We start from the raw sequence: 142,214 nt of genomic DNA, 5'->3' as shown, positions 1-142,214 counted from the left end.
AGTTGTTGGTTAGTATTACTTACTGACTAGTTTAATTTATAATGCAGAATAACCATTTTAATTGAGGTGGTTAACTAAAAATAAGCTTTTTCACAGATAATCTGTGTTCATATTTTTGGTCATTGAAGTCAGATCTAGAATCATTTGCTTGTGTAATGTTGGTTAAGGGTGTGATTCAGTATATTTAACTGGCAAAGCCCTAGTGTAGAGGCATTTTTACCAGCAAAGAAGTCATTTTGCTGCTATAGTTTTTCATTTGGGGAATTGGTATAGGAAATGTTTTGTTGGTATAAGCTGATATATTTGCTGATATGACAAACCCTTTCTAGTATAGACTTGGCCTGAGATTGGAAATTTGAAATACCTAAACTCATATAGAAGAAATACTTAAGCCTGTAGAGTTCAGCCTAATTTGATTCCATCTGTACCTGGCATATGGGGCACAAGAGATTGACACTTCATTAACACTTCATTTTGAGTTGAAGGGAATTTTGTTTTTGTGAAATAACTTATGAATACTATTAAATACATGTAACACTTCAGAAGTGCCTGGTGTTTGGATCATTGCTTTTAAAGTGGAGCTAAGTTTAAAATTTGAAATGCATGAGAACAAAAATATATTTGAATTTTGAGCTATTAAATCTTTTAAAATACTGATAAAAACATTTGCATTTTGACTGCCAGCCAGATCTGAATGTATTATAAATAGCTGAGCAATCTACCTCGACCTTAAATTCAGGTGTCTATAGCAACAACTGAGTACACATTCACACTAGACCATAGTGCAGTGGTTCTCAAACTTTTGTGCTGGTTACCCCCTTCACATAGCAAGTCTCTGAGTGTGACCCCTCCTGTTCATTTTTTTTATATATTTAACCATAGGGAAAGCACTGATGGTTTGGGGTGGAAGAACCCCTGCCATAGTGCAATTGTGATTTTTGTAAATTGTACTTGAGTGTTAAATGCTGTCCCTTCATCTCAATCAAATTTAAAAATGAAATGGTTTAGTTTTCTTGTAAAATCCTCTTACAGGGAGAGAAGAGATACAGGATTTTTTGTTCTCTCAGAAATATTAGGGAAGCCATTTTTGTTCTAGAGTATACAGTAAAATCTGCTTCATTAATTAAATCAGATTTTTATCTTGACAGAAGACAGAAATGCTGTGAAGATATAAAACTGTAGTGTTCACTAATATTGATCATCTTTAGTTTCCATCTGTATCAGATGTATATAAACTACCATTTAAGTTAACGAAGTCAAATCTATAAAATCCATGTCCAGAAGGTTCTATCTCCCTGTTTAAGTAGCTTTGGACGTGAGGCTCTGATCACTTGTGAATTTTAAATATTTTTATATTGGGCTCATTATGATAGCTGAGTGCCTTTATATATTTGACTAAATGTACACAAGAAATGTTTCCCTTCTCCAGTGCTAGGTCAGTGTCTTCAGTGCAGACAGATTTGTTGCTTGGAGCATTAACAGTAACCTTTTTTCAGAACACTCTGCGGGTGCCGTGTCAGGGTGGAGCTGTCTAATGGTGAAAAACGGAGTCGGAATCGTGGTCCGCCTCCCTCATGGGGTAGGCGTCCTCGAGATGATTATCGCAGAAGAAGTCCTCCTCCTCGCCGCAGGTACCCTAGGTCAAAGATCATGCATAGAGCTGTTGAAATTACCACTTAGCATCATAGAAGCAGGCTTTCTTTAAAGCATGTTGATGGGGAACATCTTAAACATCCTGATCACAATTCGGTGATGCCAGACACTTTATATAAAAAATCAAGGTGAACATAAATTGTATTGAACGTTGGCTTTTGTCCTTAGGTCACTGTGTAAGTTGATAGTCAGCGCCCTCTGCCCCGGACTTACCCTTTTCCTTCCTAAAATCTGCACATCTTCTAGTCCCTTTCCCTTTTTTCCCATACATCTACTTAGGCTGTTCCCTTTCCTTTTCTCCATAATGGCAAACATTACATACAGCAACTTAGCTTTTCCATGCAAGTGCATTTCTCCACTTCGTAACAATTCAAATATTTGTCATGCAGGCAGCTGTTTAATAATGGTAAAACAAGTAACAGTTGCGTTTTAAATGTAAAAATCTAATTTGACCCTAGTAAAGAATTTAAAACGTCTTGTGACAGTCTGTCATTTGAGTTTTGCAAACTCAAATCTAAAATATAGCAGGGCTTTTAGTAACTGCCTATATTCTTGGACCCAGACTAAATTGTCTGGATGTTCTGGAATGGTGCACGTCTCACACCTACAACATGGTTCATACAGGACTGAATTTACCTATTGCAGGTGAGTGAAGTCCTCACAGGATAAGCTTGAAACCATGTCCCTTTTGCTGTTTTTTAAAAAAAAACCACAATAGGAATATGTTAGCTGATAGATGGTTGTACTGATGGCTTGTTTTTCATTTTTTATGCTTTTTGGTCCATCTATTAATAAAAATGAACCCGTTACAGAGTCACCATCATGTCTCTTCTCACCACCCTCTGAGTCTGCATTAGCCAGTCAACTAGCCCTTTCAGCGTCATGTGACCAGCGCGCCCCATTCAGCTTGGCTGGTGTCGTTTCACATGACCCAGGCATGGCCAGTCGTCAGGTTGCACCGCCCTTTGGTTCCCGAGCATGCTGTTTTCTCTCAGCCTTCTCTCCAACCTTAACCAAATCGGCAGCAGCCACCTCGACCGCCCACACATTCCCGGCCAATCAGCTCAGCTGTTTATTTACCAAATGTCTTCACAACAACTACAGCAGCAGCCTTCGGCTAACAAAAAAGCAGGAAAAATCCACAACACCCCCTTCGCCAACCAACTAAATACAACGCAACATCTGGCAAAACCTTTTCAGCAAATTCTTCTTGGCAGTCAGTCCGGCAGCCTCACCTCACCATTTCTAGCTTGTTGAAACCAAAAACTAGTAAGTTTTTCCTGCTTATACAGTTTACTGCTGGTTAAAATAAGGAGTAAGCGGCTTATAAGTAATAATTTTTCTCAATCAAAGGCTGGCTGTGCATAATTGAGTGGTAACGTACATATGTTGCTTGAATAAAACTTTTAAGGGTGATAAGGAAACTTTTTGATGTACATGGAACCAAAAGTAAATGAGGTATATTTGCATGTGAGATGCCAAACTAAATTTTTAATAAAGCTCTAACAAATTTAGCTTTTCCTTGCAAATCTGCCAAGTCCTATCACCTTTAAACGGTTTTACTAACCGTTTTCAGAACTTAAAACAATTACTTTTTTGGGATGAACTGGGCCAAGCTAAGGTTTTTAAGTCTAAACACACTATGGCATTTCAGAGAATGCCCATCACAAATATGCAGTTCTAATGTAGCACTTAATGGCATATCAGTATTTACAGAGAGCGCATTTTCACTTTTTCTCCACTTGGTATCTCTTATCTTGTCATGGACCTTTTTGGCTTGCATGGGTTCCAAAACATTGGTCTATGCTGTTTTTTGGAACCACTTGTGGGACTTTGGTGTGGTGTACTGGGCAGTGGATTTAGTTGAAATGGAAGTGTTGCTTTGGACAGGTCTGCTGTGAAGCATTAAGTTAAAGTGAATTCTTGGTTGCAAAAAGTGCTTTTCACACTGAGCTTTTACTATGTTAATCTTTCCATACATTTTTACTGGACGATGGGTGCCAGTTGTTTCTTGGCACGTTCACTGGGCCCAACAGTGAGTTTGACAAGTTGGGAAATACCTCATCCCATTAATGCTAAAGAAATTGATAAAAAGGCTCATTTTTCTATTTCTGGTTCTAGATCACCACGAAGGAGAAGCTTTTCTCGTAGCCGCAGCAGGTAAGCAGCAGTTATCTAAACATGGGCTCTACTGTTTTATCCAGAGTGCTTTCTAAGGAATCTTTTTTTAGTAAAATCCTTGGTTGTAGTCACTCGTGTCATATTTAAAGTAGTTCTGCTGATACAGAACATAAAAGTTTTAAGACTTGGTAAATGTTCTAAAAAACACTTACTAAAGACTGTTTTTAAAGGGTTCCAGGGTTGATGGGGCAGGGGGAGGGAAGGCATTTCCATCACTTTGGATTTGCTCCATCATTGCTAAGTTTCTGGCATTACTGCATGCATGGCAGTAATACGCTGTTTCCTTGTTACTACACCGCTCCCTTCTGCTATGTTGAGACACTCTCTCAAACTGTTGGGGGAAATTGATGGTTCCCCAAAGCTGTCCTACTCATGAAGTGGACTGTCTCTAGAGTTTTATTTTTCACTTCAGAGCACTCATAGGAAAAGTTGCATCCATCACTAAAATGCATTAGTTTCAGGGGTAGGCAACCTATGGCACATGTGCTAAAGGAGGCACTTGAGCTGACTTTCAGTGGCACTCACATTGTCCAGGTCCCCCCATCTGGGGCCTCTGCGTTTTAATTTAGTTTTCTTCTTAAACATTTTAAAAACCTTATTTACTTTAAATACAACAATAGTTTAGTTATATATTATAGACTTATAGAAAGAGACCTTCTAAAAATGTTTAAATGTGTTACCGACACGCGAAACCTTAAATTAGAGTGAATAAATGAAGACTCGGCACACCACTTCTGAAAGGTTGCTGACCTCTGCATTAGTTTCTTGGAATATAAAGCTGCTTTGATAGCATGTAGCTACATGATACAGCAGTTGGTTGGGCACAGGAAACTATCAGATGGAAACCAGTGGCTCTAGTACTGTGCATGTAATTTTTAAAACTTGATTAAATATAAAAATGTAAGTATGCAGTAGGAGTTTTAAGCAATATCAGAATTCAAGCTGATTCCTCTAACTACATGAGGAAGGAGAGGCAACTGTCTTTATGAATGGATAAGTTTCCTGATTAAATAGTTCCAAACTTTACAGAGAATGTGATTCTTTTTAATGAGGTAATAGAATTGTACACTTAATGCAGAGCTGAACTAGACATGCTAAACATAAGACAATGATATTTGAAAAAGGCAATTGATACAAAAACTAATGTGGTGCTCAAATAGTACATTGCAAAGATGGGAAGGCCTGCAATTTTCTTGTTGGCTTTAGCTGTAGGACACTTAAATACACTTGACCTTACTTTGTTTCTTTGCACAGTAATGGTCTTTCATGCATATTCATTCTCTTGTAATATAATCCAGTTAAACTTCACTCCTGTGTGGATATTCACCTTTCATTGTAATCTCATAGGTCCCTCTCTAGAGACAGAAGAAGAGAGAGATCACTTTCACGGGAGAGAAATCACAAGCCTTCCCGTTCCTTTTCCAGGTCTCGTAGGTAAGAATATGTTGCATCTTCACATTTCACTTTCTATTTGATTTTGAAAGGCTTATTCCATATCATCGAATCAGTGACTGAAAGCTCTGTTGCAGTGAACATTTTTCTTTAGTGCTTTAGGTAAGGTCTTTTCTCAGGGAACTTGTAACCTAAGATCAGTTATGTTTATAACTTCATCCACTCAAAGATTTTTAAAGTACTTTCCAAAAGTTTCAAGTACGTAATTTAGAGTTGTACTGGAAGTAACTTCCCCAAGTAAAATAGTTTGAGATGGAGTTAATTTTATTAATGTTCATTCTCTTATTTAGTCGTTCCAGGTCAAATGAGAGAAAATAGGACTTCAGGAGGAGCTGTGTACAGGAAGTCATTAGATCTGAGCACAGGCGGGAGGAGTATGTACAGAACATTGTGTTTTGTTGGAGACTTCATAAAGCTTGGTGCATTTTTAAAATGTTTTAGCTGTTGAACTTGCTTTTCTTGTATCTTGTAACAGGTGACAAATGTAAAGATGTGAATCTGTATATGGTTATGAACAGATCATATGATTTGTAATAGAACTTCTTGTTTTACAGTGTACCCATATGCTTAACTTTCATTTGCCTTGAGTGGTGGTCAACTTGTCTTGCATAGACAAATATATTTCTAGTTTCCCTATTCTGTCCTGGAATCTTTTCCGGGTATCAGATGTAGATAACTTTTGAAAGGAAGGTTGCAGTGAATATTCATTGTAATAAACATCTGTTATGACATCAGGCTATTAGTTTATCCAGAACAAGATGGTGATTCCTAGTACGCTTTTTGGAAAGAAGGCAGAAATTGCAAACCAGTAGCAAGTAGAAAGTCTGAGTTGCAGATAGTTTTGTACAGAACTTTTGGGGGAGTTCTGTTTTTCCTGCATTGGAATTCTGAAAAGCTACATTATGTAAAATGTATATTTTTATCCCTTGGGCCTAGATAATTTTTGTACTTAATGTGATTAGAGCATTTTTTTAAATACTTGATAACCAAACAGCTTGCATTTTAGGCTAACCATGTGTTACAGAATTTCTGAGCAGACCAAATTCCACAACTGGAGTGGATGGCTTGAGTCATATGGGTACATTGTACAAGTGAAAAACATTACTGTGCAAGAATTTTCATGTCACTTGTAAAATGTTTTGTGAAATCCTTGGGATTAAAGTTTTTGGTTACAAATTTGTTGTAAGCATTTAACTTTTGAGTCTCTTAACACGTTTCTATGCATAACATTTAAATCAGGATGGCTTAGGCACATCTTAGTTCTAATCTAATACCCTTTCAAGGTAAAGGGAGTCAAATTGCAGTTATTTAAAGTTAATATTTGGAATAATTAGCTAGTAAGCAGTACTACATTTCAGTTGTAAAATGCAAGTCATTGAGAAGCCCCTTGCTACTTGGAAATAGTTAACTGTGCTCAATGACTTAACAAGGCTGGGTCTATGATCCTATGATGATGGCTGGGCAGTCTGTCAGGATTACTCTTAAATTCAGTGCTTAGTGTTGTGCTTCTCAGTGATGAGACACTTGTTAAAAAACACTTAAGTATATCTAGGGTGTTGACTTCCCATAATTGAGTTGGCAACCTGTTTAATAACCAGAGATTCAGAATTTGTCAACCTAGCTTTATCATGTATGTCCATGAGACTTAAAATTGCTTGTCTGTAAACTGAAGTCTTGCATGGAGGTTTCACCCAGAGTGTAAAAATTCATGGCATGATTCAAGTGTAATTAGAGCGCCAAACTGCATAATGCTCCTTTTCTTCCTATGTAGGGGGGGGAATTGGTACATCATTCTTTGATTTTTGTGCATTTAGATTAAATCCATCATACTTCGAACAATCTTGTGGTTCAATTTCCTGAAATGTCTCTAAAAAGAAAGGGTGCTGCATCATTTACTCTAATCTTGAAGTTTTAATGCAAGGAATTGTTTATACTAGTACCATTCTACTCTGACCTTTTTATTCACATGGAAAATACAGTTGTTAGGTGTTAATAAAATGGAATGAGTTATCACAATATACAGTTAATCACTCATTAGTAGCAGCTTCAGTTCTCAGAGGTTGGTATCCATGTCGTACCCATCTGATGTAGCGGGGCTTATTCCTGACTGACATGAAGTAAAAAAAATTAGTCCCTGGTAATTTAGCAAAAAACACTGCTCATGGTTGCTTTTTAATCTTTCTCCATAAACTGATAGCACCCTCAAAAAAAAAAAAAGTAGGCAAACCAGTCAGTAGGCAAGTATTTTCAGTTTAAGATTGCTGCAGTCTGGCTAGAACAATCTTACACTCCCTTTTAAAAATCCTAAACTGTATACACAAATGGGATAGTCATGTGTACCTTTGTAGAATTTCAGTGGTTACTGTTAAACTACAATGCTTTTCTGGATATGATTGACTGCTCTTTAAAGGTATTTTTAATTATAGGAAATGAATTGCAGCTTTTATTACAATGCAACATCTGTGCATGAACTTACTCTCTAATTTTGACATTTTAGATAACATTCTGATATGACCAAATTTTCAAAAAAAGTCAGTGAGCTTGGATATTGGTTTTTGCATGCCCAGCATGATACCTCAGTCTCTTCCAGAAGAGCAGAGAACATACAAGTCTTGTGGACTTGAGTTGAAGTTTGATTCTGGGGTTTCTCAAATTAGGCAGTCTCATGTGGTGATCATGTTGAAACATTCGGCAGCTAGTGGGTCTGGATTTAGCTATCTGGGAGGTTACCCTACTATGTATTATATGTTACTATTACTGACTTTGATTCTTGGTATATATCCTTTGTGTCAAACTCCTTACTACTCATTTGGTCTCCGTGCATGGGGAGACTTTTTTATACTGCTAGAAAAGCACTCAGATACCAGTGTGGAAATGACCTGGATCTGTGGTTCTCAGCCGTTTCCACCCTACTATACCCTTTCAGGAGTCTAACTTATGTACCCCTAGTTTTACTTCACTTAAACTACTTGCAGACAAATGTCATGCACTAGTACTGACATTGCTTGCTTTAGTCTGTATAAAAAGTTTAGTTTGTACTGACTTTGCTAGTGCTTCTTATGTAGCTTTGTTGTAAAACTAGGCAACTCTCTAGCTAATTGAGGCAGCCTCTGGAACCAGTGACCTGGATGATTTAATGTACCAAATCAGAACTGTTCCTTTCCTCCCTCCTCTGCTCTCAGCAATTTTTACAGGGGTTGCCACTGGGATGTTTACATTCTTCACAGCTTCCTGGGAGTGAGCTTTCATTAAAACTGTTAAATTCAGCACTTCATCTAGCTTTTACCTGTCTGCACTTCTGGAGTCAAAGCATCTGCACTGTGATTTATAGAAAGTAGTGTCCGTTAAGGCCACTCCTTCCCCTTCCAATCCTGGAGAGTTCCTAGGCTATAAAATGAAGTGTTCCAACCAACCTTCAGTTCCACTGTCAAAGGTGCAGCAAGCCTGGATTGCACACACTGTCCTCAATGTTTTCCTTTCCCCCACCTGCTTTTTTCCAGCTCTGGGCTGCAAATTTTGTTTACAGTCAAGTGCTCAGGGTTTAAAGGAAAAGAGCTGGCATGGGCTTTGGGAGTACCTCACAAACATCTGCTGATGGGAAGCTGGTCTGCTAAGTCTGGCCATCTCTGTTCCACATCTACCTGAGGATCTGCTCTCCAGGTCTCAGATTGATCTAGAAGACCTAGTTATGTGCCTAAACTGATTGGAAACTGGATCTGACAGCCAAAGGGTCTGATCCTTCAGCAAAGCATGGAGCCAGGGCTGTAAAACCAGGATCCTGATTTGGCAGCCAAGCCTGGATCTAGAGCTGAAAAACTCATATCTCCATTTAACCACCACCTGGTGCTGGAGCTGCAAAAGCCAGACCTAGATTCACAACAATGCACAGATCCTGAGCTGTATTTTTTAAAAAAGGAAAAAGATCCAGATTTGACAGCTATTGATCCAGAGCCAGAAACCAAGCCTGTATCTAGATCTGATAACATAGATCCAGGGCATGAGTCTGGATTCAGATTTGACAGCCAAACATGAAGTACCAAATGAAAATAGGTTTAAAACTAACAAAAGGAAGTAGTTCTTCACACTACACACAATCAACCTATGGAACTTGTCACCAGGGGATGCTGTGAAGGTTAAAACTATGACAGGGTTCAGAAAAGAACTAGGTACATTCAGTGGCTATTAGTCAAGATGGTCAGGGATGCAACACCATGGTCTGAATGTTCCTAGTCTCTGCCAGAAGTTTGGGATGGATCACTCGATTGCTCGTTCTATTCATTCTCTCTAAAGAACCTGGCATTGGCCCCTGTCAGAAGACAGGATACTGGGCTAGATGGACCTTTGGTCTGACCCAGTATGGCTGTTCTTATGATTGGCAAGAAGAGGTCCATTTGCTTCAGATCCAGCCAGTACAAGAATGACACCTTTGAGTACTGAAGTCAGTTGACTAGTGGTTATGTACCACTAAGGCCCCACATCTACTCACATGACTGGTGTCTAGTACTGCAATTCGAACATGATTGTTGCAGAACTGCTTACTGTATTGATTCCATGCCCAACCAAGTGGTCAGAACAAACCAATCCAGCATGGAAGGCCCAGATCCTCAAAGGTATTTAAATGCTTAAGTCCTCAAAACACTGGACAGGGGAAATGCATTACAAATTTCTGATCTAATCTAGGATTTCTCTTTAGAGAGGAGAATTTTAACATTTGCTTTATTTGGCCATTTTCAGATGCACACACTCAATGTCCTGCTTGTCTGGGAGATGGTTTTTCCCCTTCTGATGCTCCATCTATCAGACCCTTCTGCTTTGAAGGCGAGATGAGGGAGCCAGCCTTAGACTCTTACTATCAAAAGTTTTAGAAGCAAATTTAGTCAGTTCTGGAACTGTCCAGTCCCTTAGCTCTGGGTAGGATCTGTTGACTTTCTCTTAGGCTGCTAGCCCATTCCTAACAGCTCAGGTGTGTAGCAGAAATTTAGCCACCCTTGGCCAGAATACCTTTTTAGCCAGTCACATTCTCAGCAGGTGTATGCTCAGAAACCTGGTTTTGGGTGGCTGAATTTCTGCTAGACAACATAGCTATTAAGGTTTGGTGAGGCTCCTGGCCAGTCCCTAGGACATGAAGATACTGTACTCCAATCCTCGCTTCTCAGAATTGATAGATCTCACAGATCCCAAGACTTCCATACTATGGAATCTCTGTAGACTCAAGAAACAGATTCCAGCGTTGGGTCTAGTCCAAAAAGGACTGCTTATTGGCTTCAGCATTTCTTTGTAGCCAAGGAATGCAAAGGCAGAGAGAGACAGACCTGGAATGCTTTCTCCTCTTCAGGGAATTAAAAGGCACATTGCCAAGGTTTCTGCAGAGGAGATACAGAGTGCCGTAGGCCCAAGTTAGATTTAGAGCAGTATACGAGATATCAGAGTACATCCGGGAACTGAGATAATAGATACACTGACAGATCTGTGTGTCTGATCTATTAGAGGAGGAAATTGTTAGGATACTAGTTGCTGGAAGTCTGTGCTGTCTCTTGGGTGTAATTTGTAAAATCGTGTGTAAAAAGGCCAAAAATGGCTGAGAACTTAACAAAAGGATAGTAACAGACCACAAATCCCAATCAGGAGTCTGTTTGCTGCTTGTATTGATTTGTAGGGGAGGTGGGGGGGGGGGTTGTATTGTGCTGGGAGAGTTGTGTGGATGGCAAAGGAGCAGGGGAGTACAGTGAGGGGCTATGTGGTTTGGGGGTTACGTGTGCTGGTTGTGGTGTTTTGCTGTTTGTGTTGATTTGTGTCTGGGGGTATTGTGCTCGGAGATTTGCATTGATCTGTGCGGGTGGCAGTTGGGTGCATGGATGTGACAGTTGGGCTGGGTAAACCACCATCTGGGCAATCTCCCTCTACAACCACTGAAATTGGTGCATGCAAATTAGCTGTAGAGTCAGGGTAGTGACTGGCTATCACAGTGGTGTCTAGGCATGGAGTGGATACATGGCTTACATAGCACAGATGTAAATCAAAGTCAAAATGGCCGAGAACTTAAAAAAACTGGACCTGGGAAACCCAGCAATGACAGAATCCCTGGTGATATTCTGAACAAAAAATGCTCTCAGCCATGCTGGTAGCTGCTGCAATTGCTTCTCCCTGGCAAACATTTTAGGCTTCAGAGTGACACACAAAGTGATATTCCTGGAATATTATACAGATTACTGGGATCTGAGCTACCGAGCTCCCAGTTCTAACCCAGGAAGGAGACTGTTCAAGTCTGGTTCTGGAGTGGTTTCACCCTGGAGGACAAAGTGTCTAGGATTCAGTAGTGCCATTGGTAGCTTCCACCCCTCAGCATGGGTAATAGAAATACCTAAGGGTTCCCATCCTTAGCTGTACCACACCGCCTTTGGATCCAGCGGAGTACATGACTCCAGTGGAGCAGCTGGCCCAGCATTTCAGAAGCTCCCAGTAAACCTAACTGATTGGAATCACTTCAGGGTTGAGACATCCACCACCTACACTTCATAGAGAATCTACCCCATCCCTTGGAAAGCTGTTCAATGGTCAGTTACCCTCAGTGTTATTAACGGAAGGAACTGATCGAAGGTTGAGGCCACCTCCCTCTTTCATACCCTCTGAACCCTCCTGGAGGGGCAGGAAGGGGCGAGAGGCCCCAACAGCCACTACTTTCCAGAAGGTTCTGGAAGCTCATGGCACAGACGCTTTGATCCCACAACTGTGGATATGCAGCAGCTCATCACGAAGGACTCCAGTAACAGGTAAGTAACCTCCCTTTCCTAATTCTGCCGCTTGAATATAGGAATGTTTTTCATTCCTATTGCTTGTTGGCCTACTGCTTTCCATCTTGAAAGCATACTGGAAATGCAGGAGACATAGCTAATGGAGTAAGACAAAGATGCCATATTTATTATGATAACAGTTTGATTTATGACCAATACCTGTACACATCCGCGTGCACACACACACCCATCCACACACATATCCACAGCCATTAGATGTTCTGCAGCTGCTGTATAGTTACCAGTCCTGAACATAGCTTTAGTATGTGGCTTGATTTTGCAGCCTGGGTTCGTAACTTGTGGCGGCTCACTGGCCAGGAAAGCCAGGCACAAGGAAGGGCTGGGTCTGCCCTCCCATGTTGGCAGCAGAACGTTACCCTTTCATGTTGTGCCCACTGAGGCAGCACAAATGTCCAAGTGTGCTTGTCTATTGCTCTGAACCTGTCTTGCCATTAAATCATGCCCCATTTCAATCCGGAAATCAGGAAATTCCTAATAGTGACCTTGATCTCTATGCTCTCCTGGAAAAGATGGGGAAAAAAACCCTCTCTTCCCCTCCTCCCCGCTCTAGAAATTGCAGTCCACTGTCTTCCTCTCTGGCCTTGTCAATACCAGCCTTTTTTCTTAAAATTTCCTGGCTCTCCCCATTTCTATGTTGAAAGCTATGCACCCTGGTCGTCCTCCATCCTGAGAGAAATGGCAGTGGAAAGCACTCAGTGCACCACCCACTTGTTTTCCTTGCTATGGGCCTTTTCAGGGACACAAAATCCTTTTAAATACATTTTGTATCATTCCCCCTTCTCTTCCCTTTGCTATGTCCTGTCAACATAAATGATGCAAAGCCTTCTCACCAGGTGACATTGAAAACTGTGATGAGAACTGGTGACCTCTCCACCTTCTATTTTGATTTCCGTTTACTCAAATCATAATGACTCAGGGGAAATGGACCATTGTGACGTCTCCTTTCCAAGTACTGACTTCCTACAACATTGCTTAGCGTATAACAGTTGATAAAATGACAGCCCTAGGCGGCTGCAATGGAAATAAAGGAAGTGACTATTGCAGGAAAAAAATATTCACTCAAACATGGTTTGCAGGAGCACAGCTACTGCACCTATGTAAGATAAGATGATTTAGGAACTTGGAAAACAGGTAACGCATCAAGTCAAAACAGATTCCACTGTCCTGTGTTTAATGCTAACAGCCAAAGAGTTACCATTAAAGGAGCACAGGATAGATAACAAAATACTGTTACAATCATCCAGGCTCCCAAAAGAGTCCACCTGCAAACCTAGGGTGACCAGATGGCCCTTTTTAAAGGGACAGCCTCATTTTTGGGGGACTTTTTCTTATATAGGCGCTTATTACGCCCCACCCCCTGTCCCATTTTTTCCACAGTCGCTATCTGGTAACTCTATGCAAACCCTCAAATTAAGGCTTGTACATTTAGGCCCTCCCCCTTCACGTGCAATTCTGAGTTTAGATGGCTCAGCACAATTGAACATATTTCCTGAAACCCCCATAGATTTGGATTTTCAAGGGCTCAACATCCACAGTTGGCAACAGATTTTCCAAAGAGTTTGGTAACCCACAGCTCCCAGTGTGACACTTCAATCTCAGGACATGTCAAATGAAAATGTGGCTTTAGAAAAAAAATTATTTTGGTGTCTAAATGGGAGCGAAGTGGAGTTCTTTGGAAAATCTAACCTCATTTATGAGCACTGAACTCTTCTGAAAATTCTGGCCCTCCCCTGTATCTCTGTAGTATAGGATCCCTTTCCAAACTCCATGCACCTCAGCTGCTGGCCCAAGTGGTACTCAAAGCAGCTCAACAGCAGACATATTTTATGGGCCAAATAAAGATGTTGTTCATCTACCACGCTCTCCCTCTTTAATTATCCTGGACCGCAGAGCCAATGCTATAAAATGTGTGCCGAGTTCTGCCTAATGAGCTTTCTGTTACATGGTTTTTCTGGAGACTGAAACACCCTCACAAAATACGCTCTTGTTTTAGTGACCCAGTGAACGATCGCAGCACAAACTCCATCAGCCAATGCCAGCTCAAATCTGTTTTGACATCCTTCAAAAGGGTGGTGAGGTGGAGCTGCGACACTTCATGAAAACAAAGAAAAGTCAAAAAAAATCCTACTGACACCAACCTGACCCTACCATCCCTACATAGACATCAGAGCAGGGCTGGACCTGCCCTAAAGATTTTCAGTGTGCTCATGCTAAATTAGATACAGGGATTGACTCCACCCATAAATGCAGCTAGCTCTGAGGTGAAACATACCCCGTTTAACATGACACCGCATTGATACCTTTAACAGACACAAGCAGCCACTGCTTCAGTTTGCTGTCTCCTCTGAAAGACCGCACTTCGGGGGCAGCACAGAGCCCTCTCTTGCCATGCTAGGATATTGATGCAGTGCTTATTAATGCCATCCAAACAAGTATGCCTTTTAGAATCAATTTGATCTTGTGCCAGATCCAGGCAAATACAAACTAAAGAGACACTGGAACAGAACATACCTAAGTTACTCACATGCTACTTTATCATTTACATTATTTAGGAGTTGACAAGACTACTGCTATAGGATATGATCCAAAGCCTATTGAAATTAATGGGAGTCTTTCTATCAGCATAAGTGGGCTTTGGATCAGGCTCTCAGGCGAGTTTTAGCTGCCACCGTTTTCTGCATGAGATGATGTTATATCTGATTCCAGGACAGATGCCATACATAAAACCCAACCATAAGTGGCAAATGTATAGTCTTGTAACTTTAGAATTCAGTGGAGTTACTCCTCATTTACAACAATGTAAATTGGATCAGAATCAGGTCTCTGAAATTCTGTTCTTACTTAGACCCAAGCTACCCCAGTAAAGACTATGAAGTTGCACATGTGTGAATAAGAACAGTTTGGCCCTGGTCAGTTGCAGTGTATTTATACATGACATGGGGCACTGTGCTGACTGTCAATGCCATCCAAAAAGCATGTGCTCAACACAATACATCCTTGTTCATTACATAGTCAGAGAGAAATGCCTGGGGAGCACTTGGAGATATTTCGTCAGCAGCGGCGGTATCAGGGCGTGGCACCAGTATCAGGGTGGGGAGGCATGTCACCTGTGGGTGTCACTTTTCAGCTAGATGGAAATCATGATTGCCAGCTGTAATTAAAAACGTTGCTTTCACCTGCATTCTCAGGCTGTACATGCCGCTTAGCGCAGGAACAATAAGAAAACTACCTTGAGCATACTGGCTGCACTGTACCCACAAGGAAACAGTATCATTCTCAGCCTGAGCACCTTTATGGGAACCAAAATATTGCCAGTGCCACACAGGGGTGCAGTATTTGGCTCTAGCGTTTACTCAGATTTTCTCAGCCCTACCAGTGGTTAAAAATACCATCCAGACACTATTTGGTGTCACATTAAGAATGCTGCCAGGAGGTTGTGATCTCGGAAGAAATGTTTATCTGGTAGATACAAGGTAGTTTTCATTTTCCAGTGAAATCAAATTTTAAGGCAGATTAAATGGATCAGCTCTTTCCACGAGATTATTATAAACCCGTTTGGGGCCTGATCCAAAAAAGGCCTCACTGCACTTTGGATCAGTGCCTGGGTGCTTTACACTTACAAAACGTCAAGGGCCCGGTTCTGATCCCATGTATTTTACAAAGGCAGGACTGCAGACTTTAATGGGAATACTCCTGACTTACATTGTCGTAAGAAAGCAAAATCAAGCCCCTTGAGACAACTCTTCCCATAACAAACCCTGTGAGAGCCCCTAATCTATATAGCTAGGGCAAGGGCCTGCTTCCTTAAATTCCTGTTGATTTTCTGATGCAGGATTGGACTCAGAGTCAGCGTGCATATGACAAACTATGGGCCAATGAGAGTTGCAGAGCTGTAACTGATACCCTAATTTACCTCGTTATGTAAAACTAGGCTCTCTCTAGTCTCAGAGTCAGTTTCCTGTATGTCTTTTAATGTGGGTAAAGATTCGTACAAACAAGCAGATCGTTACCCTATATTACAGACAGAGGCATGGACCAGTGGCCTCAGTGCAGAACTGGGAGGGAGCCAGGCACTCCTGAGTGCTAACATCTATGCCCTCTACAGTCACGGGCATGTCCCATGCTGAGAAATTTTCAGGAGTGACCTCTGATGTCGATGGTCATACCCAAAAACTCAGCCACCCCAAATCCATGGCCACTCTTGTATAGGGTTGCCAACTCTGACTGAAGCTAGTCTGGGAGATTCCCCTCCCCTCACTACATGACATAATGTCATTTTCTTAAAAAATCCTATCTCCCGGGTTGCTTTCAATAGTCACCGGAAGACTGATATCAATTCCAGGAGACTCCAGGCCAATCCTGGAGGGTTGACAACCCTACTCTTGTACACTTTTAGCCTTATCCTCTCTGCCTCACTTTCTAGATCTGTAAAATGGGAGAAAGGACTTGACTGCCTTGAAGGGATATTGAGAGAGTCAATGAATTAGCTGATTAATATTTGTACAGTGCCTTAGAACTGGCAGAGCTCCAGCAAAGTCCATGGGTCTATGTCAATTTGCATCCACTTAGGGTCTGGCCCAGTGTTGTTGGAGGTTTGCGCTCATGCACGCTTACATGCAGGGGCTACTTTGTTTATTGGCAGGTGAAAGCTTCGCCATTCTCAAGGACCAAATATTCAAGCTTTCTGTGGGTGGAGCAGGGAAGGGAAAGTGAAATTGATTCCCCAGCCCAGGGCCGGTCACAGTCTAGCCCTCTTCTACAGGTGCCTTTTCTGGCTATGAGCAACCCCTGATGCAAGTCATACCAAGTAAACACAGATTCCCTCCCCAGGTCTACCACTAAGTTGTCCCCAGTGGGGCCTTCTGGGCACTTCTGGCTACACACAGATGCCTGTGCACCCCCTTCAGCCAGCAGAGCCCCTTGTACAGACCCTGTACAGCCCTTAAAAGAGGCAGGGGGCCCCTCCCACCCAAGTTAATTTTATCCCTGTGAGGTTTAACATATGGACTTTGATTGCCTTCTACTGCCTTCATACAGTGCCTCTATCTCCTGTTGACTCACAGGAGGCACTCAGTTCCTGGTAGGATCAGGCCCTTTCTTACTGGGTGAAGGCAGCAGAGGACAACGAAATTTCCACTCACCATTATGGGCATTTATTTATTCAGGCATTGGCCACATCTTGGTTTTGCAGGGAGGTCTATAAAGTGAAGGAGTCAGGCTTTGCAAACAGTACTGGAGTGGCTTGCACTGGAGAGGCTCAGGCTTTTGTTAACATGGGCGGAGGGCAGGGCATCAGTGATTATTTTTAAACCACAAAGATCATGAGCAAGCTTGAGTCAATAGCTTACCATAGAAACATCCTTCTAGTGTGTAAACGAGGAAGGACACATCTTGCCACCCTAGTATATACACCTCCAGCAGCACTATTAGGCTAGACTGCAGTGTTGGGTATGCAGCCTGAGTGAAAGACAGGGCCTAAGATGCACCAACCAAGAGTGGCCCCAGGAGGCACAATTCCCTCCTCCCTGATCTAGGAAGATACTAATCTACTGACCTATCCTGGCAGTGAATTATGACATTCCCTACACCAGCTCAGCTGTGCTAGTCGCTACATTGGGGACAGAACCAGGGCTCCACCATTTCTCTGCCCACCTGTGCCAGAGGGAATAGACAGACACACTAGGTCCAGCATGCCACGGTTGGGTGTGGCGAGGTTTAGAACCCCAACACTGCCTCCTCTCCCTGGCCTCATTTCCCTTTGTGGGCATGTACTCCCAAGCTCTAGTCTCATCCATTGAGATCAATGGGACTATTGACATAGTCAGGTGCTACTTGTAGCAAGTAAGGGTGGCAGCCTTGGGCCCAGAAGTTTCAAGCACATGCAGTCCCTTACCCCGCAGAGGTATGGGGTGGGAGGGCTTTATTTTTTAAATGCACTCTATTTTATGGATGAGGAGATCACATTAAGTTAAAAAAAGGTGTGCCAGTGTCTGGGTGGTCAGTTCAAATTCAGTCCAGGTGAGTTCAGGCCAAATTTACAAAGGCATTTAGGTGCCTAAAGATGCAGAAAAGTGTCTAGTGGGATTTACCAAGGGGCCTAGACAGATCAGGAACTTAACTCCCATGGGCCTTCAATTTGAGGCACCTAACTTATTTTCTAAAGACCTTTGTAAATCCAGACCCGTGACCAAAAAGTTCTCGCCCTCTAATGGCTGTTCAATGAAGCTGCGTGAAATCAACTTAGTGGGTCTAAACTCATTCTTAACAGTCAGATCAACAAAGCTAAAACAAAAACCATTGGACACAGGCCCAGCCCAGAGGCCCAGCACTAAAAGGGAGATGGAAATGAAAGTACCTCACCCCCCCCCGCCCCCAATGTGGTTAGGACACAGGAAAGTGGATGAGTAGAGCGGAGTGGCATTTTATTTTTTTGACTGAAAACTTTTCCTGCCCAAAAAAAAAAAAAAAAAAAAAAGAGGGTTGATAAAAACAATTTTCATTTTAGACAAAGTATTTTTATCGGAAATTTTCATTTCGTTTCAGTTTTTGAACAGTAGAATTTTTTCGCCCGTTGTGCTCCAAAGGCTGCCTCCTGTCAGTTACACTGGAGTAAATCCAAAGTAGATCCATCGGTTTAGATGGATTAACACTGGTGTCAGAACCAGGTCCCAGACCTGTGTTTTGGGGCCCAAACCTAGGAAGTGCTGAGCACTTTCAACTTCTCTTGATTCAGGTGTGTCTGAGGGCGCTTAGCACCAGGCCAGAGTGACCCCTGTAACTGGGCGCATGAGTGCCTCCTCCGAGCCTGGGTTGTCTCTTCATTGGCCTGCTTTCATTTCCCTTCTTGGGCTCCTTAAAAAAGCCACACAGAACACGGGTTTATCATCATAAACTGTTCCAATCAAAATAAAGTCCAAATTTCATCCTTCCCCACCCTACTTTGCAGGAAACACCTTCTGCCCTGGAGTCCTGCTGTAGCTCAGTCTCTCCCACACCCTCCCAGTCTTCTCCCATTTCATCTCTAGGCTGAGAGGTCAGTGGCTATCCTTCCCCTGCTGATGTGTCTCTCTCTTTATAAGGCCCAGATACCTTCTCCCTTAAGCCCAACTGGGCAGTGGGTAATCAGTCACAGGTGCACTGGATCCCACTCCCTCTTGAAGGGACCAGTCACCCTGTAGCAGGCCCATAAAGCTTTGGCAGTGATCTGGAGGCAAAGACATTGAGCCTTTGAACAGTTGCAAAATGTCTTCAGACATCTGATCCCAGCTGCCACTCCCACAGCAGGTGCCTCAGGCAGGTGCAGGGCATTTTGCATAGGCATGGCTTTCTCTCTGACTGTGGCAAACGGTATGAATTAGTAAAATCAAAATAAAACATTAAAACCCTGCAGGTACTTCCTGCAGCCTGATTTCAGGACCTCGTAACAACGAGGTTCTTTTCTACCAGCCAAAGAGTCTCCGTAGCTCCCACTGGACAGTTCCTGAAGCAATTATGTTAATGACTATGAATGAGCCTCAAAACCAATCTTGGGTGGAAATGAGTTAGGCGGCAAATGAAATGAACAATTCTTACTCCAGACTCTCTGGATCCAGCAATATTTCCAGTAACCCAAAGGCCTTGCTTTAGAGAATGCCTCACACAACCATCTGTGCTTGGCAGGATTCTGTTTACACTCTACTGGGTTTGGTGTCTCATCAACATGCCTTCATAAATAGAGCAAACAATGGCTGAATATGGCAGGGAAAGAGTCAATTACCATGATCCAAGTTCTTTTAGGGGCAGAGTTAATCAAGCATTCAGCGTTTTGTCATTCGTGTCTTTCTTTCCTGGGAAAATCCTATTAGTATAAAATCACTTAATAGGGCACTTCAAAGAGCTGATGGGAAAACATTCTTTGCTCAGCTATAAATGCCATTCAGCCGAACACTGGATTCATTTAAGGCTTTTGCTGGAGCATGAGAGTTTCATTAAGAGTGTTCGCATTTCCTACGTTAAAAAAAGCAAAAACAAAAGCTCATTAGCCACAAGAATGGAAAATGTTGGAGATTTTCAATCTTGCTGAACAGATTTTAAGAGCCCGAATATTCATGGTTTGGCCCCTTGTGCAGCCATTTATACCTGTGCAAAGTAGATGTTTGACACTGCCCATCTGATCTGGTCGTATTTTACACCTATTTTGTACAGGCACGAGGGATGAAAAGATGCAGGGGAATGGCAAACTGGACCACAACTATATTCTGCCAAGTACAGTCCGTTTCAGGGAAAAAAAACAGCCAGCCTCCTGCTGTTACTAGAGAGAGGTATGAATCCTATAAGCTGCTGAGCATGGAAACAGAGCTTTTTACAGGATCAGGTCCTTAAGTAATCGAATGCAAAAAAAAGAAAAAGTGCCTTTTCTGCACCCTGCTTTGGAGATGAGGGCCCGATCCTGCAATCCTCACTCAAGAGAAACTCCCATTGAGAAAAGCAGAAGAGGACTTGAGGATCAGTTAGTGTTCATATTCAGTGTAGGCAGGATTTATCTTGTATTCAGGCAAAAATCAGCCTTAAAGTCCTTAAATGTACAGACACGTATGTACATGCAAGCTTAAAAATAGTCATTGCTACAGTTCAGATGGGACCTAAGACAAAGGGTGTGATTCTTCTCTCTGCCTTCCATCCAATATCACCACCCCTAAGACACTAGGGACCAGATTCTCTCTCCACTTATGCTGGTGTTGGTCCAGTTGCTTAAACTGAGTTACACTGATTTACGCCAGCTGAGGATATGGCCTTCAATTCTGGCCCAGGAGAGTGTTACCCCTACTTTGCACAGAGGCAAATAACTCCACAAGGTGCAAAGCAGAAGAGACTCCAGCCTGCATGGCCAGGTCTAAAATACAGACTTCTGCCAGCATAGCTAGGTCAGCCAGGGGTGTGATTAGCGACTGGCAGAGCTATGCCAGCCAAAGCCCCCAATGCAGATGCAGTTATACCTATCAGGTTTCTCTCAGGGGGGCTGGAATAAGCTAGGCTGGCAAAAGCACAAGTTTTGCTGGTATAGTTGCATCCACAGTGGGCTCATTTTGCCAGTATATTATAATGGTATAGGGAGATCTGCAAAGCAATTCTAGCATAGACCTGGCTTCTCTCTTTACCAGAGAGGGGCTGAACAAAAATCCTAGCCCCAAACCAACTGAATCTCAGGGTGTCTGGAACCTTCATGTGAATTTTACAGCCCTAAGCCTCTCTCCCTCTTTTAAAGCCCCTCTGCCTTATGTTTCAAATCTGGATCTAAGTCAATTTCGAATGGAAGTCCAGCATTCCTGGGACTCCCGTCCACGCTGCCCAGTGAGGTGTTTGGGAGCCTGTCACACATGTTCCTGGAAGGGAATGAAACTGGACTTGGAGGAAATAAGTTCAGGCATGTTTTACAGCTAGACTCTGCTGTGAGTCCAACACTGTCTCACTGATGAGCAGCAGGTGACTCACGGACACTGTGGTGCAAGAGACACTGCCTTCCATAACCTGATCAGCTTGAGACTAAATACGTGTTAGAGTAACGAACACAGAGCGTAAAGAAAAACATCTGTCAAAGAAGTAATATGATTGCTCTTTATATAACATTGGTGCCAACACCAAGCATCCAAAAATCATAGTTTAGTCCCCCCAGAATCATGAGTCAAGATTAAAAATCATGAGATCTTAAACAATAAATTTACAGGTTTGGAGGTTTTGGGCCTTCTGAGCTTTCAGGGGTCATATTTTCAAATGTTTCTCCCAAGACAGGAACGCTGGAAACTTTCTTTTTTAAAATGAAAAAAAGAAATTCTCATACAACCATTGGACTCCCGGGGCACCAGTTAGTAAGAGGCTCATGATAAAAAATTGTAAGATGTGGCTACATGCAGACAGCTACATCCCTGCCCCTCTGAGCAGACAGTCTCTATATAACTCAGCAAAGTAACCACCAGTGACAGTGGGAAAGGGGGCTATAAAGATATGTAGAACGTCAGGGAGAGCTCATGGGATAAGCAGCTCAGAGTTGTGTCTGTCGCTTCTGAGAGTCATTCAAATCCCATAGATGTGGGGATATGGCTAGGACCCCTTTAATTACAAGGGACGTGGTGGATTCTCCATCTCTTGGAGTCTTCAAATCAAAACAGGAAGATATGCTTAGATCAAGATATGGTAGTGGGATCAACAGAGGGGAATGTAGGTGAAATTTAATGGGGTCTGTGATATACAGGAAGTCAGATGAGATAATCTAATGGTCCCTTCTGGCCTTGAACTATGAAGCTCTTAAAAGATGAGTGCAGGAATCACTGGGGGGGAATTTCTGGCCTGTGTCATGCAGGAGATCAGACTAGATGATCATAAATTTTTCTGCTCTTAAAATTCATCTCTCTCTAGAGACAGCATCCACAAAGAAAGCTGGGACAGAGGTGAGAGTAAGATCCTAGAAGACACCAAAACATTTTTACAAGCAGCAACTAATAACTACAGCTATAAACCCCTTCACCTCTCGGCCACCTCTGGTGGGGAGCATAGCAGTTTAGCAGTACACAGTAATTTAATGAGCCAGAAAGAAGAGGATACTTCAGCCCATGGTTAAACGCAGCATTGAACTCAAGTTTGGGGAGCACTTTGTTCCCGGGCACTTTGGAAAATCTGCCCTCAGTTGTGGGGGCTGAGGCCCAGAGCCTCAGAAGGTATTTAGGCAACAAATTCCCACTGATTTCAAGGGGAGCCTAAAATACCTTTGAGGATCTGGGCCCCAGTTCCATTAAAAAATCTGACCCCAAGCCCTATGTAAGCCGCAAAGATCTGAAAAGCATTGTCAAAATCAGCACATTCTTCTCTTCGCCTCTCCTGTGTGCTAACCGTTCTGCTGGGTTACTGGGCCTTTTAAAGAAAAGTCCTTCCTGGGTTATTCTTCTATGATGGCAAGAAGGCTTTGGGACCTATGACTGGGGATCCTTGCAGCCTGTTCTGTGGTTAGCCAGACAGCAGGTCTTCTCTCCTTATGAGCTGATCTGCGGAGGTGCTAGGCAGCTCCACTGTCCACTGGGGTCAGCAGGAGCTGAGGGTGCTTCACACCTCTGACAATGAGGTCTGGCCAGATTTTCATTATATCAATAGGAAAATAAAAACCACAGCTGCTACTGTAACAGTCAATGCCCTAAGGGTTTCTGATTCTCAATGTTCCCCATGCATATGCCACTGCTGCTGAATCTTCTGCACCAGGAAGTATCCAGTGGTAGCATGTAGCATCCAGGGGTACTAAGGAGAGAATTAGAATCCCACAGAATGCATGCCCCTGCCTCTCCCCACCAGCACAATCTCCCTGCTCTGTTTGGCAGAGCGAGAGCTGGGCATAACAAGGGAACCGTTTTCCTTGGGGACCCAGGCCAGGGGTAAATTCCGCAGCTACAGAATCAGAACGAGTAGTTCCCAGAATATGATTTGTGAAGTCATTAGCCACAATGTAGCTGTGTCATAGAGAGTCTTGCACAGATGAAAGGGAATCATTGCTCCAATACCTTCTAATGAAATAGCTGCCATTTGGTTTAATACAGAACCATAAGAAGTGTCAGACTGCATCAGACCCATGGTCTGTCCAGTATCCTGTCTCTGACAGCAGCCAGCATCACATTCTTCAGAACCAGGTATAATCTCCACAGCTGACAATTATGGAATAGCTTACCCAGAGGGAAAGCCTCTTCCTAGCTACGTTAGTAACCGACGGGTTTATGTATGCCCTTAAGCAGGAAGTCTCATGCTTGTTTGAATCCTGCATTCTGGGCCTCAATGCAATTTTTGTCGCAATGAGTTCCACAGATTAACTGTGCATGTTGTACAGAAGTCTTGTCTTTCATCTGCTACACTGATAAACCCACTTTAAATTTCACCAGGGATGATTATTCCATTCTCTTTATTTTTGTACCTTTAAAAAAAAAAAGAGCTATTTAGTTAAATACTTTTTGGTAGCTGTTCTTTATCTACAGTGATATAGCAACATCAGCCACCTTCCAAGCACCTCTTTATAGACAGCAGTAACTCCGTAGTGCCTTACCTCAGTGTCCTTTCTTTTAGATCTCCTCAGCCTTCACACTGTGCAAACACCCCTCCCTAGAGTTGGTGTTATTAATATAAACAGAACTCAATGTCCAAAATAAAGTCCACAGACTAACTCAGTTTTCTGCTTTTAGCAGGCCACTTCCTGCCCTACCTGGCTAGAATCTTGTTTCTCCTGGTGTCTCAACCCCTTTTATAACCTTCTAACTCTCTATTGCAGCCTCCTCCTTTATAAGGCCCAGTTGAGCAGCAGGTAAACCACCACAGGTGCATCTTCTTAAAGGAGCTAGCCACTGTGCTAAGTGTTAATAATTGCAAATGGCATACAGATGATAAACTGTGTCACTCTTATCTATGAAATGGTTATGCTTTTGCTTTCTGAGTAACAGACCTTGCAGTTTCTAAATCCACTCCTTGCATGCAGGGTTGGCAGCCATTTTGTTTTCACAGCTCAATATAGTCAGAGGAGACACACTGTGTTCTCTAAGTTATGGTGGAGACTTCAGTGTTGTTCTTTCTCTTGGTGGCTGCTGTTCTCCATCTAAAGTAAAGGCCATTCTGGCTGTAAAGCCTCTCTCTGAATTATGTGGCTGGCAAAACACAAGGTACATTTATAGCCGTTGCTTTCAAAATTAATTAAAATACATGAATTGAAAAATCAGAGTCGGGCAGATTAATAAGAGCTAATGATAAGGCAGCAAATGTGAAAAATCGGGACAGGGAGGGTGTGTGGGTGTGGGTGTAATAGGAGCCTATATAAGAAAAAAAAATTGGGATTGTCCCCATAAAATCGAGACATTTGGTCACCCTAATAAGAGCATGCCAGACAGCTGGGTTTGTTCACTAAATTGCCACGGGTAAGCTTTAGTCACTGCAACATTAAAGCTAGAATCAATCTAAAACCCTTCGTTTAAATAGCCCCTGAACTTTGGAAAGTTCACCACCTGATCACAGCTTTTCAGGGCCTATCTCTGTGCCATAGATGATAACATCTTTCAGCTGATTTCATGCTCCCTGGATGCGTTTGCATCCTGTGTAAGGGGACTTGTAGGAGAGAGATCTGCCCTGTGTCATAAGACAGTCTCCAGCAGAACACGCCCAAACATATTCTCTATTAAACCAGGCCAGCCTGAAATCTGCAGATCTAGGAACTTTGCATTGTGGCAGGGGTTAAATCCATCAATCAGCTGCACACCGCAGGCCTGATTTTCAGAAGTGCAGAACACTGACAGCTCCCCCTGATTTTAGCTGGCACAATGGGGGCCAAGCACCCTGAAAACAGAAGATTAGATGGATGCTTTAGCACGTACCTACACTTCTGATTCAAAAGAGACCACAAAATAGACGTTGAATGCTGCTGGCCTCACTTGAAGCTGCACTGCTGCAAGCCACCAATGCAGACAGTGCACGGGTGTGAAAATTAAGTTGCACCAGTGAGTTTACCCTGCATTTACACAATGGGTTTGCAGTGATGCAGCTACACCATGGCTAATGACCCAGTGTGGACAAGCCCTGATTCGGGGAAGCCAAAACATGCTTCAGGATATAATCTGATCACTGCAGAGATCAGGAAGGAATCTTTCTCCTGCCCTCTTCCTTCCTCCCCAATATGCAACATTAGGCATCTGGTTAGGAGCATGGCCCCAGATGTTCCAAAGGTATTTAAGAGCCTAATTTCCATTAATTGTAATGGGAGTTAGGTGCCGACATACCCTTGAGAATCTGGGTAGCTGCTTTCTGGCTTTGGTCTGAAGCAGCAGATATGGTAGCCACTGCTAAAAGTAGGGGACTGAAGTAAATGGACGGATGGTCTGCTCTTGTATGGAAATCCTATTACAGGAATCAATTTTCAATCCCGCCCCCACCCCCCAAACCAGTGAAGCCCCAGGGAGGTCAGTGGGCAGCACCACTGTTGTTAAGAGCAAAGTCTGGCCTGAAGTTCTTACTAGTGAACTATAAAGACGGTAGATCTGAAATCACAAATGATAGGTAACCAGCCATCGGAGACAGGGTTAACAAACCCAATGGCCGGATTTGCCAAAGAGGTTACATCAGCGGAGCCAGGGTTTGTCGGGCAGCTCACCTGTAATCCGGTGGCTTGGAACAGCCTGTGGTAGGGATACACTGGCTGGTCTAGGGAACTGGCAATGGGATCGGGACCCTCCCTTCTAGGGTAGCGGCTGCTCCGCCGCCCGATGGCACCTGACCCGAGCGGTCCAGGTGCTTCTCCCGCGCCCATAGGCGCAGAGCTCTGGGCGGAGCGGACCGCGGGGGTTAATTCCGCCCCCAGCGGAGCAGGTCGCCGCATCGCCAGCGCGAAGGGCAGCCAGGCTCCCTCCAGCCCAGGGCTAAGGAGCTGGGCAGCAGAGATCGGCCCGGGGCAGCGCGGGGGGTGAGCTCAGCTGTGCTGGGCAGGTGGGGAGGGCCGGGGGCGGAGCTCCGCCCCGCTATATCAGGCGGGCAGACGGGCGTAGGGCTCAGAGCAGCTGCTGGAGGTTTCGAGAGACGCTACAGCAGCAGCAGCAGCAGCGCTGGGAGGCGGTGACTGGACGCGAGGTGAGAGGGGCTGCGACCGGGGCATTGAGCGTGTCTTTGTCCCCGTGCCCTTTTGGGGCGGGTCCATGTATCACTTCCCCTCTCCCGCCAGGTATCTGTCCCCGGGTCTCCTCGCCCCCTCTGGAGGGTGGATTCGCGCACGATCAGTGCCGCCCCCCCACCTCGATGGGGAGCCCCGTTCCGGGCCGACGAGAGAGAAGGCGACTTAACTGCTCCGTGGCCCCCAGGTACTGAGGGTCCCACCCCGCTTCTCGACACCTGCGCGGGCTCAGGCCCTTAGCTAAAGGGAGTTGGAGGCGCCCCTCTCTGGGGTGCCCTAGGCTAAGCCCAGCCAGAGAGAGCCCGACCGGGAGCCGCCTGCTGCTGCTGCCCCGCACCAACCGGGGTCGCTGGGGGGCTTCCAGAGAAGCGAGGCTGAGCAGAGATCCCGCTTCCCCCGTGGGCAGAGGCTGCCGGTCTCTCCCTCCCGGCTGCCGGCGGGGATGTCTTCCTCCTCCATCCCGAGCTGCTCTGGCTCTATCGGTTTCGCTTGCTGGGGAGCCGCCCCCTCTCGCGCCCCACCGATCGGTGGGTTGGTCCCTCTGCTAGTCGCTCACGGAGGATGCAAAGATCCCCGGAGCGGTGCCCTTAACGTGCCGTTGGGCTGGGAACCGGGGCAGTCTCTGTACTAGAAGGGCTGGGATTCCCAATACCCCTGTACCGCTAGAGCTGGGGGCGCCCCTTGCTAGGGACCCCCGGCCACTAGTCCGGCCAGGCCGATCTGGGAGCGCGCACACGCGAGCTGTCATTTGGGTTTACACGTCTCCTTCCGTAGCGCAGCGAGGCGAAGCCTCGGGGAAGGGGCGAGTGTGGCGCATGTTGGATTAGACCCTCGGGCCATATGGCCGCCGTCATCAGTGGCACAGACAACCGATCTCCCCAGCTCCCAGATCTCCCCCAGCCCATCCTGGAGCCCGCCGGGGCTGCCCGGTGGGGAGCCGTTTCGCTTTGGGGGCGCGGAGCGCATCGCGGCCAGAGGGGGCTGCGGAAGCCGCGGCCCCGGCGGTAGGGCTGGCTGCCGGGGGTGTCAGGAGCGGGCGGGCGGGCGATTGGACGTGGTGCCGTGGCGTGTGACACTCAAATACATGACGCCAGCGGGTAGGAACGCCCGGCCCGGCCGGGGAAGTGAGCGTTCGCCGGGCCCGACAGAGGGGGGCGCTGCGGAGTCGCCAGCCCGGGCTGGCCAATGGAGCTGGGCGCTGCCTGGGCATGTCTGGGCGGCCGGCGGTTAGTAATAGTCACACGCTCGCTGTGATGTAAGAAACCTGCCCTATTGCACGGGCTCGCGAGTCATTTCCAAGCGCACGTCGGGCTGGGACTTCCCTGAAGCTTTGGTCTAAACACGTCCAGGAAGAGCCATGTACCAACCCACCGGGCAGGGAGCGCGCTGGGCAAAGCCACTCCCAGCCCGGCTGAGTGGCTGCGTCAGCACCGCCCTGATCGGGGACTGTCGCGCTCCGCTGGAACTCCGTGTCCTCGGGCACTTCCTAAGAACAGAAGGATCAGGCTGATAAGAGCTGCCTGAGTCTCTGCTGGCCACTGGCTGCTGCAAGCTGCACAGCCCGACGGAACAGCAGCGGAAGCGGCCCAGTTAGCTGTAGGGATGGCCAAGTTGTCCTCTGCTCAGCCATCCAGTTTGCATCTGCTTGAGTTCGTTTTGAACAGTTGGACAGCACTTTCATAGATGAAGTACTCGCTTCTCTGTGCAGCTTGTTCAAGCACTAGTAAGGATCCCCGGGGGTCTGACAGCAACTAAAAAAAAAACAACCTTGCAGCAGGGTCCAGGGCGTGTAACAGGATGAAAGGTGCAAATGCTGTTTGTGGATTGAGGGCCTGTCTCTAACGGGATATTTCACAATATTATTCATCACCTGCTGTACTCATCGGCTGCTTGGCTGGTCCAAGATGATGTAATCCCAGCTGCCCCTAGACATGTCACTCAGCCTGTCCCAGGATGTCATTCTGGCGGGCTGGCTCCCGCTGCTCCTTAGGTTTCACTCTGATTGCAAATAATCCCTCACTTTACAAGAAATGGAAACTCCAGGAGGCTACTGTAGTGAGGGCTGGGAAGACGTTTATTCCTGGGTGACGAACACCCCCTGGCGGACAAAGTGGTACACTGTTAATAAACTGAACACTTGCGTCTGGTGTAAAAATCTGCCTCTGGCATCCCAGTTATTGCTTAACGTGGCTATGCAGGTAAAGCTACTTTCGTTTATTGTAATCTAGATTAAGATGGTTGACAGGAGCCATAGAGCTCAAAGAAAGGAAAGTTAAGCCTGCAAATAACCCAGAATAGTTCCACTTCCTCCCTCTCCAGACATGCTTTGCTTAGAAACTGCAATATTAATGAGACCAAGCCCCAGATTGTTCCAGAGATCAGCAATAAATGGGCTGCAGACAGATGGACTATAAAGCTTGTCCCCTTGCTGCTGCTGTTTTTGCCCCTGGAATTTTCTTCCCATACACCCAAGCTGGGAAAGGAAGGGGCTGCATTGAGCCCAAAAATCCTGCTGTCAAGTTCACTTGCTTCCAGGATCCCCTCTCTGTCTTGAAGCAAAAATCCTGACATGGCTGAAGATGTGGATGTTTAGCTTGAACATAGTGTGCTCTTCAAAGGATCCCCAAAACCTTACTGTAATTAAACCTCCCTCTATGCTCCTTGTGCTAGGCCAGTCTCTCATGTCACTTTGGGACACAAGGCAGAGCAGGTGACTTGCTCAGGTCAGGCAGCAGGCTCCCTGTACTCTGAGTGCAATTGACTTGATCTCAGCACTTGACTTAATTTCCTGTTGAGATCCTGTCACCTGTAAGAAACTGGCTTAGGGAAACAATGACCCCTGTTTCTTAGAGGGTTCAGGATGAGCAGAGCAGTGACAAGCTGCCTTTTGCTTACCTGAGGCGGTTGCCAAGAGTTGCATAGTTGGATCAGCACTGCCCTGGCACCCACTGGTGACCACAAACATTGCCCTGTATCAGCTGCTTGTTCAAGTCTGCAGGGTTCTGTAGCAGAATTTCTTGTGACCTTACAAGAAAGCTTTATTGTGTGAAAGGAAATGAAAATGACTTCAATGGTTCTTCAGGTCATCAAACAGACTATTCAGGAAATTAAAAGTAAAGACCAGCCATATGTCGTCAGCACTCAGTGGCTTCCAACACACACAATCAGGAGCGGAGGATGAAGCATTAGTCTTAACATGAGGTTGTGCAGTTCTGTGGCATGCTGATCCTGTGAGGTGCTGAGTAGTTGCAGGCTTGTCTGCTGTAGCACTTCAGTATAGACAATACCTATGCTGATGGGAGAGGCTCTTCCTGAGAGGCCGTAGGTAGGCTGACAAAACAATTCTCGTGTTGACCTAACACTGTCTATATGAGGACCTAAGTCTGTTTAACTATGCTGCTCAGGGGTGTGGATTTTTCACATCCATGACTGATGCAGTTAAACCAACCTCACTTTCTACTGTAGACCAGGCCTTAGGCTCCAGTTTAAGTCAGTGGTAGGTGTTTAGAATGCCCACTCCTGAGATATGGAGCATTTTCATGGGTGTGGGTGTTTGCTTTCATATGCAGCAGCTAGTTGAAACTTGTTACCTGCCAGGGCTTGTTTGGACATGCTGGAACTTGACTGACTCATGATGATGTCATTCCATTGAACTGTTTACAAGGGTGTGAACTGTCAGGAGATATGAAGGTTGAGTTCTATTTTTAATCTCTCAGCCTCTTCCTCTCTGGGTGAAAAGGCATGAACAGGACAAGCTGGATCAATAGAATATTATAGGCACTGAGGCTATTAAAGGTTAAGGTTCAAGACATACAAGCCAAATGTGGCCTTTAGCTGTCGTGGTGCCTAAATATCTCCCAGACTAATAGCATAAAGGCTAAATTGTTGCTGCCAAAGGATTGTGTGCGGGCAGAGTTGAGCAAACAGTTCACTGCTAATTAAAGTGGTGAAAATAACTTTTTTTCTCTCTTGCATTACTGGAATCAAATTCATTTTGGGTTGAATGAAACACTTTGTTCAACCCACAACATGATTACTGTTATAAACCAACAAAAATGCAAAGTAAACCTCAAACTCGATGTTTAGATTTTCATAATCTCCTTTTTCAAACTATTTAGCAAAACTGTCAAATTCCTGAATTGTTTTGGTTGATGCAAATCTGCATTATTATTATTATTTTTTCTGGCACAAACTTTGGCTAAAATTTTTGCCCAGTTCAACTGCTAATAACTGACTTGGCTCTAGCTTTCTGCTCATGGGCCTATTGTGACTGCCCTCTGTCCAATGTGGGCTGGATGTTTTGTGCTGAGCTGCCTCTGTTGCCACTGCAGTAAGTAGAAGCTGCAAGTGCTCTGCATATCTGACCATCAGGCCCTATGGGAATAAATTCATGGTCTCAAATTTAGATGAAATGCTTTTAAAATATCACCTGCCCTTTTAAACAAGCCTCCTTACATAATTACAAGCTGTGAAGGGATTCCTTATAACCTTGCATGCCCACATCAGGGGGAGGGCAGGAGGTTAGAACCCTTTTGGGGTTTTTGTTGGCAGTTGGCAACTTTCTTTACCACTTAGGTGCATCTCCTGTTTACAGACCAAGCGTGGCTCCTCTTTGCCCCCATCTATAAAGCAGGGTCTTATCAATGGCTATCCAACAGTTTTACCGATAAGGGATTATCAAAATGGACAAGCTTGGAATTTGTTCTATGCAGCTTGTTCAAAGCATAGTTCCTTGCACCTTGCCACTGTGTTCTGGTACTTGGGGGATTTAAGAAATTCACCTAATATCTCCTGTTGGCTTTGCCAGCTGCTCTCACATGAATCTGTCGCGTGCAAACCTAAATTCAGATCCTATTCTGATTTTTAAATGTCCTCCAAGCTGAGATCCAGTACTGTTGTAGCAGTGTCAGTCCTAGGGTATTAGAGAGAGAAGGTGAGTGAGGTAATATCTCTTATTGAGCTGCAGGGTTTGAACCTAGGACTTTGAGTACTAGATGGAACAGCCCTTACCCCTTGAGCTCAAGGGTTAAGTCCTATAGCTAGGAAGCCATAGCAGGTTCAACCCTCATGTAAACCAGACACAAGAGGGAGACAAGTGCATGCTCCTCTCATGGATTACACTGGCATGCATGTCCCAGGAGATGCCTGAACCCCATGGACCTCTGATCATTTACTAATTCACTCAGTAGCCTAACTATTGATCCACTTGCACTGCAGCTCAGTAACCATATGTTGCTCATTTTCCTTCCAGCTGGAAACATGCCTCTTTCACAGAGTAACATGCGGCAGACCCCCTGCAACAGGAAGCTCTGCCGAAACCTCTTTGGCCAGGTGGATCATGAGCAACTCCAGAATGACTTGCAGGATTTGATGAGGAAACATCTGGAAGAAGCTCAATACAGGTGGAATTTTGACTTTGAGACGGAAACACCACTGGAGGGCAAGTTCAAGTGGGAGAGAGTCCTCTATCCTGATGTGTCTCCTGCTTGCCTGCCTTCCCCAGACCCGAGCCACTCCAAAGGTAATGGTGGGGAGAAGAACCAGAGCTCTCCAGTACTTAATATTTCTACAAAGGATCTTAACGTGGCCCTCTCAAGTGAAACAGTACAGATGGGCTCGGAGTCTTGCAAGGCCAGCTCCCCACGGCACCTGAAACGAAAGCAGACCAGCATAAAAGGTAAGTATAAATGCTTGTCCTGCCCCTAGTTCACAAGTACCCCAATGGCTATCAGAGCAAGAGACAATGTCAGTGGCAGCTTGACCAGTCCACTCATATCTCTGGGGTGGCATAGGGTACCTGTCACTGCAGGCATAGGCGCTTATTGTCAGTTCACCTGTTCAGTGTTGCAGTGTGCCCTGAGGCTCCAGCTGAGCTCAGGATCTCACCGCAGTAGGTGTAAAGAAAGCAGGTAGTGTCGTAAGAGGCAATCTCTACCCTGGAGAGCTTACAGTGGCAGGGAGGCCAGTATTCTCTGCTTGCTGTACAGCTGGGGAAAGGAATCTCAAATGACATCACACAGGGTGGCAGAGCTGGGAATCCAAATCAGATTTCCCAGATCTCAGGTCAATAAATCACAAGACTGGAGCAGATAATAAAAATGAAGCCAGCATCCCACTGCCATTCAACCAGATAGCCAAAGGGAACTTGATAAAACCCTGCACAGATGAGCCTTTTCTCACTATCAGCCAGACAATCTGAAGCATGACTCCAGATTACTCTTGCCAAAACAGATGTTTATTGCTCATAAAGCTCCTCGAGCCAGTTTATTGGAAGGGGTCATTCACACTCTCACTTGAGAACAAGCTCAGTAGTCTCCTTTTTTTTTTTTTTTTCCCTCTCCCTCCAGATTTCTACAGTTCGAAGCGGAGGATTGTCCCTTGCAAGCCAAATCCGTGATGCTACAGCACAAGCTGCTTCTGTGTGCTTCTTGGCTGGGGCATGGTCATCAGGCTGTGTCTTCAACTACTAACCCTACTGGCCCTCTGCAGCCCTCTAGGAAGACAGTTTCTCTTGAAGTCTGTGGAAGGGTTGTCTTAGGGGCTGAATAAAGTCTGTGGCAGGACTTAGCGGCAGGAAGACTTAGTTACAAGCCTCCGTCTGCAGTGTACTGTATAAGCTGCCTTCTGGATCTGTCTATTATGAAGTGATGTAGAGTTTAGTGTTGTATTTATGAATAGGGCTAGGTGTCTAAGGATCCACTTGTGTGCAATGTGTATTGTAAAGGCTTTATTTAAAATAGATGTGGAACATTTGATTACCTCCTTTCGTAGGCCTTGAAGAGGGAATGATAAATGCTGAAAATTGAGCCTTCACCATGGGCCAGTGAGACACTCTACAAGAAGAGGTAGGAATGAGAGGGCTAAGTCTCAACCCCCTGACCAGCTCTACACCCTTGCCCTTAGGACCACAGGGTAAAAGGGGTGAGTGGAGGAGAGATGGGCCTAGACCCTGAGCTGCTGTAAAGTGTTGTACTTCCACTGAAGTCAAGTGTAAAGAAACATAACTCCCTAGCTGAGGCTCCGGCCCACGGCAACTGATCCTCGTGGCCATGGGATGCTTATGTACGTGGTCTTCTAAAGCCTTGCTCCTGCTCCTGGGCAGCATCAACACTCTCCATCTGCCTGGGCAAGAGTAAGTTGTGAGTGCAGCAGGCCTGCATTGATAGAAGGGTATCTGTCTCAAGCTGGGGCTTCCTGAAAAGGAATGCTTAGGGTGGAGGTGGGAAACGAGATGCATATTGCCCATAAAATAAGCATTCCTGACTGCAGGGCCTACCTGAATGAGCAGGGAGTGGATGCTTAGCTGGGTGACCAGATGATACAGCCAGCTTTCTCCCTGGCTAGCTCAGATCAAGTTCTGCTTGGCATTTTAAACTTTGCCCTCTGCTTGCTGACTTGAGGAAAGGAATAATTTGTAGCTCCATCTCTTGGGTGGTTCTTCTGCGTTATAGGGAGGCTGGTAGTAGGAGTTGGATGGGGGATTCTGACAGGTTAGACATCTCCTTTGCTAATACAAGCCAGTCCAATTTACTACTTGTAAAGCTGCTTGATACACCCTTGAGTGGAAACAGACTACTGATGCCACCTGGTTATGCCCAGGCCCGATTGCTGTATTGGCTACCTTCAGCACTAGCCTAAGGGCAGAATTTGTCTCATAAGACTCACCTTTAGTTCCCCCTGCTCTTGTCATAATACACCACTAGCTCCTGCCACTAGGCTATTCCAGGGCATGCTCTGTGGGGGATCTAGCTACACAGCAATTGGTAGACTTTGTGATTTTCTACAGTAGAGTTGTAGCACCACTCAGTACAGCAGGGCTAATTCCCTTCCCACTTCCCCCTCCAGCAGGAGGGTTAGCTGCTTGTCTCCCTCATTATGTGGTGGATCGTGTCACAGCTTCTGCAGTTAAACTCACTGCATGTGGTCCTCATGTGTTAGAGGCCAAGTCCTCATGGCTCCTGCTGCTGGTTTTCATGGCTGCATTGTCTGTCCACAAAGGCTGCAGTCTCACTGTTCAAGATGGTCTCAAGAAACATCAGAAATTCTCAGGCACTTTTTCTGTGATGGGTTCAGCCCCTCTGCTCATGGAGTTAGACTTCTAAACCTGGACAGAACAGATCCCTTCACACCCCCATCCTTGCTGCACTTTGCGTTCAGGGTAACGCCGGCAAACTTTCAGCACTAATACTTGTATCTATAAAAAAGATGCTGCTGCATTTATTGGGAAAAAATCTAGTTTAAAAATGTAACTTTATTATGAATAAACACATTGTGTATAAATGAAGCTGGCTTGTCACCTGTCTTCTTTGCCTGCTCTGAAGAGTGGGAGTAACTTCAGAACCAAGTATGCTATTAATGCACTGTCACTATCTGCATGAAGGATGGTTCAGCTGTGAGCCTGGACATGAGAGATCTGGGTTCAGTTCCTAGCTTCGCTATGTATGTGTGACGTGGGCAGGCCCTTGGTCTCTGTGGGTCCCCGGCCCCCGTCTGAACAATGGAGATAATAACACTGCTCTGGCTCATGGGCACTGTGATCTCTCAGCACAACCACGTGTGGAGACCCAACACTCAGCTAGATTGCATGAATGCTCCCAGAGTCGCTCATGAATCGCATAGGGAAAGGCACCAGCCAAATCCCCCTTACACAGTATCTCAGGAATATACCATCTTGTACTGCTCAAGATGACCAGTGCAAATTTATTAATTGGTTCACCACTTCATCAATGGAAAGTGGACATACACCAGCCTTTGCAAACCTGAGCATATTTACCATTCATGTCAGGCAAACTCAAAGATAACCAGTAAAACAAATTTATTTACTAAAAAAGATTGATTTTAAATGATAGGCAAAAAGTCAGTTTAATTACCAAAATAAAATGTAAGCACGCTGTCTAAACTCAGTCCTATTAGATTAAGCAGTTTTTCTCACCCCACTGGATATTGCAGTTTATAGTACACAGATTTCACCCTTGAAATCTGGGCCAGTCCCCTCAGTTGGAGTCTTTAGAGTGTCCTTGTTGCTTGCAGCATAGGTGGGTGAAGGAGAAAGGCCCAGCATGTGGCCACTGTGTCTCTTATACGCTAAGTCCATGTGCTTGTAGAACATAAGTCCAGGCAAGTCTGGGTGTGCATTGCTGAGTCTCCAGACAAGGTTGAGCAATTCCCCTGCTGTGGCCTCATGCAGGTCTGTCACTGAATTGTAGCTCCCTTGCTGGACAACAGCTGTTGATGGGTTGTTTGACAGTCTGCCTGGCATTTGTTGCTTTCCTTGTTGTTGCCTCTGGGGAACTAATATCTGGCTGAGTCTCCAACTTACAATATGTTTTAGTGACAGCCATACAAAATTCTCATAACTTCATATGCATTAATGATATACATATACCGATAGAGAAATGACTTTCAGCAGATTATAACCTTTCCCCAATACCTTACAAGGCATGCTTTATATGCAAGATCACAATCCTATGTAAATGAGGAATATGGGGGTTATAGGGTGCTCCCCCAAGATACAGAATGTCACAGTGTCTACACTTGAATGTCACTCCTGTTGATGTAACTGCTCCCCTACACTGATAACTCCAGCTTCATGAGAGGTGTAGAGTCAAGGCCAGTGCAGTTATGTTGATGTAATGTTACTGTGTTACCTATGTTGACTTCTACTGGATTTCAGGAGCCATTCCACAATCCCCCACTCAAGACAGTACAATAAATACAAGCACTCCGGGGGAGGATGTGCATAGCCAACACACACACAAATTACGTCATTATTATGGTAGCTGTTTACCGATGTAAGTTGGTTCAACTTAATTTTGTGGTGTAGACATGGGCTGAGGTAGTGTAGGACCACATAAGTAGGAGATACACTTTGCAGCATGGTCTTAGCTGCCTAGTAAATGCTGCAGTTAGGCTGAGGACGCTGAAGGCTCTGAGACTCGACTCCCTCAATCACAATTTACAGACCTTATTCAGTGCTCCTTAGCATGACTGAGTCTGAAAACAACACTCCTCCTTCCTTTAAAACTAATCTACCAAGCCCTGATATCCTACTCTACAACACCACTCTTTTCCATCAGAGCGCCAATGAAGAGCATGCGCCATGAACTTCGCTGCTATAAATCAGCCTGACTCATTCACTGCACTGGAGCTGTGTGGACTTACACCAGCAGAGGATCTGGGCCCATAGATCATTTCTGTCACTCACTCAGCTCCAGTCCCTGCTGCTACAGAACAATGGAGCTTGATTGCTTCCTTGGGGGAGGGATAGTTTAGTGGATTGAGCATTGGCCTGCTAAACCCAGGATTGTGAGCTCAATGCTTGAGGGGGCCATTTAGGGATGAGGGGCAAAAATCTTTCTGGAGATTAGTCCTGCTTCAAGCAGGGGGTTGGATTAGATGACCTCCTGAGGTCCCTTCCGACTCTGATATTCCATGATTAAGACACCTCATTAGCTAGGAGCTTTGCCTTTCTTAACTCACACCCCTGTATACCAGGCTAAATCATTCTTCCTTCTCCTAATGTGTCAACACCCTTCAAATAGTTGCAGAGCATTGTCATACTATCCCTTAGCTGTTCCTCAGCCAAAATCTACAAATTTAGCCCTTTTAATCTTTCCTCCTACGTCAGTCTGTCCAACCCTTCCAGTGACTGTCACTGCTTCCCTGCAGGTTGTCAGCAGGAAAAGATACTGAGCACATAAATATCCCCTGAGATCTAAACCCGTCTCAAAATGAGCCAGGCCCATTTCCTCAGCTGCTCTTCCCCATCACACAGGATCCGCACGGAGGTTAGACCGCTTTCAGCGAGGTGGAGCAGGAGACCGATTTAAGCAGGATCTTCATCATGCTCTTGAGGCACTTAGCTACAATGTATGCTTGGAAACCACTCATCTGTTGTAGAAGAGCCACAGCAAGCATTATGTGACTGTTGTCACAATTCACCTCCTCTCATACAGGTGTCCCATTTCCTGATAACCACAAGTGCCACGCTGTCTGCCCAACTTAATCGATAGGATTCTCTCACAAATCCTGCAGCCTTCTGTAAATCCTGCTGAAGGAAGCAGCTGCACTGTCTAGCACTTACAACACCGCAAATCAGACAGCAAGGAACAGGACCACATGTCACAATCCTCCCATTGTGTGCAGCCATCACACTAACATTCCACCTCCCCACACCTCCGTGACCTCTCTCCAAATGACCCAAAGAGCCCCATAGCTGGAACAGCTGTCCAGATTTTGAACTATCTGCAACTTATCATTAAGAACAATGCACAAGCAAACAAAGCTGCTTGCCAAGTAGGTTCTACAGCTGGAGGTAGGCCCTGGGAGGTGGAGAACACGCTACCCGCCCTATCTCTAACATTAAACCACTTCACGGGTAAGTGCACAAGCTTGGCTTTGATCTCCTAAGCAGGGAGGAAGATAGGATCTGTTGGATGTTTCCAGTTATGTGCAAAGGTCCTAGGGACATTTACGCTTAGCTCCCCCATAAAGCACCCATAGGCAGGACAGTGCAAAGCTCATGTTCCAGTTAGCTCAGCTTTGGAGAGCAAGAATCAGTGCTCAGTATGAATATCTCTGATCTAACAGTCATAACATGCACTGGACATTTCACTTCAGTTCTGAGCCCTGAATAAAATAATATTTAGCACTTATCTTTTCTCTCCAACGTACTTTACACACATTATCTAAGTCAATGGCTCGCAGCCTTTCCAGACTACTGTACCCCTTTCAGGAGGCTGATTTATCGTGTGTACCCCAAGTTTCACCTCACTAAACTACACCCCTACCCTGCTATAACACGGTCGTGGGGAGCCAAAAACTCTACCGTGTTATAGCTGAAACCCTGTTATATCAGGGTAGGGGCAGCAGGGCTCCGGCGATGATTTAAAGAGCTCTGGGCTCCAGCCATTGCGGGGAGCCCCGGGCCCTATAAATTGCTGGTGGAGCCCCGCTGCCACAGCCCCAGGGGTGGCAGGGCTCCAGCGGTGATTTAAACGGCCCAGGGCTCCCCGCAGCAGCCGGAGCCCCAGACCCTTTAAAATGCCGCCGGAACCCCGCTGCTACCGCGCTATATGCGAATCAGTGTTATACTGGGTCACGTTATAGCGGGGTAGAGGTGTACTTGCTTATAAAATCGGACATAAAAATACAGAAGTGTCACAGTCACTAATACTAAAAAATTGCTGACTTTCTCATTTTTACCATAAATTATAAAATAAATCAACTAGAATATAAATAATGTATTTACATTTCAGCGTATAGTATATTGAGCAGTTTAAACAAGTCATTGTATGAAATCTTAGTTTGTACTGACTTCACTAGTGCTTGTAGCCTGTTGTAAAACTAGGCAAATATCAAGATGAGTTGATGTACCCCCTGGAAAACCTCTGTGCACCCTCAAGGGTATGTGTACCCTGTGCTGAGAACCACTGATCTAAGTCTTGAAACTTCTCTGCACTAGATCGGGGAAACTGAAGCAAAAGAGACGAATTCTACTGTCCCAAAGAACAGCCCAAAAGGTGAAAACTAAATTAGATTTTTTTAAATTCAGGTTAATAATGGCAGGTGAGGAATTTCAAAAGAACCTAAGGCAGTTAGTCGCTCCAGATTCAAAGAGTGCCTGCCTCCCTTGTCAAGTATCAGAGGGGTAGCTGTGTTAGTTTGGATCTGTAAAAAGCAACAAAGAGTCCTGTGGCACCATAGACTAACAGACGTATTGGAGCATAAGCTTTTGTGGGTGAATACCCACTTCGTCAGATGCATGTGGTGGAAATTTCCAGAGGCAGGTATAAATATGCAGGCCAGAATCGGTCTCGAGATAATGAGGTCAGTTCAATCAGGGAGGATGAGGCCCTCTTCTAGCAGTTGAGGTGTGAAAACCAAGGGAGCAGAAACTGGTTTTGTAGTTGGCAAGCCATTCACAGTCTTTATTTAATCCTGAGCTGATGGTGTCAAATTTGCAAATTAACTGAAGCTAAGCAGTTTCTCTTTGAAGTGTGTGCCTGTGCACTTGTCTGTGAGCAGACTTGCTATCGCTACGTCACATGTGTGTGTCCAGGGAGATGAAGTTCTCCTACAGGTTTTTGTATATTGCCATTCCTAATATCTGACTTGTGTCCATTTATCCTTTTACATGTGGGATGTCCAGTTTGGCCAATGACATAGCAGAGGGGCATTGCTGGCAACATGGATGGCGTATATTACATTGGTGGATGTAGAGTGAATGAACCGGTGATGGTGTGGCTGATCTGGTTAGGTCCTGTGATGGTGTCGCTGGTGTAACTATGTGGGCAGAGTTGGGCATCAAGGTTTGTTGCACAGGATGTTCCTGAGTTAGAGTTTACTATGGTGCTGGTGTGGTTGTTTGGTGAGAATATGCTTAAGGTGGTACGCAGGTTGTCTGTGAGCGAGAGGACTGGCCTGCTCCCAAGGCTGTGAAATTTGGTCATTGTTGTCCAGGATGGGTTGTAGATCAACTGATGATGTGTTGGAAGAGGTTTTATAGCTGAGGACTGTAGGTGATGGCCAGTGGAATTCTATTGGTTTCTTTCTTGGGGCTTGTCTTGCAGCAGGAGGCTTTCTGGGTACACGTCTGGCTCTGTGATTTGTTTCTTATTTCTCGTATTGGGGTATTGTAGTTTTGAGAAGGTGCTTGGTGAAGATCTTGTAGGTGTTTCGGTCTCTGTCTGAGGGATTGGAGGCAAATGCAGTTATACCTCAGCGCTTGGCTGTAGGCGATGGATTGTGTAGGTGTGTCCAGGATGAAAATGGAGGCATCATAGTAGGCATAGTGGGTTGGTGGGTTTTCGTGGTTGTATAGGTGGTGTTAATGTGACCATCACTTATTCGTACCATGGTGTCTAGGAAGTGGACTCTCATGTGGTAGATTGGTTCCAGGCTGAGGTTGATGGTGGTGAAAGCTCATGGTGGAATTCTTCCAGAGTCTCCTTCCCATGGGTCCAGATCGATGAAGATGTCATCATGTACTTTTTTTTTTTTTTTTTTTTTTTTTTTTTTTTTTTTTTTTTTTTTTTTTGTTTTTCTAGGGTAGAGAGGATGTGTGATGTGACGAGAGCTGAGGAAGCATTGTTCCAGGTCAGCCATAAAAATGTGGCATATTGTGGGGCCATGCGGGTGCTCCATTAGTTGGGTGCCACTGGTCTGGAGGCTTTATTGTCACCAATTTTGAATAATTGTGTGTGGAGTAAAGTCACAGAGCTCAGCAACCAGTTGTGCTGTGGGCATACAGGGATCACTGTTCCTGATGGCTTGTATTCCATTCTGTGTGTGGGATGTTTGTGTAGAGAGCCTCCACATCCGGCTGGTGGCTAGGATGGTGTTTTCTGGAAGAGTTCACCATGCATTGTAGTTTTCTCAGGAAATCAGTGGTGTTCCGGAGTCAGGAAATCAGTGGTGTCACGGAGTGTTGGTGGCATAGGGTCTGAGTAGAGAGTCCACATATCTGGACAGTCCTTCAGTGAGAGTGCCAATTCCAGAGATGATGGAGTGTCCAGTGTTTCCAGGTTTGTGGATCTTGGGTAGTAGATAGAATAACCCCGGTTGGGGCTCTAAGGGTATGTTGATTTGTTCCTGTGTTAGTGTAAGGAGTGTCCTGAGAAGATGGTGCAGTTCCTTAGTATATTCCTCAGTGGGATCTGAGGAAAGTGGCCTGTAAAATTTGGTATTGGAGAGTAGTCTGGCAATCTCCTTTTGGTAGTCAGACCTGTTCATGATGACAACAGCACCTCCTTTATCAACCTCTTTGATTATAATGTCAGGGTTGTTTCTAACCTCCCTTGTGTGCCCTTGAAATTCCCAGCCAGAGAGTGTAGAACGGCACTGAACCAAAACCCCAGCGCCAAAAACATTTGGACTTTGTGGGGGTTTGAAAATACAGGCAAAGGCCATTTAAATTAGAATGATTGACATAGCACCCAAAAGTGTGCTTGGAGCTTTACAGGCATATGAAAAAGACACATCACTGCCCCACAGCACTTACAATCTACGGGACAGATATTTTAGAAGTTCAGCAGCAGCTGCCTTTGTTATAAGTGGGGGGATTCTCAATTGTTCCTCGTAGGAGCTGAGAACTTTTTGGAAAATCTGGAACCTATCTCAATGTTTTATATCAGCGGTGTCCCTTTAAATATTGTCTTCTTATGTTAAGGTCACAAACCAATGTTTCGTGAACAGGAAACGCAGGGAACTCTAACTGTTATATTTAACCCAACAGCGGAAAAGTGAGTTGAGCAAGAGAGAGAAAATGTCAGATCATGCCCGAGCCAGGTTGATGAAACATAACAACAGAAGCAGCACCCCTCCTCTGCACTTACTATGCCAACTTACCGCAAGAAATAAAGGAACCAACTCACTTCAGAGAAGGTGCCCTGCGCTTTGCAACATCTGAAACCCTCTCTCAGAGGCACTGCTGAAAGGTAAGTGCAGTTTACACCTTGGTTGCTTTTTTATTCCTGAGGCGGATTTAGCCCCAAATCTGCTCCAAAATCCTGAACTGATCTACTCTTCTGCACAAAGAAATTGCTTCCATGCTGCTTAAAAAAAAGTTTGTGTAACTGGGCTCCCAATTTGATTTAATCAGGGCTGGATTTTTCAGGGGTGCCAAACATTTCCAAAATCAGGCCCCTAGTAGAAATGTTTTGATCTTGATATTAACGGGCTCATGCAAGCATCTCAAATGCAATCAGTCATCTAACTGCTGCGGCTGAGTTAGTGCACGTCTTGCTACTTGAAAAACCCAAGAAACAACCAGAGAGATCCCAAACCCACTCTGCTCTTTAGCTGAACAGGATGCCTCACGAGTGCTCTTTGTTGTCAGGGTAGCTTGCCTTTCTGCTTGTCACCCCTCTCTCCCGTGGATAGGTATCGGTGCAGGACAGTTCAGTAAGACCAGACCGAGGAGGCAGCATGCTCTGGAGAAACAAACAAGAGCTTGGGAGGATCTCCAGTTCTAATCCTGGCTCTGTCACTCACCTGATGTGTGACCTTGGGCCCACTCAATTTAGGTGGGATTTTCAAAAGCTTCTAAGGGAACTAGGCACCTAATTCACTCTCCTTCACCCAGGTATCTAAACCCCTTAGGCATTTTTAAATGCAAACTTTTCCCCAGTCTGTGCCTCAGTTTCTCCATCTATAAAGCAGGGATAACACTAACCTTTCCCATCTACCTCACTGTGGTGGTGTGAAGATAAGTAGCCCATACAGCATGCCTATTTGCTAAGTGTCATTAAAGCCACATGACCCGATCTGTAGAAGCTTCTGTTTCATTTCATTATGGGCAAAAGACAGATTCACATCACAAATCACCCAGAGTTAGGAGCCAAACTCTGTGGACTGGGCCAGTCCTTAAATAGCAGTGTCGGTTTGCAGATTGGAACCCTTTTATGTTGATATATTTTTAGGGGAAAGCCTGTAAAAATTGGTCTAAAAGTGCCTGTTTGAGCGATCTTTATTTTAGTTTATAGACAGTCTTCTGGCCTGGTAACTCATTTCCTATGAAGTCTGGATGCTTATCAGCATCTTTGCCTAACCATTACAAAACACACAACATGCTGAAGTTAATGTGCTATCTCACCCAGACCGGCTTAACCTCCCCCTCTTAGTGTGAAACGGTTAACTCCTTTAGTTCCCATGCAAATATCATTTGTTTAGAATGAACAGAGAAGAACAGCCTCTGGGGACAGCCTCAGGCAATGTATAATGAGAGGAAGGGTGGCCTGGGGGGTAGGGTGCTAACTTGTATTCAGGAGCTCAATTCCCTTCCCTGCCACACACATCCTATGCAACCTTGGGCAAGTCACTTATGCTGAGATTGTCAGAGGTATTTAGGTGCCTAACTCCCATTGAAACCATAGTCTCTGTGTGACTCAGGGTACACCTACACTGCAAGAAAAACCCTGCACCAGCAAGTCTTAGGGCTCAGTTCAACTGATTTGAGCTTGTGCGATGAGGCTAAAAATAGCAGCCCAGACATTCCCACTCAGCCCGGAGCCCAGGCTTTGAGACCCACCTCTCTTGCCAGGTTTCAGAGCCCAGGCTCCAATCTGAGCGGGAATGTCTATGCTGCTATTTTTTTAGTCTGTAGCACAAGCCCGAGTCAGTTGACCCAGGCTCTGAGACTCGCTGCTATGGGGTATTTTGCTGCAATGTGGACGCACCATCAGTTCCCCATCTGTAAAGTGGGGATAATTATTATATCGAGCTCTTATCTAGAACTTTTCAACAGCAGATCTCCAAGCTCTTTACAATGGAGATCAGTATCTTTATCCCTGTTTTACAGCTAGAGAACAGCACTTCCCTACCATACAAGGACATTGTGAGGATCAGTATATCAAAGATTGTGAGGCGCTCAGATAATTAAGGTCATGGGGCTACACCAGGCCCTAGGACAGAGGGGCTCTGAGCAGAGGGCTCTGGAGACTCAGAGCCACAGTTCTGCCTACACTGATGCACACACTCAAAGTTTAGCATGTAAGTCTTTGTAGGATGGGGGCCCAAAAGGATGCTCCCTCAGAATTTAGGGGGAAGCTGTATCTTTTGTAGAACTTCTCCTACATTTCAGAGCAGTAGCTTCTGTTTTGAGATGGCTCAGAACCGTGAAGCCCGTAGGAGGGATTACAGAAGAAGAAGGATATGCACAAAATGAGCAAAGATTAACAGCACCATCAAACTAGGCAGAGGCTTAATCTTATCTACTTTCTCTAGACCACTCTTGATTTTATAGACCTCTATCATATGCCCCCTTAGTCGCCTCTTTTCCAAGCTGAAAAGTCCCAGTCTTATTAAGCTCTCCTCAGACAGAAGCCGTTCCATACCCCTAATCATTTTTGTTGCCCTTTTCTGAACCTTTTCCAATTCCAATATATCTTTTTTGAGATGGGGTGACCACATCTGCACACAGTATTCAAGGTGTGAGCAGTACCATGGATTTAATATAGAGGCAAGTATGATATTTTCTATCTTATTATCTATTCCTTTCTGTTTCTTATTATCTATATCCGATTATGTTTGCTTTTTACTGCCAGCACATTAGTTGTGCGATGATTTAGAGAACTATCCCAATGACTCCCAGATCTCTTCTTTGAGTGGTAACAGCTGAAGTTATACCGTCATCAAAGTATATAGGATTTATGTTTCCAAGTGTTACTTTGCATTTATCATCCATCTACATTTTTCATCTACGCATTTTGTTGCCCGGTGACCAGTTTGTTGAGATCCTTTTGGAGCTCTTATCGCGATGTGCCTGGACTTAACTATCTGAGTAGTTTGTATCATCTGCAATTTTCCGACTCTACTGTTTACCCTTTTCCAGATTGTTTATGCTTATGTTAAAATAGGCCCAGGACAGTCCTAAGGAATACCACTATTACCTTTCTCCATTCTGAAAATTTGAAAGGCCCTGCGTGGCAAGCTTACAAGGAGGACAAACAGGATTTGAAGCCACCTTTGCCCCATCCTTGTCACTTCCGTGTTTTCACCAAGGGAGGAATGGACCAATTGAGAATCAGGCTAGAATCCACATTGATGTGTAAACCCTCATACTATTTGCTACCCTCTCGGTTAAGTCGTCTAAAGCTAACCTGTCAGCTCTTTAGAAAGGAACCTTCCATGTAACTTTCCCTACTTTGTCTAGCACATATTGGGGGCTTAACAGTGCGCATAGTTAATAACGACACCATGAGATCAGACTCTTGGTTTGCTTTAACTTTCAGTTTCAAATCAAGCCTATACAAACTCAAGAATAAAACTCGACCCAAGACGCCCGCTTTTGACTCGGTTGGGGAGCTTGAAAGCCACCAGAAATCCCATGTGGACTCTCCAGCGTTGCCTACTCTTGTGAATTCTATTCAAGTCTTGTGATATTTGGGTTTTTTTCTGACTGCCCTGGCTCCAGGACTCTTGAGATTATGTGAGAATCATAGAATTGGAAGGGGCCTCAAGAGGTCATCAGTGCCAGACTCTTGCACTCAAGGCAGGGCTAAGTATTATCTAGACCATCTCTGATCAGTGTTTGTCCAACCTGCTCTAAAAATCCCCAATGATGGAGATGCCACAACCTCTCCTAGCAAATTTTTCGCAGTGGCATAACCACTCTGACAGGAAGTTTCCTAATGTCCCACCCAGAACTGCCCTGCCTGCAGTTTAAGCCGCATTGTTTCTTGTCCTATCCTTTCAAAGGTAAGAAGAACATTTTTCTCCCTCTTCTTTGTAACAACATTTTATGTACTTGAAGAACTGTTATCAGTCCCCTCTCAGTCTTGCTCTTCTGCAGAGCTAAACATAACCGCAATTTTTCAATCTTCAAGTAGGTCATAGTTTTCTAATCTTTAATGCATTTTTGTTGCTCTTACTCTGGACTTTCTCCAATTTGTCCACATTTTTCCTGAATGTGGCAACCCAGAACTGGACACAATACTCCAGTTGAGGGCAATCAGCATGGAGTTAGAGTGAAGAATTAATTTCTTGTGTTTTGCTTACAATTACTCCTGCTAATACATCCCAAATGATGTTTACTTTTTTAGCAACAGCGTTACATCTCTCTCTTTATATTTAGCTTGTGATCCACTATGACCCCAGATCCCTTTCTGCAGTACTCCTTCCTAGGCAGTCATTTCCCATTTTGTATGTGTGCAACTGATTGTTCCTTCCTAAGTGGAGTACTTTGCATTTGTCCTTATTGAATTTCATCCTATTTACTTCAGACCATTTCTCCAGTTTGTCCAGATCATTTTGAATTTTAATCCTATCCTCCAAAGCACTTGCAACCCCTCCCAGCTTGGTATTGTCTGCACAAACTTTATAAGTGTACTCTCTATGCCATTATCTAAATCATTGATGAGATATATTGAACAGAACCGGACCCAGAACTGATCCCTGCGGGACCCCACTCATTATGCCCTTCCAGCATGACTGTGAACCACTGATAACTACTCTCTGGGAACAATTTTCCAACCAGTTATGCACCCACCTTATAGTAGCTCCATCTAGGTTGTATTCCCTAGTTTGTTTATGAGAAGGTCATGTGAGACAGTATCAAAAGCTTTTAGTCTATAAGGTGCCACAGGACTCTTTGCTGCTTTTACAGATCCAGACTAACATAGCTACCCCTCTGATACTATCAGGTTAGTTTGACATGATTTGTTCTTGACAAATCCATGCTGACTGTTATTTATCACCTTATTATCTTCTAGGTGTTTGCAAATTGATTGCTTAATTATTTGCTCCATTATTTTTCCTGGTACAGAAGTTAAGCTGACTGGTCTGTAATTCCGCAGGTTGTCCTGATTTCCCTTTTTATAGATGGGCACTATGTTTGCCCTTTTCCAGTCTTCTGGAATGTCTCCCGTCTTCCATGACTTTTCAAAGATAATTGTTAATGGCTCAGATATCTCCTCAGTCAGCTCCTTGAGTATTCTAGGATGCATTTCATCAGGCCCTGGTGATTTGAAGACATCTAACTTGTCTAAGTAATTTTTAACTTGTTCTTTCCCTATTTTAGACTCTGATCCAACCTCATTTTCCTTGACGTTCATTATGATAGACTTCCAATCGCCACTAACCTTCTTGGTGAAAACCAAAACAAAGAAGTAATTAAGCACTTCTGTCATTTCCACATTTTCTGTTATTGTCTTCCCCCGTCATTGAGTAATAGGCCTACTCTGTCCTTGGTCTTCCTCTTGCTTCTAATGTATCTGTAGAATGTTTTCTTGTTTCCTTTTATGTCCCCAGCTAGTTTGATCTCATTTTGTGCCTTGGCTTTTCTAATTTTGTCCCTACATACTTGTGTTATTTGTTCATATTCATCCTTTGTAATTTGACCGAGTTTCCACTTTTTGTAGGACTCTTGGCTGTCATTTTTTTAAAGTAAATTTTTAGCCCTCACGGCAGACGTGACAAGCTTGGAAACATGACCTGAGTGCACCTTAAACCTCTCCCAAGATTATCAAATTTATATATTTAAAATCTCATTTTTAAGCCAATTTCCTGATTTTTGGTAGCCTGACTCAGGGGTTTTGAACTCCCGTGAGAGGCAATGCTACATTCGTTTCATTCTGAAGCTCTCAGGAAAGCCAGTTTCACTCAGAATTCAGACCAAACTCACCTAACAGTTCAGGAACCTCAGCAAAGCTAGCCCGTCCTAAGCTGTTCATTTGTATGCCACTAAGGCCTTGTCTACACTACAGGGAAAAGTCGATTTAAGCTATGCAATTTGAGTTATGTGAATAGTGTAACTCAAGTCGACGTAGCTTAGATCTACTTAGTGCGGGGACTCTCGTATCGACTCTCCTTACTCTTATCAATCCGGTGGAGTATAGGAGTTGATGGGAGAGCAATCTGTGGTCAATTTAATGGGTCTTCATCGAACACCGTGTGTCAATCCTCTGGTAAATGTAGACAAGCCCTAAGACTCACAGTGTTCAAAGAGAGAGGCTGAAGCAGGGCCTTGGGCAATGCAAAAAAAAAAAAAAAAAGCCACGCCACAGCAGCAAGTTTCAGAGCCCAGGTCAGCTGACTGGGGCTTGCGCTACTGGTCTAAAAACAGTAGTGTAGTTATTCTGGCTTGGGCTTGAACCCAGGCTCTAAGACTTTTCCCTTCACTGGATTTCAGAGCCCAGGCTCCAGCCCCAATGGGAACATCTACACTGTCCAAGTCACTTGACCTAGGCTCAGAGATTCGCTGCCGAGGTTTCTTTCCTGCTGTGTAGACGAACTTGCAGTCCTCTGTCTGTGTCAGGAGAGTGGTAGGATGGTCTTGGGAGTAAATCATTGAGCCTGGGAGTCAGGAGATCTGTGTCTAATTCCTGGCTCTGCCTTGAATGTCCTGCGTGACTGAGCAAATCCCTTAGGCCTAGGTTTGCCAGCTGCAGTGAAGAAGCCACTGGGCTGAGACCTAGATTCTCACACAGGGACCACAATCACACGGTGACATGTTCTACTCCAAACTGATGAAGACCAGGTCTGCACTGGACAATCAGAGACTGTCCCACTGCCAACACTCAGCCATTCAGTCCCCATTAGGCTATTCTAATTCAGACATAGTCCATTCCCCTTTTTGTCCCATCAATAGCAAAACAGGCTTGTCCCCCCTCTCAGTGTAAGAGTTCTATGACCCTCTGAGCTAATCTAATTAAAAGCCTGTTGCTAAGAGATCTCGAGAAGATGAAGGGGAGCACGGTGCCCTCTGATTTCTCTCTTACACATTGAAAGAGCCATGGAGGAGCAGAGGAGGCCCAGGAAGCTGGGCTCAAGCCGACGAAAGCAGCTGCGAGATGTGTTCAGTGGTGCAAAGACATCCTCGATCCCGGAGGAGGAGCCGTTCCCACCTGAAATAATGGAAAAGGTTCAGGAATTCTTCCAGGAATGCGACAAAGACCAGAAAGGTTTCATCATACGTGCCGACATGCAGGTAAATTGCAGGTTTATGCAATGAACTCACTGGGCCAGATTTGGGCATTAGTGAAAAGCCCATAGAAGCCAAGGAGGTATAACTGAGAGCAGGACTGCCCTGATGGACAGCATGTGGGAATGGAACTCAGTCCTGTTTCTGGGTCTGCCATTGAGCTGCGGTGGGAAAATCACATTGCTCTGTGTCTCTGTTTCTCCATCTGTAAAATGGGGAGAATGCAACTTTCCTGCCTTCATAAAGCACTTTGAAATCTAAGGTTGACATGTGCTATGTAATTATTAATCATCATTATTGTGTTGCAGTTATAGATCTATGAAACTATTAATCATATAATGTCTGGTTCTCTAAGGTATTCTTCTCCCCTCAGTACAAGTTTAGGACAACTAACACTGCTCAATGTCAGGCCATGTTCAGCAAATCACCCAAGTAAAGGCTGAGCCAAAAAAACATTGAGCAAGGGAGGCCATGCTGGCTTGTGGTTAGACCAGGGGGCTGCCACAGACTCATGGTTTTGGCAAGTCACATTACTTCATGCCTCAGTTTCCCCCACTGTAAAACAGATCTAAAACAGATCACTAGCAGAGCTAATTAATACAGGAGGCCCTTGGATGGACAGTGCAAGGGAAGGGCAAAATGTAACCACTGGTTATTGTTCAGCTTTGGTCTCGATACTTCACACTTACAGTGTCTATTTATTAAGGAGCTTCCAGTCTCAACAGAGAAGGGGAGAACAGAGGCACAGTGTGGTGAAATGACTCAGCATATCACTGGTGGAGCTAGGAATTGAAGTCAGGCCTCCTGAGACCCAGGCCAGTGCCCTGTGCACTGGATCAAGGTGCCTCTCTTGAAATTAATGGTGTAAAATGGTGAGGAAGTGGAATCAGGCCCAAGCAATATGACAGACCAGATTTCTAAAGCCACGATCACACCTTGTTGCTTTAAGCACAGTGCCTTCACAATCGGCAAACAGGTCCCTACACCTGAGCTCCTTCACAAAGTCAATCACATCTCTATCTAATCAGACATTTGCACTGGTTTTAGAAACTGAAGAAGGAGGATTTCCCATGCAGTGCAGCGGAGCTGGAACTGGTCTTTGATGGTCTCGATACCGACAGGAATGGATATTTAACTACGGAAGAATTCACCACAGGGCTCAGTAGGTGCCACTTTACTGCCTTTCACTGATGGGACATGGGAAATTCATCAAAGAGTTAATACTACAGCGATACAAACAACAGTGATCAGGGCTGGCTCCAGGGGTTTTGCTGCCCCAAGCAGCCAAAAAAAAAATGCCACAATCGCGATTGCAATCGCAATCTGTGGCAATTTAGCAGGAGGTCCTTCGCTCCGAGTGGGAGTGAGGGACCCTCCGCCGAATTGCCGCCGAATACCTTAAAGTGCTGCCCCGCTCCAGAGTTGCCGCCCCAAGCACCTGCTTGGTAAGCTGGTGCCTGGAGCTGGCCCCGACAGTGATGATCATGGTAGAAGGCTTGATGCTACTCCTAGTTTAAGGGGCCTGGATGGACGCTATGGTAGTGATTTCAGAACACGTGCAAAGACGCAGCCCTCAGTCATGCTCTTCAAAGCATCAAAAGGCTAGTGAAGATTTAAAGTTCACTTACCACAGCAGGGCAATGCTTTGCTGCAATGATTTTATTAATGCCCAGAGAATATTTGCCAAACACTTCAGACTTGCTAGCTGTCTCTTTCATAAGAGCAACAGGCTTTGTCCCTCACTTAGCCCATTATCCACGCCATGTGCCTGACATGCCCACAGGCTGCCCCAGGTACACAACATAGTACTCCTTCTGCTCCAGGTGCCTGGACTCCCTCGCATTGCCCATGTGCCTCGAATGGCCAGATGGCACATCTACCCAACCTTGGGCGTTGGCCACCTGCTGCCCAAGTAGCATGGCTCACTGGGCCAAACTTGCCTGCTGTCCTAGGCCCCTGTTCAGAATATCTTCTTATAATGCACCATTTTCTTCCATTCTAAATCTATCAGTCAATCCAACCCAAGCGTGACTGTGCCGGGAAGCTGGCAAAAGTTCACTCAGCTGCTCCCTTTTTTTACATGGGGAGGGTGAGACCGATGTCCTAGTCTGACAGTTTGCTTCTCCACCAGCTTTCTGAAATGACACCCTGGGCTTCTGAATCAAGAGGGCTGATTTTCAGAGGTGCTGCACATGCAGAAACCAAAAGGAACTGCGTGTTCCCAGAGCCCCTGAAAACCACCTTACGTAGGCATCTAAAGGTAGATTTAGGTCTCTAGCTTTGAGCACCCACGTGGGAAGATGTTGGCCTTGGTGCTTCACTGTTGTATTGCCTCTGGCCATTGATATAGTTTTGGTCGTCTATTGGCAGAGCAGTTCCTGAGCTTGCAGACCACAACAAGGCAGCACAGGAGGAGGAAGACAGCTTCCAGGAGGGTGTATATGTCCCACATGGACTACTCCTTGGAGGAGGCAGACAGCGAGGAAAGAAAATGCTTCAAAGCGTTCATGGACCAACTGGGAGCAGAAAATATCTTTGAAGAGTAAAAGTGCCCCAGCCACATTTTCATTTAGCACCTAGCTGGGGGTTCAGGGCTGGGATGGGGCTACATGATATTATGGTTAAAGCTTGTGAGAAGGGTGGAATCCACATGTAACACATTGGTCAAGCTCAATTCCCCATACAGGCTACCATGTGTGTGAATCTAGGGAGTTCAGGAATGGCTTAAGGCCACCTTTGGCTGCCCTCTCCATCCCTGCTCCAAAGAAAGGAACAGAGGAACTGAGAATCAAGCCCTGAGCATAAACACAATCTTACCACTTGTCTCTATGGGAGGGTCATCATCAGGGGTTGAACTTGGGATCTCCAGCTTCATGAGTTCCTACTGCTTGCACTGAAGGACCAATTCCATTAGCTCAGAGGTAGCAGCAGACTCAAATCTCTTACATGGCTTGGCACCAGAGACGGACAGAGACACACTTGGCCTGTGTACTATATGTGTTGTGATTGAATCCTTGGGGAAGGGCATGTATCCCCCGCTTAGCAGGTTCTGCAGAGTACCCCAATTCATAGGCACCAACTCCATTGGTGCTCCGGGGCTGGAGCACTCATGGGGAAAAATTAGTGGGTCCTCTGCACCCACCGGCAGCCAAGCTCCCCTCACCCTCCGCCCCACCTCACCTCACCTCACCTCGTCCTCCCCCTGAGCGCACTGTGTCCCCGCTCCTCTGCCTAGCTCCCAGTGCTTCCTGCCACCAAACAGCTGCTGGCGGCGCTTAGGACTTTCCAGGAGATGTGGGGGAGGAGCGAGGACACAGTACTCTCAGGCGAGGAGGTGGAGAAGAGACAGGGTAGGGGCAAGGATTTGGGGGAAGGGGGTGGAATGGGGGCAGGGTGAGGGCACTGCAGGGGCGGGGCCACGGATGAGGGTGGGGTCGAGCACCCACCAGGAACAGTGGAAGTTGGCGCCTATGTCCCAATTCCATTCCAGGTCCATGCTGCTGATGGACTGCCGCTATGGCTGTGGACAAACTTTTCACTGAGACATCTTGTCCAATGAAAATTGCCTTTTTGAACAACGCAAACATTTTTGTATTGCTGGCAATCACCCAACTCTTCAACAGCATGAACAGTTTCATCCAAAAAGTTGGAAAACGGCAGGAAAAAATTTGAATTAGCAAACAAACATTTTATGTTGGAAACTTTGGTGGAAAAGAAACCCCATTTTTAACAAGTCCAAATTCTCACCTTTGCTCATGTTCCCTATCCACAACCCTTTCCTCTAGCCTTCAGCAAAGTGCCTTTAACAGACCTTTTCCAGTCTTTACAACCCATCTGTCCACCTACCACTATGGCAGTGATACAGTGGTTCAAGAGACAAATTAGCGATCAGTATGACCCAAAAGAGCCACAGTCATGTGAATTCATTGTTTCATTTACTTTTTTTATATAGCTCTGTTATTCTCACAGCAAAATGACTGACCAAGTATTCTACAACCGCTTAACCAAACAGTAAGAGCATCCCGGCTGGTTAATTACTTAGATTGGTTAATAATTAAATCACACAGGGTTTTAATATCATGTGCTGCGAAGAGCAGCAGGTATTGTCAGGGGATCTTTCCCCACATCTAACCAGCAACTAGACCCCAAGGCAAAGATTCTCCCAGCTATCACCAACAGATCAAATCAGGCTCCGACTTTGCTTAGCTTGCAAGACCCAATGGGATCTGAATGCTATTAAGCATGAAACATCCTAGTGCTTCAAGCCTGAATGAACAATTCTATCATCTAGCCTGACCTCCAAACGACGTCTCTTTCTCTCTTTCCTCAGCGAGTCAGAGATTTGGAGGCTGTGGGTGAAGCTCCGTCAAGACGAGCCTCACCTGTTGGGGAACTTGAAGGAGTTCTTGGCCACGATGACGCACCGGATCAAGGAAGCTCAGAGGGAAAAGGTGATGTTGGAGCTGACCTTGAACAAGTGAGTGGCATGGTGGGGCTGGCGTGGAGGGATCCGCTTCCACAGACACAGCCTTACAGAAGGGGAGATGAGTGGAGAATGGGGCTGTGAGAAAGAGAAACCAAAGGAAGGAGGAGCTGTTTCAGCATTCACAGCTCTGGGAGAATGGATGGCTACAGGGGTTAATAATCAGCTAATAATTAGTGTAGCCCAGATCAGATGTTGCCAAGGCCTATTTGTTGGCCCATGTGAAATGGCCTTAGTGGACAGATTTCCACATTTCAAAACCACCTCTGCAGCGGGTCCTCTTACTGCAGTAGTGAGACAAAGGATTCAGGGCCCGATCCACCCCCATTGGAATCAATGGAGTTAGATGTGTGTCAGATTAGACTCTTGAATGGAGACTGAACGCCCCTCTTACTTCTGAGAGTGGCCTGGCTTCTGCCAGGTTGAGGTTGAAGCCGGGCTGAGACAAGGGCAGTGTGGAGGAGGAGGAGCTTGCCCAGCTGCTGCCCAGGTTGTGCTGGTTCTGTAGGGAAAGAGAGGTCTCCAGGGCTAACGATCGGTCCCCTTTCACCAGTGCTACATTCCCATTCAAATACTAGATCTGATGTAAACAGACCCATATTAAAGCTGCCTGCTCATTCCCTTGTGCCAGACGGGTCACTGATCACAACCGAGAGGTGCAGAAGCTGTATGAGGAAATGGAGCAGCAAATAAACCGGGAGAAGCAGCGCCTGCAGCATGAGGTGGGTTCACAACCCGGACAGGCCTGGTCACGACCAGCTCCCGTGCGTGGCAATGGACGGAGGGAGGTATAGTTCCCTCCTAACAATGGTGGTATTCCCTCTTTGGGGATCCTGCTGAGGGGAGGCCTCTCAACCCAAACTATGGAGTTGGGCTCGAGTGTTCCCCGTCTGGGGCTCAGGTCCATCAGCAGAGCAGTGCTCTCACAGCCTCTATGGCCTCATGTTTGGCACATGGACTGGGAAGAACTTTGCAGAGGAGCTGGGGATTCGCTCAGGGCCGCCCAGAGGATTCAGAGGGCCTGGGGCAAAGCAATTTCAGGGGCCCCTTCCATAAAAAAAAGTTGCAATACTATAGAAAACTATATTCTTGTGGGGGCCCCTGTAGGACCCGGGGCCTGGGGCAAATTGCCCCACTTGCCCCCCTCTTGGCAGCCCTGGATTCGCTGCTGGGATGTGGCCAGCTTTGGGATTTGGCCCTTTCCATGGTATTTGACCAGAGGGTCGGACGCAGTCAGACCTTCCCTGAGAAAGGGAAGAACAAAAACAGGAGCAAGTCAGGTGCAGGGGAGGGTCATCAGCTTCCCCGCTGGTTGAATAGCCACACCGACGTTTCCTGAACATTTGCAAGGATGAGCTGGGGCTCAAAAATACATCAAACCTCAAACCAGAGGCTCAGCAGGATCAAATCCATCCACCATCACGAGTAACTGGGCTCAGGACTACATGGTTCCCTCCTGGGCAGTCGTCCCTGCCAGGTCTTGGCAGGGCAGGCAAGCTGCTCCATGTCCCCCACTGCAACCCCCTCCAACGTGTTTAACCAAAAACTTCCCCCAAGAATATACCTGCCAGAATAGGGGCCCAAATAAATGACTCTGCAGAGACTCACCAACCACTCCGCTCTGATGGGTTGATCTAACCCCACATTCACTTTTCTTCTTCATCTGGCCTTTGGTTTTTACCCTGCTGTCTTTCACTGCAAACATACCTGTTTCCTTCCACTCTCTGACCCCAGACTGTATCTGAATTCAAAATGCAGGGCAGCCTATTTATAAAAGGAGGCCCTCCCATGGGTGTGGTTATAGTAATTATGGGGTGGAGCTAGGGATTATATATACTGCTCTGATGCTGCCCACAGGCGATCTCAGGTTAGAACTAAAGAAAGAGGGAAGACTCTGTTTATTGGCACTCAAAAAAAATCTCTCTGTGTGTTCACACATTCCTACCCTGTGTGTAATTTTTACAACTGTTCTTGGGTCTCCTGGATTTTGGGAGCCAGAATGTGACTTTGGGATTTCTAGAGTGAACAGATTCCTTCTGGGAGGAGAATTGAGGACATAAAGTTGAGGATATTCTTCCCTCACCTCTTCTTGTCATAATATGGAACCTATTTGCCCTTAACAAAGATGGTACATGCACCAACAAAGCTTCCAGTGATTATTATTTATATCCCAACAGCGCCTAGTGTCCCCAGGTGAGATCTGGGCCCCACTGTGGTAGGTGCTGTACAAACACATAATAAAGCAGTTCTGGTCCTGTAGCGCTTTCAGTCTTAATAGACTAGTGGGAGAAAGGAAGTGACATCACATCCTTTTTACGGGAGGGGAACTGAGGCCCCGGGAGATCAAGTGGCTTGCCCAAACTCAGACCTCAGATCTCCTCCACCTCAGTCATGTGGCATCATCACAAGAGCACCCTTCCTCTTCCTTCCTCCGCGACGATTTGTTTTCAGGGACCCAGCTGCACAGCACCAGTCTCTCAGCCCCCTTTGAGCTGGCTCTGAAGCATGCACCATTCCCGTTTCTGCTGTGTAGTCTGACATCTCTCCCCCCACCCGCCCCAGACACACGTTAGTCATTCTTGGTGTTAAACATATTGTTCAAAATCCCTCTGCAGCCACGTGGATAGATGGCTAACTAGACCCACTCTGTCCAGTTCTCCAGGCTGCCAAGGGTTTGCCATGATGGAGTGTTGCCACCAACCTGCCTATGAGGTCTAAGGAAGTGTAACCCCTGCTTGCTTGGAATGGCACTCTGTCCCCCTCTAATGGTGGCTGAAGCCTAGACCCCCTAGAGCTAGATGAGCGTGCTACAGCCTTGGCTAAGAGAAGAATGTCTTTTTGCTCATGTAGCAGAAACTCATGCACTTAGCTCCAGAGATCCAAGATTTGATCCCCGCTGCTGACGCCCCTTTGTGGGTTGGCGTTACAGAAACAATAATTAACTTTCAGCTTAAGATTGTGGCTCAGATCCTCTGAGCTATGCCTGTGGCCCCTGAACGTAAAGGGTGAAATTCCCCCCTTAGAGCTGTGCCCCCTGCTGAAATGAGCAAAGCCATCAGGATTGCTCAGTGTACTGAGTTCCTAGTGTGGAGAGGATTTATTACTCCGGGTAGCATCAGGGAATTGTCCTTGAGTGGCTGGTCATTTAAAGAGACTGGCATTAACATTTCCTCTGTGATTCCAGAGTAAAGCAAGAAGTCACCTGCACACCATGGAGATGCAGAGAGCACTAGACGTTGCGGATGGGGAAGTGCAGCGCTTGCTGGTGGTTCAAAGTGAGGTGAGATGTTCTGTGGCCCGCAGAGGACTCAGCTGAGTTCCTAGAGGGGCGAATGCTCACATCATCGCAGTTTTGGGTGGCAGACAGAGCAGAGAGGGCAAGGATTGCATGGGCTGCCCCTCATGCAGCACAGCTCCTCTTGGCACCATGCTGAGCACTGTTTCTGTACTACGATGAAAGAGCGGCTCCTATTGAGTCACGCCACAGAAAGCATCTCCTGTGCCCCCCTCCATTAGCCCAGGCTACAAGTGTCACAACCAGATCCCCAGCCTGTTAGCTCAGCCAATCAAGTCCTGTTCCTCAGGCCCCTTTTATTGGAGCTGGTCGCTGACAGAAGCATATGAATACCAAAATACCACATATTAACCCTTTGCTTGCTGCTCTAGTGTCCCAACTATATCCAGATGCAATGCACTTGCTGTGCTGAAGACCATACCAGGTGTTGTGCTTCTGGGTATGCTAAGCACATCCAAGCAAAAGGCACCTGCTGTGATGCTGAATATTCCAGGCATGCCTGAGCAAAGACACACAGTTGTGCTTCTAAATGTACCAGACATGCCTGGGCAGAAGGTACCGAGTGTGATGCTGAATGCACCGGGCCTTGCAGTGCAGATCTCTGTTGCACAGTCTTGGTCCACAGATGCCTGTGGAAATTCCACCCAGAGAACCAATGCAGAATACACTGCAAAGGTCTGCAGTGCAAATCGCCAGGGACATTTTCCCATCCATTGCACCGTTACCCTCCTGCTGAGTTGGGGTACAATACTGGGAGGCTAGGACATTCCACACTAGTGAATAAAACCCATGCCTTAACAATCAGCCTCACCAACTCGAACCAAGCAGAGCACTAGCTCCTGGGAGAAGGTAGAAGGTGGAGCTGTTTCTCCATTGTGTCATCAGTTTGGGACCCAGCCTTCAAGCCCTGTTTGAAACAGGAGTTGGTGCATTTTTTGCAATGGAGACAGGTGCCTTGAGCTGCGCCAGTTTACGCCAGTGGGGAACTTGGCCCCAGGGATTGCTCAGTTCATTATTAACAGGTTTCCACATATGCAGCTGGCAAATCTAACACCCTCCTGCTGGCTCCTTTATGAGTGCCTGAATCTGCCACCTCTTCTCTCCTCCAAGCTCGAGACCCAGTTCCACAGCCTCAGCACCAAGCAGCATGCTGCCACCAGCGAGAACCAGAGGCTGAAAGAAAACAACCAGGACCTGGAGAACCAGCTGCAGCAAATTCACATTCAGCTCCAGGAGACCCAAGGGCATCTGGGTGCTATGAGGGGCAGGGTATCTCAGCCTCACGACAAGGAAGAGAGGCAAGTACTCCTCTATTCGTTGGTAGTATCATTCCCTATGGGACACATGCCAAGAGAAAAGTAGTTTACTTATCCTGTGGCTAAGCTGAGGTCCATCCTCTCCTCAGAAGGTTCTCCCAGTGCTGGAGTAACTTGAATCCCCTTCTCTCTTATATAAGAGTCATTTCCACCTGAACACTGCTTGGGGGCTCACAAGAAAAGAAGTTTGTGGGTCTGAGTCCATATCCTAGGGGACAGGTCTCTACAGCATCAAGGGAGGCAGTGTTTCCTAGTGGATAAAGCCCTGGACTGGGACTTGGGAGACTTGGATTCTATTCCTGGCTCTGTCACTGGTTTGCTAGGTGGCCTTGGGCAAGTCATTTCACCTCCCCATGCCTCAGTTTCCCCATCTGTAAAAGGGGAATAATGATAATGACCTCCTCTGTAAAACTCTTTGAGATCTGTGGGTGAAAAGTGCTATATAAGAGCTAGGTGTTACCATCGTCATCATCACAAAACTAATTAGCTGCTTTTGGGCCAGTGTCAGCAGAGAGGCTAAGGGCTGAATAGACTTTCAGATCACATCTGAGGCAAGGCCCAGTGTGTGGGGAAGATGCTTGCCTAGCTGCTGCCCAGGCAGTACCTGCCCCATGGAGAGAGCATTTTACCCTCTAAGGCTGTCCCCTTTCATTATTCATATCATACGTTCTACATATCATCTCATTCATATCATACGTTCTACATAACACCCACTCTTCAAATACAACCCTCTTCCTTTCTGCGTCGTCTTCTCAGCCATGCGCTGTGAGCCTCCTGTCTCCGATCTCACCAGCTGTCCCATCACAAGATCAGAACTGCCGTCAATGTGGACAGCAGCACCCTCTGGCAGAGGGTTCATAGTGCAAAAACAGCAGGGATGTGAAAAGGCTCGGCGTAGGAGTGGTACATTGTAATTCTTGCCACCACCTCTTTCTATTTGCAGAGACAGACCATTGGCTGAAGCGACCTGTGAGATCCCTCCGCCTTCCCAGGTATCTCATCTGTGCAGGGGGAAAATGATCCTGTTTTCATGCTACAGGTTACGGGGGTTGGGGAGGGAGGATCAGTTAGCTTCTCCCTTCTCCCATGTAGCACTGCTTTTGCCTTCCACCTCAACATGGCTGCCTTCTCTCACACTGGCACTAACCCTGCCCTCCCACAATGCGAGGGGCTGACCAGCTGCAGTGGCCCCATTACCACCAAAGGCACTGTTCCAGCAAAGCCTTCTGGGGCACAGCTATGCCTGTGGTGGAACCTTACCTCATTTTAATCTTTCTGCATTTCTGAAACTAAGCAGTGTGAGGGATGGGTGAGGCCATGTAGGAGATGTACATTGCTCTGAAGTTGCAATTCCAGCTCTCAGGCCCACCCCCTCATCCCAGGCTCTAGGGCCTGAGTTGTAAGGTCAAAGCAATGTCTACACAGCTATTTTTAGAATGCTAGCCCCATCCCTGCTTGCACAAGGCTCTCTCCCAGATGCAGTGTAGACAGACCCATAAAGAGAGTCAGTGTGGTTGACTGGATAGGATCCTGAACCAGGGGAGGAAAGAGTTGGGTTCAATTCTCAGCTCTACCCCTGATGGGCTGCAAGTTGTTTCCTCTCACTGGGCCTCAGTTTCTCCATCAGTGAAATGTGGATGATGATACTGGCCACAGTAAAGCACTTGGAGATTGAGGGGTGAAAAGTGTTATGTAAAAGTATTTTTAGAAGGTCCATTCATCACAATCTGCCTACCAGAGGGACGGGATAAGAGAGTTTATGCTGCAGAGAAAGGGCTGTAACCAGCACAAGCACAAAGCGATTTTTCCTTTTAAGTTCTCGCACCAATGATGTTTTTTCTCTCCCTTTTCCCTGGCTTGTTTAAGGAAACTTTGAACAAGGATAAAATGTTCTGCTCTGAAATGTATATTAGACTTGGATCCCAGCAGAGCGATGATACACCAGACAGCTCCCGTCAGCCGTAAGTGGCCCAGATGGAGGCGATTCGTTTAGATAAGGCAGGATCAAAGGAGTGATGATTTCCTCCCTGGTGATACCTCAGTCCTACTCCATGACATCTGTCATGTTCCTCCCATGTGCTGAGGTTCTGCTGAAACCCCAGTGGGACACTGTGTTGTACCTAGCACATGATGTAAGGGAACGTTTTGCCCAATGTATCTCATACGCTGAGCAGCACTGGAGGGGCATTTTTCCCTGATGTTCCTTGTATTTGGAGCAAATCTGGAGGGGCATTTTGTGCATTGTATCCCAAGAGACAGAAGGGTGATATTTTGGGGGAGGTTTTTTTGGTGGTTTCTGCATTAATTCATGTAAGATGCTGACTAATGGACAAAGCACCCTTCCAGTAGGTAGTCCACAGAGTCCTACTGCTGCCATTGGACAATGAGGTTACTCTTTAGCCCAGGTGGTAGAAGCCTGAGAGGTGGTGCTGAAGAGGTTCTATCCCTACTAACCCCCCAGTACAGGGAATTGTTAACTTACCTCCTTACCTATCTAGCAATCTCTCTGCCAACCTTTATTCTTTACAAAGCTCGGTTATTTTAATTGGATGCCCGTGATCATCGCTTTCTTCTGTTTTACGTTTGCATCAAGCCCTCATCATGTTTTACCGATAGGCTTCTTTATCAGTGGTTTGGGCCATTTACTTTTCTTTTAATCTCACCCAGTGCACAAGGGACTAAACAATAATCCCTCAAGTCAGGAGCAATTGTTTTTATTGCTGCATTAACATACATGAGGAGCGAGTAAGATGCCTCTTACACCCCTGCTTTGCTCCCCATGCAGGGTGGGAGGTGAACTCTGCAGATGCACCTCTGAACTCTGGGTCTGCACTGACCAGGGGCAGCAACCAGGGGTGCATAGTAGGGTTGGGCATGTGAAGGGGACTTTTGGGTTGCTGGACTTAAGAACTTGAGGGGAAAAGGACACTGCCCAAGCTACTTGAGGGGGTCCCCCCGGGCTCAGGGGCAAATTAAAGGGCCCTGGGCTCCGGCCTCTGGGGGTAATCCCGAGCTTTGTGGGGCTGGGGCAGGGATTTAAAGGGCCCAGAGCTCCTGTCGCTGAGGGGAGCCCTGAGCCCTTTAAATCCTGGCCCCAGCCTGGTTGCCAGAGCTTGGCTGGGATTCCAAAGGCTCTGGGCTGCCTGCAGCGGCAGGGAACTCTGAGCACTTTAAATCTCAGCCACGGCTGGGATTTAAAGGGCTCTGGGCTGCCCACTGGGAGCTCTGAGCCCTTTATATCTCAGCCGCCCTTTCAGAGCCCTTTCAATCCCTGCCATGGAAGCCGATGCGGTCCAGCACAGCGTACCAGACCGGACCGGTTTACTTTCACCTCTGGAGGCGCCCAGGGGTGATGGGTAAATTTCCCAGGTTACTGGGTGAGGACTTGAGCTGGTTATGTGTTGGATCGATGGAAAGGAACCCCTAGATATTGAACCCGGCCCTGGCTGCTGCTGGTTCCACCCGGCAGAAAGTTAACATACAAGCACGGCATCCCTGCTCTCTGATGTATTTCACAGCACTGGTATAGTCCATAGAGCTCAGTGCTATGTAGTGTGTTTGCGTGTCCCATTATGGCCTTATTTTCTCTCTCCTGTACATAGCATATGCCATTGTGTATTATTTTGCAGGGTGCCATACGGTATTTCATTTGGTCCTGAAGCTGATTCGGGACAGAGGACAAGAGTGATCTCCATAGAAGAAGACCCCTTCACAGAGTTTATGAAAAAGGGAGAGGCATTCTTCCAGCAGGAACTTTCAGGCCAAAGCTCTTTGCTCAGCGAACTGAATGATGCAATAGCAGCTCTGAACAAGGTGTCTGAACCACAAGTACCAGGGACAGATGACCTACTGCATGGGGATGCTTCTTTACTGCCAGCCAGACAAGGTGGGGATTCTGAGCAAAGAATCAAGCAGGTCAGAGATTCAGAGCATCAGGTGCTCTCAAGAAATGACAATGAACCTAAGGCCCTGCCTGAGGCACTTTCAGTCCTTTCCACCATCCAGGCTACATCCCAAAGAGAGGCTCTTAAACAGGGACCAACTCAAGCAGAACCTCACACACAGGAGGTGAAGCAGGCTTGGGCTTCTGAGCCAGCAACGCATGATCAGGCTCAAAAACTCACAAAGAAAGAGGTTGTTTATGCAGAGGTACAGCCCCCTGCTGTTTCAGAGCCAGCAATGCAAACCACCATTCACAAGCAGAACCCACCAGAGGGAGGTGTCCTCCTGCCAGGTGTATCACAGCCTGGCATTACAGAGCAGGCAGATGAAATTCAGAAGTGGGTATCAATGAAGAGAGATGTGGTCCTTGCAGATGTGTGGCCACCTGCTGTTTCTGAGCAGGCACTGCTGAAGGAAAAATCTCCAGAAATGAAAGCGCCGGAGAAGATATTTGGGCAGAGAGAGACACCAAAACAGGAGACACCACCAACTTATTTCCCTCATGTGGGAGCCCTGCACAAGGAAGGTGTAGAAAATGAACAAGGAGAAGCCCTTCTCAGAGCCAGCCAGCTGGGGGATACACTCCAGGCCAAGATGCAGCCCCAAAGCACTGGGAAACCAGAAGCAACACGGGCAGAAGAAACAAGAGGAGACATGGATATTTTTCAACAAGAGGAGAAGCAAATGAGCAGTGTGAAAGTGAACGAGGATGCAGTCCCCAAACTGGGAGGCCAGGGATACCAAGCTAATGTGACACCAGAGCAGCCAGGTGGAGCTGTTCAAGGCACCACAGAGACCTGCCCTGATCCAGACCATCTTTATAATGTGTTGTTTGTGGGGGACTCAAATGTTGGCAAAACATCGTTTCTGTACCGGTTACACGAGGATTCCTTCAACCCAAACCTAACTGCTACTGTAGGTAAGAATCCCACAGCTTCCATTAAGCATAAATGCGGTCCTGTAGGGACATAGGACTTGCCCTGCCAAATTAAACCAATGATGGATTAAGTCAGGGACTCCAGGAGTGGCCAATTGTTGATGCATGAGAGGAAAGTGAGAGACACACCTCCACATATTTAAGATGGATCTGTACAGATATACCTTGAGCTTGGGTACGTTACCAATCTCAGGCCCCAATCCCGCAGTCTGATCTGTGCATGGGCTCCCACTGACCTCACTGGATTCTGCAGCAGCAAGCAGCTGGCTGTGCGGATCGGACTGCAGGATCGGGGATAAACGTTAAATAAAGCACCCGATCCATTGTACAGGGGGGCAATGGAGCAGAAAATCTCCCTGGTCCATGAACCGGTTAGCAGAACATGCTCAACTGTTACTCTTATTAGTCATCGTAAAACTAACCAGATCTTTTTAAAACCCAGCCACTATTCTGGGATTTTAATCTGGGAAGAGACTATTGTGATCATCTAGGGTGGCCATAGAATATCATCCTATCACTCCTGCCCCATGTCCATATCTCATGGCTGAATTCTACCGCATTACAAATGTGCTGTATGCCCTAGGAATGGATTATCGGGTCAAAAACCTTTTTGTGGACAACAAGTGCTTTGCTCTACGCCTATGGGACACGGCTGGCCAAGAAAGGTAAGGCACAGTGCTATATATACAAAAAAGAATGCGTACAGGGAAATACAGCTTTGGATAAGGAAATCCACATAAATACATGCTCACACAAGACATTTGAAAGGATAAAGTCCAGATGAAGAATAAACATCCAAGCTCATTGGGGCAGGACTGAATTTAGGGAGACCTTTAGTCCCCAGGGCTGTCAGTAGGGCTCCTCTCGTAAGTACTGAAGGCCAAACCTCGGTACCACTCAACACAAACTCCTGCTGATGTCAGAGAGGCCAGAATTTGACCCTAAATTCACAGATATGTGTGTATATATCTACTTAGCATATCAGCGTTGGAAGGAACCTCAGGAGGTCATCTAGTCCAACCCCCTACTCAAAGCAAGACCAATCCCTACACAGATTTTTGCCCCAAATAGCTCTCTCAAGGATTGAACTCACAACCCTGGGTTTAGCAGGCCAATGCTCAAACTACTGAGCTATCTCAACATATACACATAACATGGAGTGTGTGCATTTATTCTATTTATATATGTATATACCTAGACACAAATATTTCTTTGTATTTTGTGTGTTTATATGTATATGGTATACAGAAAATATAATGTGTGTGTATTTACTCCATGTGTATGCATATACACATACACACATAACTATAATTACCTGTTATCTATCTATAAACCCATGCACACACAGTTAAGGCTTTGCAAAACTGTAATGAATTTTGAAATTCATTTCTGCCAAAGCTTTGCAAACCCTTGCCCATATTCTCCCCCAGTTTCACTTATCTGTCAAACTTTGCAAAATGGTGTCTTTGCTTCACACCCTTGCAGGAGGGAATATTTGCATATTTTTGCACATTTGCATTTTCAGTTTTGTTACCATGGTTTCGCACAACCCCTACCTGAAACACACTTTGTATGTACTTGTGGGTTTTTTTAAACCTCTGGATTGCTGTTAAAAATGGTGCAAAAAGAGTAAGAACCTAAGTGTAAAAAGCAAAAGTGCTTTCTGACAGGTACCATAGCATCACCAAGCAGTTCTTCCGAAAAGCTGACGGAGTGGTGTTGATGTATGATGTCACTTCAGAATACTCCTTTGCAGACGTGCGGTACTGGCTGAATTGTATCCATGTAGGTATAATGGGTGAAATCCTGGCTCCACTGAAGGTAATGCCAAGACTCCCAGTGACTTCAATGGGACCAGGCTTCCACCCTATAATTCTTTATGCTTTATTAGTTCTTTCTATCTGAGGATTTCCAAGTACTTCACAAACATTAATGAACTGAGACTCATTTCTCTCCTGAGAGGTAGGCAAGTATTATTATCCCCATTTTACAGCTCAGAAACTGAGGCACAGAGAGGTAAGGTAATATGCCCGATGCTGCACAGTGAGTCAGTGGAGCACTGGGGCTAGAACTCATGTCTCTGCTTTAGCTACAAAACCATCTGGCCCATGTGAACGCTGTAACGGAATCATGATGGGCACAGGGCCAGATCTGTAGCTGGTTTAAATCAGGATAGCTTCATTGAAGCGACACCAATTTATACTATCAGAGAATCCGGCCCAAAGAGTCTACATGTTTCTTCACTCTGGCTTTCCCTTCCTTTCATGAGGGTGGGTGTTACGGACCATATTCTGCTCTCTGTGACAGAAGTGTAAACTCAGTGATGCTGTTCTCTTCAACTGAGTTACTCCAGATCAGTGGCTCACAAACTGTAACAACCTATGAACCCCTTTCACTAAAATGTCAAGTCTTGCGAACCTCCTCCTAAAAATGAATATTTCCAGGGATTTTCTCCTTAACCTGAGTATAAATTATAAAAAGCCATAATCTTGGAAATATAAAAAAAAATATGACATGCTTATTATACCCTATTTATTATTAATTATTATTTATCATTACAGTATTTTTGTTACATTATGAAAACTCCTGCAAGATCTCACTTTCGTAGCTTGTATCACTTTGAATAAGCCTGTTATAAGACAAGGCTCCTATGTTTCATCAAGGAGTATCAGATGTGAAACAGCATAAAGGTATTTAAGAAGCCAACTCCAAAAGTTCCTGCTATACAAGCATTCAGGTCTTGAGCAGTCCAGGCAAATAATGCTCATTACAACAAAGCTTAAACTTGTTCTTCATAATAATTTTAAAAACAATACTAGCTGCCTATTTAATTTTAAAAACAGCAAAAAATATCCACCTCCCTTTCCATTTCATATAAGGAGTCTTGAAGTTTAAATCTCCTCAGTGTGATAGATATGCTTGCTTTGATCTGCTTCTCTCTTGGAAGTCCAGGGGCTCTGGGCTGCTGGCCCCATGCTGCCTGGGGTCCCTAGGGACAGCTCTGTCTGCCATTAGGGATTTTTTTTCTCCAAGAACCCCCTGTAACATTTCATGAATTCCCAGGGGTTCACGAACCCCAATTTGGGAACCACTGCTCCAGATTAACCCCCATGTGATTGGAATCTGAATTTGGCTGGGTAATAAGTCTCCCCTCCTTCCTGGTTTTAAATGCACTAAGTTCAAGATAGGTTCTTCTGGGATGGCTACCCTGGATGAGACAGCTGCTGTCAGAGGGAGTCCAATGGCAGGGTCATTGGATGCTCATTATTGCACTGGCTTGCTCTGTGTCATACATGTGTCTACACAGCAGGCGGGAGGTGTAATAGCCAAGCTTGAGCTGGCACTTAAAATACCAGCATGGCCACCACAGAATGGTTAGGGGCTCGGGCTAGCCACCAGAGTACAATCAGTCCTGCGTGACTCCTTGGATACACAGCCCGAGCCACCATGGCCACACTGTTTTTAGGCACTGGTTTGAGCAGAACTAGTGTGTACAAGTCTACTCACGCTGGGGATTACATCTCCCAGTTGCTGTGTAGACATACCCAGAGACATAATGCCATAGCCTAAGGAACTATTTAAATATCTCTACGAGCCAGAACGAGGAAATATGTCTGTCTGTTCAACTAAGAGAGGCGGTGAGTTTTAAGGTACGTCTCTACTGCAAAAAAGGAGTGTTCTTAACTTGGGTGAGACCAGCAGTGAAGCCATGGCAACTCGAGTTTGAACTCTGGGCTTGAATTGATGCTGCTAACCCAAATTAAAGCCGAGTTGTCATGTCTTCATTGCTATTTTAACCTGAGTTAGCTAATGTGGCTTAGTTAACTTGAGTCAAGAACACACCTTTTTTTGCAATGTAGACATACTCTTAGCTGTTGAGTGGGGGACTGGAAACAAAGACCCCTAGATTCTATTCCCAGCTTGGTCTCAAACTTGCTGTTTGACTCTCAGTGAGGCACTGCACCTTTCTGTGCCTCAGTTTCCCAACTGTTCTATGGGAGAGGGAGGATTGTGAGGCTAAATTAATTAGTGCAAGAGGCTCTGAGATCTTTAAATGCCATATTCTTAAAAAGAAACACGTAGTCATTTTAGAAGACAGGACCAAATTCTGCCCTGACCTAAACGTCATCAAACCCAACTATACTCAGCCAGGCTGATTGGGGGCAGAAATCAGAGCAGAACTGGGCCACCTATATTTTATGAATTATGTTTAGGATGACTATATTGGTCCAAGAAAATAGTCAAGAGAGGAACAAGGGCATTGGTACTGGGACTATTCGTTTTTTGAAAAAGACATATACAACCCACGTAGTTGATGCCATGAAATTTTATCAGCCCTCAGTATCATTATCTAGACAGAGTCACCCATGATGTAATCCCCATAAAACATACTGGAATGACATAAGGAATGAATTCGACCCATGTCTTATGCTAAGCTAGGAATGCAGATGGAAGAAACATTTGTAAATTTCAACGTATGCAGCTGTATCTGGCCAGATCCTCAGATGGTTTTAATTGATGTAACTCCATTATGTCAATGGAGCTACACTGATTTACATTATTCTGCATCTGGCCACATGAGGGTTGGGATTTGCAGTAGCAAGTAACTGAAGAGTGGCAGAGTCTTTCTTTGGTGTCATAATAATACTAGCTCTTATATAGCACTTTTCATCCACAGATCACAAAGTGCTTTACAAAGGAAGTCAGTATTATTATCCCCATTTTACAGATGAGGAAACTGAGGCACAGCGAGGGAAAAGGTTACCCAGCAGGCTAGACCCTGGAATAGAACCTAGGTCTCTTAAGTCTCAGTCCAGTGCTCTAGCCACTAAGCAAAACTGTTACATCAATATGGGCCAAATTTTGCCCTTGACCACACACTCACAGTTCCCACTGAAGTCAGCTGCAGGCACCTACATGAATACAAGGGCTAAATTGGCCTAATCTCTTATGAAGACAATGCAGTAGTTGCCAAGATGAGTGTTTTAAGAATTCCTTGTAGAACTATACCACTGACAGCCTTATTCTTGTTTAGGGAAAAGTTTCACGGGTTCTTTAATAACTATGAAAGGTCACAGCCTTGATTTGGCATCTCATCCATGAGCTGGCTATAACTGAAGCAGGTGGAAATTTTCCAGATTTTTTTTTGTCAATTGGCCACTGGCATTGGCCACTGTTTAAGAAAGGACACTGGGCTAGATGAACCTTTGGTCTGACCCAGTATGGCCATTCTTATGTTAATTAATAGCCTTTATTCTATCATTCATTTATTTATTTTGTAATAAAGGTTCATTTTTTCTAGTTTGCACAATATTTTCCTGATGTTGTTTACTGAAAACATTGTCAAAATGGCTACCAACTCTTTTTTGTTTTGATTTGGGGGAAAATGAAGGATTTTGAAAATGATTTCTGCAGTTTTTTTTAATTTAAAAAATGCAAAAAAAAAAGTTTTTTTGTTTTTTTTAAAGAAAATGGATCAGCTTTGAACCCTGAGGAATGGAAACAAAGTCAGTTTTTTCATTAAATGTTTACATTAATTTTTCAATCTACTCTGGGGTCGGTTGGAACTATTTTAACAAACTTCCAAGGGAAGTGGCAGATTCTCCATCTCTTCATGGCTTCAAATCAAGACCAGATGCCTTTCTGGACGAGATGCTCTATCACAGGGGTTGGCAACCTTTCAGAAGTGGTGTGCCGAGTCGTCATTTATTCACTCGAATGTATGGTTTTGCGTGCCAGTAATACATTTTAACCTTTTTAGAACGTCTCTTTCTATAAGTCAATAATATATAACTAAACAATTGTTATATGTAAAGTAAATAAGGTTTCAAAATGTTTCAGAAGTTTCATTTAAAATTAAATTAAAATGCAGAGCCCTCCCGGACCAGTGGCCAGGACCCAGGCAGTGTGAGTGGCACTGAAAATCAGCTCGCGTGCTGCCTTTGGCACGCGTGCCATAGGTTGCCTACCCCTGCTCTATCATGTAAACCCAAGCCCCAGTGGACCAAATCCATGCAGGTCAGTGGGGTTACTCTAGGCTTTGCCCTGATGTGTTCAGAAGCTGTGTAGGGTTATGATTTGAACAAACTGGAGATCTCATTATGGTCAATGGCAAAACTTCCACTGACTTCACTGGGGCCAAGATTTCACCACACCTGACCTGCTTCACAGGAAGGAGCAGGAGATGGAGTTGTCATCCTTCTACTTGGTAACAAAACAGACTGTGCCGCAGAAAGACAGGTATCTACTGAAGAGGGTGGACGCTTGGCTAAGGTATGTGAACAGATCTATTGGAGTTTGCCATCCATTTAAATTATTTCACCATCCTTAATTGGGGGTCGGAGGGTTAAAAGAATAAAGCAAAACCAAGGCTATAATTAAGCCATGATGACTGACAGGATAGGCATTTCCTCCCATTAACGATTAGTGTGGGAACTGAGGACCTGAGGCAAAGCAGAGAGCCCTTAACACATCGGGCTCGTCATTAATTGCCAGGAAATGACCACAGAACCATATCTTGCGCCCTCCTGCGCCTTGTGTTTTTGTTTCCTCCTGCTGGCCTGTTTCAACTCAGACCGTGATCTGGCAAGCTATTCCCTGATCCTCCTCCACTGAACTGAACCCCAGCAGAGCAGCTTACAGGATCAGGGCCTCAAGCTGTAACATTTTTGAGGCAGAGAATCTGGCCCAGATCCTCAAAGGTATTTAGGTGCGTAATTCCCTTGATTTCCATGGAAATTAGGCTCCTACATGTCTTTGAGGATCTGGGCCTATCTGTACATAACATGCCAGGCACCTCTCCAGGACTATGTAAATAATAAAACATAAAGCAATTACTGACTCATCCCTTTGGAAAGATGCTTTATGTGTCCAAGCACTGATTCTTGTAACAGTCTGTGAGATGGACAAGTATCGCTCTCCTCATTTTACAGAACCTGGGACAGAGAGATGAGGTGACTTACCCAAGGACACACAGCAATTCACTGGCAGAGCCAGAAAGAGAGCATTCTAGCTGCCAACTCTGTGTTCAATCCACTAGGCAGTGCTGCCTCTGTGTACGTCTATAGCATGCCAGGCTTTCCCTTGCCGTTAAAGATTAGCACTGAAGCTGCTGGGGAAGCTGGGTTTCATTCTCAACATTCCCATAACTTAATAATTACAATGCACAATTTTATTCACATATGAATTCTGTGCCACAGCAGTAAGGAGACCCTCTGGGCCGTGCATTTCCAACAGATCACCACCTTTCCTCGCGTAATTAGTCCCTCGTGCTTTTTTTTTAATCCTATACAAACCATGATATCATTGCTCCAAATGCACTGACTCCCCCATCTTTGGTTGTTTGATGATTATCTGAGAAAAATCACAACACTTGTGCTCCACCTGTTTTAAATCTATGCAATCTATGGCTTGAACCTATCAAATAGTTTTGGAAGGGAAGTGCATTTGTGTGTGCCTTCTTGTGTCTTCCAGGAGTGTGAGCTCTTGTTTTATGAATGCAGTGCTGCGTCAGGCGACAAAGTCTCTGAATCCATGATTGACTTCGCCAGGTGAGAGTGTGCCGTGGGATTGTTGACTGTCCTGAATTAATGGGTTGGGTCCTGATTTCCACTGCTCTTCAGTTTTACATGCTGACATGACCCCTGCAGCTGAAAGCTGTATATCCCAATGCTCCATAGATAATGTACGCAGCTCCTATGTGCCCATCCAGGGTGTGTCAAAACTGGAGCTACACCAGTTTACCACAGCTGAGGATCCGTCCATAGATGCAAAGATAAGAGTCTGTTTTAGCTGGGACAAGTTTTTACACTGCATAGTATCAGAGTACTTTCCAGTCATGTATTAAGCAACGTGACTAAAATCAGTCACTTGTTTGTTCTCTCATCCTCTCCCTAAGCAGAGAAGCACGTGCAGTGGCATGGCTTGTTTTGGCAGAGAGAGAGTTGTTTTTTCCTTAAGTATATATGTTGGTCTGTGTTTATATTGGAGAAGACAAGCTCAGAGAAGTGCATCTTGCACTTGGTATGGAAGTTGGTGAGGTTTGTGATGGTCTTTAGTTCATGGGGGCAGGGCCAGCTCCAGGGTTTTTGCTGCCCCAAGCAGCAAAAAGGAAAGAAAAAGCCCCCCCGCGATCGTGATCTGCAGCTCTACTGCCACCGCTTCAGTCTTCGGCAGCAATTCAGTGGCTGGTGCTTCGCTCCAAGAAAAGAGTAAGGGACCGCTGCCAAATTGCCGCCGAAGACCCAGACATGCCACCCCTCACCGTTGGCTGCCCCAAGCAGCTGCTTGCTGGGCTGGTGCCTGGAGCCGGCCTTGCATGGGGGAGTTTATTCCATTGTCCTGGCCCACAAAAATGGTCCCTAAATGGATTCTTCACTGGAATGTCAGGATGAACCTCAAACATTCAGCCCTGAAAAAGCAGGTTAACAAAACCATCAATAGTATATTTTGTGTCTAGAACAGACTGTTGGAAGGAAGAATGGAACAGGGCATACCGGGCCCATATCCACTTATGCTCCCCCACTAAAAACGTCCAGTGTGACTTCTAGATGCTGCCAACCCAATCCCCTTCTCCCCACCACAGAATAACACAAGGACCTGAGGGCACAAAGGACCTTAGCTATTTCTCCTTCTCCTGGAGTGTTGTACAGAGAGTAGGTGGCTAGCTGGAAGCAACAAGCCAGGCATCATTCTACCTGCTGTTGTTAGGTTTACTGCGTTGCCTGGAGACAGCTCGCAATCTGGGCTCCAATCCTCAGGATGTTGCTTAACTCCCCTATGGGTTGATTGACATGAGCAGGTTTGTTTTGACTGTGGCTTGACTGAGGTTGGAATTTTCAATGGAGCCTAAAGGAATAGGTGCCCAAATTCCATTGAATTGCTGTGGGAATCGGGCATGCAACTCTTTTCAGACCCTTTGAACACCTCAGCCCTACCCTTTACTAGAGCTTTCCACGACAGATGATGATGTAGATTCTAAACAGCAGGGCAATTAACTGGCTAATTTGTTTCATGTTTATCATGCCAGATCACTGAAAGCTCACGAAGACAGATTAAAAACTGAGGTGGTGGAGGTACCAGCGCCACCAAAGAAGAAAAGAGGTTGCTGCAGATGACCGAGAAACTTGGTGCTTTGATCAAAAAATACAGCCTGAAAGCATAAGAATGGCCCTCTCTTAACCTTCATCTCTGCTCCTCATGTCTGACTTTACTGATTCCCCTTAAGTATTACAGAACAAATGCAGTTGTGAGGGAGTGAGTTGTAATCTGTCTCATTCATAGCTAATCTATTTCTCTGATTGCCTACCCCCACAGAATGTTAGGGCCTAACCCATTAGTGGGCAAACATTATTTCTTTCATTAAGAGATCAAAACTGTGCCCCTCCATTGCTGCTCCTGATGCAAGAAGCAGAAAGAGCCCAGATGGATTTTCAGATCTCAGAATGAGTTTTGCAGCCAGCGGATAGAAAAATCCTCTTTGAGGGTGGAATTCACTCTTATGCAGAGGGCCTGTGCAAAGCCTATAATGTATCGCAGGAGATCTCACAATTGGTTTAAGTGGTGCAGGCACCTCTGCACAGTGGTGAATTTCACTCAGAATGTGTAAACTCAGAAAATCTGATCCAGATTCAATTGAGAGAGAATACACAATATGCCTCAATCTCATTTTTACAGTCATTTTTCTGATTGCACTTTATAAAGTATGTCATCAGTTTGAAGTGTCTTTACCTTTATAATATCTAGCTTTGCCCTCACATACGTCTCGTATTGTACTACACCAGTGGTCAATAGAGGATCCCTACAAAAAAGACTGCTAAAACTGTGATTAAAAAAACAACACATAGAAAGATGGGTAGAAGGTACAGGATAATAAAATCACTTTGGAGCGATGAGTCAATCGAATAGTTTGATCAGCGGAATATTTGTGAGTCTATCATTTTCAGTGGAGGGTACTTTGAGCAATGGAACAGCCTCCAAGGCAATGGATTGTTGCATTAGAACAGAGGTTCTGAAACTGTGGTCCGCGAGCTCCATTCAGGTGGTCCACGGATAGTTTCCTCTAAAGTACATGCGTGGGGGGCCGTACACAAGAGAATGAAGGGCCAGCCACCTAATAAATGGAGCCTTGCAGGTGTGGCTCCACTAATTAGGTGCCTGGATCCTGGAGAAGATGCACATGTAAGGTGAGGGGGTGGCCTTGGGAGGAAAAGGGGGTAGGTGGGAGGGGGCAGTCGGGTGAGAAGAGGGGGTGGGGGGAATTTGGGAGGTACAGGGCTGCAGTGGCCAGAGAAAGAGCTGACTTTCCCCAGCTCCAAGGCTATGACTGTCAGGGAGACACCCCAGTCCTTCCCAGCTCCAGCTTGGGGGCTGCCGCAGCGGGGGAGAGAGGGATAGACCCTTTCTCCTTCCCATCCTAGCTTGATGGCTGCTGCAGCAGGGGAGACCCCCGCTCCTTCCCAGCCCCAGCTCGGGGACTGACGCAGCAGGGGAGAGTGGGCACATCCATCACATTAGAAAGGCAAGACTATATTAAAATATGAGTTGTGTGCTTTTATTTGTAGAACAAAAAATGTTAATTATTATTAAAATTTTTTTAAAATATAATGCTTTTATCTAAAGTGCTTTACAATAGCTGGCTAACGGTACAAACAACATTTGGAAAGATCATTAAGTTGTCCGCCGAGACCCTCAGCTGATTATTATCATCATCAGTGTTATTTAACATTTATATCCCAGAGACCTCAGCCAGGTCGGGGGCCCCATTGTGCCAGGCCCTGTATAAATGTAGAAACAATGATGAGTAATTTTTCAACACTATAAATAAAAGGGTATTTTAACTTATTTTTGGTTCTGCTTCTCTTTTTATGTGTGTGTGTTATTCATAATGCTATCACACAAATTGGTGATATCAGTTCTGCTCAAGCTACTGAAATTTAGTGAAGGAGCTGGGACACTTTCACAGAAAGGCAGAGGATGTTTAGAGACCTAAAAGAATGGAATTGTCCATTTGTTGGTTACAGTTGGGGAAAATGACCAATAAAGTTACATTACAGGACAACTGTGAATATTCCAAGAATACACCAAGACCAAAAAGATCTCAAATAAAGCAAAGCTGATTAGCAGATGGAGAGATCCACTGGTCACACATTAACAAATGGTATCAGATCGTAACCAGTGCTAGTTTGGGTAACAAGGTTAGCCAGGTACAGCAGGATCTTGTAATTAAGACAAAGGATCACATCTTACAATGTCAGAGCTCAGGTGTTTCAGTGTTTCACTGACGGGCTGTCTCTCTCTGTTAGCATTGTAACATTTCAGAACTCCATCTCCCCTGAGTCACCAAAACATTCTGTGTATGTCAGGTTTACCTGCCTCCTGACACGTACTACAGCAGAGGGGTGAACCTCCTGCATTAGCATCTTAGCTGCAAAGTCATTGGCTGAATAATCTGTTTTCTCAACATTATGGAGACTTTAACAATCTCTCTTTTAATCAGAAATTACAGCCTCTCCCTATTCCAGTGTATGCATCAATTTAATTTCACACTGAATGGAGCTGCCAGTTTCACTTCCTGCCACATAAATTCCTACAAAGGCTGCCTTTGAGCCCTCTGCCTGCCATTCATTCTAACAACCTTTTATTTACATAGCTTGTCTCATCTCTGCCCAAAGTGGTATATTCCTATTTCTGATTAGGTGGCACTAAACTCTACCTGCACTTGTGCTGTATCTGGGCAATTCACACTCTTTAATGGATTAACCTCACAACCTCTCCTGTGAGGCAGGGCACTGCTATTAGCCCCATTGTACAGATGTGCAACTGAGGAATAGAGAGACTATAGCCCAGACCTTCAAAGGTATTTAGGTGCCTAATTCCTGTTGATTTCAATGGGAGCTAGATTTCTATACAACTTTGAGGATCTGAGTCCAAGGGACTTGCCCAAGGTCACACAGGAAACCTGTGGCAGAAGGGGGAAATGAGCTCAGGTACCTCAAATCCCAGGACAATGCCCTAACTTCTTTCCTTATAGAGGCATTCTGTTGCCTTTACTGTTAATGCCAGCTAGAAGACAACTGTCCCTTAGCCCTAATAATAAAAGGACTATATTTGCTTAATCCAATTTACATAATTCCTCTTGTAGGCTATCCTCTCTTATAACACTTCACTATAAAATGAAATTATCATATCTAGTACAAGGATCAGTCTTTGGAACATATTCCCTAAAGAGGGACTCTGACAGCACAGTTCAGTTCCTGCTCTGGGGTCTTCAGATCCAGGTTTAATTTGAGCCAATCTGTACTATTTCTATTTTAAAAGTCCCTGTATATTGCCTTGAACAGACTAAACCCAAATACACTGGAAATTCCAATCAACAATGAAAGTAACAAAATCTCAGTGTCCATTAACCAAAACAGACCATCTGTTCACTTCATGCAGCTGTGCAGCTACATGTAGACAAAAGCTGCCCACAAGAGGTTTGTCTTACCCTAAATCTTGTTTGGATTATGTACGGAAGATGGCGCTTTCCCTGCTTCAATCGGTCAGCAAACAGCTTTATTTGCCTACAAAAGAAGATTAAATTAGTTAAGGTTGCTTTTCCTCAGTTCTTCCATTAGATGGTAGTAAATACAACAATGCATTCCAACTGCATAATATTTGAGCTGTATAAGAGATGCTGATAACCTGAATTTGGCTCAAAATGTAGATCTGTAAAGCCAAACTTTTATAAAACATCCTACACAGAGAAATGGTACTATTTTATTTCCAGTGATTCCAATGGCATTAATTCTGATAAAAAGATATTTTTAACCAAAATCACTCCCGCTGATGTGTTGGCGAACTAAACACTGCAGCACTAAACTGGAAAGCACAACTGAATACAATATAAACAAAAGTCAAATTGATTTTTCATTCTCCAAGCTGAGAGAAATGCAAGGAAGTTAACAAAGAGCATAAGTAATGACAAGAATTTTGCATTTTAACAATTCTTTCATGTTTAAATAAGGCCTGGGTCATGCAAACACGTACATATGAGTCACTGAAGTCAAAGGGACTACTCATATAAAGTGCATCTGTGTGTTTGGAGGATCAGGGCCCAGAGTCATAGTAATATCATAGGAAAACACATTTTATTTGCTTGCACCATATGATTTTTTTAAGTTGTGTCTCTTTAAACCTTTCAGAATTACTATAAGTACTTCACCAGTAAAAGAAAATTTTTCAAAATTAAATTCCATTTCAGAGCACTGCAGAAAATCATAGTAAACAACAATAAACCAGCTAGAGTGCCAGCAGCCATACCACTTTGCCAGCTGCTACTTAAAAGCAGAGCACAACTGGACTGAAGAAGCACTTACATCATGACACATTTTAACAGATCATTGTACAAAAGTTCAAATACACAAACTATTTGGTCTCAAAAAGCCACTTCTCGAATTCTCTCTGTTTTCATCGTTTAAGGTATTATTTACTCTTCTTGGTATATAAAATATGCACCAAATCAAGCACAATAACTAGCACTTTTCATCTGCAAATCTCACAGTGCTTTACAAAGGAGGTCAATATCATTACTCCCACTTCACAGATGGGGAAACTGAGGCACACACCCATGAAATAACTTGCCCAATGACACCCCCCAGGCCAGCAGCACAGCTGAGAATTAGAATCAAGTTTTTCTGAATGCCAGCTCCAGTACCCTATCCACTGGATGCAGAGAGTCCTTTGCTTGCTCCATAAGCTACAGCTTAAAAGATGAAAAATTAAAAACTGATAAAAGGAAATATTTTCTCATTGCCATGAGAAAGCATGGAGACCAGTCTCTGTACAGAAACTCAGAGTCTGCACTGATCAGATGCCCCCACATGGTATTAATGGAGACACTGCCCTGCTTGGCTTTCACGTGTTTGAATGATGTCAACGTTTTAGATTTGTTCATTGTTAAACTTTTGAAACAGTATGAGCTGTGAAATGGGTAGACTGCAGGTTATGAAGGTTTTCCACAAACACTGTTAACTATTTAGGACGATGTTTACTATCGACTGTAAGCACATTGCAACAGGGACTGGTCCTGTATAATCTGTACAGAGCCTAGTACATTTTGGACACAACTGAAAATAAAAATGAGGTGACGGCTTACTTTTAAATGGCACTCCCAGCAAGAGTTTTGCAAAAGTTGACAAGGAAGCAAGTGACTGCAGTTTTACTCAGCGTAATGTACTGACACAGGCCAAAAGCAACAGACACTGGCCACACTCTTAACTGTATGTAGCCAACTAGATAATAGCTTAAGCAGCAGAAGACAGGAGCTATAGAGGGAGACGGTGCATGGACAAAGCAAAGGCATAGGAGGAAAATGGGTGAGGCTGTACAGTGACTGGGGAAGGCAAAAATATATTCATGGTAAGGGTACTTAGAGCAAAACAGGGAGTGCTGTGGGTGGTCAAGGCAGCTGGGCAGAACTTGGGTGGGGGGCGCTGTGGGGAGCAGAGCAGCAGGGGGGCTGGAACAATTTCTATAGTGGGCCTGCTAAGAGCCACTGAACCAAACTGTCAACCCCGTATAGCATGGAAACCACTTCAAGCCAGGGAGTGTAGCAGTCCCCCTTGCCCCAGTAGTTCCAGCACCCACGCAGAGCAGTCAGGTAGGAGATGTGTGGGTGACAGGGCAATTGGTGAGGGGGTGGGCAGTCTGGCAGAAGGTGGGTTGCTTGGAGTGGCAGGGCAGCGGGAGGCCGTGGGGTGGGTGAGAGGGGCACAGTGGAGGTGGGACAGTGGGGCAGCACATAGGGGCAGAAGGCATGGTGGGGCTGAGGCAGTGGGGCGAGAGGGCACGGGGGGCAAGGGGCACAGTGGAGGTGGGACAGTGGGGCAGCACATAGGGGCAGAAGGCATGGCAGGGCAGGGCAGGCATAGCAGGGCAGGGCAGGGCAGGCTTGGCAGGGCAGGGCAGGCCAGTCACCCAGTGGGCTCTGCAGGCCCCAGGCCATAGTCCCAGCTTGTCTCCGCAGGGCTCAGTGCGGTGTGGTGCTCTGTCCCTCTGCCCATAGTGCATCTCCGTGCCGGACATCTTCGTGCTTGTGGGCAAGGCAGAGACGGGCAACGCCAACCTCACGGCTACGGAGCTCCTGCGGCTCGGTGCGGGCATGCTGCTCTACCTGACAGACCCCACGGCCACCTGCGCTGCAGTGAGGGGCGGCCAGTGGGCGGCCGAGGCCGGGGCCTTCCTCACCAGCTTCTCCAGTGGGAATCCCGCTGCGGGGCCCACGGCGGACAAAGNGGGGGCGCGGTCGCGGCGGGCAGGCCCGGGGCTGTCTTGGCGGCGCTGCGCAGCTCCTGGCGCCCGAGTCCCGGCCAATCTGCGGCCTCGGCAGCAGGAAGCAGGAAGCGCCGGGCGGAGGCAGAAGCAGCCGGGCCTGAGCGTGGATGGGGTGAGGGGCACAGGAGGAGAGGGGTCACGGGTAATGGCGGGGCAGCAAGGGAGCGGCCCGGGAGGGTAATGGGGGGAGGAAGGGAGAGGGTAAGGTCCGGGGGCAGAGGAGGGGGGCAGAGGGGAAGGTCCTGGGGCAGAAGGGGTGAGTAATGGGCAGGGGGATGGGGAAGGTGGGTAACGGGATATGGAGAGAGGCAGGAAGGAAGGGGGGCCTCGGAGTGGTGGGGTTACTGGAAGGAAGGAGAGGGCAGGGGGGCAATGGTGGTAGTGCAGGGGGAGCCTGGGTCAGGGGCGCTGAAGGTGCTGGGAGCAGGGCAGAGCGGTGAGCCTGATGGCCCAGGTGCACCTGGCAGGTGGAGGTACCGACAGATTCCCAGGACACCCTGCCCATTTGCTGCAAATCCCAGTTACGGAGCCCTTGTGCCCTTGCACCAGCTGCTGGGTGTCATAGTTCCCTTTTTACTCCTGCTGCTCTCCAACTGTGGAAAAATGAGAAGTGTGGAGCAGAGAAAAGGGCTTGGCCTTAGTTCAATAACAAATCAACTGGCAAGCGTTTGTGCTACAGCTCTGGGTGTGGGGAAGTGATCCCTTAAAGGGGGTACCCTAAGGGAACGAAGGTCAAAAATTTAAGTATTGTACCAAAATACAAAATTTCAAGCTAACCTGGGGTCAGCAGAAGTAATCTAATTAAGGAACAAAATTTCAAGGCAAATATTTAGAGATTTTTTTGTTTGTTTTTGGCCTTGCAACTTATTACTGTCGTGTTTTGCAATCCAGCATGCTATTGCATGAAAGCCAAATGCTGACAAGGGCTCTGATGCTGCAGTTGGAGCCCTGCCCCCATGCAAAGCCCCATGGTCTTAAAAGGGACTCTGTGCGACTCAGGTGCAGGATGAGGTCTAGGTTTTTTTTCCTTATTGCCCATGCAGAGTGAGGCACAGCTGGGAAACCAACACCATAAGTGGTGAAATGTAAATTTGATTTTTAAAATTTGTTCAGATTTAATAACCTTGGGTCTTATTAGTAATGTAGGTGAGGAAACTTGTCTTTTAAAAAAACAACAGGGAGTCCGGTGGCACCTTAAAGACTAACAGATTTATTTGGGCATAAGCTTTCATGGGTAAAAAACCCACTTCTTACCCATGAAAACTTATACCCAGATAAATCTGTTAGTCTTTAAGATGCCACTGGGCTCCTCATTGTTTTTGTGGATACAGACTAACATGGCAACCCCCTGATATTTGTCTTTTAAAAATTATTTTTAATCCAATAACATCTCTTTTAAACTAGATTGCCCTTAAGCCCAGATTCTGCAAACACTTATGCACACGCTTAATTTACAGCACGAGCATTCGCATTGAAGTCAATGGGACTGCTCACATGCATGAAGTTGAGCAGATGTTTAAATGTTTGCAGGATTGGAACCTAAGGGCATGATCCTGAATAGAGCCTTGCAACCCAACCCGAACCTGACTGAACCTGATTACAGGTGGCTGGCCCAGGTCTGGTAATTTCTAATCACCTCTTCCTGCCTGTGGGCTCATTGCGTTTTTCTACTGTGTGCCTCACTCCTGCTGGCCGCCACATCAATATGCTTTGTATGCTGCAGCTCCTGAGTGCTGACAAGTCACACGCCCTCTCCTGCTGCAGGAGGTGGCCTGATTGCCAGCACCAGGCATAGGGAGTGGGAAGCCCCCACCAAGCTGAGCCCCAAGGAAGAGGCAACACTGACACAGGCTCAGGATGAAATGTCAGGTTTGGGTCTACTCAACACTCTCAGGTTGGGTTTAGGTCAGTTGTCCTTCGCTTGGGGTGGGTTCTGGTCCAGCTTTAAAATTAGGCTTGAGCAGACCTCGAATCCTGAAAAGACTGCATGTGAATCACTTTAATCTCATACATAAATATTTGCAGGATTGGGGCTTTAAACTATAAATTCTTTAGTTCAGGAACCTTCCCTGCTGCTGTGTTTGTATATCACCTAGCAGAATGGGTTTCTGATTCTTATTGGTTCACTACCGTAAATAAGTACTAAATAATAGTAATAATTAATAACAGTAAACCTGATGGCTTTCCAATAAAAAAAAAGTGCCAAAACAAAACGTAAAGACTGTTATTTCTCTAATAGGCTTAGCCGAATAAGATATAGATGATTTATTTCCTACATGTATATAGCAACTCAGTAGAAGAGTTAATCTGTCATTCTTATTTCATAAATCATGTTGCATTGATCTGAGAGTAAATGATGGATCTTTTTAAGGCATCGTTTATTTTTAAAACAATGTTAGAAAAGGATTTTATTTTCCAGCAGAGAACACAGATTACTCTTGACTTTTGTTAAGGAAATGTGAAAGGTTTTCAATTGTAGTATATGATTTGTAGGTGTCATCTTCAGTTATGCTCCCTAATAGTGGATACTCATATAGAGTGGGCTAGTCTTATGACATATCTCAGCTTTTTTGACACTGATGAGCTTCTGCTACTAGAGAAAGGAGAAAAATTGCACGATGTGACACTTTCTGTAAGGATATCTGTCGTGAGCTGCTGCATGGAATTGCTGCCAGCAATTACAAAACAAGTGCTTGATTTTGCAAGCTCTTTGTGCACAGCTCTCATTGAATGCACTGGAATTCTTTATGTGGAGGGCTCGCAGGACTGAGCTCTGGCATTTCAGCAAATGATACAAAGAGCTATACAGGAGCTACAGCGAGGCCCAATGACCTTTCAATCTATTTAGTACATCACTTGCGGTTCCAGTGCCAAGGCAACTAGAAAAATCATAAAAGTTGAGCAAAGACAGTTTAATTTTCTGCAGATGATTTGGCTCTTGCTTAGTTCGTGAATCAGAGTATTATATAAATGAAAGAGTCAGTAAAATAATAATATTTTTATGGAGCCAGCTGTTCGTAAAGCAGCTAGCACACAAGTAGAAAAGGTATCTTTCCTGGAGAGCTTGCACTCTACAATCCAATTTTCCCCATGCTAGCTCTTGGATATACGGTGGGATTCACAAAGGTGCTTAGGTTCCTAACTCCCATGAAATCAGTGAGAGTTAGGCACCTAAATATCTATGGGAATCCCACACAGAATGTTTACTACTCAATGGTGCTACTCATAAAAGTAAGAACTAATTACATCTTGTAGTAAAAATTTACCTGATCCAGGTCCGGTGCTTCCATTTAGGCGACCTACGCGGTCGCCTAGGGCACCAGGATTTGGGAGGGCAGCAGGTCATAAATAAGCATGAGGAATGGAGAATGGTGTGTGACAAGAAGCAGAGCAAACTGGCAGTGTGGTGTAGCATTTATCCCATTCCATTCTTTTTTCAGATTGCTTGTTAGTGTTTCTGATAGTGCAGGAATGGAGGCTAGAAATGTCATCACTTGGTTCTAGTTAATTGCTAAACCTGGCAGGCTAGGAAACATTTTCAGATGTCTACTTAAAGTACAACCAGATTTCAGATTTGGTTGCCTAACAAGGAAACGTGATTTCTTGAATCTTTTTTTCTTGTGAGGGGAGGATTAGCAAAAATGAGTTGTTGTTTAAAATATTTGCTTCACTGTGTGTTGTACTGCCCTTTGCGCTCTCAAGGACAGGCTGCCGAACTGATCTGTGGTTTTTAAAATATTGAATGAGTTGAGCAATTGGTCAGCAAATACATGTGTAATTAGCCATGTCCACTGGTCTCATAATAATGCTGTAGGGGGTGTATCAGACTGAGCGGAGCCAGAGGAGGAATTTCATGACATCGTGGACAAGCTATCCGCTCCTGCTGTTGGGTGGTGTTGAGAACAAAAGTGAGGCAGCCTGTTCTCAGCCTGGGGTGAGCCTGCAACAGTCCGTACACCTAGGATTTTCACATGCAGGAAAGCACCCTCCGTTCTGGGCTGTATGCGATTAAACTTCCGCTCTCCACATAGATTTTTTGTTGCCCTAGTCTAGTGGATAATAGAATTTTCCAAGCTCAGAATTAAGAGCTAGGGGAAGGCCCTATTTCCAGTCCCCTCCCCTCCAGTGCAGGATATTCACAAGTTTTTATGACTCTCTAGTGATGGAACAACCCGAAAAGGCTTATTTCCTTATGTCTTTCTACAGCCCATCCCCATTGTACAGTGCCCAGTACAGTAGAGTCCTGATCCATGCATCCGATGAAGTGGGTTTTTTACCCATGAAAGCTCATGTCCAAATACATCTGTTCATCTTTAAGATGCCACCAGACTCCTCTTTGTTTTTGCCCTTGTCTCTTTCTTGTATTGGTGATGAGTCTCTCACTGCAGTACTTGGTTGTATAGAGATGCTATACGTGAATAAGTTTCAAGGAAACGTAAAGGAAGAGCTTACTACTGGGAACTCTTCTTGCTTGCAGCTAGCAAATGTCATATTGCCAATACCCAACAATGAGCTGGTCTTGGAATTAAATTGTAAGAATTTGAATAATAAAGTCGTGACCCTCCACTCACCCATACAACTTATTTTTAACAAGGAAGAGGACAGAGGGACAAGGGAGTTAATGAACAAAAGATGTGCCTGGTTAAAATAAGTGACTCACTAAAGCTATAACAGAAGAAAGCTTGGCCAATGCGCATGCTTATTGTCTTCCGTAGTGTTGACAGTGACCTTCAATGAGCAGTACACTTTATGAGCCAGATCTTTAATTTGGGTAAATGGATGTAGCTCTATGGATTTCAGTGAAGCTACACCTGTTTACACCATCTGAGGATCTGGCCTTTTATCTCCATTGTCTGCCTACTATCCTTATTAAATCCCATGACCCATAAGGCTATAGTTTCTTTTTTTTTATGACCCTAGGAGGCGCAGATGCAACAAAGGAGGTTAAGTCTGCAGCTAACTGCTCTCAGACGAACTCCCTTGATGTTTGAATTAACTATTGCTTTCTTTTGCGACAACCAACTTTGGAGCTGTGCTGCCTTCCTTTCTCATTGAACCTTGAGGAAGTGCACCTTTCTGTGGAGGGTGGCCTTGGGATCTGTGTGTGTGGGGGGGGGGGCGGTGATGGAGATTTTCTGAAGGTTTCTTGTTGCTTGACTGGGTTCAATCCGCTCACAGGGATTTTTCACTGGTGGCTATGGAGCTTTCTGCCAGCGAACTCAGCATTTATGACAAGCTGTCGGAGACCATTGACCTGGTGAGGCAGACTGGAAACCAGTGTGGAATGTCAGAAAAAGCCATTGAGAAGTTTGTCAAGCAGCTCTTGGAAAAGAATGAGCCCCAAAGGGGACCCCCCCGATACCCTCTCTTGATGGCTCTCTACAAGGTAAGCCATCTTTCTGACCTGCAGGGATGGGAGATCTTGACACTTATACATACATGCCTTTTGAGGGTTTGACGTTCTTCCTCTGCATAATGACAACTGAACTTGTATTTCCCCATGATTAAATAATAAAGGCAAACTATCCCAATGAGAGAGAGAGAAAGAAAGGAGGTAGTTGTCCTGTTCTACTTGACACTGTTGAGGCCTCAGCTGGAGTACCCTGTCTAATTCTGGGTTCCATACTTTAAAAAAGATGTTGGCAATTGGAGAGAGTCTACAGGAAAGCAACCAATGTGCTAAAAAGTTTAGAAAATCTGACTTATGAGGAAAGGGTTAAAAAAAACCAAAACACTTGGGCATGTTCACTCTTGAGAAAAGAAGAGTGAAGGAGCGGACCTGATAACAGTCCTCAAATATGTTAAGGGCTGTTATTAAGAGGACAGTGATCATTGTTCTCCATATCTGTAGAAGGTAGGACAAGGAGTAATGGGCTTCATAAGTAGGGATGAAAGGGAGATTTAGGTTAGATATTAGGAAATACTTGCTAACCATAAGAATAGTTAAGCACAAATAGTACTCCTGGGGGAATTCTGCCCCAAAAAATTAATTAAATTCTGCAAAATTCTGAATGTTTTATTTGTTAAAACAATATAATCACTCCAGTTTCAATTATTTTGGTAATTTATTTCAAAATACCTGTCAACGATACAGACAACAGCAAGAAAGATTCCCCCAGGAGTAGAGAGTTAAAGAAACCCTTACAACAACCCAGTTCCAGTTGAGGGGGAGGGGGGGCCTGGAGAGGACTGTGTGGGGCACACAGACACCAGCAACCCCCTCCCTGAAGAGCCAAGCCGCGGGGCACCCTCTGCCTTCACACTATCACCCCCTTCCCCCACAGATTCCAGCCACAGGGCACCCCTCAGCCCAGAGACCAGCATCCCCTTTCCCCAGAGCCTAGCAGTGGGCACACCCAGATCCCAGACACCAGCACCCTCCTCCTCCTAGAGCCTGGGCACCAGTACTCCCAGAGCCTTTACTACCCCCAACTTCTTAACTGTCTTGCCAGGGGACATGGTGTGGTGCAGCCCAGCCCCTCCTCACCCTTTGCCAGAGCTGGGTCCTCTGGGCCCTCTCCCATGCCTGGGAGAATGAGGATTAAGCAGAGCAAGCAGCCACCAGCTCAGCCAGGCTGGGTGCTTCACTTACTGCGAGCTGGACTCTGCAGAATCCAGCAGTTGTGCAGGTCCAATTCTGCGCAGGAAACAGGGAATCCTGCAAAATTCTGCATTGTGCAGTGATGCAGAATTCCCCCAAGAGTAAAATAGGCTTCCAAGAGAGGTTGTGGAATCCTCTTCTTTGGTGGTTTTAAAGAACAAGTGTCGTAGTGCTTGAGGTTATTTGGTCCTGCCTCAGTGCAGGGGGCTGGACTAGATGACCTTGTGAGGTCTCTTCCAGCCCTACATTTTCGTGATTCTATGATTTTCTTGAGGAAACTCTCAGACTTTGCTATAACTAGCCACGTTCATATCCCTGCACCCATTCTCCTGTCAGATTGCTTGAAGAAGATATGTTGACTGAGCTTTGGAACTGCCCTCAGTGTGTTAAAATATGAGTGTCTAGGCATCCCCCTCTTAAAGAATGTGGCTCCGCTTCTGTGCTAATGAAGACTCATCACATCAACACTTTTAGTGGAAACTTTAGTTTCTTCTTCGAGTGATTGCTCATATCCATTCCAGTAGGTGTACACGCCACGCGTGCACGTTCGTCGGAAGACTTTTACCCTAGCAACTCCAGCGGGCCGGCAGGTCGCCCCCTAGAGTGGCGCCGCCATAGCGGGTAATATATACCCCTGCCGGCCCGCCCGCTCCTCTGTTCCTTCTTACCACCGTGTCGGTCGTTGGAACTGTGGAGCGCGGCATAGCTGTCCTCCAAGTCTCTAGCTTCTCTTCGTTCATTGTTTCTAGTTCTAGTTCTAGTTTTAATTATAGTTCACTTAGTTTAGTATAGTTGTAGTTTATAGTTCTAGTGTATATAGTTAGCGGGTTCAGGGAGCTAGCCCTCTCCCGCGCCCGGCGCCGGGCTCATGCCTGGTTCGCTGGGGTTCAAACCGTGCTTGGCCTGTAAGAAGCTGATGCCCACCAGCGATCCCCACGACGCCTACTTGAAGTGCCTGGGGGAATCGCGTATCTCCGAGAAGTGCTGCATTTGCAAGGCCTTCAGACCGAGGACCAAGAAGGAGCGAGACCAGCGCCTCAAGACGCTCCTGATGGAAGCGGCGCTTAATCCTTCGTCCTCGGCACCGAGTGCCGCTCCGGCACCGGACCACTCCGGCTCCGCGAAGACGCCACGGTTCAGGGGAAGAGACTGTCTACCTCCTCTACCCCAGCTAAGCTGCCTCAAAAAGAGCACCCGACGCCGGCCGGGTTGGCCATGCCAGGGACTTCATCGACTCTGGGCCCGGCACATCCGTCGAGTCCAATCCCTCTCAGCTCCCCGCCAAGATCTAGGGTTGAGCTGATGGTCCCGTCCACGCCCGAGACCTTCTCCTCGGCCAGGGACCTCATCGCTCTAACGGAGCCTGTGCTTGCCCCAGCACCGCCGGTGCGGGTTCTGCAGTCTAAGGGCAAGCCCACGCCGATGCAAGTACCATCCCCGGACTCTCCGGCTCGGCACTGGTCACAATCTCGGCACTGATCTTGATCCCGAGGGAGATCTCGCTCGAGACGCCGCTCGCAGTCCCGACACCGCTCTCCACGACGGTACCGGTCGTACTCGCGGCGCAGATCATCCTCGCGCAGGTCTCGATACTCCCGGCACCGTTCTGGCTCCAGCCACCGTTACCGGCACCGGGACTCGAGGAGTCGTTCCCATCATCGGCGATCCAGATCCCGGTCGACCTCCCAGCACCGCGCTGGTGGCAGGTCCTGGTCTCGATCGTGGCACCGGTATGGATCACGGCACCGATCTCCAGCACCGAGGAGGTCTTCGCCACCTGGGGTGCGGGACCCGTACCACTCCTGTTCGGCTCCCCCGTGGCCCTCTTGCCAGGGGTCAGTCTCTTCGCGGGCGGGCAGTGTGTATTTAGACGCTGAAAGACCCGCTGCCCTCTTCTCCGAGACTCAGCAGGAGCATGGTCCTCAGCAGTGGGGCTTCTGGACCCCCTGGGCGTATCACCAAGCCCAGGGCCCCCAGCAAATTCCTCCGCGGTCGTCGGTCTCTGAGCACAGGGCTCCGGAGGCTACTTCTTCACGCCCTCCTCCATCCCCTACAGAAGAGCAGTCGTTTCATCCTCCAGATCCTGAGCACCCGCAAGAGTCAGACACGGTGCTCCAGTCTGAGCCGCCACCAGACCCGCTCCTGCCAGGTCTCCCCTCATCGTCCTCCCCAGATGAGGCGGTGGCGGGGACGACATCCACCAGTCCCCCCCCACTGGACCTCAGGGCGCACCAGGACCTCCTCAGGCGCGTGGCGCAAAATATGAACATCCAGGCTGAGGAGGTCTCTGAGATCGAGGACCTGGTCGTGAGCATCCTCTCGGCAGATTGCGCCCACTCGTGTCGCCCCTGCCCTTCATAAGTACCATCCAAGCCAATGCCACCACTATTTGGCAGTCACCGGCTTCCGTTCCCCCCGCTGTCGGGGTGTTGAGCGTAAATATATGGTCCCTCCGAAGTGCTATAGCTACTTATATGTCCACCTGCCCCCGTGTTCCCTCGTCGTTCAATCTGTGAATGAGAGGGAGCGCCACGGCAACAGCTCCAGCCCCCAAGTCTAAGGAGGCGAGGCGTATGGAACCTGCTTGGCCGCAAGGTCTATTCCGCAGGCGCCCTGCAGCTGCGCGTCTCCAACCAGCAAGCTCTGCTCAGTCCGCTACACATACAACACCTGGTGGTGGCTGATAAATTTAAGGAGCTGCTCCCGCAGGACGCCCGTCAGGAGTTCGCCGCTCTCCTTGACGAGGGGAAAAGGTCGCGTGCACTTCCCTACAGGCGGCTTTGGACGCTGCAGACTCGGCCGCCAGACTTCCCGCCCCATCGAGGTTCCTTCGCTTCATTGTCGGCGGCCGACAATTATCAATCAGGTCCTCCCGTTAGCTCTCGGCGCGAGGTGTTACCAAATGCATGGCCGTAGTCGTCGCCTTCCTTCGTCGCAGTCGCGTGCTGTGTTCTACCTCGACGACTGGCTTATCCGGGGATCAGAGAGCGAGTGCTCTAGCGACGATCGGCGGTTGCCGCATGGTCAACTGCTTTCACGAGCCTAGGCCTAATGCTCAACGCCAAGAAGTCCGCTCTAACCCCTACTCAGAGGATAGAGTTATCGGAGCCGTTCTAGACTCACACGGCCAGGCCGTTCTTCCTTGTCGCGGTCCAGGCTTTGACAGCCATCATCCACAGGCTGCAGGCAGCAACTCTAACCTCCATACGTACTTGCCTGACACTCTTGGCCACATGGCGGCCTGCACATTCGTCACAGCGCATGCTGCGCTCGCCACGGCCTCCAGTCCTGGCTATCCCTCAGCTCCGTCCGGCCAGCGCCGTTAGATACAGTAGTCACGATTCCTCAGGACGTCCTCCACTCCTCCAGTGGTGGCTGGATCGGTCCGTCGTGTGTGCAGGGCTTCCGTTCCATCTGCCCCAGCCCTCGCTGTCCCTGACAACGGACGCCTCGGACTTGGATGGGGAGCTCACCTAGGTGCACTGCGGACCCAGGGCCGCTGTCTCCTCCCGAACTCGCCCTACATATCAACGTGCGAGAATGAGGGCGGTCCGCCTTGCTGTCAAGCGTTCCGTCAGCAGATCCAAGGTCGCTGTGCTTCGCTTTTCACCGACAACACACGACGGTATAGCATGTAAACAAGCAGGGCAGTATGAGGTCTCCTCTTCTTTGTCAGGAGGCCATGATGTTGTGGACTTTTGCATAGCCCACTCTGTTCACCTAGTTGCTTCCTTTCTCCCGGGGGTTCAGAATACGCTGGCGGATCGGCTTAGCCGGTCCTTTTGCTCCCACGAGTGGTCCCTTCGCCCGGACGTCGCCCTGGCGCTCTCGGAGGTGGGGCATCCATATGGACCCTCTTCGCATCCCGCAGGAACAGAATGCCCGATGTTCTTCTCTTTCCAAGGTCGCGAACGGGCTCGTTGCAGACGCCTTTCTGATTCCTGGCGACGCACCTCTTCTATGCGTTCCCTCCGTTTCCGTTGATCACAAGGTCCTTCTGAAGGTGCGCAGGGAGCCGTTGATGATCGCTCCGGCGTGGCCCCGGCAGTATTGGTTCTCGCGCCTGCTGACTGTCGGTAGTCGACCCTGTTCCCCTGCCTCTTCACCTGGACCTGAATCGCAGGACCACGGCCGGCTTCGTCACGGACCTTCGTCTCTGCACTCCTCAGCCTGGCTCCTGCGTGGCTGACTAGGTCCGAGTTGCATTGCTCTTCACAGTGAGGCAGGTGCTTCTGGAAGTAGGAAGCCGTCTACGAGGACGACGTCCACAGCCAAATGGAAACGCTTTACGTGCTGGTGCGCGGAGAGGCGCTTCCACCCACCTGATGTTCCATCCCAATCGTTCTCGATTAACTTTGGTCGCTCAAGCAGCAAGGCCTGGCGGTGTCCCTCTCTGGGTTCACTTAGTGGCTTTCTCCACCTTCCCTCCGGGAGCGATGGCCGCTCTGTCTTCTCACACCCCATGGTGGCTAGATCCTTAAAGGTCTGGAGCGTCTCTACCCCCAGGTCTGCCGCCCAGCCCCCTCTTGGATCTGAACTGGTGTGTCCCGTCTTATGTCCCCAGTTTGAAACCGCTGGCTACGTGTCCTCCTCTACTTGTCCTGGAAGACGGCATTCCTGGTGGCCATCACTTCTCCTAGGCGTGTGTCAGAGCTGCGCGCCTCTGTGGTAGAGCCCCATATAACGGTGTGTGCCATCGCGACAAAGTACAGCTAAGGCCGCACCCCGCCTTTCTCCCAAAGTTGTCTCGGCCTTTCATGTCAACCAGGACATATTCCTACCCGTATTCTTCCCGAAACCTCATTCGTCTCGCCGGGAGCAGCAGTTGCACTCCTTAGACGTGCGTAGGGCGCTCGCCTTTTATATAGAACGGACCAAGCCGTTCCACAATCCCCCAGCTTTTTGTCGGCATAGCTGACTGGGTTAGGGGTTGCCTGTCTCCTCGCAGAGGATCTCCTCGTGGTGACGTCCTGCATACGGGCCTGTTACGACCTGGCCGGTCTCCCGTCGGGCAATGTGACCACGCACTCTACTAGAGCCAAGCATCATCGACGGCGTTCCTTGCGTGAGTACCCGTCCAGGAAATCTGCAGGCAGCGACCTGGTCCTCCGTGCACACCTTCGCTTCCCATTATGCCTGGTTCAACAGTCCAGGGATGATGCAGCCTTCCGCTTGCCGTGTTACACACTGCGACCTTCTCACTCCGACCCCACCGCCTAGGTAAGGCTTGGGATCACCTACTGGAATGGATATGAGCAATCACTCGAAGAAGAAAACATGGTTACTCACCTTTGTAACCTGTTGTTCTTCGAGATGTGTTGCTCATATCCATTCCACACCTGCCCTCCTTCCCCACTGTCGGAGTAGCCGGCAAGAAGGAACTGAGGAGCGGGCGGGGCGGCAGTGGTATATATTGCCCGCTATGGCAGCGCCACTCTAGGGGGCGACCTGCCTGCCCGCTGGAGTTGGTAGGGTAAAAGTCTTCTGACGAACGTGCACGCGCGGCGCGTACACCTACTGGAATGGATATGAGCAACACATCTCGAAGAACAACAGTTAAAAAGGTGAGTAACAGTGTTTTCCTAGCATGATCGATATAGAGGAAGGATGAGACTTGTGTTTAAAGCTGAGGGTAAGGACTCGAGATCTGTGTTGTACTCCTGGCTCTGCCACAGACTCCCCATTGACCTTGCACCTGTCCGCATCTATTTTCTCTTCTGTAAAATGGAGATGCACCCCTCAAGAGGTTTAATGGTGGGAAAGTGCTACATAGTTTCAAAGTAGGGTATTTATGGGGAAAGGGTGGTGGGTAAGGAGACAATTTCCAGTAGGCAGTGGCCAGATGTTTGCTACAATGATGAGAAATTTCTCATTAAAAATACTACTGGATATAATTTTATTGTCCTCTTCTACAACGGACTCTAAAGATTTTTTGTCATCAAAAGTCGTCCTGTTTTGTCTTTCCCAAGAATACACAAATGCTACGTATTGAGACGGGGGTGTCTTCTGGTTTGTATTCCTAGTTTTGTCGACTCACTGTGATTTCTTTGGGGCTTATTTTGGCTGATTGTACCAATGAAGTAACTTCACCGGAGTGTTTTGAGGCTTGGTTAATGCTTGAAAAGTGCTTTGAAATCCTTGCATAAAAAATGCTGTAGAACTGCAAAATATCTGCTTAGAGACTAGGATTCTAGAACTGTTCATGGAGATCCCTGGCTTTTCTGATGGAGAATGTTAGTACTTAAGTGTTAAAAACAACCCCCCATGTCTGCCAATGTTTGTTTAAATACCAATTATCTTCATTCTTGTACAGCTCCAGTGAACGGAACTGAATTAAAAGTCTATATCTGTATGTGACTAGCATTGCTGTTTAAACGAGGTGTCTCAGTGGAAGTTAAAACACACGCAGCTCAGACACTAGAACCCTTCTTCATACCGGGACGGAGAAAGTTTCCATTCTGAAGACGTCTCCTTCTTTCAGTGTAATTAATCACTTGCCTGTTTTCTCTCACAGGGCCTGCTTACCCTGGGCTTAATCTTGCTAACTGTATACTTCGTGATGCAGCCGTATAGCCCTTCGCCACCTGAAACCACGCTCTCCAGGGCCCATGCCTGGGGCTTCCTCATTGGTCACATCCGGCTGCTATCTTTGCCTATTGCCAAGAAGTACATGCTGGAGAGTAAGGAAATAATTTCTTTGCTGTTGCTTAACAGATGTAGTGAGGCCGGAAAGACAGTTGACTCTGAGTTGGATAGTAACTACACACAACTGTTGAATGTTTCACTTTCCACCAAACTAATAACACTTTACTGTGATTGCACCAGTCTTGTTTCTAGCACCATATTTACATGCAATCTGTTTTATCAGTAGCCAGAGCATGAAGTTAGCCTGAATAAGATTCCCACAAGCAGTTTCCAGTGTGTAGATTTGGGCTGGGGTGTATCTTCTGTATTAACTTTTTATATCAAATCCTTCTCTTCTTCTAGTACCAAAGGTCTTGGTGTAGAAGTTCACTTTCCCTCTACCAGCATACAAAAACAGTGTTCCTGCTTGAAGTGGCTCAGTAAGGTACTCAGATGTTGCAGTGATAGATGGATTTTCCAGTAAATGCTGCCTCTTCATTCTCGGTTAAGCAAGTGGGAGGTAGTTTTGTAAATCGAAGACCCTGTTGTTTGTGAATAGAGGTTTGAAATGCCAGCCTGCAGGTCTGATCGGTTTAGGGACAGGCAAGCTTTGCCCATTAGTGTGTTGGGAGGAGACTCTGGGATTAATAACTGCAGCTTTTGTACACCTAGAACTCCTGGGGAAGTCAGTGGCAGTTCCATGCATAGGATAGCTAGAGCATTGAATCTCTGAGTAGGTTTGTCAGTGTCACAGTGATGAACACAGTGTAAATGCCTGGATAGACATAATAGGAACGGAAAAGTTTGCGCTAAGTTCTCATTTCCATTCTAAGTCAATTTCCACTAACCCAGCAGGACTGTGGTTGGGCAGTACGTAGGGTTCTGGGGTAGTTTTGATAAATCCCTCCTCCAGACCCAGTAATGGCAATAAAGTTTTCAGTTATTCTAACTGAGAAGGTGGCGCGACAGTGATTGTCTTGCTGCCCATTGTAAAACAAAGGCTCAAGTTCTGCCCTGAGTAGGTTTATATTTAGCGTCAGCGATTCATTGTGTTAGAGTTCCATTATCTGGCTTTGAACTTCCTGCATCTGCTAAAAAGGACCCTCTGAAATGCCAGCTCCATTCTGCCTTTTTGCTGAGTATCTCTCTCTGTTCCATTGACATAAACTCTAGACGGGCTATTGATTGAATCCCAAGTGGGTGGGTCATGGTATCCTTTGTTCATTTCCTAGCTTGCAAATTGGGATTTCATAGGCAAAAAAAACAGAGGTGAAGGAGAGGCCTCTGATTCCACGTTGGCATTGGTAGCCTGCTTATCTAACTCTCCCTACATGTACTTGCAAAAATGTCCTTCGTGCCAGTAAAATGTGTCTCAGCTTCTCTGCTGGAAAGAGAAACATGGCAGATAGTTCTAGGCTTTGAATTTTTTTAATTTGATCTAGTTAATAAAATGCCAAAATACTTTTTAAACACTTTCAAATGCTGCAGTTTATATGTACGCAGTTGTCTTGAGCGGGGAAAGGACAGTGAGGTTTCCTGACACTGTGGGAAATATCTATGAAGGAGGCAAAGTCCCAATTCAGCTTCTGTTGAAGTCAATGAGCATCTTCCTGTTGAGTTCAGTGGGAGCCAGATCAGCCTTTTTATGTTGGGGTGAATGGTATGAGATGGAAAGGCATCTTATGGGAATAGGGAAAGCCAGGGACTCTGGGAAGTTGGGAGAAATTGTTAAAAAAATTTAAATACCATAACTTTGCATGGATTTTAAGGCTATTCTAGATGCAAAACCCACCAACCTAACTGGCACTATTGCGGGCAGTGTCTGTATAGAGGCAAGGGGCTTCCAGACACCTGGGCATGTTGCGAGGATGTATGATAAGGATTGTGAGCCCCTCATACTATGGTAATAGGGGGGCCATACAAGCACCTAGTCAAAATAGATAGGTGCTTTTCCCAGGGGCATGTGGAACTGATACATGGTAATGGACGGGATATAAATAGCTTGACAGACTGACCAGCTGGTTCTCATAAGGTTCCTTCCCCCACCCCTGCCCGCCACATCAAAGTAGCTGCATACTTCTGATATTTTTATTCCCATTTCAGTGTGAATTTAGATGCCAGATTGACAGCTGTGGATAGCTGAACCCTTCTCAACAGAACAGGTGCAGCCTGGGCTGCGTCAGCTCAAGCTTCCTTCACGCAGCCTGCTTGCCTGCCACACACCTGTCCTGGAAGGAGCCGCTTTAGGGACAAGTGGATAATCCACTGTCAGTGACCCACTAGTGGTGTTGTTTGTGATGTGGATTCCTGAGAAATGGCCTGAGACCCAGTTCGCCAAACTCATTTCACACAAGTCCTCTAACAACCTTCAGATTGTTCTTGTATTACTGCTGTCCCAGGAGTCCGAGTCATGGGCCAGGACCCCGTTGTGCTAGGTGCTGTCCAAACACAGAATACAAAGCTAGTCTCTGCCACAAGAAGCCCACTCAGGGATGTTAATAACTTTCAGTCACAACTCAGGCTGGATTTGAGCCAGCGAACTTGAGGGAGAAGGTTCCATTGCCCGTTTGCGATCTCCTGAGCTGCCCAGCTCACCGCAAGAACTTTTTCTTTGGATGCTTATTTTCTGCTTCACATTTTGATCACATACTAAAATGAAAAGAATAGTGAATATGTTCCACCCTCTCCATTTCCCATAGGAGCCCTCAAGTTGTCCCTGAATCACTTGGACACAACAAAGGGTTGGGTTTTTTTTGTGTGTGTGTATTTAAATTATCAGTGGGTTGGAACTTTATTCTCAAATCTTTCTGCCCCCCAAATTGTTAATGAAAACCTCAAGGATTATATCCTTTTCCAAATGGTGTTTATGCTAATATTACCTGCTATCGGGTCCACTAAATGCTCCCCTCAACATGCTTTGCAACTGCATTTTATTTGGTGTGAAGGCAGCCACCCCGAGGTGAAACAAACAAGTCTTGCATCATTGCTCTTGTGGTAAAATAATCTTCCTTGGTGTTTCTGCCATGAAATTGAAAGAAATGCCCATGTTGGCAGGAGGAGCTACCCTTATCGAGGTCCTGATCCTGACTGAGCATCCTCTACCCTGATTGAAATCAATGGGATCTGCAGATGCTCAGCACTTCTGAAAATCAGGCCCAAGATGTCTCATGCTGGGCACACACAAAACTGCAGCATATAAGATCAGAGACTGCTTGTGAAAACGTTAGCCCATGTGACACCCCAGACCACAGAGGGGAGTAGGTGTTGGAGGTGACATTAGAATTTGGAAGTTCCTCGTTCCCAGTCCTATGCTCAGACCACCAGGCCACCTAGATCAGAAGAGTCTAAAAATGTGTTCAAATAGAGTATGCAAGAAACTGATCAAAAATTAGCCTTGCCACAGTTGTCCTGTTTAAGCAACAAAATGTAACTGAAGTGTGGTTATAATGTTGCAGAGCTCCTCTTCCCTGCTGTTGAGTGCTAAGTGTGGGACAGATCACAGAGGGAGTGGTTAGCTGGCCCTGAACAGCTGGGAGAAAGTACAACAGCAATGTTTGTCTTTTGGCTGGCCACCTCCAGTTTTGCTCCAGGCTTATTTGGCTCCCAACCATGTTCCAGCTTCCCTGTGAGCTTAACCCTTTCCAGAGCAGCCTTTGCTGGGCCAGCCTCCCACAGATGTCTATGTCTATGGGATTTATATGGCCCTGATTACTGTAACATCAGAGCACCTCACAATCTTTAACATATTTGTCCTCACAGCTCCCTGTGAGATAGGGCAGTGCTATCATTATCCCATTTTATAGATGGAGGACTGAGGCGTTGAGAATATATCAGTACTACAAGGGCTACAGCATTGTACCACTGACTGTAGCGTAGACACTTGATACAGCGCTGAAAGGGGATTTTCCGTAAATCCATCCCCTTTGAGAGGCTTTAACTAGGTTGACGGTTCCATGTGATAAAACGACCTAGCAGCATTTACACCAAGACTTGGGTCAGCTTAACTGTGTCTCTCAGGGGCATGAATTTTTCTGGTGGAGCAGGAACCGAACCTGGGTCTCCCGTGCCAGCGCATTGACCACTGGACCGGCCCTTCCTTTCTACCATCAATCACAAGCCTTGGTGAGAGACAGATGATGATTTTTGTTTGCTTCCCAGCAAAAAGCACTTCTGCCTAATGGCGCACTCGGCTTTTGCACCGACTTCGCTATGCCCCAGGGCTCCCTCTGAATCCTGTTGCTGCTGCGAGCTCATGAGACATAATAGCAGACACATGTGTTGGCTCATGTTATTAAAAATAAAAAAGGAAAAGGAAAGGTCAGGCTGGCTTTGCAGTGAAGGGTGGTGTAGAGACTTTGTATTTTTCAGCTTTACTTTGGCCCTCATTCAAGCAGTGGGGTTGTTTATTTGAAATAGCTGACGGTAAACTAACGCCTCATTATTTCGGGATTGTGGAATGCAGAAAACTTGCTATATTTTTGCATTTGGAAGACTCCAGTATCTTTCCCGTTCCCTGGCTCCCTCCTCCGCCCTGCTCCCCCTGCCCTTGTATGTATGTTAGCAAAGGTTTCTGGGGGAAGCACTGATGTGCCACACCTGTGAATGATACCTGCCTCACAGGGCTATTGTGAAGCTTCATGTGTGTGTTGTGATCCTTGGATGGAAGCAGCTGTAGAATTGCAAAGTGGTGGTGCAGTTTTCCTGTCCAAGTTGTGCTGGGAGTCAGTGTTGTGTATGCTGCCTTACACGGCATCTGCTCATAGCTGGAGGTGCAGGGTGGAGTGGATTTCTTAAAGAGTTTTTCAGCTAACCAGAATTTTTATCTTTCAACGAACAGAATTGCCCTGCTTGTTCTGATCACTTGTTTACATGAATTGTGAATCCGACCATTCAAATGAAGTTGGAGATTTTATTTCCCCATTTTTAGCTGGATCAGAATGATTATTCAATCCCTCCAGCTATGAGTGAAAGATGTTCTTTGACCAGCCACTTGCCCATTGGTGAAATGCATGACTTTGACCCATGAGATATTGACCCATTTGACCCAGAACAAACCGTAGGCTATTTTGTTAGCAGATTGCCCTTGGTAGATGCTTTCCACCAGCTTTGAAGGTTGTTGAGCTATATCCAAATTACCCAGAGGTAGGGATGAGGATTGTAAGCGCTAGACAGCGGCCATCTCTTTGTTCTGTTTGTACGGTGCCTAGTCTGGGTCCATGCCTGGGTCCCTTAGGTGCTACCGCAATATAAAACAGAACCTGGCACACATGGGGAGAGGTTCCCTTAGGTGGACGCATTCCCCCCCCCCAAATCCTGGCACACGCCCAGGGGAATGGGAGCAGGGCTCAGACACCCTCTGAGAGGCAAGCCCCTCCCATACCCTGGCTCACATGAGGGGTGCAGTGAGGGGGGCTCAGATGCCCCTAGAGAAGTAGGGAACCCCCTGGTCCTGGTACGCACAGAAGGGGAGAATGTGGGGCTGACAGGCATCTCTGCCCCCATTCCCCTTAGTTCCTCTGACACTCACCCTCTTGTCCCCTTCCCAGTGTCCCTCCTTCGACCTCTTCAACCTCCCCAGAATCCTCCCTCCCCTGCCAGCAAGCTTTACGTGTTTCATTTCTTTACTTTAATTACATTCCCCCAAAATGAACCACCCCCCCCCCCCCACGACACAACCAGATTTTAGCAATATGCTTTCCCACCCTTCCAAGATTTCTGACTGAGATGAGACTTGACTTGATGCTGGCTGGGTAAGTTCTTCGGGATCAAAGGCTTACTACTTAGCCCCTCAAGCTATCCAGCTGCTGTGAAAGTTTTCCACCTACAAATCCTGTTAGCCTCGCTGTCTGCACATGCTCAGTGATCTGTTTGGTGCTTGACCCTTACTCCAGAGCCCAATGGGAGAGCCAAATTCTTGCTAATAACATTCTGAATTTTGTTCCCCCACCAAGGGCTAGTGGGTACCATGTGCTCTGAGGGTAGCCCTCAAGCGAGTGAGACCCTTGTGTCAGGATCAGATCCAAGGTTTGATCCCTAGGTCTGGGCAAAAAAACATTGGCAGAATATACCTTTTCAGAAGCTGTTTATTTGGGGTGAGGGAGCTGTATCTTTGGAACCCTTTGGTCAAGTTATCTCAAATTTGGATCACTACCCATACCCTGCATCCTCATGAAGCATCTGGATTTTAGAGCACTAAGAAGAGTCTTTCATAGAATCACAGACTGTCAGGAGGTCATCTAGTCCAACCCTCTGCTCAAAGCAGGACCAATCTCCAGATGGATTTTTGCCCCAAATCCCTAAATGGCCCCCTCAAGTATTGAGCTCACAACCCTAGGTTTAACAGGCCAATGCTCAAACCACTGAGCTATCCCTCCCCCCCTTTGTTTAAACAGAAATTACCTTTCAATCTTAACTGTAGTGCAGCTAGTGCTCCATTGTAATAATAAACACTCCTGTAAAAATAGGCTTTTCTGAACTCATCTGATGTCTGCCGCACCAACTTGGTCTCATTCTGACTTTATATTATAAATGACTGAGTTAATTTTTAGCCTAGTTTAAAAATCATTTTATTTATGGAGGAAGGATGGTCCTTGTAGCAAAGATGCGATTTTGGGCCCTGGCTTGGCCACTGTCTTGCTGTGTGATTTTGAGCAAATTGCTTCATCTCTGTGCTCTTAGTTTCCACAGCTGTAAAATAGGGATGATCATCGCTTCCTTCCTCAGAGACTAAGTTGCATTAATTAATTAATATCTGTAAAGTGCTTTGAGATTCTTAGGTAGCAGACTTTTCAGAGAGTCGGATTAGAGGATCTTACAGTTACGAAGTGCTTGTCATCCTGATGGATCCCAAAGCACTTTGCAAGCTGAATCATTGGGTATAGGATGTAGAAACTGCAGTAGAGACAGCAGAAAAAAATATATACACAATACAGATCGGTGAGTGAGCCACACAAGGGGGTGTAGAGGTTAGAAGTCGGCAGTGGTGCTAACATGGCCGTTGACTGGTCATGTCTCAGATGCAAGCACAGATGGGAGATGAGACGACGACGACTCTGGAATGGAGGCTAAAGGCAGTTAAGTGGTGTCAGGGCTGGCTAGAGGAACTGAGAGCCTTCGTTTAGCCGTGCTCAATCTTGGCCCAGAAATGGGGTGCCTAGCAACACCAAGATGAGGCCTGCATCCTTCTGCAGATTTAATGAAGCTGTTGTTTAACTCTGTAGTTTGTCCAGATAAAGGATTCTGGTCATAAGCATGAAGACAGGTTTCTGTGACTTTGGCCACATATTCTTTTGCTGTCATGGCAATAGTGGTTCATTTAGAACAGAGATCTCACTTTTAGGTTAAGGGCTCTGTTCTGCAAATCCCTACTTCCAGAGGGGCATGTTAAACTAGCAGAAAATGACATGACATAAGCTCCCGTGGCTGAAAGTTGAAGCAACTGGAAACATGTAGTGCATGTGTAACAGTGAGGGCAATTGACCATTGGAATAATTAGGGATGCAGTTGGAGTCTTCATCCCTTGCAGTCTTTAAATCAAGATCAGATGTCTTCCCAAAGGATCTGTTCTAGCTCAGTGGCAAGTTATTGAGCTCAGTGCCGGAATTAAAAATCCTCTGCAGGGGGACACACTAGATGACCATAATGGCTGTTTTGGCCTTAAAGTCTGGGGAAATAGCCCCTTTTTCTATTGATATCTCCCATTGACGTCCATAAAAGTACTTGTGAAAAAGACCTGCAAATGTGAGTAAGGAGTTCTTGGGTCTCAGGCAACCATCAGAAGTTGGAGACCCTCAGAAATTTGTTAGACTGTTCAAAATACTCCCCATTGTGCAGGGGTCTCATTAAAGGCATTTTGAAAGGCTTGTGGTTTAAGCAGCTGTGTTGCAGTATGCAGATGTTGTTATGGAAGGATCAGCAGATGTCCATCTCAATCGCATCTAGTGCACTTAAAATCTGAATAGATAAATCATCCCCTGGCTCTCAAAGCAACAGGGTAGATGAGTCATTTTGCCATGCTTGTAGGGGTCCACCTGAAGCCTGAATTCACCTTTGACTAGTCTTGGGTTAAAATTTGTCACGTTTATTCCACAGCTGATTGGAACCCAGATCTCTGATGCTTATTTGTCAACCCACCCAGATTTCCAGTGCTCTGGTACTGTCTGACAATGCAGCTCACATCCTGTGAGGAGGCTGCAGCATTGGATGGTGGTTATTGAAAACTGACCAGCACAATAGACTTAGAAGGAAAAAACAAAAATTGAGCACACAGACCCAGCGTATAGACCAGTACTCTTTAAGGGCCTGATCCAAAGCACATTAAAATTAATGAAAAGACTCCTGTGGAACCAGGATCAGGTAGGTTTAGTGCTGTTACTGGTTAAGACTTCCTAGGACTTGTTCAGAGAGAGGAGGCAGGAAACCCAGAAGAAAATGTGTCTGAAACCAGGTTGGGAGGCTTCTTTGCTTGACTGTCTCACTGCCGTGTCTGCTTGGTGCAGGGAGCTTTTTTCCATTCATTATGAATGATGGTGGCCGTCCCTTTCTCTAAAGGCAGCATCTAGAACAATGGCTGCAAAAAAGCTAGGACCTGATCTAAAGCCCATTGAAGTCACTGGGCCTTTTCCCATTGTCTTTGGAGCAGGTTTTCCGATGCAGAGAACTCATCTTCGGTCCACCTAGTAAACTGCCACTAGTTTGCCTAAAGGAGCTTTTCTGAGTCTTGGGTGCTTTGTGGCCCTTGTGGAAGCTTGTAGAGGCCAACTGGCTCTGAGGTTAGCCAGTGAACTGTCAGCTCTTAAAGTTTTGATATACATAAAACGTTGCATTCTGAAGCACTTAAGTATCTGAGCTCTAAGCTGCCTTTGCTTCCACAAGCATAACGTTTTCAGCAGTGTCAGGGGCTGCCCCTAGCTCTCCGCATCATGGCACTACAGAACTTTACAGGGTCCCTGAACTAGGTTTCTGGCTTTGTGTCTCAGCCTGCTGCTGTTGATTGATGTTAAACCACAACACGGCGCCTTGACTAAGGAGTACAAGTTGGTACTGGGGCCTTACTCTTTCCGTGTGAGTGGGCCGCCATTGACTTGATTGGGGTTCTACACAGGCACAAGGGTGGACCTGGACAGATCCAATTGCAGGAGCAATGCCCAAGCTTGTTAAGAACCTTGTAGTTTCCAGTCCAGCTGCGTTGCACACAAGCCCTTATTGGCTTCGGCATTCATGTGCATCTGCCGGTTTAAAGAACGTTGCATTCCTCGGTGAGGAGAGGGCCAAATACTGAGACATTTTGTGGAAATGTAAAAGAGGGTGGGGCGGTCATTTAAACCGATTATAATTTGAGCTACTTGTTCTGTCATGGAAATGTTGACCCAAAATCCCTCTTACATTAATTACAGTAACATTCAAAAAGAAGTTGTTACTGCATCTGTGTGTTTGCATTAGCAGTAGCATATAAGAGCCCCGTTGTGCTAGGTGCTGTACAACTACAGAACAAAAAGACAGTGGGTGCCCTGGAGACCTAAGTTTAAGATGAGACCGGTGGTGGATACCACATGCAGGCAGAGGAGAGTGATGTGAGAATGAGGCAATATTGGTCAGAATGATAGGCTGTGGTCACCACACAGCAGTTGCCTTCCTGTGAAAAGCGAGAAGGCTATATAAAATATAGCAGAGGAGGGAAGGGTAGTTGCAGCTGGACCGTTGCCTCTGCAATATACATGTGTAGTAGGACATATCAATACAACAGCCACTCTTACTCGTCCTGGGAATAATTACGCACACATGCAGCTTTAAGTTTGCAATGGAGCTTGATATAATCACAGCCCGACAGTAAGAGTCTGTCCTTGTATGAAGGTGCATTCTCCTGTTAAATCTACAAACAGATCACACACCCAGTGTGTTTCATTTAAAACCCAGTGATCCCCCAGGGTGGCTGGACAGAGTCATAATCTGAAAGGAATGTAGGAGTCTAATCAAAATGGAGAACAAATACTTTGTGAAGTGCCTGCTCCAATCCCTTGTGTGCTCTTACAGGCATGTTGTCCTCCCATCTACATGCAGTCTACGAGCCTTTCATCACTCCCTCCCTTCTTAGCAAGGCCTGGCCCTCCTCTCCGGTCACACTTCTCATGCAGGTCACATGCATTCTGATGCACAGACTAGCACCCTCAACAATAAATCTAAAAGATTAATTAAAAACAAACCAACCCAGCCCCGCTGGCAGCACTGGGAATACATCTTGAATGCTCTCTAGATGGCTTATTCGTGGCAAAAATAAATAACCTCTTCAATCGGGCAACTGAGAATGCAAATATCCCGTGCTAATTCAAAAGAGAAATTAGGCTCTGGACTGGAGAGCTGATTAACATACAATCATGCAGGCTACTGCGCTCTCGTCTCATATAGAATTTCAGCAGACCGATTGGCTACAACACCCTAGGACAGTGTTTAGAGGCTTTCACAATAAACAGATTATTTTAATGTTCCTTGCTTTATTGTGAATTGCCATTGTCTAGTCCCAAGATATGTTTTATTGTTTTCTGCCCATGCTAATGGCGACCGCAGTTACTCCGATGAGATTGTTCAGGTCTTTGTTTCCCATCAGTGACCAGATGGGTTTTTAAATTCACACTCCCTACTGCTGACAAAACAAAGATTTTCCTTTTCTCTTTTGTAAGCCGGGAGGATAGGAACAGCATGTTGAAGTGGCTGCTTCTTCTGTCTATTAAAACGTCATGCGTGTGGAGGGGTGGAATTGACCTTTTGCTGGGAATAAAAATGTTACACTTTCATATCTTTTTAACCAAAAACTGTGTGTGTTCCAGTGAGAAACAGGAATTCTATCCTGATCCTTCTTAGTCCATATATCAGCAGTAATATGTGAAATGCACTGTTCACTGTTGCAGATTCCCACATAATAAAGAATTGAAGCCTGGGACCTGCATGAATTTAAAAAAAAAAAAATCATTCCAAATAACCCTCCCATATTGTTATCCCTCAATAAACCTCCTCGATTGTTGGCAAGGAGGAGAGCTAAGGTAGGGAAAATAAATCTAATGCTTTCTCATCGTATGATGCCCACCAGATATAACCTGTTACATGTAATAACTCCAATATTCATTCACATTTGGGAGCTGCTTATTTTTATTGATTTTAGTATTAAGAAGGTCTCCAATCGTTTGGATGCATGTTCAATAGAAACACTTAGGCTATGAGCTTCAAAGCCATCTGAAGGATTTGGGTACCCAGTTCCTGGCCATCCAAACCCTCCAGGTGACTTGGAAAATCACAGCTTAAAAGCCCTTATGGCATATCCGGATTAAAGCGTAGGCACTATAAGCCCATACTTGGGATCTCAGCTGCTGGAATTACATGAGATGAGAATCTCAGCATTCGTTACAAATGTTTCCAGCCCTCTTGGATGCAAAGAAAAACTTGAAAATGTGATCTGAGTGTCACTAATGTCTGTCTGAGTCTGCAGGTGACATGAAACAATAGCTCCAAGAGACTGGCTCCATTTGGCTTCTCTCTGAAATGTGCTAGCACCCTAAGGAAAGGGCAGGGCCGCAGGCTGGGAGCAGGTCTATGGGGGTACCATGAGAGCTGTGTGTAGGGCTCTGTTTTGCTTTAACTCAGCCCTGCCTGCTCCTGCAGTCTGAGGTGTGTGGGCCGTCCCCTGCACCCACGTGGAGCGCTGTTGACTTCACTGGGACTCCATGAAGGTATAAATAAGGGTCTCCCTGTACAGATCAGATTGTATAATCAGGACCGTAGCTTTTACCAGCAGAGACCCTGATCCTACAATTTACATATGTGGACCCCTGAACATTGAGGTCAATGGGGTATTAATCATTACCTCTTCTGTGCCCGTTTGTCCATCCAAAGTAACTTGGATCATCCCCGTAACTCAGACTCCTTTCTGGCAGGGATTGGCTAAGAGTTCAGCACCCAAACTCATCTTTTTTAAAAAAAATTACATAACTAGATAGAAATAAAAATGTTGACTATTTAAAAGAATACATTTTAGCAGAGTGTCTATCTTGTTTAAATCCAAACCATTCCCTTGCAAGCCCTGCAACCAAGTCCTAGCGGCACTGTGCTACTGTATAATTGAAACTGGCCTAGGGACACAAGCGGCATCTGCCCAAGCTGAGTGCCAGGTAAAAAGCAAATAGGCAGCTGAGGTTGTAAAAAGCAAAAAATTTTGATAGTCTAAGGTGGTGGTAATGATACCAGTAAGGACATTTTAAACCTGGCGACTTAGTTTTGTCTTCTGGATGTCTTTTAAACGGAAGAGCAATCCAAACATTTTCTTTTTGGATTTGTTTCAGTTTAGTCACACAATAATAAAGGCCCATCAGATTTCCTTAAACTTCTGTAGTAATGGCATAATCTAGCCTGCGTGCCTCACACTTTTACAGTCAAATAGAAATTTCCATAAAGCTCTTCCATGCACAATCCCAGGACCCTGTCTCCAAAAACATCAATTCACTGCCTTCTCTAACACCAAAGGAAAAAGAGTCTATTAAAAGCAACACTGATTACTCCAACAAAGTTTGCTCGATTTAATTATTCTTAATAGCTAATAAACCTTAGACGCCATCAGTAACCTGACAATACTTTGTGTTGGGTTTAGAGATAATGAGTTTATAATCTGGACTCCGTTACCTTTCCATTTGACTCATCCTGATATAAAGCTTGATGTTTCTTTTTCTCCAGAGTGCCATGACTGGTGGGGACTAGATTGCAGGCAGAATGGTTCTGAGATTCCTGCCAACTGCTCTTGCTGTTCTGCCATTCAAAACCTCCAGGTAGTGACTGACCTAGGACAATTATCAGAAAACCTCCAGAGGCCTCAGCCCCTCTTAATCAAGGTAATGCATATGTTTTTAATGCCAGAAGGGAGGGTTGTGATCATATAGTCTAACCACCTGCATAACACAGATCAGAGGACCACTCCCCATGTTATCTGCATTAAGCCCATCATTTCTGTTTAAGCTACAGCAGCTCTTATAGAAAGACATCCAGTCTTGATGACTTAAAGTGATTGAGTTCCCACCACATCCGTGGGTGAACTGTTTCAATGGTTAATTGTTCTCCCTGTTAAAATGCAAAGCCGAGATGGCCGCCCCCCTGTTTGATGTGATGCCAGGAAGTGGAAATGAGAGAGAAAATAGGCCAGGTTAACGCTGCTGATCTTTCTCTTTTGCTGTTATTAAGACAGGGCAGCATCTGTCTTATGATGAACTGAAGCATTTTCAGTCCCAGTACCCGGAACTGACAGAGATCACAATAGAAGAGAATTCAGCTGAACTCTGGCGCTGCCTTCCAAGACAGATGTTTCCATTTGCGTTCCCCTGGTGAGTTGAGACAAAACACATGGAAATTGTATGCCACCCTTTTCCAGGGGTGCCCAAGCTTTGCCCAGTTCAGAAACGTATTGATGACTTCTCAGAAGCCTGAGGGTTGCACCTGATTGGCAGAGACAAGATAAGAGCAGAATTTAGCCCACCTTTGCTCCTAATGGAAATGCAGTCCATGGAGACTGCTGGCCTCAATGTGGAATGCATCCTGGGACTCTGTGTGCTGTTCCTCACAGTAAAGATCAGGCTGAACTTGGGTCGCATGGTACAATTTCTTGGGCATAATCTGATCTCAGTCCGAAGGAAACCATCTATGTTCCAGCTATAACTGTGTGGAGTCTTGAAGTGTGACGGGGGCCTCAGCTTGTGTTGACCATGTCTGTGAGCTGTGTTAAAGCGCTACACTTGTCCAAGGCTTTGACACAGTGAGGGAGCATGATAGGGTCCCATGTAGGGGCAACACCATACTTTTACAAACACCATTCCACTCTGCTTATCCAGACTTCATAGAATATCAGGGTTGGAAGGGACCTCAGGAGGTCATCTAGTCCAACCCCTTGATCAAAGCAGGACCAATCCCCAGACAGATTTTTGCCCCAGATCCCTAAATGACTCCCTCAAGGATTGAACTCACAGCCCTGCGTTTAGCAGGCCGATGCTCAAGCCACTGAACTATTCCTCCCCCCAAGGTCATGGGACCTTTCTCAGAAAGGGGCAGAGGAAGGGAGCAAGCTCAGGGAAGGGTGTGATGCGACTATGCTTTGGTTAATGCTTAGTGGGGTTCTTTTTGCAGAAAACACAGTGCTCCTCATTGATCAAGAGTGATGTTATGATGAGTGATTTGGCTGCAGGCTACAGAAGGATTAATCATGTTAGTCCACCAGGCAGAGATTTAAAAACAACATCCCCCACTCTGCCGAACTATCTTGTCCTCGCTGGCCTAGTGAATAGACTTGGATACCCTAAACTTTACATGTGTGGTTTCAGTAGGTCTGAACTTGTGGACTGTCTTTTTGTTCTGTGTTTGTACAGCACCTAGCGCAATGGGATCCTGGCCCAGGACTGCGGCTCCTAGGTGCTACCTCTACACAGATAGATAGTTAATAATAATGCAAGGTGGATTCTCCCCATGTTGATAATGATTTTATTTGATTAACGACTTAGAACAGCTTTTTCTAAGGGAAGGTAGGGAAGGGAACTCCTTAGACATCTCCGATGAAGAATGAAGCCTTTTTCCCCTGACTCATCATATCCTATCTCCTGTTCAAAGATGCATCACTGTGTAAGGGAATGGTGTGACCAGGTCACAGGCCGAGGAGCTGGGGAATCATAAATTCTAATCCCAACTTGGACAACGACTCTGTGCGAGCAAGAGCCTACACCTGGCTGTGCCTCGGTTTCCCCATCTATAAAATGGGACTAATAATATGTAGCTGCCAACCTAATGGGTGTCGGGGATAAATGTTTGTGAAGACCTTTGTCATTGGACAGAGGCTATATAAGTTCTAAGTATTATCATAAAGTGATTTTTTTAAAAATATTTTATAGGTACAAAGCCCTGAATAAAACTCGGATTCTCCAGGTGCTTTTCCCTGCCTTTTCTTTGCTGGCGTTCCCAAAGGCAATCTCCCTGGAAAGCTGCTTTCTCATTCGCAACCCAGAGTTAGGGAATAAGGTGAGAAATCCATCACGGGGATGCTTTCCTCTTTTGTGTAGGTACATGACTGGCTTCGACACAGGGAAATCACCCATGTTCAGAGTGTCAGTGTAAGCCCTATGCACCACATGTACCAGGACGTGCTCACATGTGGCTTGGGCTGTACACTGGTGCTCTGCACAGGAATAAATTTCTCCCACTAGTGCAATCGACTGCTTTTCCCAAGCACACTGGAAAATGGAGATTCTTGTCTGATGATAAAAGCATGGGGAAAGCAAGTTGGGGTGGGTGGGTTTTGTTCCTGCTTCTGTCCTGCCTCACTGTGACTTTGGGGGCCAGTCATTTGACTGCTCCATGCCTTGGTTTCCCTATTTGTAAGATAAGGATCTGACTTGGGGTCTGTCTACCCTGCAGTTAAAAACATGCGGCTGGCCTGTGCCAGCTGGTTCAATTGCAGTGTAGGTATTCAGGCTTACCCTGTAGCCCAGTTTCTAGGATCCTAAAGCGGGGAGGGTCCTAGAGCTTGGCTGCAGCCCAAGCCCAAATGTCTACACCTCAGTGAAACAGCCCCAAGCCCCGCAAGCCTGAGTCAGACGGCACAGGGCAGCTGGTAGTGTCTAACTGCAGTGTAGACACACCCATAGCTACTTAGGAGGAGGATTGTGAAGTTGGTTTAATGCAGTAGCTCCCAACCATTTTTTTTGTTGGCACAGATCAGTGATGGGTGCTCCTGGGCACATCCCCTCACTCTGGGCCTCTGCCCCATTTTCTCTCCCACCTCGGGGCCCATTTTTCCTCCTCCTCATCTTGTTTGTTTTTCTTTGAGTGCGGAGGAGTGGTGGGGCTGTGCTGCTTTGTATAGCTGAACAGGGGCCCATCAGCAGCCTTCAGGGTCTTGGGTTTGGTATGATTTCATATTGATAACCCCGTAATAAATAGTCCTTTAACATCAGCCACTGGCCTGGTTGAGTCATGCCCTGAAAGGACAGGAAGAGTTTTTGAAGCTCCTTCATCTATATCTTTCCTCCTTCCTATCTGTTACAGACCCACAGACTGCACAGCATGTTTGCTGTTGGAAGTGGCCAGCTAACCCTGAATATTGCACCTTCCACTGAGTGCAGAGGACACTGCAGGACTCTTTCAGTGGAGTTGGAAGCTGGGGATTTCGGTGAGTTCCAGTGTTGCAGTGAGTAGACCTAGGAGATTCCCTCCTGAAGCAGGGCCAGGCACCTGTTCCCAGTTGTGTCTTGTACCAAGTGCCTCTGACAGAGATGAGCATCTACGTCCAGCATCAAATAATTGCACCCAACCAACTGTGCCAAGCCTTCTCATGTAGTGCGAGAGAAAAACTACTCCCCAGATCCCTTTGAGGGCTCAGTTTATGACCTGGAGCAGAAGCAGCAAAATGCCTTGAGATACTCTATATAACTTCATGTCTAAGATCTCATCTCCCACTGATTTCCAAGAATCATTTAAGTCTCCTTTCCCTTGAGGTCCTGTAGGCAGAAGAGTTTCATAGCCTTGTCCGTGATCATTTTCTCTGCATTTATCAAGTCCCTTCTAAAGCCTTGTCATGTCATGTTGCCGAAGACGAGCAGGGGCAGGTTAGGTGAGTGCTTAGAGAGGAAACCACTCAGGAATAGCCAGGATGCTGCAGGAAGTGGTATGGATGACTTGCCCCTTTCCCTCTGAGTCTGTTCTGAGTGATGCCCTGATGTGGTGCTGAGGGACGCGATGCTGCTGGAGGTGCTTCCTTGTGATAGAAATGTAAAACAGAGGCCCTGATCGGCTTCTCTTCTATCTACATATATATCACAGTGGGGTCTGAGCTTGTCCAGTGCAATAACCAGTCATGGGCCCGTCTCATACTGCTTCCTGTTGTGTTTCCCAAAGGCTATGCCAGCGCGGATTACTGGAAGATGAGCTTTAACTCCAGAGGAGCAGAGCCCATAGTTATTTGTGATGGATCCGCTAGCTAGGAACTGTGGGAGGCTGGAGTCCTCTCCACTGCAAGAAGAATGTGCAAGGGGCACAAGGAGATGGGCGTATAGAAGCGATGAAGCTGGTGCAGCTGAAACATCCGGGGAAGCAGCTTTGCCCACCCTGCCCACAGTGTGGGAGGCCTTGTGTTTCAAGCAACCGTTTCCCTGTCCTCCGAGGTAATACTTCCCCTCCTCGGACGTACCTAAGGAGAGAGGCAGTTGAACGGATCACCCCCCCTCAGGTAAGGCCTGGGGGTGCACACGTTTGTTTTCCTGAGTCCAGGCGGCTGCATTTCTGAGAACAAGCTTCTCCTTGTATCCTTTGTTGCTATTGCACTGTTAGAATTGCACAGGGAGCCCCAGAGCAAGCAAAATCGTGACTGAAACCCTCCTGTGTGTTCATCCGGGAGAGGTAACATTGGGCCTGCCAGTTGGGGCAGCTCTGTCAAGGGGACACATGATTGAAATGTTCCATGGTTCCTCCCCCTACATCACAACCCAGTTTCATGCCCCACAAGGAGGAGAATGAGCCCCACAGCCCCCATTCACAGACTCAGGCCTGGCTCCGTGCCACAGGAAAAGAATGGGCCTTACAGCCTGGCCACCGCACACAGCAGCATTCTTATACCAAATGAATCTGTTTAACCCTTTCCTCCCTGCCCCCTTATCTCGTTATGATCACTCTTCTGCATTATGGCAGCCTCAGAGTGTTGCTGGTTCCAATAAATAGTCCCTATGCTTTTTTCCTCATGACTGTTCAGGTTCTGAGAGTGCAGAGAGCTTTGGCGTGAGCACTGCCTAAGCTTACCCTTTCAGATCGGTGAGTGAACTGCACTACCCCTGCTCCCCCACATCTCCACCTGGCTTGGAAACCCCTGCCTAAGATTTTCAAAAGGGATTAGTGCTCTTGAGCCCCCTGATTCTCAGACAATGCTGAGCTCCCACCCTGTGAAAATCATGCTACCTTGAGGTGTCCCAAGTTGGCCACTCAAAATCACTGATCTCCTTTGAAATCTCGGCACCTGTCTACATTGGCGAGGCAAACAGCATCAGCACCTTACTCACAAATCTTGCATGCATATACTATGCAGTTCTTGTTTGAAATGTGCTGGCTTGCTTTCCTTGGCCAGTATGGGAAGGACCTAAATGAGGGCAGCTTTTAGGATCTGGTTTACCTGGAAGTTCCTTCTTCCCCCACAGTCATTTGTGTGTTAACTCCTTCCAGCCCCCAAAGCTCCATCTCTCTCCAGAATGAATGTTGGTTTGTTTTTTTTTCCTGATTCCCTTCCGAGATTCCTCTGCATATTTCCTGTTGCTTTTGTGCTCTCTTGTCCGGTGCCTTTAGAGAAGATCAGTTTCGCCATGTGCCGGCTGCAGTTACAGCCGTTCCTCCCAAGTCTGATCCTAAGGGTCTTTGTTCCTGCTGTGGAAGATGGCTTACAGATGTGTCAGACTGAAGTCATAGCCCCGGGCTGCGGTTCAGGACATACTCTCTCACTTGTTCATATAGTATTGTGAGAGCCTCTTTTGTTTTGAAGCAAGTTAATCATGTTATAAGACACAAGAATCTTTTCATTTGTAAACATCTTTAGGTCAATTAAAATAACGGAGTGGAACGATTTCATTCCACCCTCTTGCAGTTTTTTAACAACAGCTGGAAAATGGGTATGAAACTGCTGCTGGTATTTATTAATTGTGTTACAGTAATGCTTAGAGGTTCCAGTCCAGATCAGAGCCTTATCTTGCTGGGTGCTCTACAAAACTAAAATAGAAGACAGTTATTGCTCCAAAAGAATTTATAATCCAAGGGCACGATCTTGCATGCATAATACTAATGAGTTACTCTGGGGAGGTGTTTGCAGAATCATCCCAAAAGAGGGAAAAGACAAAACAGGTGGAGGAGAACACGAGATGGTGGGTGTTATTTTAGTTGGCTTTGAACAGTAAAGGTCTAATTTAATTAGCAGGAAAATATCACAGGGAATTAGGTTAACACAACTCCCAGTATTATTGTTTAATTTTTGTTGGTGGGTTTTATGCTAGTAATTGTACACACACCCTACACTCTCACGCACGTGTATCCCTCTGAAGGGCTGGATCCTGTGCAAGTTACGCTTGATTTCAATAACAGAAGGATCATGCCCTAAACACGCAAATTAGTGACAGATGCTATTTATGTTTTGGCAGCTTCTCAATTTAAATTCGGAGGCTAACAAGGTTACCTCATCAGCTCCCAGGTTTTTCTGTGCCTAGCTCCGTTTTTATTAAGCATTCAATGAGATACGCACACAGGGAATATATTGGACTCAGTGTTGTTAAGATCATGAGTGAGTTAGTGCTGCTATTGCTTCTAAGTGTCCTTGAATGTGACTTGTAAAAAGTTGCAAAGAAAATTGTCAGCAGTCTGTGAAATGCCTGTGTTTTGTGACCCACGTCAGTGCCAACACGGTTCCCTGGCTTTATGGAAGGAGAAGAAATCAGCCAATAGGACAATCGACTGTCAGGCTCTCTAACAAGCAGTGGTTTTCAAGGTGGTTTGTGTCTACTCTGCAGATGTTCTCCCATAAAAGCGGCTACGCCCCAGCTCAAACACAACTAGCAGAGTGTTACACCAGTTGGAGAGAAAATGGTGAATCTGTCTTGATTGCAGATCTGCTTTCCAAGTGCACTTTTGATCTCTGCCTAAGTTTCCAGAGCAGTGTCTGGGAGACACAGTGCTCACGTGTCCAAACCTCACTGCCTTTGGAATTTACATCATTTGTTTTTACACTTCTAGTATGCTTTCTCCTCTGCTTCCAAGAGCCGTAAGGAATTAAAGGCAGACATAGCTGCTAAACCAAAACAGGAGGAGGCTGATTTTACTCTGCTTGTTAAGATACTGAAGAACCAAATGTGGCCCCATCAGCACTAGAGTACAAAGCCCTGGTGGTTTCTAGCTCAAGTCCATCCCTGTCTCCGGCAGCCAGGGAAATAGTATTCGCACCTTGCTGTGATTCAGTACAGGCAGGACTGTCAGGGTTTGATAAGGCCAAAGGAAAATGAGGCTGGTGAGTCTGAGATGCAACGTGCTCCTAGTCAACAATTCAGCTCCTAGTCAGCGCTTTCCAGGCTAGATAATCTGATGACTGCTGGCAAGAACTGGTCCCATCCCATCCCCCACTCCATTTGTGTTTTGGAGGCACAACTTTTCCCACCCAGAAAAGAAGCAGCACTTCCAAAGGCAGTGACAGGCTTGAGAGCTGGGGAAGGGCGATTCTATTCTTGCAATCTGCTAAAACCAAGGACTTGGTAGAGAAAGGGTTATATGTTGCCCCAAACAGCTAGCCGGCCCCTGTGACTCTGGAGTTTGTAACAGAGTGGAACAACCTGGCCGTCTTCTCAGTTCCTTAGGCATCTTAGCAAGTGGATCAGGTTGTTGAAGCTGTATATTACATCATGGATGTCCATGGCCTCCAGCGTTGCCTGACATTTGTGGGCCTTTTTGCGTACATGTCTTAAACAGTCCCTGTGTGTGGCTAGTTTGACACTTTGCCCTGCTCTCTACTGGCATCTGCAAGGGGCCCAACCTCATTTGCCCAGTTCATCCCTCTTTTGAAATTCACTGTGTGCCTAAATGCTTCATGTATGAGCCTCCCTGAATGCCATGGCTTTGCAAAGCTGCTGTGAAAATTCACCAGTCAAGGCACAAAACTTGCTCACTTGCCCTTGCCCATAATAACTGGAGATAATGAAACTGTCGTACCTTACTCACCTGTAAGGAAAGACTCTCTGCTCCAGGGAAGGGGACAGGTAGAACTTCGTAGAGGCTGGTTTAAGGCCTGTCTCCAATAATTGAAGACATTGTCTATCCCGATCTCTCTGGTTTCTGAACTCAGGGTAAATGAATGCGGGAGAAAGGAGTCTGATTACTTTGCTAATTTCAGCACTGGGAAACTAGGGGGATCTGGGCACCCAGTTCCCAGTGATTTTTAATGAGAATTGTGCAGTGCTGCAAATCTGAACCTCCGACTTCCCATTGCAAAACCCCTGGAGAGTTTTCTAGGGTAAGATTCTACTGGAATCAGATGGCTTTTGGTGCATTTACCAGCCCTCTCTCAACAGCTGTTGCAAAGTGCCCACTCTTCAGATGGGAGGGGAGGGAGGTACTGGCTGTGCTGTATGGTGCACTTTGTCTTGGCATATGTCTACACTAATTTTAGCTTGGGTACATGTCTCCATGCTTGCTTTAATCTAGCTAGCACCGGTAACTATAGTGGTGAAGACGTGGCGGCATGGACCTCGGCACGGACTAGCAATGCAAGTACATACCCAGGGTATCAGGCGGGCTTGTAGAGCCCACATTGAAGTCCGTGCCGCCAGGCCTTCACTGCTCTTTTTAGCTGTGCCAGGCAGGTTAAAGTTGGCATGGCTATGGCTACTCAAGCTGCAGTCACATCTCTGATTGCAGTGGTAGATACAGCCTTCGAGGAACAGGGAAGAATATCAAGTTACTAGTGATTTGAATGGTAACCGCGCTACACGGTATGAGGAAGACAAGCCTACCACCCTTTGTCACGCAAGTAGACCTGCCTCACTGCAGTGGGACTGCTGTCATGAGGATGGGTTGCAGGATCGGCCCCGATCCTGCAGTGTGCTGAGGTGCCCTTGGCTCCCTGTTAATTCAATGGGAAATAGGAGAACTCAGCACTTTCCAGGATCAGACCACAAGCAATGAGCAATTCCAGCAGCCATGCTACCAACGAACAGGAACCTTTCCCCTCTCAGAGAATTCAACTTTCTTCTCTTTGTGTGTTTCTGTCAAGAGCTATCTCTTCTCTTCTGGAATGCCTGAAAATAGGTATCTTAAAGGACTGAGGGACTGTCTTGTTGAGTTAAACGTGGGAGGTGCTGGCCTTTCCTTTTGCGGTGCAGATTCCAACAAATGAGCATTGATTTATTTTTAATGTTCTCTCTTTGTGTAGTGGGAAATGGGGGGTAATATGGTTAATTGTGACGTATTACAAACACTCAGGGGTATGCTGGGCAAACTATTCTATAGATATATGCATAAAGACTGTTGAATTATGTACACTATACATTCAAGTGGCTGTTAAAGAATGTAAATATGCAGTGAATTTTATGGATGATTTTAATTTAATATATTGCAAAGTTTGTAAATACTTGGGAAAAGCCTGTAAAGAGTGTAAAGAAATCAGCTTTGTACGTAAGAAGAATTTTAAAATTGTTTTTACTTTTTGCATTTAAATACAAACATTGATGCACCTTTTTCCCCAGTGTGGATTTTCCTTTTATTTTAATTAAAGAAACTGTGTCCTGAGCAAGAGCCGTGGTTTTGTGACTATTCTTGAGCATATAGGCACCGACCTTTTGGTTCCTGGGGGATGCTTGACCCCTGCTCTGCCCAGGGGCCTGCCCCCTCTCCACCCCTTCTTCCAAGCCCCTGCCTCTTCCCACCCCGCTCTACCCCACCTCTTGCTGCCCCTGGTCTGCCCCTGCCCCACCTCTTCCCGCTTCTCCCTCTCCCCTCCAGAACCTCCTGTGTGCTGCAGAACAGCTGATCACGGTGGGTGGGAGGTGCTGGGAGGGAGGAGAAGGTGCTGATCCGCAAGGCTGCCGGCAGGTGGGAGGTGCTGATCTGAGCGGCTGCTGGTGGGTGATGGGCACCCATCATTTTTTTCATGGAGTCGGTGCCTGTGCTATGGTGGCAGAAGTGGTGGAGGAGGGTATAATAGAGATCTATATATGCTGGGTAGGTTGACGACAGTCAGCATATGGCATTAAATATCTGACAGTCTGTACTATTGTGTCTTTACACATAGGTAACATTTTCAAAAATGTGTAAGTGATTTGAGCCTAAATCTCAATTGCAAAAGTGATTTAGTATCCTAAAGTCTTGTCTGCACTTAAAGCTTTGCTGCTTTACCTGTACTACGGTAGTTAAAGTGGCAAACCCCACCCGTAGTGTAGGTGTGGTTATGGGTAGAAAAGTGATTATACTAGTGTAGCTTATTCCTGTTTGAGAACTCAAGTAAGCTATGCCAGTATAAAGCACATGATACTAGTATAACTGTATCCACACTAGGGCTGTTACTGGTATATCGGTGTCAGCAAAAAATCAGCTGACATAGCTATATCAGTAAAAGCAAAGTAGCTTTTGAAAATTGGATTTAGGCTCCTAAATCACTTACGAGCTTTTGAAAATGTTACCCAGAGGCTGGTATTTTCAAAGGAGCCCAAGGAGTTAGATACCGAACTCTTGTTGATTTTCAGTGGGATCAGGGTTCCTAACACCCTTATTTTCTTTTGGAAACAGTAGCCGTTTGGCCTGATCAAGAACCCACTGAAGTCAGATCAGACCCACAAACCCCATTGTGTGTTTTATATCTCATACATTATGTAACAAAATTATTTGTTCCTAATGATCCATGGGTTTATTGGAGCTGCACAATACATTTCTATATTGAAGCATTTGAATACCAGAAAGCCACATTCCTCACACACTTACCTAATGCGGCCTGCGGGAGACAAGCTTGTCAGCAGAGGGGTGGGAGCTTGGTGCTTGTTTTGCAGCATCTCAGTGCTACCAATGTTGGTTCCAAAAAGAACAACTGTGGGTGGGATCCTGGAGTTGAGAAGCTGTCCTTTTCAGTTTAAAATTTGCCTGCAGCTGACCCTGCCAAAAACAATGTTGTTACTAGTAGACAAGCCATGGCGATTCTGAATGGGTTGGGGTGCTGCTGGATACCCCACCCAAACCACAAACTTCAGCACCTAGAGCACACCAGGAGAGGCCACCTGGGGCAGTCAAAGCATAACACACAGCCTGTGGCTTGGGTGGTGGAGTCAGGCCTCCCCCGTTGGCCATAGACAGGGACAGGAGGAGATGAAAGGGAAAGAGGTCCAGGTAACTTCCCTAATGCCTTCCTACTTTTTTTTTTTAATAAACATCCCTAAACATCCCAGAGCAAGATTGGTGTTTCTGTGTTCAGGGTAGGAAAAAAAGAGGGGTGAGAGGTTGTGTGTGTGTGTGTGTAAATGGATATATATTAACAATTCTCCTTTAACTCTGTTATTAAAACTCTGCAATTGTTTTGTCAACTGAATTTAGAATAGCAATCACTGCATAAAAGGCAAATTTCCCTCTTAAAATGAGGAAAGGACATACATTCTTTATTTATTCTGCTTCCCGTAAGAAAATAAATACATGTTTGAAAAAACACCCTATTCTTTTCAAAATGGCTGACGACACATCTCCAAAAATGATACCTAGGGCCCTGGAAAGGCCTGAAAGAGTAGGAGGGACTTCTAAAACCATAGGGCCAAAAAGGAGGTGGGGCAAAAGGCGGGGCCATGACATGTAATACAAAGTTCTGATTGGCATAATGCCATGATGTGGGACAAGGAAACCTGTCAAAATTATGTAGTGATGAAAGAGGTAGAGCTTTTACTGCTCTCCCTTAACACTTCTCCTTATGCAGTTTCATAAGGTTTTTCTCACTGCCTATCCAACCCAAAACGTTTAGGAAGGGCTATAAGCTCTCCTCCTTAAGGGTATAAGTTTATCTGATGAGGATCAGGAAGAAACTTTCTGTGGGGAAGGTTATTCCATAACTGCCCACTGCACCTTCCTCAGGTGCTGGCCGCTCTAAGACATGATGATGGACAAGATGGCGGGGACCCCAGTCTGAACTAGAATTACAATTCCTGCATGTCTAATGTTGCTGCTTGTTGTTAAACAGCTGCCATGTTCTGCCCCAGAGTTGGCTGCATTTCAGTGGCAGGTGAAATGATCCCTGTGTCTAGTCTGTGTTTCAGTTTGGAAAACATTTGGGGATCCTCTAGAAGGAAAGGGGAGGAAGTAATTACATAAGTAATTATAGGACATCACAAAGGGTTATATTAATGTTTAAATCTGAAATTACAGCAATAGCAGGGCCCCAAAATGGAGCTCCTTCAATTGTGGAAAAAATTAATACCAGGATTTCACACACGATAGCTCTCAGGGAGTGGGCATTGCTCACTCATTGGCCCCTTAAGCAACATTCCTTTTTCATCAATGACATTACATGGGTGTGTTCCCTGTGGCTCTGAAATGTGTTATAATAAAGAGATACATTTCCTCCCCTAATCTCAGGCTTTGGGTGTTCCTTGTTTTGGGAAGTGCTTTAAATGTATCTGCCAGAGGCGTGGGCTGCTAAAGCCAGAGACCGACTGCCACAATGCTGTGCTCTGGGCTTCCTCCCCTTCTCCTATTGCTCACAGCTGTGGAACTGAGCTGGTCCCTTACAGATGATGACAAGAGGTTGATCGTGGAGATGCACAACCACTACCGCTCCCAGGTCTCCCCTCATGCTGCAGACATGCTGAAAATCGTAAGTGTCCCATGGGAAACCCAGGGTCTGATTCCAGTGGGATATCTCGGGTCTTCTATATCAGTGTTTCTCAGTGACCAGTCCGTGAACTGATGCTAATCCCTGAGATTTCCCTCACATAGTTCATTAAGGCAGCAAGGTGGTCCCTGGTATCAAAAAGGTTGAGAAACACTGTTCTATATGATAGAAAGGTGTGAGATATCTGGAGGTCTCCTATATGATAGGAATCCTGTTATCTATTGCATCTTATTGAATAGCTGAGGGTCTCCTACATTTCTTCTTAAACTAAGAGCATCCTTTGTTATGAAATGTACTTTGAAAGTTTAAGTTCATAAATGTGATTGACTCTAGCTGGAGATCCAGTGTAAAAATTGTTTCTTTTTTCCTCATGTAGCAATGACCAAGCTACACACCATGTGCAATAAATGTCATGGCTGTAGTAAACAAATTTGCAATGAACAAATAACCAAAACTTAAATTCACCATCCAGAATGACGAAATCCCAGCTGAGCTCAGAGAACTCTTCTTAGTGTTGCACTTGTGATTACTGATAGATTCTTTTGTCTATAGAATGGAATATAAAATTGAACCTCAACCATTGATTTTGGCTATATAGGTATCTTAATACTAGCCATTTTTCATCCAAGGTGCTTGTGTATGTTTCTTCTCACAACATCCCTGCAGAGTAGGTCTGGCAAATCAGTACCATCCCCATTTTATAGATGGGAAAATCTAATGCATGAAGAAGTAATGTGCCTAAGGTCTTATAGTGTGTCTAAGCTATAAATAGAGCCTCATTCTTTCGGTCCCTGCTCTAATCATAAGAGCATGCTGCTTCTTGTATTAGACCCCTTGATTTGAGTAAGATGTCTCTCCACATCTGATGAATTACTTAATATTTGTAAAGTGTTTTGAAGAGGGAAAGTGCTACTTAAAGTGCAAGGTGTTAGTATTTAGACAGCATTGCCCCTTTGGCTAAAGACAAATTTGCAGCTGGTTCTTTATCTTGACTACAGTCAGTTGGGGATTTTTTGATGAGCACTGGAAAATGTCAATTTGTCAAAACCAGAACTGTTCACGAAACAGAGTCAATTTTGATGACTCTCGTGATGCCAAAATATTTTTTGGGGAAAAAGGTTTCATTTTTTCAATTGGAAACAATTTTTCATTTTGAAATTTTAGTAAATTTCTAGTTGAAGATTTTAAAAAGGTCAAAATTGAAACAAAATGTTTCAAAATTATAAAAACAAAATGGTTCGATTGACCCAAACCAATTTTTTGGGGAGGATTTTTGGTATGTGAAAATTGTTGAGATTTTGATTTTTCATCCTGTTTTTGGGATGGGAAAATTTTTCAATATCTCAAAAATGTTCATAGGACAAGAAAACCATCCCCCTCTTCCCCCAGCCCTAATCATGACCTGGTTATTTTAGGCCTTGTGAGCACACACAATTTGCACTGATTTAACTAAACTCATTTGTGTAGACAAAACCCAAGTTAATTTGACACTATTTTAGTTCAGGGGTGAAATTTTTAAAAAACACCCAAGTCCCGTTTTCAAAAGAGACTAGGAGTCTAAATCTCACTGAAAGTCAAAGGGACATAGCCGCCTAAGTGCTTAATTCATTTTTTTAAAATGAGGCTTGGGCATGTCTACACACTGAGGTAATGTGCTCTACTGGGGTGTGATTTCTAAAAAACACTAGCGTGTTGCACATGAATTGACCCTGCTGGTGCACTTTAATATATTACTGTTTAGATAATGATAGAATCCCCCAAACAGTTTTCTAGGGTGAGCTGAAACTTGGAAAGCACAAGAGGGGTGGTCAATGAAAATGCTTCAAAGACATTATCAAGTAGAATCTGACCTTAATTGACATAAATATTGATAATTTCAAAGACAAAGCCAAGGCCAGAGCTGAACAGAGAGCAACTATCAATAAAGGTAGTAAACACTTTGAGGAAGACATATATGAAAAACGGATCAAAAAAGGGGCAAGCGTCCTGCCAAGTCCTCAATGGGACCCTTGCCTGCACATTCTTATGTGACATCTGTTAGCAATCTTGCTCCTTATGGATTGGACTGTACAGCCATATGAAAACGTGTGATGCTGTGATGTCATCGTTGGACATGCCAGCCAGCCATACAGTGCTGTCTGAAACACTAAAGTGCACGAGGAAACCTTTAGTGCGCACCAGCAGGGCCTATATACAGACCAATTAATACTCAACTCATTAGTACACTTTAGAAATCAGACCCACTGTGTGGACAAGCCCTTAGGCTCTTAACTCATTGAAGCAATTTTGAAAATGGCTTAATGAAGTATGCTGCTGCTTATTGTAAAAATGGGATGATGACTTAGGCATACAACAAATGTGAACATTCAATCCTATTTGTTTGAAATAAAAGCTTGAAGCCAGACTTGACTGCTTTGTAGAACTTTCCGCCTTGACTCAGATCCTGTCCTGAAAAACGTCTTGATCTTGATTGTGGTTTACTCTGAGTCTTGCCTTTGTCCTGAATTTATCATGAATAGATGTGAAATGCATACACCCATGCTAAATTTACTATTATAGAACTTAAAAGACCTGATGGCCAGCAGCAGCAGTTTTACCACAGCCTGGTAAACTTCGGTAAATGGTTCAGCTTAGAAACAATCCCTTGAGTCTCTGATTGAACTCCCAGTGTCTGTGTTGCTCATCTGGATTTCCAAGGACATTTTTCTTTCGGAAGAACCAGATCTCAGCTTCTGAGTTCACCTACTCCCGTGGCCAACTGCCCATCTGCAGTCACCCTGTTCTTGTGTTTGGGACAGCAGAGCTGGTTACCATGGAAATGGTTATACAATGGGCATATGCAGGTCAAAGCCTTATTTTTTTAATGAAGCAAATAATATCGAGGATAGTTCTCTGCTTATGGTACCCGGCTCTCTGCCACAAGGAGGGGATAATGAGCCCCCACACCAAAACCTGCAATCAACCCTCTTTCCAAAGCACCATCAGACCCCCACGTCCCTCCCCCGGCCTCCGCCCCTCTTATAAGTAAGCAGAGAGCAACTTGACAGAACAGTGACTGCATCTTCTCTGATCCTTGCTATCTACCCTTGGGCTCTGACACGTAGGAATCGGTGAACCAGAAATCCTCCTCACCCCAACTAAGATAATCACTTTCCCTGCAAAATACTGAGGGTTTCCCCGTTGGATCACACTCCACTCCTGCTCCCATCAGCTGCTAAACCCACCTTCCTCACCCGCTGCTCCGTCCCTTGATCTTTCAGTGGGCTTGTATGTCTGGGCTCTCCTCCCACCTGCCCTGCTATCTCTGCTGGTTGGATTTCAGAGAAGCTGCTGCTCCTCTAAATAATGTAATGAAATACCAAGCAGTTGCATCATAGTGTTCCCCTTAATGCTTCTCCTGTGCCAAAACTTCTCCCTCTCTTACCTCGCAACCACCTCTAGGTAAAATATGGAGCCCAGGGGAGTTCAGCTGGACAAAAAGCTGTTGTCAGTCCGGGCACTGGAGGGATCACTTGGGAGGCAGCTGTCAGACTGAGTCTCCAGTGGAGTTTAAATGATGAGGTTACCAGATGTGTGCGCTGGCTCCTGTGCTCTGGCCTTACACAGCTGTTGAACTGGGCAGGTCCCTCTCTCCAGGCATTCCCACAGTTTGTCCTGTTCATTGTGGTCAGTGGTTCCAACAAGGGACCCAGGTCTTCTGGGTTCCATTCCCAGCTTTTTGCCAGGTGACATTGAATGTGTCACCATGCTGCTCATTGCCTCAGTTTCCCCATTGGTAAAACAGGGATAATGATCCAGGGACGGAAGCTGCTGTAGAACTGCTGCTATTTTATTACTGCCCATTAACAACCAGCAGTTTATATTCATGCTTGCCTTAGGCTGGTATGTTCAAAGGAACATAAAGGGGTTAGATACGGAGCTCCAATGAATTCCACTGGAATTTGAGCAGCTAATGTCCATGAGTTCCTTTTAAAACCCCATCATAAAACATTTTAAGGCTCCAATCCAGCAGTTGCACCCCTAAGGGGGACTCCATCATCATCATGGCAAATCCCAGTAACATGGCCTCCTTGCAGATCAAGCGCCACCTGGATCAATCTCTGGTTAGATCCTCAAGGTGGTCTGCTGGATATTCAGTCTATGCCTATCACTGGCAATCTTATGGCACCACCAAAGCTTTTGATGCCCTTGTGGCGCCGTTCCTTGGTGAACACACTTCGGAATTCTCTGGTCTTCCATTATTATAATACATACCCACCAAGAAAGCTGCTGAAACCAAGCCAGTGCTGGTGGATGCAGGGTTCAGTTTTGAAAATCCTCATTTCTGATCTTGTTCTGGTATGTAATATGGACCTACCGACAAACATGGTAAGAATCAGAAACGTCACTTTGGGGAGAGCCATAGTCTTTGCCAGTGCTTGGGAACAGAACCCAGGATTCTAGGTTCTAACCTCTGGCCCCACTGGATAAGGGATAGGTTGTGTGTGTCTCAGCATGTCAGAGCATTTGATCCATGTGATGAGGGACTCAATTCTGACTGACAATCCTTGCCCTGGCCTTATGCTTTATGATGGTGGCAGCTTTGTGTTTGTTTCAGAGCTGGGCCCCCGACCTGGAAGCTTTTGCCAAAGCCTATGCAGCGAAGTGCATCTGGGGCCATAACAAGGAGCGGGGCCGGCGGGGTGAGAACCTCTTTGCCATTACCGATGAGATGGACGTGGAGGTGGCCTTGGAGCAGTGGTACAACGAGCACGAGCACTACAACCTGACCACGTCCAAGTGCACCGTAGGACAGATGTGTGGCCACTACACCCAGGTATCTGGCTACAGGGCATGAAGGGCTGGATTCCTGGGAGGGAGTTGTGCTTGGGACGTGATCCACTGTAGAAATATTGTTTAAGGGCTGCAATACCATGGTGATGGGCCTAGTATAAGAATCTCAGTTGGACAGGATAGAATTGATTCTTATTCTGCATGATGGCTCAATTTTGTGAGCCTCATGAGCTGCTGTGATCATTACAGGCCTGCAGAACAGTTTCTCTTTAGGGGAAAAAAAAGTCTTTAAAGTCATCTGTGTATTTTAATGCTGCACCATATAGTCACTCAGCAAGCCTGGTGTGACTTTCAAGTCCTGGTAGCAGATGGGTTCTGGCCTCAGAACTAGGATCCAGGTCAAGCTCCATGTTTTGAACTCTCCACTACTCCAGGGTATTTGGATCTGGACTTTTCATTTGGCTTAGTATAAAGACAGGGGCCTCTTCCAAAATTCAGATCTGGATTATGAACAGCACCATAATTCAGGAGCATGTGGGTTGTGTCCAGATGGACAGAGAAGAATTGTTGATGGGGGCCTCTCATCCAAGCACTAACAAGGCCTGACTGCTTAGATGTAACTCTGAAATGGTGTGCTCTTCATGCACAGAGTCCATGAGTCTGCTACAGCTCCTAGTTTGGGGAGTTGGTCCCTTAGCCCAAGCTGTAGTGACTCATGCTTTAGCTTTGGAGGTCTGGGAAGAAAGTCCTGGTTACGACTGAGCTGACGCTGGTTGCAGATGACATCACGCTCACTTGTCTAAACCTCTTCTCACGGGCAGGGTGTCTCATGGTCGCCCATCTGTGCTCTTCCTGCCTTGTGCTGACAGACATAACCCTTCTCTCTTCCTCCCTTGCTTTAGGTGGTCTGGGCAAACAGCGAACGCATTGGCTGTGGGATGCAATTCTGCAAAACCCTGCATGGTGTCGAGGAACCTGATCTCTACCTGCTGGTCTGCAACTACGATCCCCCGTGAGTGCGTGCTTCCCAAGGGCTGCTTTGATTCCATCTTGGCCCTGTCACATCTACTTACAGTAACCTTCATCCCCAGGCTGAGAAGGAGAATCCTCCCCCAGGCTCTGCTTACCTTGCTTTCAGGTAGCAAGTGGAAGCCAATCCTAAGAAAGCTCTTTATTGTCATTTTCCTGTGGCAACAAAGAGAGGCAGGTCTTGTAAATCCAGCTCAGGTCCGGGACAGAGGAGTCCTTGGTTCTATCTATGGTGCTGCTGTGGACCGTGTGTCCTTGGGTGTGTCATGAAAAGCCACATAGTTACAGGGCTGTAAATCTAAACTTGCTCCATGTAGGTCAATGGAAGCACCCTGGGTTTACACCAGTGTCACTAGGAGGAGAATTTGGCTGTTACTTTCTCTGTGCCTCATTTTCCCCAGCTGTGATATGGAGAAAATTAGCTTGATTCTGCTCTCAGTCTGGTGTCATGCCACTGACTCCATGGAGTTCCTCGTGATGACTTACATCAGTGTACTTCACGGATGTGTATAGGGAGCTTTGAGATCCTCTGTCGATGGGGCTGTATAAATGCAAGGGCTAACTGTCAGACCTGGTCAGAGTGTTCCCAGTTTGATAACCTCTATGGAAATATGCATGGAAATTTTAACGGAAAAAGGCAAAATAAAACGAACGTTCAGGAAACTTGAGGGGTCATTTTTTGAGCAGCTGTAATATTAAGGGCCTGATCCAAACCTCTGCTGAAGTGAATGGAAAGGCTCCCAAACTTAGGCTCAGGCCTCTAGACAGTGTTCATAAGCCCAGGTGCCATTAGTAGCACAGTTAAAGCTCCCCCCACTTTTTAAGTGACCTTTGATTTATATCTTAGCAAGATCTGATTTGAATTAAAAATCTCCCTCCTTTTTGAGATGGAGAGGGGATTCATCCCCTCTGTTGTCATGAGCTGTTTTCTTTTCATCTGCATGTTCTGCTTCCAGCGGCAATGTGAGGGGTCGCAAGCCATACAAGGAAGGACCTCCGTGCTCCAAGTGCCCCGAGGGCTATACGTGTAGGAATTCAATCTGTGGTACGTGAAGGGAACTGAAGGAGCCAGTGTCTCCACTGGACAGGCCAGAGAACTGGGGGGGAGGCAGGTTCCACCCATGGGACAATCCCCCTAAAAGCAGTGGGGTTATCTTCTGAATGAGGTGCTAGTCCAGGAGTAAGGGGCAGAATCTGGCTGTATGTGGGGATCCCAGCACTTCCTCAGCCCTGCCAGTAAAGTTCTCCCACGTCTCAGGGTTGGGATTCTACGGCTTTCCCCGGAGATGAATCACCTTTTTGTAAGTATATATTAGTATTGTCAAAAAAGAGCTGGATTGGCAGACTTGGGACTGGAGTCCTGTGTTTATCTACAGACAGGGCCGGCTCCAGGGTTTTTGCTGCCCCAAGCAGCCAAAAAAAATAAAATAAAAGCTGCGATTGTGATCTGCGCCACTTCCACTGCGACTCTACCACTGCCGCTTCTTCGGCAGCAATTCGGCAGCCGGTCCTTCCCGCCGAGAGGGACCGAGGGACCCGTTGCCAAATTGCCGCCGAAGAGCCAGACGCGCCACTCCTTCCGCTTGGCCACCCCAAGCACCAGCTTGCTACGCTGGTGCCTGGAGCCAGCCCTGTCTACAGAGCAGGCATAGCCTAGGCAGCAGCAGAGCAAGCTTCCCTCACACATGCTGCCATGCCAATGTGCCTCGTCCTGATCTGACAGAACTCCCGCTACCCTCTCCTAGGGGTAGGTCATTTTCACATTCTGCAGCCCATGCAGTCCTTGGCATCTCTGCTGCAGACACCAGTGCATGGTGGTAGTTCTAATCACTGGGAGCTCCCCCAGCTCGTTCCACTGTTCAGCCACCAGAATACAGGAAAGACTCACTGTTCTCCAACCTGGGCCACGTTTATGCTGGTGACAGATGGGAAAGGCTTCCTATCCCATTAGCAACCGCCTGGGCCCCTGCTGCCAGGAAATACCATTCCAGAAGAGTGGTGTTTTCCCATATCAGGTCTGAAAACAAATGAAGTCTTGGGACCTGCCCGGAAAAAATGATGTCCCTGCATCTGGTGGGCTACCTGCTAAGCTCAAGTCCCACCATAGGGCAGAGAGAGGGGGGTGTTTCCCCGAGAGCCTAGTGAAAGTGCCTGCCCCTACTTTCTCCAGCTCTCCTTTGCTGGTTTTCATTGGGCTCCAAGTGAAGCTGGTGGTAACCCACAGCCCTCTTTGTCTCCCATCAGAACCCAGTGTAGACTCAGAAGAGGCCTCTACATCCTCTAGGACAACAAGGCCAAACCTCATCACTAGGCCAGCTCTCGCTACAGCTACCATGAGCCCGACCACTACCGCTACCATAACGCCACCACCCACCACCGTGAAAAAAAGGCTGGCACCCACCACTACCACAAGGCCTGCACCTATTACCACAAGCCCCACCACCACCACTACTCTAGGGCCAGCACCCACCACCACCACCGCCACAACAAGGCCGAACCCCACCACGACCACAAGGCTGCCACCCACCCCCACCCCCACCACAAGCCCACCATCTACCCGAACAGCCAGGCCCAACCCCACCGCAGCCACTGGGCCAACATCCTCCTTAGAGCGCACCTCAGACCTGGACCATAAAATATCTTCAGAAATGCAAGTGGACTCTGAGGAGACTGGTGCCCCATTGGTGACCTTAGAGGCTGTGCTCTTTCTAGACCTGGAGTCAACCCTCAGCCCGACTGCCTCTCCAGAAATGGAGGGAGACCTGAAGGAGTCTGATACAGCCTCCGTGAGAGCTGAGCCAGCCCTCTCCTCAGAGCCACCTCCATCCTTCAGCCTTACAACTCTAGAAACCAATCTAAGCTTGGAAGATACCAAGCAGCCCCCACCTGCTCTAAAGTCAGCACCTGCCACTGCTAAGGAGATCTCCCTCCTGCACTTATTACCACCTTCCAAGGCTGCAGTGGGGCACAGTCTCGCTGTCCAGTCCTCCCTGTCAGGTAAGGCAGCTGTGGAGGGAGTCTTGGACATAAAGGACATAGGCAACTCCTAAGAAACATAAATGCACTTGGCGGGAAACAATAGCAGACTGGCCCTCAAACTCCTCCCCCACACAGCACCAACCCCCTTCCCTGCACCTTCCCCTGCACTGTCTCCCCTAACATTATCAGGGACTGTCTGAGCTGCCTGGTTCATGAAGCATGAGCATGGATTTGGCCGGTTCCCCACTAACCCACGAGCAGAGTCACGGGCTGTGTCTTGCCTTCTGAGGGACTTTGTGCTGGTGTCCTGCGCTATGCATCATCCTTGCCCATGGGGCAGCATGTCGCAGAGGGAGCAGTATGAACTGGGCTGGTCCTTTGCCTGTGGCTTCAGCTTTGACTCCATGTTTCCTTCCTTTCTGCACACAGGTGCCAGAGAGACCGAAGAGCTGATGACGGGCCCCACAAAGAAAGACTTGGACCAGCAAAATGGTTCAGCCACCAGCAACCTTCTGGAGTTCTCTCTCTTCCTAGTGGCCGCTCCCCTGCTGACAGCCCTTCTGCTCTGAAGGGTCTGCCTCGACCTTCTGCTCCTATCCTCAAACTCTCCTCCAGTACTGATTGTCCCGCTGCCCTGCTGGGCGTGGGGCATATCAGTCAGGTGAAGACCCCCTACTGGGCCTTCTTGTCACTGGCTAAGTCCACTCCAATCCAGATATACTCAGCAGTGCCTGGCAAAGCACACCGACCACTCTGTTACGCTAGCACTGCTGAGACCCTGCTATCCCTGGATACCAGTAAAAGGGGGGTAGCTAAGTTTTAAATGCCCAGCTCATCTGTTAAAGGGGCAGGAGCAGCTGGGTGAAGAGAGGGGAATTTCCTTGGTGCCTCTTCCTCCCCAAGCTCTAACTCTAACCTGAAGTTCCATAATTCCTACTCCAGTCTGACTCAGAGATGGGACTCCTTAATACTGAAGATCCTGGATCCCCACCAGTCTGGAGGCATGGTGCTTCATGGCCCTCCCCCTAACTGGAAACAATGAATGATCTACTCTCTTTGTGGAACTGTAAGGTCCTTCCCCACAAATCCTATATGAAAGGCAGTGCAGACATAGATGGTACCACCCTATCTAAACTCCTCTTGCTTCCTCCACCAAATGTGTCTACAGTGCACATGCCCCTTCAGGAGAGCCAGAAACTGAATCCTGCTCATCAGTTTTGCTTGGTCCATTGTATGCATCCCATTCCAGAGTTACTCCATGTGGCATGGTTCTTATTTTTTTGTGCATGGGAAAAAATATTTCTGCACTAGAGAGGCGGTGGTGGCTCATTATAAAACTCCTGTTGGCATCCTCTATATCTTGTGGCATGACTTTAGACTAGCTTCTCTTGAGTATCTGAAATGTACGATGTATTTCAAGTTAGATACAGATCTTGGCCGCCTATGGTGTATGTATCTTATACACACAGTGGAACCTGACCCAGCAAAAATCAGGTGGTGGTGTGGAGTTCAAAGCAAATTCTGCTTGGGGTTATCCACTGAAAGCACGACTTACCATAGAGCAGCTTTCACTGTATGTGGCATTCATGTTTGTTTCCCCTCTGCGTGTCTGCTCCATGTATCTTACATTTCCAAAAAAGGTGTGTTAACTACATGACAAGCCTCAGGTGGTCCAGTGGAAGGTGCCAATTGATATGAACCTTTTAGCAACCATAGTGTCCCTTGGTTTTGCTACCTGATGAGGTGGGGACTGACGTGAATCCCATAGCCCCTTGGCTATGAGGGACACTGTTTCCAATACCCCATGAGGTCCTGCTCTCAATAAATGCTGTTCTGAAACCATCATGCTGGAGCGTACCGTGTTTCACTGAGTGGCAGATGGAGTCCTGCGGCTGGGCGTTTGGTAACTTGTATGTGAAAGACTCTTGGCTGTTTTCTTAGTGGAGAGAGAAATGGCTTGTGTGGTCACTCCCTTCTTTGCAGTAGTACTAGGAATGAGGCAAAGTCCCTTGTTCATTTCCTTCAGGATCCCCGAGCATTATGAGAGTGGGGGTGTGCACAACATATAACTCAGTAGCTCTCAACCTTTCTGGACCACTGTACCCCTTTGAGGGGTCTGATTTGTCAAGTTTCACCTCACTTAAAAACTACTTGCTTACAAAAGCAAACATAAACATACAAAAGTGTCACAGCAGGTTACTGAAAAATGGCTGACTTTCTCACTTTTACCATATAATTATAAAATAAATCAATTGGAATATAGATATTGTACTTACATTCAGTGTGTCGTGTACAGAGCCATATAAACAAATAATTGTCTATGAAATTAGTTTGTACTGACTTTGCTAGTGCTTTTTATATAGCCTGTTGTAAAACTAGACAAATATCTAGACGAGTTGATGTACCCCCCAGAAGACTTCTACATACCCCCAGGGGCTGAGACTCACTCATGTAACTGACCTTTTGTCTATCCCTTTCTATGGCCTCTATTCGCACCATTTCTGAGCACCTCACAATCTTTGATGTATTTCTTCTCATAGCCTCCTCACCCCCACGAAGTAGGGCAGTGCTATTATCCCCCGTTTCTGGAGGGGAACTGAGGTAGAGAGAGACAAAGGCCTGGATCCTCAAAGATATTTAGGTGCCTCACTCCCCTAGATATCACTCATTGAAATCAATGGGACTTAGGTCCTTAAATTCCTTTGAGGACCTAAGTGACATGCCCAAGGTCACTCAGGGAGTCTGTGGCAGAGCAAGGAATTGACTCCACGTCTCCCCCACATCCCAGTCTAACGACCTAATCTTTGGCCCATTGTTCCTCTCAGTATAGTCACAACTGTGTGTACATCTGTTTTGTCTTATGGCCGTGCTGCTCACCAGTCCGTAGTTAAAGGTGAGCTGAGTTTTGCACCACAAGCAGGGATGCAGCCACTTTGCTACATACAAGGAACATTCTGTACCCTACTCAGCATCACAGAGCACTCACTCTTGGAGTACAGAATGGATTTTCTGAGAATTTACAAGTAAAATGGTTCATTGGTTTAGAAGTTCAAATTGATTTTAAAATGGGGCTTTAAAAAACAATAGCACTTTGGATCAGCCCTTTGTCCTAAATTGCAGAATCAGGGCTTCCATTACATTATTGCCCATGGTACTACGGAGCTCTAGACTCCCACAGTGGAGGACTTTGTATTGCTCCCAAGACCTGTTTATGGCAGCACTTTAAGACCTAGGGAGTGGTCCAGCAGCAACAGAATTACACAACTCCAGAGTGCAACAGCCAAAGTTTTCTCCAGGGTGCGCGTGTGTGTGTCTGTGTCTGTGTGTCTGTCTTTAAAATAAAGACATTATGTGCAAATTCCACCCTCCCCCTGCAGCAGTTTGACTGCAGATTTAAACCAGAGCAGCTTTGCAAACAGGAATAGTGGCTCGCCTTCATTGCACTTTATGGTGTGAAGCTTAAAGCTGTTAAATGTATAATATCATACATGATGTGCGTAATATGGGTAAGTAAATGTTGTTATTTAGACCATCACTTTTGCTTTTCCTGATCCTTCTGAGCCCTACTTTGCTCTCTTTATGCTGCACTGAGCTAGACATTAAAGAAAGAGAAAACTAGCCTATATTAAAAACTCCAGTTACATAACAGGAAGAAGCCAGAGGGAGGGGGGAGGTGTTCAGGTCACTCATGGGCACCAGCTGTTCTACCTTGTGGCCAGCAGATGGCAGTGGTTCAGATACAAGTGAAAACTGGGCCACTTTGAAGTAAATTGCTGAACAAACCTCCAGAGACTTGAGTGCTTTATTTAATCAGAAATATCAGAGGTATTTAAGTATCAGCTAAAAATAAACTGGTGGCCAAGTGACCTGGTTTGTACGTGGCCTCGATGCAGGCTAAGTGCTCATAAAGCAGCTGCTGAGGCACGTTCAATACAAAATCTAGCCTTGGCCAATCTGCAGTGAGTCCTCCCTCAAAATGCAGATTTAGCTATTGCCATTTGCTTATCATAAAAGTACCAGGGTGTTTCCCAGGTGCTACTAGAGAGGGGTAAGCCAGGAAGAGCCTTTCAGGCCTATAACCTTTAATCTGTGCATGGGCCAAGGCTAAAGACGTGTTATAAAACCCCTGAAAATCTGCAAAAGAACAACATAAAACAACCTAGACCAGGGGTAGGCAACCTATGACACGTGTGCCGAAGGCGGTCCGCGAGCTGATTTTCAGTGGCACTCACACTGCCTGCGGCCTGGCCACTGGTCCAGGGGGCTCTGCATTTTAATTTAATTTTAAATGAAGCTTCTTAAACATTTTAAAAACCTTATTTACTTTACATACAACAATAGTTTAGTTATATATTATAGACACAGAAAGAGACCTTCTAAAAATGTTAAAATGTATTACCGGCACGCAAAACCTTAAATTAGAGTGAATAAATGAAGACTCAGCACCCCACTTCTGAAAGGTTGCCGACCCCTGACCTAGACCAAGGCATCAGATCACAGGGCTATCCACTGACCAGAGAACCACAGCATTGCTAACTCTTCCAAGTGCATCTCAAGCCTCTCTATATAATTCTAAGGTCTTAATTTTTTTTTAACATGATTCAGCATTGCTAACACTTGTGAGAGTTGGTTTTTCCTTAAAGCACCAGCGCTCAGAAGTATGTGATTACATGAGAATCTGTGCTTTCATAGATATTTAATCTAATCTAATCTAATTCATCTATAAAGCTTCTAGCCCTCCTGGTTGCTTGGAAAAGTGAACCTCAAAGGCTCAGAAACTAGAAAACAACCTCCCCCCCCCACACACACTGTTTGTTTACTTTTAATCTCATGATTTAAAAGGTAATCTGATGATTTTTGCAGGGAGAAGAAGGGACTAGCTCAATTTTTGAATGCTTGGCAATACTGAAGATAAAATGTGTTTTTTTTTGTTTGTTTCTTTAATTCCTAATTTATCTGGAATTCAAGATAAGAGTTTGAAGATGACCACTTGGCAAAGGCAATGCACTGGCTTCTGACAGACTAAAAAGTAAGATCATTGCACAGGGAGCAGGCTGCAACTTCATGCGGCTCTTATGCCACCAACCGCCCCAAACACTGGCTTGCACAGATTAATTTCTAGGGGCTGAAGAAGGAGCTGGACAAGGTTGAGGTGCTCAGAATGACAAGTGATTCTTAAGGGTAGCCAGATAGTTACAGGGATGCACATTACTGGGATGTCATATCACAGGTCAATTCCCAGGGGAACAAACTGAGATCAAGGCAGAAAGCAGCGAGGCTGTAATGCCCAAGGTAATTCCATGGGGTAGCGTGTGTGTGTGTGTGGGGGGGTGTATGTGTGTGGTTTAAAGGTCCCAGGTCAGTCCCAAAGGCAGTGGGATAGTGTGAGGGACAGGTTTGCAGGTCACAATTCCCAGGGGAGGAGAGTGTCGAGGGACACTGCAGGGGAAGCTCATAGCTACATCCCTGAGGCAGGGAAATGGCATAGGGGTGCAGATGGAAGATGCTGAAGAATATTGCACTCAGGCCTCAGCCTGCTGAGATGGGGTGAGGCAGAGATAGTCAGTCAGGAGCAGGATCCCACGCCAGGCTGGGAGAAGCCAAAGTACCGACTGTCCGAGTCCGACACCTCTGTACAGCCAGGCCTTGCGGGCAGCAGGGAGCCTGCTGGACAGGCTGCCTCATGCTCCCCTGCTCCTGGAGACTAACCGCTTCTCGTCGCCTGTGTTCGGCTCCCCAAGTTGCGCTGCAGGCTGCAGAATGGGGCAGCTTGGCCTCTTTCTCCTCAACCATGTTGCTATGGCAGCTGGAGCCTTCGAACACAACCCCTTTTGTTAACGGCCAGCAGCTCTGCTCTCCCTCCCGCTCCCACTCCCGCGCTCTGGGGCTCAGCGAGTCTCTGCCTAAGGTTTCAGGCTCTTCGCACAGTGAGCAGCTCCAGGGCAGGGCACGGTGGGTTTCTGGGGAGACAGCACTTGCCATGGTGACCACCAGGCAGAGAGAGGCTGCCTGCAGCAAGGCACTGGTGAAGTGGCCTTCGGGGCATTCATCACGCAGGACCCTTGTGTGCCAGAGAGGCCGAGGTGGTAGTGCCCTGCCACTGCGAGCTGGCCCAAAGGACTGGCAGGTGGCACCCGCAGGGAGCCCAAGGCAGGAGACGGGCACGTCCCCATGTGCGCCCAGCATGGAGAGCAGGGTCAGCTCCGACAGCCAAGTACAACTCACGAAGGAGCCCAGGAAATGTTGGATTCATGGAGGCCCATTTTTGGGCTCCCCTTGAGGCTCATGCTTTTTTCATCCCTTCCCTTACACACAAGACTCCAATCAGCCCCAACTGCAGCCATCAGGGGCTAGTTGCTCAGGGAAACCCCTTGAGTAGACAGGTTAAATGGCTGTAAGCTGTGATGTCTTCTGGTGCAGTGTAGCACAGGTGAATGCCAGCAGCACACATAGCCTGTAGCCTAGGGGTTTACCCGACAGACCTTTTTTGCACTCAGAGCAAATCCCCTCGTGGGGATATGGCCTAGAGGCTGCTTCAACTCCTTTGTGCTTCATTCTCCTCAGCCATTTATCTCCTGGTAGAACTGAGCAATTGCAAATAAACATGGGGACCAACTATGTCCTGTTCCTGTTTTCCACCACTGAGTTTTATTCATAAAGATTGACAGATTGAAACAAACCCACCCCAGTCTATGGGTCCATTCACAGGGATTATTCACAGTGAGTGAGTGGTCACCGAAGTCACATGGTATTGTTTCTGCTCTATGATTGGAGGACTGATTTGTAAAAAGACAAATAATAAAGACCAAATAACTAGAGCAAGTTGAAAAATACAGAAAGTGGGGGAAGAAAGGAGGGAAAAATCTGCATCCCTATTTTTCATATTTTATTAGAATTCAAAATTTCAGTGAAATTCTCCAACTAAGTCAAAACCAAATGTCGAACATCACTACAAATAACGAACAGCAAGTTTTCTTGTGAGCTAGTGAATATCCTTGTGGCTTTGAACTGCATCTGGTCCCCAACCAAGAACCTAGGTGTGTGGAGCAGGGATTCAAACCAAACAGCTGGAGCTCCCTTCATAGCTCTTAGAAGGAACCATCATATAAAACCCAGGCTATTTACATTCTGATTCCCTCATTATAACCTTTGTTTCCTAGTCAGCTTTATGACACCACCTGAAAATACAGCAGGTGCCCAGCTTATCTGTGTTGTCATTTATCTCCCAAACTACTGTCCGCTAGCTATCCATCTGAGCTGGAGCTGGGTGAAATGTTTCAGTCAAACAGTTTATTCACTAAAAAATTCAGTTTTGAGGTGACCAAAGCTATCAATTAATTCAGGTTGAGTTCAGCAAACAGTTTTAGCTGATTAAAAACTAATGGCAAACATTTTTTTGAAAAGTCAAAGTGGTTCATTTTGATTCTTTTTTAACTGAAATGTTTCAACTTTTCATTTGGAAAGGCTTCATTTTGAAATTTAGCTAGATTGGTTTACAAAAAATTAAAGGGTAAAAAACACCTGAAAACGTAACAAAATCAGAAATTAGGGGAAATAGATCTGTGTTGAACGTAACATTTCATATGACCCAGAACAATTTTTCTTTGTTTTGGCCAAAAAACCAAAAAAATCAGTTATTTGCTCAACTCTACTACATGTTATTAGAGTCCATTTAGCTCTGAACACCAGCCTAATGTCATTGAAGCCAAGAACTTACCAAGATTCAAAATGGGATTAGACAATTATGTGGATATAGAGAATCATCATTATTAATTACAATTTTTTCTAAATATTAGAGACCAGGATGAGACCTTCATAGGGAGCAGATTATTCCACATTTACTACTCTGTGTTCTTACACCTTTGTCTCAAGCATCTGGTGTTGGCCAGGGTTGGAGATGGGATACAGGCTGTATGGCCCTGGGGTCTGATCCAGTCTGGCAATTCCTATGCTGCTAAGATCATGAATAGGTTGAAACATGTTGCTCTATGCGTACAAGGTCCTACTTCTCCTACCACCTCTGTTTCAAGGCAATAAAAAGAAACTACAAAAAATAAATACTGGACAATGGGCAGTTCCCATCACAGCATTATATTCATGGCACAAAATCATACAGTCTCAGTGTATAGGATTCTCTTGCATTAATAGTGCTGAAATACAGGACAAAATGCATCCTATATTCACTTGAGATGGGACACAGCAAATTAAACCCCAGTCAAGGCACACCCTTGGATCCAAATCCAGCTCTGAACTCTGCGAGTTGGGGCCTGCAGGCCAAAACCAGAACAGTCCCCAGTGCCTTCAAACCACTAGCTAAGTTTGGAACTGGATCCAGATCCAGACCCAACATTCACAGCTGGGCTCAGCTGTATAGAAGTCTTAAATTAGATGCCCAGATCCAAACCCAAACTTTGGATCCAGTCCTGAACTTTCTAGGGCAGACCCAGAGCAGAACATTGTATCCAAACACCCCAAAATTCTGGGGAAGAGTGGGCTGGAGTTGGGGTCCAAATCCTTCTGAGCTTGGTCTCATCTTCTGGAAAAGAGTGAGCTCTAAACACAAGCATCTGATGACTCCATCGAATAGTAACACACTACCTAACCTATGCTTTTGCTGCCCTGGCACCTTACACTTTTGAAATGGATGAATGGGCATTAATTGAAGCGGATGGCTTTCTATTCCTGTGCCTGAGATCAGTGATAGACCCAGAATGACAGGACCCTGGACACCGCAGGAGAAGAACATTGAGAGGTTGTTCACATCCTGCTCTGAAGCCATCATTGGAAAGAGGGGATGTCCCTGGAGATCTGTGGCTGGGCCGTTCCTCAAGCTGTTTTGCTGCTCTTTAAGGAAGGCAATAGACTGTATAGTTATCACCTGAAATGGGATGAAATCCCTCCCACCAAACTATACAACCTACTACCTCACCTCCACAGAGCAGTACAGAGGTCTGCTGAGCGCCACAGCCCCAACCTGGCACACAGGTGCGTCCGAGTTCGGCTGCGACTCCACTGGCAGCACTGGGGTGGTTGTGTGATGACCTGACTGTCTCCTTAGGAAAGACAGTAGATTGTATAGTTAGCTCAAAGGGAGGGTAGGACTCCACAACTATTCAATCTACTACCTCAGCCTCAAGGACAGCACAGGGCCGTGATGGCCCATCCTGGCGGTGACAGCTCCGGGAGGAGGTGGGCCATGTGGGTTCTGCAAAGAGAAAGAACAAACAGGGTCAGCCTTCATGGTGACTGAGGCAACAGCGAGTGCAAAGCATTAGTTCTACCCCCATTGCCCCTCACTCGGGCTCCCTCTTCTTCCTTAAATGCCCTTTGATTTGCACAGGCCAAATGAACCCCAGACAGCAATTAAGTTGCCTGCAAACTTTAGCCATTTGAACTATCTGAGTGCTTCTGAACATACCATCGGTACCCAGGGACCCACTGTAAACTGCATCAGTGCGACTGCTGAATATAGGGAGATCCATGGAGGCAGAATGTCCCTGCTGCAGTACCAAGTCTACCAGGTACCATCTATCCAGTTAAAATACAATGTCTGAATGTACCAGGTGAGTTTGGAACACACCTGCAGGGCCACAGAAATGGAGCAAGTCAGACAAGGCAGAACACATCTGCTGAAGCACTGAGTTTACCAATTAGATGAACAGACTAGATATAAGCAGATACAATGCAGCTTCCCAATGTATCTGGTGTCAGGTACATCTAGGTAGAGCTCATTTGCAGAGCTAGTGAATGCACCAATGCAAGCTACAATGTTCCTTCAATATTATAACAGAGGGCGGCAGCACAGGAGGGCAAAGTTTAACAAGGGATGAAAACATGCTGGCTTTCATCCAGTCCCAAGTGCTTGATGTATTTCTCCTCCACTTAGCACACAATGACCACCATTTTTATTCCCCAGCCACCCAAATACTGATGCAAACCAGCTGGGGGGGTGCATTCGATTTAAAGAAAATTAGTGAGTCTGGGTGTAGTAACAATAGCCAGCTGAAAACAAACTAAAGTTCTCTGGAAGGGCAAAGAACATCTGGGGCATAAGCAAAAGACTACTCATTTTAGCACAACAGATGAGGTGAGCATGTAGACCATTTTTTCTAAAGAGATCAGGTCCAAATCCTCCAGATTTCAGCACCTAATTCCCATTGATTTCAATAGGAATTAGGTACCTAAATATGTCTGAGGATTTGGGCCTCACCTCTTATTTAGGCACTTTTTTTGTAAAGTGGCTACATTTTCAGAATTGCTCAGTATGTTGGATGCACACTGGGTGCTGAGCTCTTCTGAAACTGTGCCCATAATGTGGGTCCAATGAGAGCTGAGCCCTTGAAAATCTGGCCCTCGCTGTAGCTTATAGTGCTGGTTAAAAAATGCCAGTTATTTTGGTGGAAAACTTTCAAAATAATGTGAAGGGTTGTGGGTTTTTTTAATTTCCTGTGAAGGTTTCATTTTTTCAATGAAAAAATAAAACCTGAAAAAATTCACTTTTTGAAAACTGTTTCCAGCATAAAATTTCTTTTTTTTTAAAAAAAAATATATATATATATAACCCAAAGCCAAATATTTTTACCAAAGCCTTTTCCCCCAAAATTTTCAGTGTTTTACTACAAAAAGAAAAGAAAAAAATTGCTTTGGTCAAAAAGATATTTTTCACCCTCCCCCCGAAAGGTTTGATGAAATTTTTTCAACCAACTCTAGTAAGTTACTGTAGTAGTTAAGTTAATTCAAAGCAATAGTGGGGAAGGTGCAGAGGAAGAGAGAAAGTATACTGTGGAAAAGTGGGCAAGCACCAAGATGCCCAAATACCTTCAGCATATTCTGTCCAGTTCATCTATTCCAGCAGCCGCTTGTTCTGGGGAAATTGGGTTGAAATTTCCCAGTTTCCCCGCATCTCCCAGCTAACAATTGGACTGATCAGAGCTCTGATAAACATTTTCCGTCTCTGCATCCTCAGTGCAAGCATCTCCGTAGTTAGACCCATTCATTGCTATCATTTTAGGAAATACCAAGTCTAGATTCCATGCTGAATGGCTGCAAACTGGATGGTCCCCCAGCGCATCTCAGGACATTAAGGTCCAGATCCTCAAAGGTATTTTGACGCCTACCTCCCATTGATTTCAGCGGGAGTTAGGCACCTAAATAGCTTTTAAAATCTGGTCCCACTGACTGTTTTGAAAACATTACCCTCTGAACAGAGTTCAGAGGAAGTGACACCACCTTCTTCCCTTCCAGATGCACATACAAATGCACCAGAATCAGCCCAAACTGAAAACCTACATGAATTTTTAAAAGTTTGGTTCTCCATCTTTGTGTCTAACAGTTTTTGAGAGGAACAACCCCAAGATTTCAATATTCACACTATTACCTAGCTAGGAATCTGTAGCATTATACATGGGAATCTAAATTCATTTGGGGATGAGGGCTTGGGCAGAAATACTAATAGGTTCCCCCAAAGCCCATAGCAACAGAAAGTTCCTCAGGGTAGCAAAGAATTTGGTGCATACTCATTTTTGGGGGAAACGACTGCTCTTTTTTTGTTTGGGATCAATAAACCACTGACCATGATCAGCACTTCAGATTCCCTAAGAGAAGCCCCATAATGGTGTCCTTAGAGTTTTTAAACATCAGCATATGAGGCAAGTTCGAGCACAAGTCAACAGTCTGATCTGAAAACATTGGAGGCATGGTGAGATACTGAGGTCACCTCAAAGGCTCTGAAAATATCAGGAAAGGCTCTGAAGGTTTGAGGTACTGATCTGGTTTATTAAAGAGTCCTGCGTGAAGCGGAGAGGATGGACGGGAGAGCCACGAAACAACAAATTAGCTGCTTTAAAAGCAGACACTGCTTTCAGCTTTTGTTTAGTCACAGGCCTTGCGAGATGGTGCCAAAACGATCTGGGGACAGGTGGAGTTTCCCAGAAAGAAATCAGGGCCTTGCTTCTCTTACAACTTTTTCAATCTCCTCAAGCAACAGCTGAACTGGGACAGAACCAGCCCCAGCTTTTAAAAAAAAAATCGGCATTAAGTCAGCTGTCTGCATTGACACAAAATGGCTGCCTGTCAGCCATTTTGTTTCCTTACACTTATCTATATGGAAGCATGCAGCCCCTTAACATTGCATTCGCCTCACTGTTTTGCTAAGGAGGAAAAAAAAGTGTCAGTCCCAAACTTTTCAACAGCCGGAGACGTTCTTCTTGTTGCAGTAAAATCATTTGTCTGTATAAGCCCCTTCTGCTGTGTGTAGTTCCTTCATTTCCTCAACTCACAGCAGCTGTTTACATGTTTTGATTTGCCGTGCTTCCTGTGACAATACGGTATTGGTTTTGTGCATCTGGGCATGGCACCATTTAGATCTGGCTCAGTTGCGCATGCCAGCAGAGTGAGAAACCTGACTATAGAAAGCTACCCGTGTTCTAGCATTCACCTGCGGTTGTCCCCACTTGAAGACAAAAAGATCATTTCCAAACTAGCTAAAGAGAGCAACAGGTCTCCCTTAAGTATTTTAGTTTAACTTTGTGTAGAAAGGCAACAGAACCTAACTTCATTTCACACTCCGCACTTAAGAGTGTGACTTAAACTAATACACTTACAAGAGTTAATCAGACGTGCAGTATACAGGCAAAGAGAGAAGAGAAATGTAAGCAGAGATTCTTAAAATTCATTCTTATAACCGTCTTGGTGCATCTGTGGGAATTTTTCTCCTCCGTGTTTTATTAATGAAACAGATCACACTTTATAATAAGGATACATTTATAAAGGGCTAATACATGATTAACAGATGTTTCTATAAACGGCTAATCAATTGTTAGAAATGCTCTCGACTCCAATAGGTTGTTAATAAGCATCTATACCATCTTCTGTGGATGTACTATTCATATCTGTAACATGCTTATTACATCTGCTCATCCTTTATTAACCTTTTAGAAACCCTTTGCAAATGTAATATAAAGAGTGACCACCAACATAACACATTGGCTAGACTTCCAATCAGTATCTTTACCATATATTCATATATTCTGCTCTCCCTTGCAAAAAAGTTCTATAGAATTTATTAGAATGAAACCAGCAAAGTTCTGTTGATATTTAATAGAAGTCTAGAGACATTTATTCTAAAATAGAGTAATTTTAATAGAGAACGGGGCCTTATGGATTGTTCTATTTTAACAGTTCTATAGATTTTGATAGGAGGGATAGAATTCTCTATTAAAGTCCATTGGCTGGTTTGAAAATCCTGCAAAAATAGGATGACCAGACAGCAAATGTGAAAAACCAGGACAGGGGGTCAGAGGTAATAGGTGACTGTCTATATAAGAAAAAGACCCAAAAATTGGGACTGTCCCTATAAAATCAGGACCTCTGGTCACCCTATACAGAAAGAAGATTGCTTTCTGTTAAATTCTATAGAGCTTTTCCATAGAGATTTCATTCAGGTATTGTTATAATTCAGACATTACTCACACACGGTGTCAAATAATGCAAGCACCAGTTGTATACCGTCCAAAGTATTTTCATTTAAAATCAGAACTAAACATCCCAAGCCTGCAGATACAGTACCAGCTGCATGATTGCCATTTCCGTTGCAACCGTCCACCTCGTCCTTTTATGACAAAGCTATTTACATATGGAGGCAAATCCCTTTTCAAAAAATAAGTCTCTTTGTGCTGCCCTCAATCCAGGCTGCTTTTTCAAAGTATCTGGGGCTGTAACGTACTCCCCCAAAGAAAGGTGATACTATCACCAAAAACCAATGAACCGCCTGTCTTATCGAAATCTGATTGCTGCTGGACTGAGATATGTTGATCTGAACGTCCACGGACCAAATGAGCAATGTGATTGTTAGCTGATAAACACAATCATGCTACTGGGGAGGAAAATGCAGACATACTACTCTTTTTTTGGATGCACATCCTAGTACCTTTGCCATGATTCTGCACAGAAACATATGGGAACAGCACCAAGTTCCCCTCAACTTTCACAGCATACCACTTTTCATGGCGCCTCCACCATATATCACACCTTAAAGGTCACATCTTGGTACTGGAAATATCTTGTTATTATAGTACCGCACCAGCAGCATGATAAATAATTAAACTATTAGCACTCAAAAAGCAAGAAAGACATATTTTTAAAATAAATTCACCTATTATAATGCTGAGCTGAAAATCTTTATGGGGACGCATTTAAACCAAACCAAACCAGAGAGATCACTTTAGCTAAATCCATGTGTTGTTGGATCCGAGGAAAGGTCAAATCCTATTTTCATCTACAGCAAGAGGACACACAACAGGTTAAAGGCATTGATCGGTTCTAATCATACCGAGCCCCTGTGTAATACTGCCTGCCCGTCCAAAAACAAATTAGACAATAGCACTCGCTGGTATTTTATAAACACACAAGAAAGGAGGGTTGCTTTATTGAATATACCGAACAAACCTTTCCATCCGGCTATACTGTGCAGCCACACATTTCTGCATGCCTCAAGTAGCACTATATTGATAACACAATAGCTCAGTTTGGCAAACCTAGGCATTTTCAATGCTCAGCACACGCCAAAACTACCCACTCTCTGTCTCCGACTTTGGTCTCCTTCCAAACAGGTCCCTTTCTTTTTTCCGTTACAGCCGGTGCCACGTAGAGACAGAAGCGTTAGGCTCAAACATGGCCACCGTCTCCAACAAGAGCCAAGTCCCAGCATCCTCGCTTCCCCCTTCCAGACAGCAAACAAAATGGCCCAGCAGCAGCCATTTTGTTTGCTCCGGAATGGGAGGGAGAAGGGAAGGGAGGGGAGGCGCAAACGGGGGGTGGGGGAGTATAAATTAGACCGGAATCAAAGCTCCACAGAGATGTACTGCTGCATGTTTGCTTCCTGACGCTGGGAAGCGAACGGCCCATCCAGCCCAGCAGCAGCAGAGAAACAGATCAGGTCCTGAGCTTTCTAACTTTTTATAGGCCACTGAGCTTGAATCTGCTGAACTTAAAAAGGTAACATAGCATTCCCAAGGCCAGCTGGGTGCCCCCACCCCAGCTGTCGGCACAGACAGGGGTTCTACTCAGTCCATCCACCTGGACGGAGGGGATGCCTGGCTTGCTCTGTATAAAAGTTCCTGATGAGAGCACAGCAGGAGAACGGAAACCAACCCGGGAATGTCAAACTCCTGAACTTCCCTGGACAGGAAACTGTGCAAATAACACCCACGTAAGGGCATGGGGCAGGGAGCCCAGAGCAAGCAAAGGGGCCCTCGGGAGAGAGATTCATTGGCAATAGGGACAGTACAACCTATAGACTGGCTCCTTATGCCAGCTGCATAGCAGTTGTGGGGGAAAATGTTTTTCTGGCATTTATTAGCTAGGTTAAGCTTTCCCTGATAAATCAATTTGTTTGTGATACAGCAGCAATACAGAATGGTTTGGCTTAGTAGCTGCCACTGTTCTGTGCTCCCAGAGCCATGTATTTAGTAACACCCCACTTACTGGGAGCTTCTTGAACTAGGGCTGGATCCTAAGCCCAGTGAAAGCAATGGGATCAGGCCCTTAATACTTGATATTAAAGTACCTAACGGTACTAGTGAACACGTCCACTTGGTAGTGCCCTATATTGCCCGAAGTAAAGGCCCCACATTCCCACTCAGGCACAGGCAAAGGGCACAAACCTGGGGCAGATTCTTTTGGGGCTGGTGGTCTGTTCTGGTGGAATCGGGAGAAAGATCTTTCCTGGGACCTTGCAAGTAATCCAATGCTGTTGGCTTTCGTTAGCCGCCCTGCACTCTCTGGGGCTAGAGGGAGCCCAGTCTGACTTAATGCTGGGACTGTGATGAAGGAAAGGCACTTGTTGCATTCATCATCTATGCCTCCTTTTCTATTCCAGCCTGGCGAGGAGGCAGCAACCCAGCCTTTCACAGAAGTGAACTCTTGGTGAGATAGCTACCAGGGCGTCAGCCTGGGTATGTGAAGTGCTGCTGTCAAGCTAAGCCCATGGCAAGGACTGGAGCCCAAGGGAGCAGGGGTGGCCCTCGCACCATTGTCCCTCTCACTAGAAGGGAATCTGGATGCATTCTGAGCACCTGTCCAATGTTACGCTACATACAGGCCCACAGGGAGAGAGCTGGAGCATCACCCCAGTAGATCACTCCCTGGTCTACTGCCTGGGGACACAGCTCACAAACCAGGCTCACTTAAAGTCTCCCTCCCTTTGGCAGCAGTGGCCTGTAGGGCGGCAGGGGAGGGAGCGTGTCTACGGGAGAGAGGACAGGAGAGGTGCATAGTGAAGCCCGAATTGGGGTGAGGCACCTCTACAACACACCACTCATCTCCGCCCCTCATTGACAGTCTTGGCAGAGAGGCCCAGGA

The 142,214-nt window shown here is 46.0% G+C and overlaps 5 protein-coding genes and 1 long non-coding RNA gene across 8 annotated transcripts in view; 5 read left to right on the top strand and 1 right to left on the bottom strand.

The window, feature by feature from the left end:
- Positions 1–6,462, top strand: part of SRSF3 (serine and arginine rich splicing factor 3) — an 8,032-nt gene extending 1,570 nt beyond the window's left edge. The window contains exons 3-6 of the mRNA XM_032804850.2: positions 1,497–1,631; positions 3,775–3,813; positions 5,182–5,268; positions 5,577–6,462. Coding sequence (XP_032660741.1) covers positions 1,497–1,631; positions 3,775–3,813; positions 5,182–5,268; positions 5,577–5,604 — 289 coding nt within the window. The 3' untranslated portion in view covers positions 5,605–6,462. The remainder of the gene's footprint in view (positions 1–1,496; positions 1,632–3,774; positions 3,814–5,181; positions 5,269–5,576) is intronic.
- Positions 6,463–26,621: 20,159 nt separating this feature from the next.
- On the top strand, positions 26,622–35,035 carry CDKN1A (cyclin dependent kinase inhibitor 1A). 3 transcript variants are annotated; one of them, XM_032804869.1, is made up of 3 exons: positions 26,622–26,711; positions 32,003–32,428; positions 33,099–35,035. In XM_032804869.1, exons 2-3 carry the CDS (start codon positions 32,011–32,013, stop codon positions 33,146–33,148), a joined length of 468 nt encoding a protein of 155 aa, XP_032660760.1. In that variant the 5' UTR covers positions 26,622–26,711; positions 32,003–32,010; the 3' UTR covers positions 33,149–35,035. The 3 variants fall into 3 exon arrangements, with proteins under 3 accessions (XP_032660760.1, XP_074921048.1, XP_032660758.1); XM_075064947.1 differs by lacking the exon at positions 26,622–26,711 and adding an exon at positions 28,010–28,949; XM_032804867.1 differs by lacking the exon at positions 26,622–26,711 and having other exon boundaries at positions 31,966–32,428.
- Positions 35,036–37,771: 2,736 nt separating this feature from the next.
- Positions 37,772–73,986, top strand: RAB44 (RAB44, member RAS oncogene family). The gene is made up of 18 exons (XM_032804911.2): positions 37,772–38,128; positions 39,215–39,272; positions 41,987–42,188; positions 48,979–49,177; positions 50,219–50,333; positions 51,542–51,713; positions 53,502–53,648; positions 54,286–54,376; positions 56,839–56,934; positions 58,060–58,247; positions 59,209–59,257; positions 60,132–60,226; positions 61,895–63,126; positions 63,728–63,809; positions 64,815–64,929; positions 69,316–69,417; positions 70,618–70,694; positions 72,173–73,986. Exons 4-18 carry the CDS (start codon positions 48,983–48,985, stop codon positions 72,258–72,260), a joined length of 2,844 nt encoding a protein of 947 aa, XP_032660802.1. The 5' UTR covers positions 37,772–38,128; positions 39,215–39,272; positions 41,987–42,188; positions 48,979–48,982; the 3' UTR covers positions 72,261–73,986.
- Positions 73,832–77,898, bottom strand: LOC116839178 (uncharacterized). Its single transcript, XR_004377066.2, has 3 exons — positions 77,282–77,898; positions 75,632–75,707; positions 73,832–73,919 (listed from the first exon to the last, which is right to left on the bottom strand). It is a non-coding gene; the product is annotated as an uncharacterized LOC116839178 (long non-coding RNA).
- Positions 77,899–78,420: 522 nt separating this feature from the next.
- On the top strand, positions 78,421–113,950 carry C4H6orf89 (chromosome 4 C6orf89 homolog). The gene is made up of 8 exons (XM_032804912.2): positions 78,421–78,571; positions 83,638–83,845; positions 91,575–91,740; positions 104,402–104,556; positions 104,903–105,042; positions 106,594–106,720; positions 107,747–107,870; positions 108,596–113,950. Exons 1-8 carry the CDS (start codon positions 78,567–78,569, stop codon positions 108,679–108,681), a joined length of 1,011 nt encoding a protein of 336 aa, XP_032660803.1. The 5' UTR covers positions 78,421–78,566; the 3' UTR covers positions 108,682–113,950.
- Positions 113,951–116,819: 2,869 nt separating this feature from the next.
- On the top strand, positions 116,820–127,698 carry PI16 (peptidase inhibitor 16). Its single transcript, XM_032804888.2, has 6 exons — positions 116,820–117,056; positions 121,672–121,890; positions 122,750–122,859; positions 123,833–123,921; positions 125,121–125,873; positions 126,285–127,698. Exons 1-6 carry the CDS (start codon positions 116,904–116,906, stop codon positions 126,422–126,424), a joined length of 1,464 nt encoding a protein of 487 aa, XP_032660779.1. The 5' UTR covers positions 116,820–116,903; the 3' UTR covers positions 126,425–127,698.
- The last annotated feature ends 14,516 nt before the right edge of the window (positions 127,699–142,214 follow it).

The sequence above is a fragment of the Chelonoidis abingdonii genome, chromosome 4 (assembly GCF_003597395.2).
Source record: "Chelonoidis abingdonii isolate Lonesome George chromosome 4, CheloAbing_2.0, whole genome shotgun sequence".
Lineage (NCBI taxonomy): Eukaryota > Metazoa > Chordata > Testudines > Testudinidae > Chelonoidis > Chelonoidis abingdonii.
This window is presented reverse-complemented; position numbering and strand designations above follow the sequence as displayed.

Excerpts from the sequence above, each read along its gene's own strand:
- CDKN1A (XM_032804867.1), top strand. The coding sequence starts at position 31,981 with ATGTTGCTCATTTTCCTTCCAGCTGGAAACATGCCTCTTTCACAGAGT. Across the intron at positions 32,429-33,098 it reads AAAGCAGACCAGCATAAAAG|ATTTCTACAGTTCGAAGCGG; the intron begins GTAAGTATAAAT and ends CTCTCCCTCCAG.
- RAB44 (XM_032804911.2), top strand. The coding sequence starts at position 48,983 with ATGGAGGAGCAGAGGAGGCCCAGGAAGCTGGGCTCAAGCCGACGAAAG. Across the intron at positions 54,377-56,838 it reads AGCAGCGCCTGCAGCATGAG|AGTAAAGCAAGAAGTCACCT; the intron begins GTGGGTTCACAA and ends CTGTGATTCCAG. Across the intron at positions 63,127-63,727 it reads AAACCTAACTGCTACTGTAG|GAATGGATTATCGGGTCAAA; the intron begins GTAAGAATCCCA and ends TGTATGCCCTAG.
- C4H6orf89 (XM_032804912.2), top strand. Across the intron at positions 104,557-104,902 it reads CTCAGCCCCTCTTAATCAAG|ACAGGGCAGCATCTGTCTTA; the intron begins GTAATGCATATG and ends GCTGTTATTAAG. Across the intron at positions 105,043-106,593 it reads TTTCCATTTGCGTTCCCCTG|GTACAAAGCCCTGAATAAAA; the intron begins GTGAGTTGAGAC and ends AATATTTTATAG.
- PI16 (XM_032804888.2), top strand. The coding sequence starts at position 116,904 with ATGCTGTGCTCTGGGCTTCCTCCCCTTCTCCTATTGCTCACAGCTGTG. Across the intron at positions 117,057-121,671 it reads CTGCAGACATGCTGAAAATC|AGCTGGGCCCCCGACCTGGA; the intron begins GTAAGTGTCCCA and ends TGTTTGTTTCAG. Across the intron at positions 123,922-125,120 it reads GTGTAGGAATTCAATCTGTG|AACCCAGTGTAGACTCAGAA; the intron begins GTACGTGAAGGG and ends GTCTCCCATCAG.